Here is a 138,869-nt window from a genome sequence, read left to right on the forward strand (position 1 = left end):
GTAGTCACATGACTATTATTCAGTTTGTGATAACTGGTCTGCTGACAGGATTGTGGGCAAAATGATTTCTTTATTTACTTATGTGTTTATTTGTTAGTTTAGCAAAACAGGGTCAGAGCACTTTAATAAACCGCTCTGTATCTGTACCACAGTTTGCCCTGGTCAGCTGGTTCTTTGATGACTGTGGTCGACACTGTGTTTTGTGGGTAACAGTGGACCTAAAGGACCATTAGCAGGTCAGCAGTTGTGTTGAAGACAAAGAGTGGGCGTGTGCTTGTTGACTCCATGTTGTATCATGAGACGAGAGAGAGAGAATAAGGAAGCTCCTTTGAAATCTGTGCCCGTTTTTGAAAGAAATCCTTTGACTGTACTCGCAGTGTTGTTACGAAATAACGTCACAAAGCTCCTGCGCCTTTGGGTCGCTTTTAAAAATCCAGCTGACTTCTCTCAAAAGAAGTTTTATTTACTGTCACTTGTTTCCTTTGACTTTTGTCGCAATAGTATGACATTACACTATTTACACATCATTTACACTAGAGGCAGATGTGTAGTTCATGCTTGAGAAAACCATCCAACGATGGTAAGGACTCCAAATGGTTTCCCCTATTTCAAAGAAAATGAAAATAAAATAAAAAAATAAACTTTTTTTTATTCAAAGCTACAAGGAGCCACTGCAGTATGACATTACACATCTGCCACTAGAGGTGGGGGACTCAAGTCACGTGACTTGACTGGAGGACTCGAGACTAACGTTGGTAAAAGACTTGACACTCGTGACTTCAGACTCGACGTAGACTTGAGTGAAATGACTCGAAAGGACTTAACTTACACAATATTTACATGTTCTCAAATGTTGAGGAGCTACAGTTGTTTTTGACACACGGAAAAAAACATTGGGCGTCTGCTTTTGTGGCCTTGCGTACAAACCTGGCAACCGAGCGGCATCAACGCCACTGAAATTCCACTCGCTTTTTTGGCCTAATAGTTGAAATGCATTTCCATGGTTTAATGTAAACCTAATGTTAGTATTCTTTACATTGTAGTTTGATTTATTTTCATTTTATTGATGTTAGTTAAATACATTTTCTAATAAACAATTCATGAAGCAGCCCTTACGTTGTATGAGTGTTATACCTTGTTTCTGAGCAATTTCTTTTCTTCAAATTTGTTTCTTCAAAATGACTGTGATTTTTTTTGTCACTTGATTGATTTAAAGCCGGGACTCGACTTAACTTGCAAGGACGACTTCGGACTTTCATGAGACTTGAAGGTTAAGAATTGAGTGCTGTTTGTGACTTGCATATTTATTCCCATTAATTTATGTATCTGACCCACACTCCCTGTGGTGGAAATGTGAATCAGATTAGGATGAACCATTCCAAACCGCACCATGGTGAGCTGAACTGCACTGTACCATCGCTAACTTCAAGTTTTCTGTTCCACAGCATGATGTCGTAAATGATGGTCCCATATGAAGTCATATAAATGATAAAACATAGCCTGTATTGAAGTATAGGCACAGATAGGATCATCCAGTAGGTGGATGTTTTTCATTATTTCGTTATTGGTATTATTATTATTTCGTGAAAGTCTCCTTGGTAGTTCATCTTGTCATTTAGACATCAAACTGTCTCATTTTCCCTTGAGCAAGTCCAGCTCAAAGACAACAAAGATGTTTCCAGCAGGAATCATGGTGGAATCATGGTGGATACTGTAATACAGAAACACACATACGTCAGTGAATGACTGACAGAGATTGGATTGGTTCTATTCATGAGAGAGAGACACATGAGCAAGGGAAGCTGCATCCTTCCCTACTTGTTCTCGGTTGTTTATTGCAATTAGAGCTATAAATGAAACTGTGACGGGATTGGGGGAGGAGAGAATGCATATCAGCCCACAAAGCCAAAAATGCTTGTGTGTGTGTGTGTGTGTGTGTGACTTGGAGAGCAGCCAGAGAGGTGGGGGTGGGAGGGCAGTCAGCGTTTTTCAGACAACATGAATGAGGCCCCATCAGAGTGAGCTTCCTGTGTGAGGACTATAAAAACAAAAGTGGGTCTAAAGCCTTCAGAGTGCGCTCCCACATTCCCGAACATTCTGCCAGGTACAGGACGCACAGCACGTCCTCTGCTTGTTCCGTGCATAAATACAAAACTACAACAATTCCCACGATGATGCCTGAGTATAAACTTGTGTCTCTAAAGGTAAAGCTGTGGTAGTGACGGGTGTGGTCCGTGGAGCTCCAGTACACTGAGAAGCAATTGATTTTTGTTACTGTATGTGTTTTCATGACGTGTGGAAACAGGTTCATCCACTGAAGACCGTGAATGAACACACTATATATATTTCACTGGTGCCTTAAATGAAACTCCAGACACACACACAGTGTGTATCTGCTGCTTCTAAAGCTCAATGTCAGCGGAGATCAGGGACGATTGCTCTAAGTTTCCTCTAAAAGACGGAACAAATGGGTTGTATTTACATTTCAATACTAAACATGCACTACAACGTGACTAGAACGTGTCGCTAGTTCACGAGTTCGACAGTGAGTGGACAAATGTGGCAAAAGCGTCACTTCCACGGAAGCTCAGCTTCTCGCAGATGATGATTGGACGAAGCGTCTGAAAGGCGGAGCCAGTTTTTGATTGACAGCGTTGCAGCTGAGCCTTTTTCTGCCTCAGACCTGTGTGGATTTTGCGAGGGAACAAATAGCTGGTCGTTTTATGTAGACCTAGTCTATGAATGAATTTAAAAGTAACCCCCTTTGAAATAAATATAGCAATATTTGGGTTTTATGTAGTTCATGCTTGAGAAAACCTGTGTGGATCCAACGATGGACAGGACCCCAAATGGTTTCCCATATTTCAAAGAAAATGAAAATAAAATAAAAAAGAAACTTTTTTTATTCAAATAGGAACACATGGGCTTGAAATGAGCTTCCTCTGTTTCAAAGAGCAGCAACTGCCACTGGCTGAGATACACCCAGGCTGGATGAATGGACATTTCTTGTTATTAGAGGTTTTAGTGATTGGGTGTAGTTCTTCCATCCATCCATCTTCTACCGCTTCATCGTGGTGCCAATCCCAGCTGACATAACACAAACAAACAACTCACTCCTAGTCAATTTAGAGTGTCCAAATGACCTAATCCCCAAAAACTCACGCACACATGCGGAGAACATGCAAACTCCACTCAGAAAGGCTCTTGTTCCAACCAGGATGTGTGCTCAGAACTGCACCAACCATGTGGCCCGGTATAAAGCTCTTGTTTGCCTCAATTAGTGGAGCATGAGAACAGTGTGTTGATTGTCCAAAATGGAAAACATGTCTTTGTAGGTTGTCATTCATCCAGGCCGTAATTCTCCAGAAGTAATTGAATCAGTAGACTTTCGGTAGCTTTGTGAACACATTTCACCTCTCATCCGCCCCCTTGAATGACAGACAAACATCCGAGAAGAAATCCTTGAAGATCCTCCAAGGAGCATGAACACACACCGCCCCCTGCTAAAATATTTAACCCATACAAAATGACGTTTAGACTGATGGGGACATGGATCGTAAGAAAGGTTTAACCTTCTGAGGACTATTGCGATAAAAGCAGATTACTACTTTTATTCTTGTCTTTCTAGCAAAGTGATGACAGAAGTTTCAAGAGGTTAAAATATTTTCTTTGTTTGTATTTCAAACCATTCCCACCTACCAAAAACTGTCACGTCCTGTTTGAGAGCAACATCTAAAGGTTTTGGACGCATGAAAATGAGATTTTGACCCTTAAACACAGTTTTATAAGCAGGGTGTAGCATGTCTGAGCCTTTTCCAGTAGTAGGGCCTCTCCCCCAGGGTGGGCAGGGTGCTGCTGTTCTGAGGTCAGTGGATAATCTCATGGAAGCTGCTCACACAGCCCACACTGCTTCCTGCAACCTGAAAAAAATGGATGCAACGTCAGTGAGTGAGGGCAGAGAAAACAGAACATTCTATCTCAGTTCTGTTGCTTTACAGGAGGAAGTTTCTGATTTTTTATTTAAGAGAAATAAATGTCTCTGCCGGTTTTTGAATACAAACGAAAAAGAGCAGAAATATAGGTCAGTGGTGAGGAGTGTCACTAGAGCCAAAGCAATCTGAATTTCAGTAAGTTGCAGCACTTGTATTACCTCATGTTTCCCCTCCTTTGCTGCGGTGTGTTGCAGGTGTTGTCATTGTCTCAGACAGCATGTGAAATAGTTCCAGCATGACTTAGCCGAGATGCCACAAACATCACAGCGATGACTACACCGTCAAATCATTAGCCGTCGGCAGACACACAGTTTAAGATGAACCAAACCTGTTGCCTCTTCACACATAAACACACACAATGGGACAGTAACGGGAAGCCAGTGTTGTTGGGAGGGGGGTTTCTGGGAGAGTGAGAATCTCTTCAGCACACACAGACTATAGTCTCTGAGCTCGGTGTCCTCGGCTGCTGTGTCAGGACAGGGTCTCTCTCTCCGCTGCTTCATTCCGGGCCAGACTCAAAAGACCAGAGCGGACGCAGCTGTAACTGAAAACAGATCCCACCTCCAGCAGGAATATGCTGAGTACAAGCAAACGCCTCGCATTCCGAAAGTAGGAACTCAAGGGTGACATTTTCTGTTGCAAACTAAAAAGAGAGAGAGAGGAGCTCACTTAGTGCTGCAGAGCTGCATTTGCATGATTATCACCACAGCTGCATATATAGACCAACCACTGATCGAGAAAGAAAAAGGTCAAGAAAGAAGGGAATCCAAAATGTACAGTTTGATTATATCCTATCTTTTTTCTTCTTCTTTTTAGATTGTTTAGATGCGCTTAAAAAGAAATAGTATTTAGTATTTAAAATGAGGTAATACTCCCACCACCATCCCTGATCAGGTACAATAGTTTTGCCCCTTTTCAACAATACAACAAACAATAATATCCAAATATAACCTCAAATGTTACTGGTCTTAAAGCTAAAATAGACATACTTCTCTAAAACAGTCCTCGCTCCAGCACACCTGATTCAAATGTTCAGCTCGTCAGCAGAAGCCTGATAACGACCCGTTTATTTGAAGCAGGTGTGTTAGAGCGAGGCAACCTCTAAAACCCTGCCCTATAAGTGTTGCTGTCACTACACTATTCCTCCAGGATTTTGCAGATGTTATTGTGATTTAGGGCATTTAGGGACTGCTTTGTTCTGTATCCAGAACACTGAAGAGAAGGTTCTTCACTCGATATCTGTCGCGTTGTTCACGATAGATATCGAGTGACCAAACAGGAAATGCAAGGTACACAAAAGTTGCTTCTTCAAGATGCTATCTGTCGTCACATATAACGCAGCAGGTAAGTATCCCGTCATATCTGAAAAGCTTAATTAATTCACTTGTGATATATGTTTGCCATTGGACTTACTCAACGGTTACATTTGCTCCTTAGGCCAAGTGTGGTTCCTGAACTACTGTACACCTTCACACCCTCACCACATGAACAAGGTAAGATTAGCACAGCATCTGCATTTCATCTGCACAACAGGAAACCATAAGAACATGTACCGCTTTATCACTGTCACACCTTGACTTTAAATACAGTGGAATGTAAAAACTTACATCGAGAGTCTGGCATATTTTGTAGGTTTTTCCCACAAGGCCTTTTATAATGTTACAGTTGCAATCAGGACAAAGCAATGTCTGAAGGTCAGGGTCAAAAATTAGGAGCGAGAAGTGACTCAGGAAGTGTGATAAGTTACTTAAAAGTTACTTTTCTGCTTCCACTGTGAGCTGCACGTACACATCATCATAGATAAAGATCCAAGTAACACAGTAACTCTACTCTCAACTCTGTTTGGTAATTGTTGTTATTATGAATATTGCTAAATAGTAAACCCTTACAATGCTTGTTACTGGGTCAATTACTGAGTAACACTGATGAGGAGTGTCGGGAAGTCGTTAGTGGAGAGTCCTTATTAAGTGACAATAGGAAACTATGCACAGGTGCCATATCTTCATAGCAGGGTTGGGTGATTTGGAGGATAGTTATGTTGTTGTCTTTGACGAGCGACTCGACTGTGAGACACAGAGATTAGTTTAGTTGTTAGAGGTTTGTGTGCCTGTGTGATTCGAGTATTCAGCAAATGTGGCATCATTCGACTGAAAAAGCCTCTTCTTTCAGCTACTCTATGTTCCTCAGCAACAGCTACGAAAACAGAGGGAAAATGTAAATACATGAAAATGTAAATAGGCTGCAAGCTGAAAAGTTGCATGTCAAAGCCAACGTGTGGTTATTACGGTAATTTCACTCGCGCTGTTGCAGGAAGCCGGCGAATCAGCGTCTTTGTCACCACCAGAGAGGAAAGAGTTGAGTGTTTGGGTACAACTATAGTGTTTATTCTAAATAAAACCTCATTTTAAATTGTTTAAACACTACTTTAACATGCAGTAAATTGTAAATAACTCCAAGATATTGAAAGATATTCTGGAAAAATGGCACTTACAGGACATTTTCTGGCCCTTTTTTCATGGTTAAAATAAGCAAAAAAAAAGTCCAAAATTTTATGTAAAACAAGTGCAGTGAAAATAAGTAAAGCGGTGATAAAACAAAGGTACAGAAAGTCTCTGTGTTACATCCAGTGAATTCCAGAGAGGCAAGTGATGACAACTTGTTTTTTTAAAACATGTTTTTCTCTCGCTCAAGAGCTCAAATGCCTCAATTACAAACTGTGCCCGTGAACAAATTCTCACTCCTTTGCTTGTGTCCTTCATATTTTCATGTCTCAGTGATTGCACTTGTGTCTAGCTCTGTTATTGAGCACCGCAGACACATCTGGAGGGGTATTTCCGGCACCGCAGCCCTCACACACTTACTGTTTGTGTGTGTGTGTGTGTGTGTGTGTGTGTCTGTGTGTGTAATGTGGTCAGCTGTTGACTCTGTTGAAGTCCGTATCTGAATGGAGAATTGTTGTTTCCTGCGTGTTAGACTGTGCTGAGTTGGAGGCATCCTCTATACTGCGCTCTCCATATTTCTGCACCACATTAAGCAGTGATACACGTTTTAAAACTGGCTTTATTCCAGACTTGATGTTTGTATACCTGCATGTAGACTCTACATATGCACCAGATAACACGTCTCACTTCAACTAATTCATAAAACTATACGGTTTGGAAGAGCAGGGATGTAAAAACAGGAGCACCCATTTCTTCTGGCGTTGGCAGCACTGACATAAAGCCTGAGGGAGGAGATCGCCAAAGGGCATGTAACTGTTCTTTTTGTTTTTATTTTAAAGCACATTAAGTCGTCGTTGTCGTCGTGTATGAAATGTGCTGTGCAGAGAATGAAATACTAGAGAGTGTGGAATAGAACATTTTAAGAGAATTTGTACCCTCTCCAAGTGTAAAAGCTGCTTCATGAAATATTTCAGACGTTCTTGGCCTGATGTTTTCATCCTGCATCAGAGCTGGACATTTCTAATTAGCCGGTGAAATCCACGTGATAAAGTGGCCTAAACATTTGTGCAGTTATTTCCTGTTTCCCACATAATTGATCCTGATGACTGTGGGGTTTTCCTCCGACCTTTACTTTAGTGGATTCTTACTAACAGTAGTGTTATAGTCATTTACGTAATCTAGTTCTTTTTTCTTTTTTTTCTTGTTCATTATAGAGCCAAGGATTGTTGAGGGTGGTGGGAGGGCAGTGATGGAAGTGAAGGAGGGGAAAGTGATTGTAATTATCGCCTTTTTTCTTTGTTGTAATTGTATAAAAGCTGATAAAACTGTGCGTGGCAAATATTAAAATTGTGCCGTGTTGTTTTATGACCTGCAAAAACTAAATTTAGCACAGTCAGAAAGCCTTGTAGAGCTGCTAGCACAGCTATACTACATCGACTCTTAATGCTGGATTGGAATTAAAGAGCATCTGCTCGCCCCTCAGGAAATGATTTCATGAACTACATAAGAAGACGCTGTTGTGTATTTTAGAACAGCACTGAAACTTATCACAGTACATTTAATTAACTGGCTTGGAAATTGCCTCTGGGCCACACAGTTGGTGTGGTGGTTAGAACTCTTGTCTTTGCAGCAAGAAGAGCAGGGTGTGTTTGTGTGGGTGTGTGGGTTTTCTCCAGGTTCTCCAGGTTCCTCCCACAGTCCAAAGTGGACACTCTCCATTGATGGTTGGGATTTGTACCAGTGACCCTCATGTGGAGGTTACAGTGGTAGAAGATGAATGAATGAATGAAAATGTCCTCTGATCTTGGCAGGAGAATACATTCTGTCAACGTGTCAGTAAATATTCTGCTTTAGAGCAGTGGCATAAGAAGACGGAACCACACCAGACATCTAAATAGATCATTTAATGAGAACATATTTACATAAACATATTTACAGAGCTGCAGCTTTCTGTTATCTTGTCTTCATCATGCGTCAAGCGGGTTTTCAAAGCAGAAACTGCACTGCTCCAAAAACAACTCTTGTGCAGTTTAGTTGTCTCGGTTTTACTTGGCATTTGGTGGCAGCAAAATGAAACTCTCTGTCTCTCTCTCTCTCTCGACGGTTTGTGACCTTTTCCTGTTCACTGTGTGTTCACTGTGTGTTCGCTGGCTGTTTGCTGTCGTCTGCCCCAGCACGTTTAACAGTGGCCAGATGTCCCAGATGGCTGGCTGAGCTCTGCGCCGTCAGCAGATCTGCGAGCTGAGCATGGGCTTAGTATGAAACACCGCCACGGCACAGCAGCCCCTCCAGGGAGGCAGCCGAGTAAACCTGCACATCCACACAATTTACACTCTTTGTCTTTCTACGGTTATTAAAAGATAATTTAGAGTCTGAGGCACTTTGAAGGACTTTTAAAAGGCACATTATCCTGTCAGCACATTCAAAATGAGCATTTCCATGTGTTCATACATATTCAGTCCAATTAAGCAGAAGCTTCAAAGTATTTGAGAAAACATACAGGACCAACAGACATCTTTCTGTGAGGGAGGAATTTATTGTCGCATCTCTGCGTCTACATTAATGTCTTTACGATGCAACGAGCATCGTGAAGGGTAAAAACAGCAGTACAACTGAACTGTGCTATTAAAACAACAGCGTTAGTAAAACAGTCGAGGGAAAACCTCTACCACCTAACAGTCTGTCTCTGAACAACATCCTTAAAGGAAACCTTAAAAAAACCACAGCTCACATAACCCGCAATGTAAGTGTCCAACATACTGTGATAAAATGAGCTAGCCTGCATAAATGTGTAAGGCATGGGTTTCTATTTTCCATTTTGATCCAACAACACTCTCTTCCATAAAAGACACTGCCCTTACTCGAGGTAGAGCTATCTTTTTCTCTATCTTTAAGTAGCTGTGTAAAAACAAATATAATATATTTCAACATATACAGTATATAAAGTTGTTTTTTTAGTAACTCATAAAAAGAATATGACCAGAGAGACATATTTGAAGGCACAGCGAGACATTGGTGACAGTGGCTGCTCAGTGAGGAGACTGTAAACACACAGAGAGAAACACACAGGAAGGGCTTGAGTGTTAGCCATAAATGCTCCTCCAGAAGTGGCAGTCACTTAAGAAAACACAGTCAAGTTAAAAAGAGTGATGTCAGGCCAAAAAAACCCACTTCATCCAGGAAACAGCGGTCCTGTCTGTGACTCACTGTCAGATTTAATTTACCCACCTACTGGACCAAGAGGTGAACCATTGTGATTATTCATTCTCATTAAATTATAAGGCATAACACCTTTAGTTTGTATAAGACATTGGCCTAAAGTCATTCATTTACATGTCCTCACCCAGTCATCAAACTCTAGAGCATAATCTCGCTCGAATGGCCCGTCCTGCTGGATGAACAGCATTCAGCACTTTATGGTTCTGCTGCTGTTTGTCAAAACTCCACTGCTCGACTTAGAGACTTAGGTCTGTGGCTATCGATCACCAAGGTCCGAACCGACCAGTTGTGATGTGACGCTACGGATTCGCCTACATGTTGTCATATTTCTGCAGCGCCTCCTCTAGCTTCCCTGTGATTTTTTGAAAGAAGGAGATCTGCTGCTGAAGGAAGTGCTGCATCTGTGTCTTGAAGTCGCGCACGCGGATCCGGTGGAAGTGCTGGATCTCGGCCAGCGTCGCGCAGGAAATGATGTTGCAGCGCTCGTTGATGCCCTCTGCCTGCGCTAGGTCCATCTTGCCCTCCTCGACGTGCTTCTGGCTCTCTTTCACCTTCGTCAGGGCTCCTGTTTGGAGGTGAAACACAGGCAGGGATTTAGATCAATATGTTCTTTTAGACTTTTAATCATGTCCATCCACCTTTAAACTGCTCCATAATCAGAGGTACATTTCTTATTCTTCATATTCCTGACATTGCTCCCTCCTTTACATGCAAAATCCTATTACCTTAACTTTTGTCAAAATAAAAGTTGAATAATAATGTGAATTTTCCTCTAGTAAGAGTCAAGAGCAACACTTCACAGGAAAACTAGAACTAAAGGCAAATGACCATATAAGACTTAAAGACTTAAATAGATTGTTCCAAACTCCCTTCACATCTGAGCCACATCACAGTCTATAGTTAGAAAATGTGAGGGGGTGTGACTCTAAAATATCTATTACATTGTGTCACTTCAACCTTTTTTTAAAAAACAGCCATTTAAGGCCTTTTGCTGGCAGTCTGATCCCATCTACTACAGTTCTGAGGAAATATAATATTAAAGTTTTACAAGTCGTCACTGAGGCAGCCACAATTACCCAGTTAGTAATTGACTATTGCAGTACTAAATAACAACACTTTGCATTGTTCTCCAACTAGCTCTGCACTTAAGTATATGAAAAATGGATCAATGTGGATCATCAACAGTTATAGACCTTTCCCTGGTCGTTCAGCTTTAGCCTCAATCCTTTCGCACAATTAAGACAAGCAAATTTAATGCTATTCCAGGCATCTCTGAATTTAGACATTTCCAGCATCCTGTTTGAAAAGAAATGCAATGGCATAATGTAAATGGTAAAGCATCTCTGAAAATGCAATATAAACCATATGTTTGTATTTAAAATGTCATTAAACCTCTTACACCACTTCAATGTCTCTCTGGTCAAACACCAGCTACTTTCAAATTTTGCCATTGGCTCTTCTGGAGCATCCTCTGTCATCACTTGCACGTCTAATCAGCAAAGCTCACTGTCCCAGACTCCTCCCCCTTTTTAAATTAAACTAGGAGACCTCACCCCCACACAAGTTCCCCATGTCATAAATTAAATATTTCCTTCAACATTATTTCCTTTGCATCATGTACCTGGTTTAAAAAGAATGACCATCTTCTCTCAAGGCCTATCATCATATCATTATGACTGGAACACTTTATGTTGAAACTCATATATTTCAGTCTACAGAGTTCAGTCCGACTCTACCTCGACTAAGACGACGACAACAACAAAAAACGAAAGAAAAAAAAAGTATAGATCGCACTTATGACTAGCACTTCATAGTTTGGTTTACTTGAAGCTCTTACTTACTTCTAGCTCTTATTTGTACCCAAATGTTTAAATGCACTTATTGTAAGTCGCTTTGGATAAAAGCGTCTGCTAAACGACATGTAATGTAATGTAATCTATTTATAGTGTCAGCGTCAGTGGTGATTGCACGACGACGTGGTCAAATATGTACTGTGTTATATTTACATTTCAATACTAAACGGGATTAGAACGAGTCATTAGTTCATTCAGAAGCAGCTTGTTCTGTTTCAAAGACCAGCAACTGTTTTCCAGTTGTCTGGAATGTTGCATAACACTCCTTTCATAATACTGATACATAAGAGGAGCTTCAGTTATAACAGTCAATAGTCAAACCATTTCTAAGATATCTTCATTTCTAGCCGGCAAAGTTTCATCAGAAGCCTGCTAATATCTATTCATGTCAGAATCAGAACATTTCAACACGGCATGATTAAAATAACATTTTTATTGATGTGTTGGTATCACTTTGACGATGGCAGCTGCGTGAATATAAACCACTACTGGATCAGCTTACTCCTCCTCTACCACACATCCAACAGGAAACTATACCTCATAAAAAAAACTCCGCTAAGCATATACAGTAGCACTCATACTGAGAGTAAAATCCCAGTCACGTCTGAGTTCCCACGCTGTCAGCAAGAGGTTCTCGCTGACGACACACCAACATTTTGGGGCTCAGACAAGAAATCAGCTCACAACTTTCCACACAGATGGTTGTGTGGGAGCAGTAGGCAGGGCCACAGAGGCAGGAGCTAATGACTTCTCAAACCGCTGACATTTTCTGACCGAGCAGAGGAAGAAATGTCATGGAGAAGAAAAAGAAGAATTAAAGTGAAATGAGAGAGAGGGGCAGACAGGATAGGATCTTCTGCTTAAGCAATGTGTTTTCACACTCAAACACATTGGTTAAGGCAGTAAATGTAAATGTGATTTGTAGGAGACCATTGCAACATTTCCTTGTTACAGCTACTCAAATGTAATCTTACACATGGCTACAGAATATAAACAGACATGGACATGGAGGTGGCTGTCGCGCGTGCAATGTTTTCTGTTTATACCAGGTCTAAAACAGGGCCTTGACCAAACAGTGAACTTAAAAAAGATCATAGTTGGAGCCTTGTAGATGTTTTTGGCGAAACTTATTGTAGGTCGATATAATTGCTCCTTGCGTGCGGCAAAAACGTTGGTCAACTCATCACTGTGAAACAGGAAACCACCGCTGACACACTGTGTGTAGCTGTGACTCTTCAAATTGACAGACTCTGTGCAGCAAGACAAACGTGCAACAGTGTGGCAAAAAAACAACCGACAAATAAGGTCAAGCACCGGCTTTGAATTTGGGTGCAAAAATGTGATTCCCCCCCTAAAACGACAACAAACCTCCTGTGTTGACCTTTCATGAGAGTCTGAGCTTAGTCGCCTCTGTTCACTGAAAGTCTGATTGAAACTAGTTGTTTCCTGTGACGTGAGACCACAGAGAGACTTTACAACTCCCCTTTGCTTCACCATTGCGACACTTAACACATAGGTTATAAACTAAAACTTACAGGAGCAGGGAGAGGAGAAATGACATACTCACAGAATGACCCCAAAACGACATCTCTCCATCCTTCCTCTCAAAACTGCCCGCTTTGCCTTCCGGCTGTAGCTCCCTCAGCTACAATTTAACCCAGATCTTTGAAATTCCTCTCATGCACAATAGAGTGAACATGACAGAAAGAGAAGTGAAGACAACAGTGGAACAGGGCCGTACAAGAGAGAGCAACAGGAGCAAAAAGCAGCTGCCCATACATTTAAATGGCATTCCCAAAGGTGTTTATTGCATCTTAAAGGTCTCTGGCTTCCTCTACTTTAAAAGCCCACTAATAGACTGTTACCATGGAGACTTAATGAGAAAGAAGAGAGTTCAGTCAAAGGGGATGGTGTCTAACATACACTGCCATTTTATTTTCATTGCTACTGCAACTGAACTCCAAAATAAAAAAGGGAACCAGAAATGGGTTTGAAGTGTGTTCAGCGGGGCTGTATACATTAGTCTTTGTCTGAAGCCTGACCATATTTATTTGCCATTATAAATTACACCTTATACCTGTAGAGTAATTATTTTATAATTCCACAGTTTTTGGAGCTCAAATGTCACCTTAAACCAAACTTGTGACCAAACATCTCCTGATAAAACTTCATAAAGTAATTAAACAACTTTTGCATTTATACCAAAACATTGTAAACGTATGAACAACAAAAATGTTGATTAGTGTTTCTCAAACCTGTAAATAATGATGTTTACAAATGTCTTGTTTGGGCCACACACCAAAATGATTCAGTTTCAATGATTTCTTTGTTAAATGGAGCAAAGAAACCAGAAAATATCCACATTTAAGAAGCTGAAAAATTGTTTCAGCAGTACATGCTCGACTGTACGAGTCTTAAATGATTAAATAAAGCCATATTGCATCTTACAAACCCTTCACTCCTGACATCTTTGCTCTCATTTACTGCTACATAAGTAAGTGAAAGAATAATACAGGACTTTAATCTGAGATACATAATGAATTGTTTCGATAACAATGTATGAATATCAACATATACATAGAGCTACTAGATCTCGATGACATTTATATCATTCTGGGCTATAAATAGGGAAGAGTACTGATGATGAAGAAATCCTCCCTGGGTGTATGTAGGTGGCAGCGAGCCCTCCTGGGCTCACTGGAGGCAGACACGTTCTCGCTTACGTAATCTCTGGTTACACAACACCGAGCTCATGCGAGCCCGTGACCTGAACGGCAGCAATATCTGCTATAGTGGTACGAGCCCACGCCTAAGCAGAAAAGCCAAGTCAGCAGCAGGAAGACATCCTGACATCCTTCCGAAAAAAGTGCTTTCCCCTGACGTGTCTGCCATTGTTTTATCACTTTGTGGTGACTCACTTGTGACAGGACCTGGCAAAATACAGCATTTTGTAAAGTGCTGAATGGATGAATTTACAAGGAGAGAGAACTCATTAACAAAGTCAAAATACATTCCACCTAACTGATTGTGATTAGTAATCAGTTTTGGACTGGGTAATCCTCTCACAGTCCAAAAAACATGCAATATGGGGATTAGGCCAATTAGACACTCTATATTGACCGAAGGTGCGAGAGTGTGAGTGAATGGTTAAATGGTAATCTCGCCCTATGTCAGCTGAGATTACCACAGCATTCCCACGATCCTCCTGGATGATAAAGCAGTAAAAAAATGGATGGAATGATCATCTGTGTGCGAAATCTGTGCTTTTAGACAAATTCATTTAAAGGTCCAGTGTGTAACATTTAGAAATTCTACCAATTATTGGCAGAAATTAAACATACTATCAATGAAAATGTTCTTATCTTAAACGGCGACAGTAGCTCAGTGGTAGAGCGAGTTGTCTTTCAACTTAAAGGTTGTAGGTTCGATCAGTCTACACGCTGATAATGTCCTTGGGCAAGACACTTGACCCCATGTTGCTCCCGTCGGCTGTGCCGGCAGCATGTGAATGGGTGATGGATAGATGCGCTGAAAGTGTGAGTGAATGGGTGTGAATGGGTGAATGGCAAAAGTGTAGTGTAAAGCAGCTTTGAGTGGGCATCAAGACTAGAAAAGAGCTTTGAAATAACAAATAGTTAGAAAGAAGCCTTTTATATGTACTTGCTTTTCAGTGACACAGCCACTGTACTAAAGTGTAATTTGTGTTTAGAAGCAGAAGCTTAATAATAACCAAACTAAGAATGGCTCCACTCACATTGATAAACTAATGAAGTAAGGGGAGGAAATGGTAGAGGGAGTGCAGTGTGAAAGAGTCATTTCTGGTATACAAAAGCCACCGTAGTTCCCCTGTTACATTCTGCAGTCTCACTGCTCGGTCTTTAAATTACAGGAAATAAATGTGTGGACGTTCCTACTTGCTGATGTGTCATACTGACTGAACATAGCATGACAAAGACTTGTTTTCTGAGCTCAGAGATTGTGCGATTGTATGTACGTTATGCAAAAATACCAACACACGTCCTGGCCATTCAAATCACATTTTTGCGTATAGCTCAAACACTACATTGTTTAAGCAGAGCTATTGACAAAGGTTGTTCTGCCTGTTGCCAATGTTTTTTGTTGGACAAAGAACAGCCAACAATGGCTGACCTGGAGAGGGAATGATATAAAGTTTCACTTTCTTTCTTTCTTTCTTTCGTTCTCAAACAATAAAACCCTAAAAGATCAGATTAGGACAAAAAAAAAAGTACAAAAATAGGGGACATGAAGTTCAATAACTTTTTTAAAAGCAATGCCGCATATAATGTCACGTGTGCTGGTGTTGATTCTGCCAAGCGGCACGCTAATGGCTGATGGGGTGATTCTCTGGAGAGGTGGAGATCAATAGAGTTCAGTACTCTGCTGTGGAAAAGGCTCACATTTCCCTGGTCTCTTCCATGGGGACAAATAAAAGCCTGTCTGCACTCTGCGGCTCTAATGTGACAGATAAATGTGCTAAAAATGGAATCTGTCTGTTGATAAGACTGATAAGCAAAGCTTTGTCATGTTTCTCCTAAAGAGAGTCACAGCGGTTTGCATCAACGTGTACTTAAAAAGCTGCCAACATAACCATTTATGTCTTGATGTGAAAATCTTTATTACTGTGCCACCCTTGCACTGATATCCGATTATTTCACTCATCTGACCACCTGAATATTCTGTGCAACCCATTTTAAAATGTGGACTTTGATTTATGACGACAAAGGATGTGACTTAGCCTCACAGCAGGTATCCAATAAATAGACCTCACATCATAATAGAAGAGTAGGACGTAGCACAGTTTTGTCTTCACACATTATTTTGTTTACATGGACGACAATGTCTCCACATTTATGACAACAGGTTGAATGAGACACGTAAACAGCATTTTACCAATAATCCCATTAATATGTAGAGTAGTTAAATTGTAAGAATAATAACAGATTTCAGTGAGCATAATATTGACTATTGTCTGTAACATGTAAACAGGAATATGAATGGAATATTAATTTAGCGACTCATGTAAGCATCATTATCTTTCATGAATACATCAGTAAGTAAGGTTTAAGTTAATAGTGTTATTCTTTAAGGTGTCTTTCTCCGTCTGTACCTTGGCGTCTGGTGCCTTTTCATTGGCTAATGACATTTAATAATCCGTGCAAACATGTGGCCAGTTTGAGTAACAGGCAGCCACTCTCTTGTCATGAACAGGAGCATTTAAGATACTCAGTGTAATGCAGCCACATTAACATTGGTTCCCTAACTACCGTGCAGCGCAATAAACGTTTATAGCCTCTTATAGATCCTACATGCAGTAGATGGATGCAACAGGCCCAGCACAGTGTGAGGGAATAAACAAGAGTACTGCTTTCACATACATATAATAATGGAGGATACACTGGGGTCAGTTTGTCTTTGACTTTTCATATAAAAGAGATTAAAACAAAAAGTAAAACATTTGTTGCAAACTGGCTCAGCTGTACTTACGATATACAAAAGGAACTAAAAGGACATCCCTTCATTCAAACCAAGATGAGATCCAAATGTTGAATTCAATATGCTGCTCATGTCTCCTCCTTTATCTGCTGCATGCAGTGGCTTTCTCATCAGCTTTGTTTTCAGTCTCCCACTGTGCTGAAATCCCGTTTCACAGCGCTTTTTATCTCAGAACTGTAACAACTGCGCCTGATGCTGCAGCAAGGTCTTCCATGTGTGTGTTCACATAATCATGGTTTCTTATCCGGGTAATTAGGCCAGGCTTATCTCTCCAGACTTGTCTAAATGGCCGCGTCACCTTATTTGGGCTGTTTGCAGTCGAGGTGGCAAACTTGATTTGAGCTGAGTGGGATGTTTGTGTCCCATCGCAGCCTAAACACTGTCTGTCTGTCCTGTTTTCCCAGTGTCTCCTATTGTGGACTGAATGACTCCAGTGTTGGCGGGGGAACCAAGATGCCCATGTGCAAGGTGAGGAGTAAACACGGGTCACGGGTGAAGAACTGGACACTTAGAAAGACTCATGTTAAGAGCCATGCCATTTTGACTACCTCCACACTACGACAGTATGTGTCCAGGCAAGCATTTAAACTCTGTGTAAAGTAAGGGTTGACTGAGCTTTTTGTACTCAGCTGATAATAACCATACAGGAAGCTGGGGTAATGTGGTAATGTGTCACACACCATAGAGTTTTGACTTATTTTACTCTCAGTCACTTTTTTTGACATATGTAAGCCATACGTTGTCAATATTGATAATATAATATAAGACATTATTTAATTATCATATCAACAAGCTGTGTTAAATATCTATGTGAAATCACTGAGAAAATTGTTTATTCCAAACAGACTATTTTTTAAAGGGTTTGCTTCTGGAAAACATTTGATCTAATATGCTATAATGCTTTGGGGGAAACCCCAATTACATCACAGAAAAAAATATCGAGATATATATGTCGAGTATCGCCATTCAGCTAAAGAATATTGAGATATGACTTTTAGTCCATATCGCCCAGCCCTACCTAGTATAAAGCCACGCTTATTGGCACACAGAAAGCAGTCAGTCAGGTAAAACCTCAGGGGCGGAGCAGTTTAAAGTATTTTCTTCATCCGTGTGCCACATTCTCAAACACAGCATGGTAAACAGCAGTGAGCGCTCCTCTCAATACAGTCGTGCAACAATGTTCTTCCCCTTGCATAATAACAGCGTTGCCTCTCATGAGTGTGACATTTTGCCACACAATGACAACAATCGATGGGTAAGGTCATGTAGAAAGAGGATGGTTTGGTTTGGCTGACTTTCTGTCACACGCGGACTTGTGATTTGATCCACAAACCGCGTTGGGTGTTCCCCACCTCCTAAGCTCTGATTTGTAACCACTCACCAGCAATGGAAAATCAAACCCCATCTGCCCACTCGATTAAGCAGATGGGACAAATGGGCCACAGCAGCATGTAAACCAGTTCTCCAGTGCTGATTTGTTTAGCAAAGTGACATATAATCCTAACCTGGCTGCACCAGATCTGATGAATAGAAATGTCTGAAGCTACTTTTATGCTACCAGTTACCTGTTATGTGTAGAAATCACATTTACTTATTTACATTAAAGCCTAAAAAGTCCCTCAGTTACGCATTGAAATCTTCTGATCTAAACAAAGCTTTGTAAATTGGGAAGTGAAACTTGACAGAGTTGTGTCATTCAATTATTTTAACCATCACAATGTCTCTATGTTCCTGTTTTGGGGAACTTTTTTTAGATATAGTTTTTTAAAAAAAATATGTATTTATTGCTTTTACTGGCCCTCTGCACAGCAGCTATTTTGACATGTTTTATTCATCCATGTTGTGATGTATCTAAGCTTGAATCCAAATAGGGAAACTGCGGTGAAGGAGTTCAGTGACCAGTCAATTTCACTGAATAAACAATGTTTTCTTAATGATTTTAAATTGCCGACAACAGGGTTATGAAGGATTTCAGTAGATGAGTGTCACAGTGTCTCATACTATAGTCCTGGGATTGTATTTAAATGTGATTCTGGCAGGTTTGTGCACGCTGTTAATACTGAAACTATAACTATCTTGTCTTTAATGGTAGGGTTTTTTTAATCATCAAAGTTGAGAATAACACAACTATATAGAGTTTAGCAACAGACAAATCTGTCCCTCATGGAAAAGGATCAATAACAGAGACGATGTGTTCAGTGAATTTGACTGTGTTATGACTTTACCTTTCTGGACATGGATGATATCTGGGTAGTTTGCCAAGTGTCCTTGGTAGAGGGCAATCAAATCCATGATAGGGTCCACGTCCTTGCCAGGCTGCTCTGAGAAATACTCTCCAACGGCTTCATATGCATCTCCGGTGAAGGAGATGGCCTGGTTGAGTCCTGTAGAATACACCTGCTGGTCCATTTCAAAGGCCTGGCTGAGGACCTTGAATGAAATTCCTACTTTCTGATACTCCTTCTTAAAACCACTGATCTGCTTGCGGGCAAACTCATTAAGAGTGCCGTTGAGCTGCATGTTGCTCTCATCCATCCTCTTGGTGAAAGTCTTGAATCCATCTATTTTGCTCTCAACCTCCTGAAAGTCTAGTGGAGCTGCCGGTGTGCTGATGGTGAGAAAGAAATTTGCACCGACCATATCGTCCTTCTCTGCCTTCCTCTTCCCCTGCTTCCAGGCTTTCTCATCTGTGCAGCCGAGGAAGTGCTGGAAAACATCACACTTGGACAGGACTGGGTGGCTGGTCATGTGGTTCATCCACCAAATTAGGCCCTTTCTTCTCTTGGAGATGAAGTCCTCTTCAAAGCGACCCGTGGCCTGCTTCTCAGGGATGTGAGGAACCGAGATGACGGGAAACTTCTCCACCAGCCGCGCGTACAGCCAGTCAAAGTGCTTATACCTCCTGTTCACCTGATGTTGTGTGTGTGTTGGCGTCAGCTTGTAGGAGATGTAGCTTTTCATACCTTTGAACTTGGTCTGTTTGGTGGGGTCGTCAATGGTGCAGCTGAACGGATATGGGTTCTCCTGCCACTCTGGACCAAACTGACCCATCACCACACAGATCTTGTCCCCATCCTTCACAAATCCTGATGCCTCTCCCAGCACAAACGCCTCTCCCCCTGACTTCACAAAGGTCGAAAACCTGTTCAGGTTTCTACTGACTGTGGCTGAGCTCTTTGCCTGCTGTGCACTGCCTCTTGACATTGAGCATGTTGACACTCTGTAGGTGGACGGCCCATTGCCTTCAAAGTCACGATACCGTCCTCCAACAGTCCCTGGCTCATCTGCAACAGTGGAGTTGTCGTCCCAGTCATCATCCCAGTCATCATCGCTCGGTTGGCCGACTGACTGATAAGCATGCTGCTGTGGCTGCTGCTGCGGTGGTGGAGCTGTGAATGTGACGAAAGCAGGAGGAGACCCTGCTTTATTAAAGTTCTCAGTTGCATTCGGAGGATTGGAGGGGGCATCAAAACCTCCGGGTGGGATGTTGGAGTACCTGGAGTTCGGGTACGTGTCCACAGATGTGCTGCTGCTGCCGCTGTTGTTGTTGGTGGTGGAGGCGGCGTCGTTCTTCAGGATCTCCACGTACGACGCGGGGAACAGTCCCCGCTCTCCTTTGCTGTTCACCCCTTCAAACCAGCCCTCTATGTCCTGCTCACTGAACAAAGTTAGGACCTCACTCTCCTTGACGGACACCTCCCCGGGGTTTTCAGAGTTGAAGTCGTACAGCGCTCTGGCTCTAAGCGCCATGATTTCAGCACAGCTGGAGGACGAGCCGGACAGCGGGCTAACTTACCGCAGGCTGGCCGGGGAAGGAGGGGAGAGCAGAGGGCAGTGAGGCTGGCCCAGTCAGCTCACCCGAAACTACTCCTGAAACTCCGCGCACAAACTTATCACGGCGTGGGGAAAAAAACACAAATTGTATGTGCCTTGCTGTGTACTCCTCCCTCCTGATAAACGCAGAGGAAACTGCGGTCCAGATATGTATGTGTGCGCAAATGGATTTTTTCCGCCAGACTAACACTTCTCCCGGATCCCACAGCGGCGGCTTCTGTCTGACTCGAGCTGGACGCTTCTGCTCTCACTCGGCAACAGCAACAGCCAAGACGGGCAGACTGGCTAATCGAGGGCGGAGCTACAAGATAGTGCAACCCGCCCAGACATCACAAATCAAACGTGGGTGCATGCTGTGACCAAGCTTTAGTTAAAAAAAACAAAAACATATTGCACACCTACACCAGCACAACACTGACGTCACCAGCCTCGTCCCATTCAAGAAGAATTGTTATGAAATTATATGTGGCTCTCACAAAGGTTATCATTAATAGTTTGATCAATTAAACATCATAAAATTATTATTATTGTTATTATTATTATTATCATTATTAGAATTATTAATATTTTATTGTTATTCATAATAATAACAATAACAATGCCGATAATAATATTAATACATTTTATTTATTTATTGCAAAAATACATCTAAATGTATTGTAGTTGTGCACCATAGCACTTGCTGAAGGATTGACGTCATACACAAATTCAAAATCTAGACGAGATCAATTGTTATAACTTCAATCACTAAATGGAGAACAAATAAATACATTTTCAAAAAAGGGCACCTCAAGTTTGGCTCTGAAAGCTTGTGATTTAGTCACTGTGTCGAGCCAGTGGAAGGGTGAATTGGATGGAAGAAGAAGACCTGAGAGTGTGAGTGTGTGTTAATGTGAAGAAGGTTGATGATGTAATATTTGATAGGGAGCCAGTGAAGTTACTGCAGGACAGGTGTTATATGACTAATGGATGGGGGTTCTGGTAATGATGCGAGCAGCAGAGTTTGGGACCAGACGCAGACTCTTAACCTGGGGGGGAGGAGGGAAATAGAGGAGTTGCCAATGAGGATAGAGAAGCTGTTGATTTTTGAGTGGACTTGGTGCCAACAAGAAGAAGTTTGGTTTTGTCACTGTTAAGTTTGAGAATGCTGATATAGAGAGCCAGGATCTGATGATAAACAAAAGGGACCCAAGGACAGAACCTTGGAGAAACCAGAAGACAGGGGGGGTTGATGGGATGGGACTTTTTTTTATTGAATAAATGGTGGTAGCTGAAGATCACTCACTCCCTTGAAAGTGTTAGAGAACCTATGTAGCCTTCAGTTAGCATCAAAACTCAATAGATGTTTAGTTTGTCCACTGTGGTCTATTTTAATGTAGTGCAGTGGTCCAAAATGGCAGCATCTGTAGAGCTTACCCAGCTACAGTACGTACCTACTACCTAGGTATGAGTAAGTAAATAAAACAAAAGTAAATAAATCATTCATATGCAAGAATGGAAAATAAAGGAAATAAAGATAAATGAAAAACTTTGGGGAAACTGTGAAAAAGCACTGAGCTGTGCAAGCTACAGAGATAATTATGAGATTTGTTTTGTGCAGTGCATCCTTGCTGAGAATATAAACAGCCACCAGATCCTCTCCTCCTGTTTGTGTGTCAGTGTATAGCAGATCCTCTCAAAATGGAGCATGTCATTGAATTTATTTGTTGACCCATTGTTTTTGCAGAATAGGAGAATGAGTTTCTTTGCAGAAAGGAGATGATGGGGTCACTTGAAGTTCACAATACGTATATAGATGTTATCTCAACTTAGGTCAACTTGAGGAATTGCCAAATGTTTGTCATCTTCTGTCACCTGAAAGGAATGTCCTGTGAAAACTGACTGGCTCTTGTACTCAACATATATATTGTCTTTAGGTCAGCAATGAGTGGCAGAATCATTCACTGTATAGCTACAAATCCCCTTAGTTTAATAGGTGATTAATTAAAATCACAGCTCTAAAATACACAAAGTGAATATAAGAAGGCAGATATTCTGACATGAATGGACGAATGTGTTTGTTGTTTTGTATTATTTTAGTCAGTGTGGATCTGAAAATAAATGCATGCATATAGTCAATGATATATGGCTGCAAATAACAATTGTTTTAATTAATGATAAAGTGGCCTATTATTATTTTTTATTTCTTCCTCAATCACAAACCCCCATATGTTCAGTTTACGTTATGACAAAGAAAAGCACCAAATCCTGACACGTCAACCAACTCATTGGTGCTGTTCAAATGTGCAGCTTCAAAATACCATGATTTACAGAGTGAGGGAATATTGCTTTGTCCACAATATACTTAAAGGGAGTTAAATTAAAGTTTGAAGTGGGTTTTATGTGGTCATATACAGTATAAGATAGTATAGATGTTCATGTAAATTGACTACTTCTAACTCTATTGCTTAAACTGCAATGTAATCCAACCTTATGGGAGTGCTACTACTACTAACAATCAATTAAACGCATAGTTTCAGTGCCTCATAGTCTTTTATGGACTTCATCAAGTTAGGGTCAATCCATTGAGCAGGTACCAGTTTTTAAATATCTGAGATTTAAATATTAGAGATTGAATCCTGTCTGTCTTTCCTGTTTACGAGAAAAGAAAACAAAAAAAAAAACACGAAATTGCATCCACCTGCTGAGGAAAGCCAAGGAATGTCAGCAGACACACTTTTTAGCTCTGGTTTACTTCTCACTCATAGAATCCATTCTTACTTTCAACATGTCATCCTGGTACAGCTCCCTCTGCATCACAAACACAAAACCAAACCCTCTTGTATCGTTAATCAGGCCAGTAAAATTATTGGTTCGCCACAAACACCACTCTTCGAATGATATCAGCGCTCTGTAATCACAAAAACCACCCTGATCACAGAGAAACCATCTCCCCCTCCATCACTTCTTCCAGTTACTGCCATCATACGGACTGTTCAAACTTTAAGTTTGTAATATTAAGATTCTGCAGCACAAGAAAATCGAAATGAGATTTACGTATTTTTTCTTTTAACACAGACTAATCAAACTAAGATAACTAAGATATAAAAGTTAATTTCACACTTCGTATTTACTTTCCATTGGTGAAGACGACTTCACAATAAGATATCCTTTATGCTGGTAGATACTGCCTCCTTGTGGCTATTTTTTGGCTCTTTGCCAGAGAAGATCCATATGAATGATTTATACTGGGCATAATACTACTACTACTGCTGCTGCTACTACTACTACTAATATTTTTATATTATAATTTTGTATAATTACGAAGTGCTTTATGAGTTTGAAATTATAAATTGGATAATTAAAAGACAAACAAACAGACAAATAATACAACAAAAACAATTAAGACAAGCTGGCAGTCAGTAACTAAAATTAGAAAAAAAGAGCATATTTTCAGAGATGTCTCTAATTTAGCAAGCTTAGAGTCCTTGAATGCACAACTATAACCACCATATTACTGTACGCCACCAGAGGTCTCTGCTCTCCAGTTTGACTGCAGCTATTCAAATTAAGACAAATGTCCAAGATGAAAGTTTCACATCCTCAAAATACTGCAAAATAATATTAAATAGGAAATTAAATTCAGCTGTGTCTTTCTGAAATCCTTTTTCAGCTGTCTCTGTAGACCTGTGCGGATGATATCCAATTCAGCTGATATTTAAATGTGTTCCTGGAGGTTTTTTCTTTTATAGCACATCACATGAAATATTGAGGAGGAGTGTGGCGTCCAGGGAACAGGAGATACTTCAGTATGCAGCTTGCACTTAAGCTGTTTTACACGGTTCCTCTAATCAGGATGATAGTACATAACTACTTTGGGTTCAGTGTTTCATCTCAGCTGGATAAATCTTATAAAATGAAAGTCAGATTTGCATTGTTCTGACATATTCTATAGTTAGCAGAGCTACTGTAACTCTTTGATTTAACTTACATTTATTTTTTTCATTTTTCGTAAATTAAGGATGAAACAAGCTGTTCTAATTTAATGCATGACAGAAATGAGCACACCACAGGTTTTCGAAATGATTACAAATGCACATGCTTTTCTTCACACTCCTCCTGCAACATTTAAGATCCACCCTCATTGCTTCACAAGAAGCAATCTTGGACTTTCAACTGTGTTTGTACTAAATGTTACATCCCCTTTCATTCATTATGTATTGTGAAATGTACCGTGTCAGATGATGTCAGTTCTCTGCTGCTGCAAGCTGGATAACACTGTAACTATGTGTGAATGTAGATAAATGTAAATATTATATATGTATATATTGAATCCTCTTATTTTTCTTATTTTTGATTTAGCCATTCAATGTATGACACATAATTACTTATGTGTCATACATACAGTATAAACACAAAGCACGAAAAGTTACAGTATTTTTGTCATAAAGCTATGTATTTTTTTATTATAATTCTGATGATAGTTCAGTATAAACATCTGCCTTTTCTCTCTTGAACCTCTCTCAGCTTCAGCTGATTAATTTCTCCAGTTTTTTATCATTAAACCACATATATGTGTATATGACAAAGTCTTCTTCTCCACAAAGCATGCATAATGCACTTTTATTAGAAGGCCTACACTTACTGCATCTTTTAAGATGCTATATCACTTTTATAAGTTCTAATTTCATTGTTATTTTCTACAGTTATTTTACATTTATATGCATTTCCACATTCTACACTTCCACACTACATTTTTTAAATTCAATATTCAATTCATATAATTGTGCTTATGCTTGAAAAGTTCAACATAAAAACATTATATCATAATAATCAATATAATAAAATACAGTTTTACAGTTAGTTATGTGTTTACAGTAAAACTGGGCAACTATGATGTGAAATGTCATTACTAATAATTGCAGTGAAAACAAAATAAAATCTTAAAATGGAGATAAGTTGAATAATGAAAAAGTAGTGAGATAAAATCCAAAAATGCGAATTAAAACAAATAAATAATGTGTTCTCTGTTGAATATTTAATATAATATTTCACCTTCAAATATTTTAAATTATGAGGTTGTGTTTGATCATTTGGATTTGTGAATATGAAAATGTTCCTAATATTCCTAAATTACATGTGCTATTATTTTGAAAGACAACCCCGAGTAATTATGTTTTTTCCTTCAAAGTTTCAAAATAAAAGTGGGTCCACTCGATTACATGTGTTTGGTCACGTGACCACGCTACGTTGGAAAGTCGACGTGCGTGACGTAGCCGTGTAGGCTTAGCTAGTTTCCTCAACCAAACAGTCAAGTGATATTGTGAGAAAAAGCTGGTTTGCCGGTAGACAGAGGGGCTTTGTACCCAGGATAAGAGGCACTCAAACCGAGCCGCTCTCATTGTCGCTACCCGACTCTGTCCCCGCTGCTCTGAAACCTGTCCGACTGGAGAAGAAGAAGACGGCGACAAGTAGACTGCTCATAAACGCACCGAAGAAGGCTGGTATTTATTTTGCAGTGGCTGTCGAAAGGCGGGGAATACAAAGCGACGTGCGGTCAGAACCTGTACTTTTTGGACTTGTTCAAGCAAGAACACGGGGTCTTTTTCTGCGAAAACAGTTCGTGCTGCTGTGACTAGTCAGCGGTAGTACATGGATTATCTGGTGAGTAAAATGAGTGTGAACGCAGTGCTGCTGATTGTGTCAGTCAAACACTGGATTTGAACAGTTGGTGTGCGTTGCCAGCTGGGCTCCCCTACAGACAGCGACGTCGCTCAGGTGTACATGATTGTCACTAATGTGCTACTGTGATGCTAATGTCTCAGCTGTAGCCTGTAGCTGTAGCTTCAGAGCTAGGTCTAACCGGTTGACCCAAACCCCAATTTGTTTACATGTGATACATGAAAACTACTCCACCACCTACACCGTTTGCTCAGTGATGTGACATTTAGCTTTAGTTTTTGTTGTGGAAACACTGTTGCTGCTAGAGATAACACTGTGATGTGTGTGTGTGTGTGTTATGAGACTACTACTCTACGTGGATGTGAGACTGTCTGTAAAGTGTGAGAGATTAGTCTCTTACTTCATTGTAGGAATTGGACTATAAATGATGATGTATGATCGAACACTGCCAAAGAAAAGTATCCAAATAGATCTTTTGTGGTAAATTCTTCTTTATTGGGATCCCAACTAGTATTTTTTAAAATTGATTAATCTGTCGATCATTTTCTCAAGTACTCTATTTGTTGTTGGGTCTATAAAATGAATGAAAATATTGATCAGTGTTTAACCTGAATTTTCTTTTTAATTATTAAAGAAAAACACGAGAAAATAGTTGATGAATAATGTAGTAATCGATTTATTGGTGCAGCTTTAGTTTAGTTTAATTCAAAACTGATTAGTTACACATCATATGTGTAGGTGATATATATCGTCGTGCAATAAGATAATCAATATGCCAGGGCAAATGCTAAAGTAAACACAACAATGTAAACAATAAAACTAAAGTAAACAGGCCCTAGCAGTTTCACTCACTGGGCATTGCTACTTTGTTACCTTGCAGCTGCATTTCTTTTCTTCAGTCAGACAGATATCTTGATGTATATGATTTTTTTGTAATATAGTGGTTATCACAGAATTGTTGTATTGTGATATTGTTGGTATCGTGGACTATATGTTGCATATTATATTGTATAGTGAGGTACTAGTCGACAGTTCAAATTCATAACTTGTTCATTCAAAGTGACTGAACAGAGAAATAACAAACATGCACAATACCTTTTTGCATATCATCTTTAACAACAGAAAATGTCATATTTTGTATTGATGTGGGAGATAGGTAAGATAACATAAGATCGCTATCATAAGAACTCTATTCATCCCCCTTAATGGGAATTCAGAGATGGATGCTATTGCATGTTCAGTGCTGTTGCAGGTTCAGCCCTATGTCAGCTGAGATTGGCACAGCGCCCCTGTAACCCTTGTGTGGAGGATAAAGTGGTAGAGGAAGGACAGATCCTGATATAATAATTCTTGTTCATAGCCACACATTGGATATATATTTGATTTAGAGTCATGGTCTGAAGTGACACACATCTAAAAATGGTAACCGACAATCATATTCCTGTTTCCACACAGCGCTGAAAAAAAAGTAATCTAAACGTAGCCCAAGTTCACATAACCAGGTTGAAGTGTGAAGTGCCTTATGTCTGAAGGTGACCCAGGCTCTCCAATGTAGCCAAACAATGAAAAAGTATGTACTTAAAAAGCCTTTGTCTAAATTATCTTTAAAAGAGGCCAACATGCTTTCACCAGAAGTCTTTTTCAGGACAACGTTCAATTCACAATTTACAATCTGATTTGATTCCATTGATGTGATTTATGTCTGAAATCTAATGGTCACAGTTTATTTTCAAACTAAACTTTTTTCTTCAGTAGTCTTTGATCTGATTCATGTCCACGAGGCAGGAATGAGAATGGTCATGTTGGAATCCATGCCTTCAGCATTTTGGTAATTGATTTGCAAAGGAGCAGTAGTATGCCCAAACAACAGTGGAGTAATGTAGTGTGTCACATGATCGATGCAAGACACATTTAGTTATGAATGAGTTGAATCGAAATTAAGCAATGTGTAATGTAATCGTAGCCAAACGTGATATTGAGAGATGGCGATTTTATATCTCATAGGGGGTCATTTGTTGAGAAAAAAAATGATAGTTTTAATACCTGTGACTAAAAATTATGATAACAGCCCACACTGCTTCAGCTTTAGCCTGGGAGATTATAGGTTTTGGGCCTTTGCCCACATTGTAGGGATGGAATGGGTGCTGCTAAAACTGTGCAACAATAGAAAGGAAGCTGTAAATGAAGGCTTTCCCTGGGAGTTTATGAAGCCAGAGGAGGAAAAGAAAGTATACAGAATTGTGCTGTCCTATCATGTGTGGTTGGGTGTGGGGGTCAGAATGACTGTGTGAGATGCAGAGGAACTTGCCCACCCAGTGTTATCAGTTTGTTTATAATATTGGCCTCCCAAGACGTGAGACCTAAAAGGAACTTTGAACCTCCGCTTCACTTAAATCTTGTGTCACAATTACAAAGTCTGATTCTACAACTGGCACCAGAACGGTTGTGCTGTAGTCGACACAGACCTATGAGTGTGGCTTTGTGCCTTGGTGTGGCACATTCATAGTCTACACGAGCTATTTTGTTGTTGGAGGAAAAGCTGTCGCGACCAATGGTGAACACATGGGGTATTTTTAAAGAAAAGCAACCATGTGACATGAACTGAATGAAATCAGTTTCACTCTAAGCTCTCATCTCCTGCAAAGACAGGGCAGCCTTTATGCACACATGCATTGTATAGCATACTTTAAAGTATATTTGTTTTGCAGTTTTTCAGCAACTGGTACTCATGAGGAGCAGTACCTGACATTTAATGTGGTAGTTGGAAGTTGGAAATTTGAAGAACCTTTTCCTTGTCACATCCCCCAGCCCTACTTGCATTCATGTTACATAATGTGAGACCACTTGTTGTAATACAAGAAGTACAAGTGCAGTAAGTCACAACCTCCTAATACTTTTTTTTACTGATATTTGATATATGAACATACCTAAATTTGGGGAAAAATTTATTTTTTCATACATCATTAAAAGAAGATTTTTCCATTTCACACTGTTTTCTGTTGAAAGCACAGCTGTAACTATGTGGAGTGTTAGAGCCGAGTGCTTGGCTGTCCGTAGAGGTCAGGCACTCGATGGGCGCAGGGCCTCGTTTCCTGCTGTGCAACACTGGAAACCGGGCACAAAACCAAACCCAAAATCTATGTCTCTTACTCTTTATGAATCAATAGGAACGTGAAAAGATTTGTGCCTTAATGGCAAAGAGGAATGGAGCCACATAATTATTGTACATTGCTGGGTAATAATAACTTTGTCTTGCCAGTGTTATGACTGTAGTACACAAAAAAATCTGGGCTGTGTTGCATTCTGTTCCAACATGGAGTTAGAGCATGAAGGACTAAACTGCCTGGCCAGTGCAGTGTTTCGTAAAGACCACACAATGTGGGTTCACTGACAGAGGAATTTGGTGCTAGCTGTTGCCATGATACTGTACAGCCCTGCCAAATTACAAGTGTAAAGACTGACCAACTCTTGGATATGGGAAGAATTCTTTGCCACTAGGAACTGAAATGTAATTCTTTATATTATAAAAAAACGTCCTAGTCGCTACAAACGAGCTGATGTTAAAGGTGACATAGAATGCTTGTATCACACATATATGTTAGTTATGGAGGTCTACTTACATATATCAACTTGTTTTCATGATTAAAAACCTCCTAATCGCTGCAAACGAGCCGATCAAAATATCTCCTCACTGACGCTCTCGTCAGCTGTGCTGTTTCAGACCAAAACCACACCCCCAGAACGTGGACTGTGTTGTGATTGGCCAGCCAACGAGAGCTTTCCCACTGTCCTGTGATTGGCCAGGTACCTGGAAGTAACGTAATAGATAGGCCAGCTCTCAGATACACAGCTCCCCCTCTGGCACGGTGGATGCTCTGCATCTCAGCAGCTACAACAAGAGTAGTTCTTCTTCTTCTGCGGTTGAATGTACGCAACCGGATGTGCCCGGACTAGTGCCCGCACCAGGAGGCGCTACGGTGGTGAGAGGAGTGGTGAGGATTTTTGATGACGACATCAAATTAAGGAAGTGCCGATCCGCTTCGCAGAGCCCAGGAAAACAATACAACACTATTTTCTCAGCAGTGGCTGAACTGTTTCTTCTGAAACTTTAGGGTTTCATAAACGAGGCAATGACGCAGATACACACACAAACGCAGCGTTAATTGGAGCTTCCGGTCTATGTGGGCTTTAACGTCTCATCACTGACGTTCTCGTTGCACGCACGACAGACTGGCGTATATAACTAGGTGCATTTGTTTTGTCTCTCTGTGAGAGGGAGAGACAACGTATACTCGAGTTTCACGATATAGTCATTTTCTACATCACACAGACAACAAGCCGCGATATATCGAGTATATTCAATATATCGCCCAGCCCTAATTTGAAATATGAATTTGAACATTTGAAACATTTGAAAACATTTGAAATATAATCTATTGGTTTGAAAGTGTATTTACTTTCTCTTCTCTTCTCTCGATTCAAATTCAGTTCTTAAAATTAAATTTTTGTGTTGCACATCTGTGTCCTGACAGTAAGGCAAAACCAATTATTATAAACATATTATGGGCCACAGATATAAATAATAATGTCTAGTGGCACAGAATTCTCCCCATACTTGGAACTTGCAGACTTCACCAGACAGAACACCCTGTGTATGAACAGTGGCTGACATCAAATAGAGGAAAAATACACTGTTCTTGCATAGATACATTTTAAAAATTCATACCAGAGAATATGAGAGTGTTATTTCGACATACAACCACTGTTGTAATCCCATTGACGTAGTGGATTTTCCATATTGTTATCTGCCTTATGCTTGATTACCATGATGTCAAATACACAAACACGTTTGGGATAATTCTGCTCTTGTGAATCAATAACATTTTAACTCTAACTTTTCTGCCTGATGGCTAAACCTTTGCTATTATGTGTAACTTAACCTACATAATACCTAAACCACAACCCTCCATTGTACCATGTAAAAAACGGAATCTGTTGTTCTCAAGATTAAACCAATAATTCAACGTTTTTTTAAGTGGTTAACTCTTCCCCAAGTTTGAACCACAGGTTTACAGTCACCTGTTCTGTATATTCTGTATACCTATTGGACAGTTTTTAAAATTGAAATATATTTTTTTATTTGGCGTAGTCTAAAGGAAATTGGTAAATGGTAGGTACCCAGACAGTAATTTAAGCCTAAATGTGCAGATTGTAAAGAAGACACATCACCAAAATAAGTAGGTTAGCTAAAAATGATGATGGTTAGGAGAGCCATTGCGATCAAGCTCTTTGTTTTGGACAAACATACGTACGTATGTTAGAGTTTTGCTTGTTGGCCTACCACAGGATACAAAGCCAGTGTAACTTATTTGCTCTGTTTTGTCACCTGTCTGATTGTGTTAGACATTTCAGCCAATCTCTCTAAAAGGCAAATGACCTATCCTGAGGAGAATGGGGTTGTACCAGTTTGGCTCTCCACTAAATTTAGGATACAGTAATTACTGAACCACTACTTAAGCCTTATGAATTACTAGCTAGTTTGCAGCTAGTAGTTTACTCATTTTTGTTGCACCAGACCAACATACGCAATTCCATAGCTAATAAAATCATATCAATCTACAAGTGGTCATCAGCCGCATCAAATGAGCACAACACGCTGGCTATCTTATGCTGTCATAAAGCCACCGTCACCACACTCTGCACTGACCCCTGAGCAAAATATATCAATGAAATGCAAACTTGAAGATGGAGGAAAAGTCCTGTTCAGCTCCGAGCAGTACTCAATTAGGAAGTTTGGGATTTTGATTATTAGGCCACGTCTAAATGGTGGATTCTGTCTCTCAGGACCCCTTTGTGCCTCTTAGTGCCATCATCCTCTCTCTGTGTTTCATTCTGCTGGCAGTTAGCTAGGTTATGCTAGACTTACACCACCTGGTGTAAATTACGAATCTCTACGCAACTGCTAGTAAAAGTGATGCAACCCATTTTAATTTAGAAGTGACTAAAATCTGATTTAGTAAACACTGATTTCTAAGGCTAGTATACATTCAGTGAGAGGTCAATACGCCATCAAAATCTCACAGCATATTTTTTACAAATATGAGGCTAATCATCTACTTGTCTTACTTGAATTAGTGCTGAACTTACTAAATGGAGTGGTCAGTCAAGTTGGCCAGGTTTTTTTTTTAACCCAATCCTATTATTTGGATTGTGTAGCCTCCAGCTGTAAGGTCAAATATTTTTCTGAGCGCAGCAGCATTCTGGAATGTGTTTCCCTGATGTTTAACATGCCAGCACCACATCAGCTAGGTTTTGTGTGCACAGCATTGTTAGCTCAATGCTGTGATTCTCTTGTGTCTGTGGAGAGTTTTCATGAGTCAGAGTCATGGGCTCGTGCAACATCAGTGTTGATGTGGTAGATAAAATAATATTTATGGGGTTTTATAATGCGATGATCAAGCACAAGCACTTTGATATCCTTTTATATTGACATCCGCATTGGTTGATGGACTGTTGCTCTAAACATGCTCTCGTCAACTGTTTTTTATATATTTGTATTACAAGTCATTTCCTGTGGAGGTTTCACAGACGAGCAGCACAGTGAGATTTCAATCTCAATTGACCAACAGCAAGAGTAATATAAATAATATTGCCACATTTGAATATTGCAAGGAATAGTGTGTCGTTCAAACTTGATTTCTTTGAAAAACTACACAATACATTTGTGTGGATAATGGTTAAAGCTGCTATAGACGGGATCACTTGGAAAACTAGGTTGTTAAAAAAGGTATCTTTGGGGATTGTGGCTCTCTGTCCTGAGCTTGAAGTCTAAGTCCAAGCAGTTGGCAGAAAGCAATCCAATTGCTGTATTCACATTTTGCTGAAAGGTTATTATGGAATTATTATTATTATATATATATTTATGGAATTTACATTTTCATGATCCAACAAACCAGTGGGATTTGTCAGCTTATGACAGGTGGGCCCCATGTTTGAGTGAGCGAACCAGTGTGTGTTGTTGGTTTTGGCGATATAATCATACAAAGTATATTTCCTAAAAGGTTGTCAAGTAGTCTTATTGCATTACAGTGGGGCTCTCTGCAGTTTGTCATCAGCTTTTGGGAGTAGCTATTACAAAGTTATCTGAGCTGACCAAAACAAGTTATTTGAACATGACTCAAACTCCTTCCTGAACACAAAGACTTCTGACAAAGTGTCCCACAGCTGTTAGAAATCCTTGTGACCACTGTAAGCTCAAGTGGTGGATCCCTTCATCCTCCTACATTCATAGGAAGCATTGCTTAAATGCTTTATGAAGCTTTGTGTACTATATGGGAATAGTGTGTGGGTTGGTAATGGTGACTAATCCAATTTGCAGTCTTATGCTGTATCCTTAGTTGTCACTAAGTCTCCATCTCTGTGGTGAGGGAGATTCTCACAAACTAAGCTCTAGCTTGTATCCGTCCACTGATCCTTATGAATAGTTTTATCTTTCTTTGAATGGATTCAGGTCATAAACACAAGGAAACCCCTAGGTTTGATCAGTGACAATCTTTCACACCTCTTTATTCAGCTCAGACTTGAAGCTAAATGGCTTTTAGATGAGCTCTGTACTGACAGTTGAGACGGTGAAGTACTGGACTTGTGGTTTTGATCTGACACTGCTGTGCTCGGATACTACTGATCCTCCTCCACCCATTCACTTACTCCAGAGGCTTGGCTTGTGTGTTGCCGTTGGTTACGCTTGTTGGTGAGCACAATGTCGGAGCACATGCAGCTCTCCCTTGCTTTGTGCAGGATTGGGCTTTACACGGTAAGAACATGTAAACATGCTGCTATCTGTTTGTTGGAGACTGCAGGGTTGTGGTGTGCTGTGTATGTGAGCTTGCTGGATTTCATTTTCTTATTTTCACCATGGTTTGATCTTTTATTTTTATGTTTTGAAACAGATACTGACCAAGCAACAGTGGCTGCTGCTTCCCTGTTGCTTAGTCACTGAATAGAGTGCGCTTTGCTTGATTCTAGTGGGTGTCAACACAATATTAAGGTAGAGCAGGTGGTCATTGTCACTGTGATGTAAATGAAATCTACAGAGAACAAGGGTTTGAGTAAATGCTGGTACTCTTAAAATAGAAACAAAGATGGATAATGGCGCCTTATTCCTTAGCTCCATGCAAGTGGCCTGGTAAGTGGTTTCGTTTCACGCAGTCCTAAACACAGAGCAAGTTGTGTTTGTCTCGTTGTCACCTAAACATTAATGTTAATTTTCCCTGTGAAATGTACGTAGGGAAATGCAATTCAGACAAATTGTTCATATTGAGATTTTATTAATAATTTCATGTGGGGTTGTGTGGCAAGTAAATCTGCAGTTTTTGTAGGGAATAATATATATAGCCATGAAATCCCCCATCTCAAGCTGTTGTATTTTAACCAAGGCTGATGACTCATGTTGCATATTGTCAGGTTTGACATTATTTCCTGACTAGCTGGTTAAATTTTCTTCAATGAATCAACAGAGTGGGTTGTTTTTACGAATGAGCACTCAAATAAGATTAAGCTTATGCTTGACATCCATGGTATATATTTAGTATTTATACTGTATCTCTTCCGTGGTTCATCTTTTCAGCCACATATTCAAATATAGGAAATACAGCAGAAGGCTATGAATTCTATTGGAACAGTATAGGTGTCAGAAACCAGTAATCATTTTGTGGATCATGGTGGCAGGTGTAGTTGACACTTTCCATGAGTGTAAAAAGCTACAACACATGGTGAGCACAGCCCAGAGCAGTACTGGTCACAAGCTGCATACTAGTGTCTCACACAAAATTCAAGCAATACTATCCCCTGTGTTTGGCCGTATCACAATGTGCAGGTCGGGTTCATCAGTCAGAAGGTTGGGCAATATTAAAACTGAATGCAGTTTTGTTGCCAGAACTATTGTGGCATGAATCATTTTAAAATTTGAGTTATATTGTATTATGAATAAACCAGTTGGACACAGCATGCCATGTCATGTACGATAGATGCTTCCATGAAATGACAGCAGTTAGAGCTGCAAGAGGCAGGGTTGCTTGGAGGATTGTTGAGTTTCAGGTTATTTACAAACTCATGTTTTTGGATTACACCTCTTTGTCATAAGATCCTCCTATCATATGAGCCCGGACAGAGACACTCATTTTATATGTTAAAGATGACCTGAGGAAATCTGCTAATGACTCTCTGTTAGGCTTTGCAGCATAGAAACTTTATGACCGTGCTGCAGCATCAGAAAAGATGCTTATTCAGTGTAAGTGTGTAGTGAAACAGATGAACAGGAGAACCCTGTCTCACTCTAAGGTTGCATTCACACCAGCCCTTTTTAATCTAACCCTAGTTTGTTTGCTCGGAAAGTCTGGTTCCTTCGATAAATGTAGGTCTCGGTTCGCTTCAAGTGAACCAAATGCAGGAAGCGGACTACAACGCAGGGCATTGTAGGTAAACCAAAACATACGCCGGTGTAGAACAATAGCCAGGAGAAATAGCTGAGCCCATTGTTGCAGTGTGATGTATGTTAGCATAAAACAAAATAAAAATACCCAAGACAGATGGGATTTGATGCAGCTCCAAGTTTTGCTCTTATGTGGTGGAAACAGAAGTTGTCCTGCATTAACCGACAGATCAGCGAGTTTTCTTGTTCATTGTTTGTCTTGTCTTCTTCAGTAATTACTGATGCAGCACCCCCTCAGGTGAGGAGGGGGAAGTTATTCTAAAGGTTTAGTTTGTTTCACTGAAGTGCAGTGTGAAAGCAAACTCTGACCGGCTGAATGTTGTAACCCCCAACTGAGTCCTCAATCGTACCAAGTCTTGCGGACTATTATGAATAATTTGCCCTCTGATTGTTTAAAGCCCTTCATCATGCCACATTTTTATTTGTGATGCTGTTTACAGGGACTAGAGGAGGTGCAGCAATGTAATGCTCTTTCTGATTTACATGTTTTTTTTAATGAAATATTTGATCAGTAATGCCGAAAATGTTTTTTGCCTACTGTACCTTAACATAAGATCAGAGCCAAATTATCATCTGTAAACACATTCAAAAACTTAAAAAACTAACTACATAAACTAAACTAACTATATATGACAAAAAGGTGAATTTGTTGTCAATTCATGCCCATACAATGAATAATGTATGTAATACAAATGTTTAACCATATAAAAATATGAAAAAGAAAAAAAAAAAACATGAACACAAGCATTACAATTAATTTACTCCATCATTTTATACCAGATTTATATCTTTGCTTTGTTGTTTCATCTTATCTTTATCCCTACGCTCCATCAAAAACTCCCACTTGGATTGACACTTTGGATTCTCCCATGTTCCTGTTGATTGTTCTTTGTGAAGTCAGTCACTGTGTACACCAAAAATAACAGAAGAGCCAGCTTGTATTATGCTCTCTATCAATCTGTATAGTTGTAGTCTTAGTGCTGTCTATATAACAGTTGCAGAGAAAGCCTAGGAGTTAGTTTAAATCAATGTTTCTTTCAAACATAAATTGAGGTTTGCCCACTCTCTTTTATCTTCTGGTTCAATCGCCTAATGGAGCCACATTCCATCTTTATAATCTCAGAAGCAGAGGTTAGGCAAATTTAAAGCCAATTAGCCTGTTTTTATATTCTTGCTATGCCAGTAAGTATACTGGCTTAATCTGCATGCTGCCTTCATAATGATGACTATTTCTTTTAGAATACTACATTAACCACAGTGATAATGAGATGAGAGGTACACACATTCAGCAGGTGATTGATCGATTGATTGATTGATCACACACTGGCTTCACAGTAGTTGCTTGGAGAGCTAGTGTTGGCTACTTCAAGTTTCTGTTAGCAATTGTTGAGAATAACTAGAAAACTTCCAGCTAACCACAAACCACACCAACCATCACAAAGAATAAAACAAAGGCAAATCCAGATACCGTGAGTAATCTAATATGTTGTGGTCAGTGTTCAACAAACCAGTAGTGGTCATAAGGTTATCATTGTGGAAAATATGACAATAAACTATAAATGCAAACCCAAGCCTATGAAGTAAACAGTCTCACAAGAATATTCAGAAGAATAGTATAAGCATGTCAGAGTTTTTGCTGACTTTATGTACATTTTTATTCATAACACAAGGTTATAATTTTAATTCAAACGTTGACCTCGATTTTGTTTAAGTTTCTGGGAGCAGCAGGTGCCACGGGACATTAGTATAATGGACCTTGTGCCATGGGCATTGGGCTCCATAGCTACTGCTCTTAAGACCATGTCTTTGCATGTTGCCTTAACCTTTAAGGGTCTAAGTGGTCGTATTAAGCACTTTGTGGTCACCTGATTATGTTATTAATGGGGTGGAAAATGGCTGCTGCATTGGTTTGCTTGCTGTATGCCCCAGGCCCAGGCCACAGCGTTTAGAACAAGAGTGTCAAGGCTGTTTAATGCCTAATCTGGAAAGAAACCCAACAGAGTGTGTCTGGTGAGAATGGCCACATTGTAGTTAAAATGCACACTGGACTGAACCCACACTGATGCTGCTACAGTACCTCCATGGAGCACTTAAAAATAAAATCATTGGATTTCAGAGCTGAAATATGAGATTAGGTTGATCAAAGTTTTGAAGTTGTTTTCTATAATTTTATTTAAATACGTACTTTTACATTTTGGAAATGAAAACGGTGTCCTCTAATAGGTCCCACAAGCATTAAAGTTCAGGTTTTGAGTAGTTTCAACTATGACCTTCCTGGAGGCTGCAGATTGTGGTGTATTGTGCTGTATATTTTGTCCATTCACATAAATAATGAATGGCTCAATATAAATACTTCATTATTGCAATAATTACAAAAATATGTAGCTTTTACAGATATAAGTAGTAGTAGTGATTGTAGATGTATGTGTCTTACAGCTGCCACCACAGTGGTAACACCTGTATCCTGTTTACTTCAGGAAAATGAAATGAATGAGCATTATACCAAATATGTAAATGTCTCTGGTCTAATGACAACATATCATTTACCTTCAATCAAGTAACAGAAGCCAAAAATTATTTTGAATCAAAACATCGTTGTTACAAAAATACAGTAATTGCTGTGCTGTGTTATTCACATGTAATGTTTATGTGGAGTCCAAAATAGAACTGCAGCCTTTTCTTTTTTCTTCAACATGATTGCCTCTGTATCATTTGACATGGGCTATATTTGACACCTGATTGATGTGATTTTGTTTTTTGTCTTCTGGATATCCATGCTCTGTCACTCCAGAGCTTTCTCTTCTTGTTACCACTGGTAGCATGTTTGTCTTCACTTATCAGCTGTGAGTAACTGCCTTCTCCTGTTACCCTTTCACACACATGCACACATACGCTAATGTGCTGTGTTTAATTAATAAAAATTATCCCAAGTGACTAATTTAACTAACTAGGGAAAATCCATACCCAAGGGTTTTTGTCATACACGTTAGAATGTGTAATAAAATAACACTTAGAAATTATCTTTAGAGACCATCTTTTTGGAATTTTGTTTCTCCTTAAACTGTAGAAGTAGGAATATGCCACTTGTAATGTTTGGTGTTGGTCTGAATAAGAAATTCTATCAGCACTTTCCAGGGGAAATCCCAACAACTACCTCTGAAATGTTTGTTGGCAGAGAAAAAAGGGCAGCCCATTTTCAGGAAGAGGTATTTTTAGCTTTCTCAACAAGTATCTCAACTTGAGATACTTAAGGCTTTGTGTGTAGTCTACTCCTCTTTTTAAAACCTTATCTCTAACATGAACTAGAAATGTAGAAATGCTCCATCTGTTGTTTCTGGAACAACTACATTTGTTATTCATTAAGTAAAGTGTACAGCACAACAATTCTGCATGTGTTTTTTTTTATATATTTCAAATGGTCTCCTAAAGCTTTTTTGAGCTAAGGTGGAATTAAGTACAATAATGTGTTTAATGTATTTTTTAAACCCTTAAGGCACATTAACCTGAAAAGTGTGTTTGTGTAATGTAAAATGAGTCACTGACAGGTTTTTGCAGCTTTGCAAATACATCCCTTTTCTCACACTGTGTAAACAACGTACATTTGTAATATGCTTCCGTTTTTTTGAAAAGCAGGATGGGAGCAGCCTTTGCCCCATCCTGGGCCACAAATATCCCACACTTCCAAATAACCACACGGCCTGTTGGGATGATGCTTGGGCATAGAGCCCATCCTCAGTGGTTTGTTTTGTTGTGTCAAGGACATTTTAGGAAGGAATTTGTGAACAACAAAGAATAGCTTCCTGCTGGAGATGTATTGGCTGATAAAGCAGGGGTGACACCACCTCTGGGGTTTGTGTGCCACGTATACCAGGAACCAGGACAAGACTTCTTTTAGCACCACATCCTTTCCAATTGCATTTATTAGTAGTCACACCAATTAAGTTAAAGAACATTTTGTGAATTTCTATATGCAGTTGTTTATGATCTCTTCCATGCCTTCCTTGAAGGTAAGATGCTACACTCACTAGAAGACTCTGGTTTATAAGGCTCTTCTTGGCTTGGTTCCTGGTTATGGCACTTTTCTTCAGAGAACAAAAAGCCATTTTGCCTTATGTTCCAATTGCATTTTGTACCTGCTTGCTCCCTGTGTTCGGACCGAAATGGATAAAAAAGCTTTATTTGTCTATTTACTTGCACCTTGCAATGTTTTTTTCGTATCTGGTATCACCCTGTTTTTATTAACTATGACATGTGCTGCTGCTTTCCTTGGCCAGGTCACCCTTGTAAAAGAGATCTTGATCTCAATGGGTCTTTTTTCTGGTTAAATAAAGGTTAAATTAAAAAGAAAAAACAATCAGTACAACTGAAGCCACATCTTGGTTGTATATTTGTTGGATTGATGCATGATGAACAATTTTGACGGATGGATAGTTGCATAGATTGGCGTCTTTTATTTATCCCAAAACTGGGACATTTTCGTACTAGCTGTCAATCACAGTATCCCAGTACATGTCATGATTTATGGTCTATTTGACTATAAATGGGACCATAATTTACAAAATGGACGTTTAACCAGCAGACCTAAATTTAAAAGCCGTATAGTGTTTCACTTGTCTGTTGTGAGTGAATACCTAATATAATCCAACACATGACATGACGCACAAAATTTGGCCGTAGGATGTGGTTTATTGTGTAAGGGTGCCAAAGTTGAGGCAAAGATCAGATTTAAAATTAGATTTTTTTTTCAGGCACCCAGACTCAATGGCAGCAAACCACTTATCTGAAAAGTCGGACCAATAAGTCCAGTTCCCTTTTGATGAGTTTTTATACCTTCTATATCTTGTCCTAACTCGGTCTAAAAACTGCCACATTGATTGCTTTGAAATACTGAAGCGTCAATGACTTGTCAAAATACTATATATTGAATATCTTGATATAATGGATTATTCCATGCCTGTTCCATGCCAGACAGACTGAAAAGAAAAAAAATATCATCTCTTTATCTCTGCATCACTGCTTGAGGGAAGCAAATTAGATGGAGCCCTCAGACATTTTATGACCTTTTAAATGCTCTGCTTTGAAAAAAATGTTTGGCAAATTGGATCTCTCTACTATTAAATAAATTGACTTGGGGTTTTAAGAGGTTTTAAAAAATACATCTGCCCATCTTTGATGTTGAGATACATTTTCAGATGTTTAATTGCTGGACATTAAGCCTCTCCTTCTCAAAGTACTTGTGATGTCATCATGCACACACATGTCTCAGATGGTGGGTGATAAAAAAAAAAACAGCCTTCAAGTGTCTCTGCTTTGTGAAGGACAATCATCTATAAACTCAATAATATATATATATATATATATATATTGTGTGTATATATATTATATATAATCATAACAGACCCAACAACACTGTTTACATTAGTCACTCTGGTGAATTCAGATTTTTCTAAATAGACTCCATCTACACAAGAAACTGTTCTTCTTTTAGACTCTTCATAATCATTCTGCTATTCAACTGCTTGAAACAGTGAAATGTTGAATTTGTTTGGTAATGTATAGAGAAGGCTGTTATTGACAGCTTCAACCATCGCAGTTATTACACACAGTTATACATTCTCTTTCCCCCTTTGCTTTTCTTTGCAAAAATATCGTATGTTCCACAACATGTCAGATTTGTATCCCTCTAAAGACACTTATGACCTGCCACTGTAAATAATTATATTGAAAATACTTTCACTCTTGGTAACTGCTGGCATCTTATCAGACGCTCCTTCACTTTTGTTGTTCAAATTCTCTCCATGACACAAGAAGGAAATTGAGTAATAAGGAAATTCAAATTATAGTAATGTTAAATGACACTGGTTTGTGAAAGTGTCAACTGTCGGTCGGTTGGTCGTCCTTTCAAAATAAAATAGAATTTGATAGGTAAATGGAACATGATAAAATCCTGTTCATGCATTTTAACATTATAAAGGATTAACACTTTATGAAAACTAAATGCTTTTTCCCACTTGAGTTAAGTCACAGATCAATGTGTGTGTGTTTCTGAGGTAAATCAGCTCTTGCTGGATGGCTGCAAAGTATTTTAGGTTATTTAGGTATCTCACAACACAGGAACAGAAACTTGTCATTCTATGTTGGTTTGGTTAAAAAAAACACAAAACAAAAAAAAACATTCAGATGGAGACTTAGGGCAAACATTGCACTCTACCTTATGTGTTACCACTGCCTATTCACAGCACAGAGACTCACAATCTCCCAGGGATTTCTAATAATTACGAGGAGCTGATGCAAATCATGCTCCAGTTACCATTTCTGACAGCTCTATTTTGCAGCAGCATAAAATAAGTGTCCCTCTTCTTTCAACACACAGTTAGACAAGTCACTGCTGTGCCCAAATCAGGTCACGGGGAACTTTTGAAATGATGGTTAACGTGTTAAAAGTCCATTAGATGAAAACACGATACAGTGCTGTGTGTACCCACTGTGTGCTTATTTGCCTGCAGATTAAATCCTCTTTGACAACAGGGGATCAGACACAGACCCAATCACTCAAAGGGGTTTCCTCTTTCACTTTTATTCAGTGAGTGCAGATATTTTTATGTTTTTATCCACATGTGGAGGAAGTGTGACGAAAAGTGACATGGGGCGGCCACACTGTAGATGTGTGCAGTCATTTGAAAATTAAACAAAATCTGTGACTGTTTAATTATGATTTAAATTAAAATAAACACTGCATTTATGTCAAGATATTTTTACTCCTGTCCTGTAAACTCAATCATATGTTTTTTTGTCTGGGTCTGCAAGGACGATGCCAAAGTGTCTTTAGCACTGAGCTGTGAAATAAGTAGTTATATAATATCAAATTAAGTTTGTAGTTAGTTTAAAATAGGCACAAGATTGTCATTCTCTTTTAATTTATCAAGGAAAAGTTAGTATACATCAAGCATCAGCACATCAGCACTTGAATACAAAATTAACAACCAAGATAGTCAACAGTCAAAAAATAACTACAAATTCCCTGTGTTCCCATATGTGTAGGTTAGAATTGCTAGCATTTTTTTTAAACTGTGCTTCTTCACCCACTGTAATTTTATTTTATTATATCTTCTTAAAGACATCTGTTTTGTTCATATTCCTATAGTTTGTTAGTTTTAACATAAACAGTACAAGATCCATATACCTTCATATTACTGTGTTACATGTGAGTTGGGTGGGGGTGTTTGGGTGTGAGTCCTAGAGTTCTAGAGATCTAACCACTGATCTCAAGTTGCCACAATTTTGTCATCCACTGACCAAAATCTAAGAGGTATTTAGATGTTCCAAGTGCAAGTGATTCTTTCTTTCTCTGCCTTTGCTACCTCATGGTTGTTGTTTCAGCCTGACCTACATTTCATTTATTTTTTTGTCAAAAAAAAGCACAACATGGTGTTTCCTGTCTGGCCCAGTTAGGCCAAATGGATATTATTATGCTGCTTTTTTTTTTTTTTTTAATTTATGCTTTTAGTATAATATTTTTCACAAATACATGTCATGTAAATAGGGATTATTGTTCAACAAAAGAAAAAAAAAAGAGAACATGATGTGTTAATGAATTGTCCTTATACTCTTAATTCCCATTTTTGTCTTGTGGAAACATTAGAGTGTCTCTGGGAGTCGAGTAGCACAGTGGTTGGTCCTCAACTCCTGCGGAAGCACTTCCCCCGAATGACTTGTGAAGCCATATAAGCACATCACAAGGGATCATCTCTGTTTGCATTGTGTCTTGTGCCTATAAGGTGACAAAGCATCGCTGCTTTACAAATGGGTGGCCGCCTGATTTAAAGAAAGTGTGATGGCGCCCTCTGTTGTCATTTAACAGACACTGAGAGAACTGAAAAAAGAACTGTTGAAGTTAAATTGTTTTCATATCTCACTTCAGATGGCCCTGGACAAAGGGCATTGCATACGACAAGATAATTATCAGAATAAACGTCAGATGATTTAAGATGGATGCTTTTTATTGAAACTTAAATAAACCTGTAAATTGTGGTTTTAGCCTTTTTTTCATAAGCAGAAATCTACACATAATTTTTAAAAACAGAAATATTTCCTCACATGAAGTGTGTTTGTGCAGTGTATTAGCATTATGGTGATTATATACTGAACCTGCTAGATTATGATTGAAGAAACTGATATTGTTGCTCGACCTTTACTGAATGACGTAACCTTTGTTGTAAACTAGTCCCACAGTTACAAAGCATTAACACTGACAAGTCTTAATTGTCTTAATACTTTAGAGCATTGTTTGTGAATTGTTCTTTAATGTTGTCACTTTTACAAGTTAGAGTCATCAAGTCGGGCGACCACAAGGTATTTAAGATTTAAAGGAAGACAAAGTTTTTTTAGTTGAAAGAAGTCATTAAAAGTGTATCTTGGACCAGTATAAAAGGGGTGCCTGTTGTAAGAATTCTAGTAATCTGTTTGTGATCTGTTCCTCATCTCACTGGTATTTGTTTTAAATCAAAGTTGAAAAAAGACACAAATGAAAGCAGCAGGATGAGACTATAAAAATGCTTTGGCTCATTATGAAACTTAAGTCGAGAAACTAGATTGTGACAGGCTGTGACAGTTAAAGTAATTATTGTCATAGACTGCATCTGTTGAAATAAGACTTCCAGGTTTTCAGAGCGTTTACCTCACCTGTATGCAAGTGGAGAAATTCCCGAGTTGTTTTAACACTGTGTTAACTAATATTCTAACTCTGACTAATGAATTAATTATTTACTTTTGAATTTAATTGAAATTCATTGTCTGTCTTTTGGTCTGTTGTTTTACAGATGTTTTAAAGGGAAAAACAAGCGGTTGCTTCAGGTTGCTGAGAAAAACGGGAATTGTTCACATTTGAGAAGTTATATTAAACATTTATTATGAAATCATTTCAATCGGAACCCACAGCTAGTGTGAAACTTAAGCGGCGCCATTCAGGTTCATATAATTTTCAAGACAAACTGATGCAAATGGAATCAAAAGGTGCTTCTCTGTGGCAACATGTCAAGTCTACAACATTCTCATCTGTGTCCTCTAGGGGGAGCCATAGAGTTACAGATCAGCTCATCAGCTCAGCAGCTAATTTCTTACAGAAGGTTGTGGTAAAGCTGTTCCCTGAAACATATTTCTGTGAGAGATGCGTCACGCATGACATTTATCTAACAATACACATGGCCATGAATTAAACTTGCTAAGAATGTAGGTTTTGGATGTATTTGTGGTATTAGATGAAGATCAAATGTTAAATGAGTACAAGGCTTACTATGCACATAATATCCTATTGTATTCAGAGGTTAAATTGTGTTCACGCGGCCCAGTAAAGGATATACCTTTTTAATGTTTTGAAAAATATATTCCGTCCTTAAATGATTGTTGTTTTGATTAACAGTCATGATCCTAATGATCCACTTTTTAGTTATGGGCAAATCACAAGTGTTGTTTTTTTTTTATGGTTAAGGCAGAATGTAATTGCCATGTCAAAGTATTCAGTTTGAAAGAGTTTTATCTGATGAGACTACGCTGTTCTCTGCTCTCGTGTTGGTGTCATTTGCAATCACTTTCACTCTTTTAAAATTAAAGTGAAAGAAGCCAAGAACATGGCTTGTAGGTATTTTGCTCTCTCCTTTTGTGTTTTGATTCCCCCCGCAAAATGACTTTAAATGGGGATTTCACAAAGCAGAAGTGTTTTATGCGGACAATATTGTCGAGGCTGAATTGGAGTTAAAGATAATTTATCCTCTGCAATATAAAATCAACACTTTTCAGAACAAAAAAAAGAAAAAAAAGACCCACTCAGTTGAACTTCAGGTTTTTCTTTCAAGTTCATGTCTGTGGTACTTTCTCACATGCAAATAATAACAGGTAGGGTAGATGCTCCCTGTGGGTCAGCAGGCCTCAGGAAGGGCTTAGGCTACCTCTGAATCAGGTTGTGCTGTACAGTGTCATAGGTAGGCCTGTGATGGATCATGGCACAGTTGGCCTTTGCCTGTCCTTTCCTGTCCTCCACTAAGTAAACGTTTCCCTCTGCGTGCAGTCATTTATGAAAGCAACTTTGCGCAATACTGGCATACACACAACATCTGTCCATCAGCCTTGGCTTTTACTTTGTGTGTGTGCGCGCATGTTCTCTTATTTGTCTGGTGTCCATCTCTTCGTCTGGCAAGAGTAACATGAGGTCTCGTTTCAGAACTTAAGGGATCACTGCAGAGTATCATATTGCACTCACTGTTTGTCTTTATGTAATTATTTATTTTGTCATTTACAAGGGGTAGTTGCACAATAATTGTTTGCATAATTATGTCATAATGGGCAACATTCACAGTCATCAACTATGTCAGCACTTGCATATTGTTTATTTACCACACTGTCTACTTTAGGCCTGTGTGGTCCGCAGCTCAGCAAAATATCTGTGGTTGACACTTGGCAATGTTGTTTCACCGTACTGCGAAGTATTCAAGTTTAAGAGACTTTTTTTAAGATGGTTTCGTCACCCAGAAGGTGTCAGGATAATACAGAGAAAACGGAAAAGTTAACATGAATATCATAGTCTGAATGGCTTCTGATACTTACATTTTACTCCTTATTGTCTTTTTGTTATTGTAGAAATTAGATTATTAGCTGTCGTGATGTCGTCAATGACATTTCTAAGTTGTATTTGTATACTTATTTTGAGTTCTAAGATTGTCCCTGTAAAGACGGATGATGTTTTTTTCAATGTGATATGATTTTGTCCCCTTTTGAAGTTGGAAAAAACATGTGGAGTCCATTGGCTTTAGTCAAAACTCCCTGTGTGGGATTTAGTTTGTGCAGTTTGTATTGTGGTAGCCTACACACTCATTTTCCTGATTCAGTCCATAGCCTTTTCTATCTTCACCATCTTTCGCACACATGTTGAGTGCAGTCAGAAAGTATTAGGACAGTCAGTGGCACATGTTTTGTGGTGCTGGCTTTGTACATAAGCACATTGGATTTGAAATGAAACAGACTTTATGGTTAAAGTGCTGACTTTCAGCAACAATTGAAATGGTTTTTACTGGTAACTTAGTGAATGAATCATAGCCCTGTTCATACATACCCCAAATTCTAAAACTGATAAAAAAAAATATTTGAGTTAACAGAAAATAAAATCATCAGGTTCAACATTTTGGTAATGGATCATGCGTTTTCCTCCCTGGTGATGATCTTCAGAGCCTGTTTTGCAGCCGTCTTCACTTGGGAGTTTTTATAAGAGCTTTTTACCATATGATCACTTTTTTGTTTTTTTTTCATGTCAGCAAGGACTTAAGGACAAGCAAAGACTTGGCCAATCATGTGTGTTCCACTTTGTCTGCAAACAAATTAATACTCACTCTGTGGACGCCTTATTTGATCTTTGATTATCACTGTCCGTAAAATATGGACTGTGTATAAACATCTGTACACCATTCACATCATAAACTAATAGTTGCTGTTTTATTTGTAAACCAATGTGCTGGATTCCTCAGCCAAAAAAAATGATGAGCAACCTTTTTTTTGTCCTAATACTTTACGACTGCTCTGCATACACACATTACAGGTCAGTTAGGAGCAGATGAACCGCACTGACCCTTGCTGTCTCCTGACCAAAGCACAGTCCTCGGCGCATGCCTGTATCATGTAAATATGCCATATATATCACCTGGATATTAGACCAAGCACATATTTTGCATTTATTTGATTTGGCTGTGTAAGCATGTCACTGGATAGTCCCAGTGAAAATGCAGGCATCATCTTCACTAATTTTGATATTAGAGCTTAACTGAGGTAGGCTTGGACTCATGAAGATCACAATCTGGTTCTAATTTACTATTACATAAGCACTTTGAAAGAGTTGTTTTTGAGCAGCTTGTTGCAGGAAAAATACCTAAGAAAAAGACTAACAAGGAAGCAGTTCAAAAGCTAAAGCGATGTGTAAACAGTATTCAGGGTGTTGTTTGATTAGTTTTCACTGTGTCCGCCATTCCACCAACGCTCCAACAACTCTGCCTCTCCGTAGTTAGTGGGAGGTGAACAAGTTTAGGAGGGTTGAGTGGGCACAGCTGAAAGTGAAGGATAAGGCATGTACCTGATGTAAACATCGCATGACAACAAAGGCATTTACGAGGGAGCAGTATGAAAAGTAGTGGGTGAGAAAGGGTAGGTGAAAGTGTATTTGGGGTTCCGAGGCTGGCCCTACAAAGAATCCGCCAGTCACAACGAAGGGGCCCAAAGCGTGTGATTATTAATTACCGATGGCTTTGCAGCCTTTGGAAATCAGGGGGCCGCACACATCAAATGTGTGGAATAGGCAGAGCAGCGAAAAGCCTGTCATTATCATCACAGAAACAATGCTTGAATTTGGCTGTCATGCATTTTTGCCTAATTGACTGTTTTGATGCAGAGTTTTTTTTTTTTCTTTCTCCATTTTGTTTTTGAGGGGGCACCGATGCCTCCCACTCTCTGGTCTTGATGAGGAGAACTTGGTGGGCTTTCAACTCCACGCAGCAAGAACCTTCCGGAGGTTCTTTGATGGCAAGAAAAAGCCCCTGGAGATCTCAGGGGCCTCATTGGCCTCCATTTATGTTTTGGCACTGTAACACTCCATTTTTGATTCCTGACAAGAAATGAGTGAGGAGGATAAGTTATGTTTGTAAGGCGTAGCATCTGTCCATGTGAATGTATGTGCTATATAGTGTGTGTGTGTGTGTGTGTGAGCTGTGGAGTGGTACTTTATGTGTATGGGATATTGCGATAAAAGCGGGAGGCCAAGGACCCACAAAACACACGAGGGGTCTTCTAATTTACATAATTAACTGTTGACACTAACTGTGCTTAATGAAGGCCTATTGAAGTCATTGACCCTTTTACACAGCCAGCCCCTGGGAATGAGACAGAAGCTCCTCCAGCAAAGGTTAAAACAATGTGTCTGGTTAACTTCCGACAAACGCGCCGAAACGCTCCCAAAGTTTCAAAGATTCATGCTCATTGGAAGAGGTTATGGCACAGAACGACCTATGATTTCCCAGAGCTGAAATGCTACCAGATATTTGGCTTTGGTGTCTAATCCCTCATTATTAGCTTTTGTTCTACAGAATTTGCCCGGTCACTTGGTCTTCTCTGTGGTACACTACTTTGATGAGCTGAGTTGTATTGGCTTGAATTACACATTTATTTATTACAGTATTTAAGTTATTTAAGTAATGTGTACCAACAATACCAATATTGTTATCAATATTTGTCAAAAGAACATTCATAATATATGGACCCTGCACCATGTTTTAAATGTAGGCCTATAGCATTTAATTGTACTCCTGACTTACATGCTATAGATTGTGTTGTCTGTGGGGAACAGATTATATTTGGCTTGCCTGTCTAAATCTATTAATAGAGGATGGTGGCACCAACCCCGCATTAAATACAAGGAATTAAGCAAAGGCTAACAGTGCTTCTGACCACTTAGCATATGGCTGTGATCCCCTTATACGTCCTTGTAAATAAATGCATGTGCTGTTGAAAAACTACTCAACTACTACTCTATCTACTTTTAAATGAAGGCAGTCTGCTCTGATGCTTTTTAGAGGCATTTTGGTGCCAGGCATGAAATGGAATCTGGCTCAACATGGACACCGTTAATCTGGATGCAGGACATTAAGGTCTTCCTGACCTGGAGGGGAAACGCTAGCTGTTGCACACATGTAACGTTTCATCTAAATGTAATTGTATGTCATCCAAATTAGCAGTAAAATATTATGGAAAATAATATAGAAAAAAAGAGTAGCCAATATGTCATTTCCAGTATGTTTAGTCACTAGAGGACTTTGGATTGCAATGAGAAGACAAACACCATCTGTTGTACAAAGCTGTCAAACATCACAACATTTTGTTTTTGTGATTTCTCCAGAAGCCAGACGTCTTTAACCTGTTATGACTAATTGCTTATTATGCTTCGGAGACCACTTGGTGCTCCCTTAATGTCTATCAATACTCAAAAGTCACGACACTTCCCTTTGTGAAAATGCCACTGTTCTCCTTTTGGCGTCACTGATAATCATTGACTGCTAATGGCTTTTCCATTTTGTCGAGCTTAAAAGCCTCCAGAGTCATATCTACCAGTGTAAAGTTGAGGGATTCACTCTCTCCATATAGTTTGCCACAGACAGCCAAAAGAAGCTTTTTTCCCCCCTTCCTTATATTCCACACACTTTACCGTGTTCAACGAGGTCATTGGGGATGTTATGAATGATCATTGTGAATCTGTTTGCATTGAAAAGGCCTTTCCAATCTTCCCACCCCCTACCCACACTCATCAACCTAATTCTCGGCTACTGCTCAATGTATAAAAAAACAGATTTATTGTTCAGTTGGTCCCCATCAGGTTTTTTTTTTGTCTCAAAGGGGCCTAGCGATAGTTGATGGGAATGGGTCTTTCATATTTAAGGACAATGTCCTAAAGCTTGAAACTTTCCCACACTTGTTTAAGGAAGAATGGGGGCCCAAAGACTCTTTTTAATCAAAAATGGAGTTTGTCATCGATAGAATGATGCTGTATGATTATATACTATAACTGATGTAAGTGGGGCAAGTACCCTCCCTATCCACCCACCCTTTTTATGTCTATGAGATGGGGCGCCCCCCACCCCCCTTGGTTCTTGCACACTGGTTTGAGGGCCTTCAAAAGGGGGCCCCTCAAGCTTTGATCCTCTATATGGGTGCGGAAAAACATCTTTTTGCCCTACACTTTGCCCAGGAAACCAAAGTTTTCGCCGCCACAGTATGCTAATGCGGCCAAGCTAATCACCCTTCCCAATTACAAGATTTATATACCGTAATGGCACCCAGTGGTACCCCTTTACCCCTCAATTGCATGGCCCCTTATCTACCCTCCGGATATCCCATGGAGCAAAGGTGTCTTCTGTCTATGAATGCAGCTGCCTTGCCACCACCTCAGCCTCTTGCTTTCTTTGACAAAAGGGGGTAACATGAAAACAGTTCTGTGGGTGGGCCACTTAATGCTGTCCCCCTCTTTCTCTACCTAATGTACTTTTCCAGTAAATGTCGTGAAACACACAGTAGCTCCAAGGTATACTCCAGACAGATAAATGGGTGCGAACTTGGGGGACTGTGGCCCCTCGGCCTCCTCAGCATGTCGGGAGTACCCACTGTTTGGATTATATTTCTTCTATCAATATCAAACCCAACAAACCTACTTCATCCCTTGCCCATGATATAAGCGAGCACTCTTAGTATTTCTTTTCTGTCTTTTGCTTCCTTTTCTGCTTCTTAGGTCATTTAAAATACGGAATGTTTTTAGGGGGGCGTAGTGTAGAGGTCACAAAGAATATGAACTGATGTACATTTCTTAGAAATATACTTGACAAAATGTAGGGAAACATTGTTAAACCCCAGACTTAACTACAGCACATTTGAAGGTCCCTTTGAATGGGACAAACATGGAGCCTGTGAAGTGCTGGCTGAACCCACCAGAGCTCTTGGATCTGTCCCAGGTTCTCCTCAGGTGAACTTTTGTCCTGCTTGTTGAGAGCGGGAACATGTTCTTTCCCCCTCAAAAGAAGGATACTAACTCAAAAGATAATCTGTGTGTTTTCAAACTTCAATTAAAGACAGTGTGAAAGATTAAGGGGAACACTCTCTTAGGAATCGGATTAAATAAAGCACTGCATACTAAAATCGGGGAAATGTTGGATTTGAGCAATCATAATTCCTAATAATTAAAGCCTCAGAGGGAGAAGGTTGTGGACAATTCAAAACCTTCCAAAGAATGTCCAGATAATGCCCTTTTACTTAAAGGTGTGTGAAGGTTGGCCTACATCAGTGAGTCTTAGTGATAATCAGTACACGGCCTCTAGATGGAATTGTTTTTCAAAATTAATTACACTGAATTGGGCAATTAAAATTTTCTTTTTAATAAATTGTGCCCATGAAAGTTTTCATCCATATGTTGCCACAACATTTTTGTATTTGTGTGGCTATAAACTGTTGGGATTTGATATTAGTATAGTATGCATTGGTGGCTTAACATGGTGCCAGTTACAGAAAAAAGAAGATACAATTGGATATAATGCTCGTTTATGCTCACATTAGGACTAAGTAACAAAAAAGAGGTCATGTTTGGCAGCGATACTTTTGGCCACTGTATATTGTATTTCATTATCACTTGACATTTAATGAAAGTTTTTTACTGTACAGGAATTTTTGACGAGGATTCACCTTGACTGATAAAGTACTGTACTGTCATTTCATTAAAACTAGATACATTGTATTGTTTAGGCAATATAAATTCAAGAGCCTTTTGCAAGTGGTTAAGGAACGTGCACTTTTTGTTATGCCCACACACACACGCCTTTTGTATGTGTGTCTGAGTGTGTATGTGAACCATATCAGCGGGCACTTACTGCCACTTCCAGATGGTGCTGAAAACAAACAGGGCTACACTGTAGGACCCCTCAATAGGACCGTCTAGACTGGTCCCTGACCAGACAGATACAGCCTCCCATCAAATTAGCGTTTGTCAGCTTTATGGTAATGGTCTGCAACAGTCTTCCTGTCAGTGACATCAAGATTTACAGCACTGACACCCACCCACATCCCCCTGCTTCACACTACACATATATTCCATCCTGACTACTCCCTTTATCCTACAAATGCACTCACCCCAGCCTCAGTCGCTTTCTCTCAACTTACTTCTTTTCTTAGTCGCTGCTTATTGCTGCTGAACAACTCTTGCCTGCCACCCCGGCCTTATCTATGCAAATGGGAGGAGTAGTTGTGGAAATGGTTGTTTGTCAGGGAGGTTTGTACAAATGCTGAGACCATCAAACTCCTCCTGTCTTCCTTTCTGAAAGTATCACAACTGCAGCAGCAAAACCACCCAAGCCCCCTCTGCCTCCGTAACAATAGGTTGTGTCAGAGTTTCCTATTAATCCCCAGTGATGAGGTTGAAGTGTTTTTGGGGCGAAGGGTTGGGACTGGGGAGGTGGTAGGAGGCTAAGGTGGTGGTGCATTGAAGTTTTGGGGGTGATGTAGAGATATTGAGTGCTTGAGACTTTAGAGGGTGAGGAGTGAGGGGATGAGGGATACATTATTTGGAATGGTGGTGGAGTGTGAGTAGAGGACAGACAGAGAGCCCCATGTATGCGGATTAGCGTCACCCCCCTCTTTCATGTCGACGTTTTTTTGGGAGGTAACCCGATCCGTGGGCCCTAGCACTAGTGAACCCAGTGGGAAAGGCTCCCTGACAGATATCCCGTCCATTCTCAGCCCAAATGTTTTTCCAAGGCTACACAACTGCCTTTGATGTGGCCTCCTCCAAAACCAAGTAGGGTCACAAGCTACCATGTCAGGCAAGCGCTGGATTTGCTTAATGACGAGGGACATAGAATGAAAAGGGAGAAAGTAGAGGGGGTTACTTTTCATTCAGAAATCTTGCCCCATAGTATCTGTCTTGGTTATCTTTCAAACTGGACTTTTCATTCAGTTGGTCACGTCCCCTCATTCAGTCAGACGAAACCCCACCTCAAACCTCTGCTCCTAAATAGGACGTTTCTCTCCTTCATCATGATTCTTGTGGACATTTTTGGTATTCAGATTAGACGTCCTTCTAAGTGAAAGCGTGTTATTTAATTGGAACTGTGTGTCTCACATTATTTTGATTTCTCTTTATTTGTGATTAGAAGATGACAATTCATTTACAGTATCCAGTTATAATAATGCACTGATTCTCCCTCTGCAGTGCAATATATGCAGTTTGCTCCAGCAGAAAGCTGGGGGGCGCTCTAACTTCACTCTATAGATTTCTCTGTGTGTGCGTGTGTGTGTTCCAGCTTGTCTCCTTGTCCAGACACCTTAGCATCAGGGCAATAGTGTTGTTCAAGCTCTGAAACGAGGGCCAGACAGGCAGAAGTGGGATGAATGAATTGGGTAAGGGGGTGATAGGAGAGAGAGACGGAGAGGGAGAGAGAGAGAGGCGAGTAAGAGGATGTTGCTTCAGAATAAGGGGATAATATGCCTGCAAAACAGTGACAAGCAAATCAGCTTTAAAAACAGGGCCTCCCCTACACTCGCAGACACGCAGCCATAATGGGTTATGGGTTGTTTTGTCAACTTAAGTAAGACACGGTCTACTTCACTAGATGGGATATTGAGCTGGTGCAGACAGGGTCATCTTATTATTGCTGTATGTCTGTCATTTTAGTAGGTCTCTGTGATGTTGCGTTAAAGGTGTTGAAGTCAACAGTAAGCATATTCATCATTCACTGCGTCAAAAAAAATTCCACATTCGATAGGCATTGTCAGACATGGAATGGAAGCGATGCATATCCCTCAAATTTTTCAGTGTACCCTTTTGTGTGTGTTTGTACAGGGATCTATTTCGGATGCGGGAGTAATGAATGGCACCTGTTTAGTATCCTTAGTTGGCTATTATTTTTGAAGTGCAGTAAATCTTGCATTTCATCACCTGTGGCTACAGCTGAAAGCACATCACAGTGCTCGCTGCCAAATTCACATTTCATGTGTTATATCTTGCAATTAAAGTTTTAAGAAACCAGTCAGTCACGCATGTAGCGGCAAGTTTCATGCCTCCAGGATAATCTTGCTTGCATCCTCTGGGAAGAAAATGTGCTGTCATGAGACGAAAGGCAAGTGGTGACAGTGGTGGTCATCACCGGGTTGGCAGAAAAGGTTTCCTTAACACATAAGGAGGATATAAGTAACCAGATGTCCTGGTCTGAATAAAACATGCGTTATGATGTGAAACTAAAGAAGGTGCGGTGGTGCGTGGTTTGTACCGAGGGACCTACAGTAGATGCTGTATGTGGTTGGCGCACTAACAGCGAAGCATGGGAAGGGTCCTGTGTGCAGCCTTGTGTGTCTAGCATATCTCGCTTGGCCCTTAACCAGAATGGCATGCAGTGCGCCCCCACACCCCCTTCCCCTCACTGTACTAAACCACACTGTGTCCCACAGTGCACCCCCATCCTGCTTCAAAGCGGCAAATAACAACAACAACTGAAGGGGAGAAGATGAATGAGGATGAATGAATGTGCCCCCTCCACCACCCCCTTGTGCGCACACCCCCTCCACCGCCCTTTTCCCCTCTATCCTTCCTTCTGTCCCGGACGAACTGCCTTCCTGCATGCCCCCCTCTGCTCCCGCCCTCTGCTTACCCCTGATTTTGCAAGCCTGTGTTATGACTGTGACCGGTGTGTATTACACACATATCTGTTAGCACCACTCCTCCGTAGGGACGCCCATATAAAGGACTGTCATTTCCAAAGGTCAGGCGTGAGCCCTGCACACAAGTGTTGTCCCGACACTTGGTCTGGAAAAATAAAAACGGCTTGCTTGACCATCCGTGTCCTGTGTCTGTCTACGGCGGCTATGACTCTCAGACACCAGTGTCTCCGATGTCCTTTCCCTTTTTTTTTTTCCCCTCCCTCCTCCCACCTCCTCTTTTCTTTGCAAGCCTTTTACTGTTGGTGGAAAATCATGATACCCAGCTTGTGTAATTTGGCAGCCAAAGAGGAAGTCATTTATACCTATCTCTTGGAAACTGTACTTAAATGTGATACTGCAGTTTTTACGAGGCATTATTAAACTCATTAGCACCATCACTGGACCCAGTGCAAACTGTTTCAGCACATCACTTGATCTGTAAACTACCTTTTGAGAGGAAGTGTGGTACGCCACCGGTGTATTGATCGAGGATGTGACCACATGAGGGGGTTAATTCTTAACACATAATTTGTGTGCCTGAGGCTGATACAAAACATGTAGTAATGACTTGGTTTGAGAGTGACACATCTGCATCCCAGCTATAGGATGGTCATAGTTTCCAGATTACACACACACACACACGATGTTAGCCCAGTTCAGGTGACTCAGTCATCAGGCACTTACCCTCTTATAAACAAACTGAAGATCCAGTGCACCCACTGAACACTCCAACATCAAACCTGTTGAAGTTTTCCCATTGGAAATAATGAACCAGATGAAAGGTAAATCATAAATTATTGCTGAAAAACCATGTTCTCACTCTGTGTGTGTTTAGTCTGTGTAAAAAAAAAAAAAAAGAAGAAGCAAAAATCCACATTATGGAATAACAATAAATGACACGGAAGAGAGGCTTTATTATTTGCAATGCAATATCCGTTATGCAACTATTTAATAAGACCAGACCTCATTGGCAGAAGTTTACTCTCACATTTTCTAATAATTGACAAAAATGTACATGCCATACTTGTGAAGTATGTATGGCATCGACACCTGATTCATAGTAGTTTGCAACTAAACATATCTTGTCTATACCCAAATTAAAATAGTTATCATTGCCCTTAACTGCCTTGTCAATCTCTGTGGATAAAAGAAGGATAAAAGTTGAACATCTTAGGCTTCAGACATCTTTTACATGTCGGCTCTGTCGTGTCCATGGGTTTGTCCAGACTGTTGGATTTGTAATGGAAATAGGAAAGTACTTTGTGGACAGGCAGTCAGAAAGAGCACACCTGTGCTCTTTTCACCGTGGAAGCTAAAAACAATTGCCCCACCGAATTTGTCTGTAGAAACAGGAAGCCCATTATTGCATATTGATACCACCCATAGAACATACAGTATAAATACTAATTATATCACTAATTCTTAAGTATATAGACTGATTGAATATGTTCTTTTATTATTATACAGCAGATTATGCTGTACATTTCTGGTATACTTCATTATATGAAATATTAAACATTTAAGCAATTCCCCCTAGGAATTAATAAAGTATTTCTCATTCTAATTATGTTCTATATGGCTGCACCAATGGTTCAAATGGAAAATAAATGAGTACACCATTGTTTATAACTCATTTACTAAAATGTCCATGGTGTTAAATGTTGCCTGTGTGTTCCTAAGCAGAAAATCCAAATGCACCGTGCATATTATTCTTGAAGATTTGGCAGAGAATGTCACCCAGCAGGAGCATGTGTGGGCCATGCACTACTTTTAATCATTTGACAACCCCAGTGTTTAGTCCTTGATATACAACCGAAAACCAGTCCAAAGAAACGGGAAGCTTGTTGGGGTGCCTCAATTTGGATCCTGCTGTCATGCCACTGCCCGTTTTCCTGCCCTGTGGTCTTCATGACGGCATCCATAGAGTACGAGTGTGAAATATGAACTAGTCTGCTGCAGTGAAAGCGGCCGCCTCCAACTCACATTTATTACCTCTAAAAATACAAAGTGGTTTTCTAAAACAAGCCTGGCTCCTGTTCTGTCCAACTACATCAGGTGAACTTGCAACACCGTGGCTTGTGACTCACTGACAAAACAGATTTATTTGAATGGTTCAACATGCCTTTTATTGTGGCTGAACACGATGTCTTGATCTCTTTTCCATGCACACTATCCAAATATGAATAGATCGGTGAACATAATGCACATCAACTGAGGGTCATGTAAGGTCAAACGTCTACATGCTGGTGCTGGTTCAGGTACATAGATCGGTTTCTGAGGGCCTTTGCATTTTTACTACTTAAATATTAAGTAAGTAAGTGAACTATAAAATTAGTGATTGCCTGGTGGTTTGGCTCAGTCTTTGTCATTTTTCCTTTTTTTATGGCAGTGTAAATGGGTTGTCAGTCTTCACATAAGGGTTGGCAGAGGCTAATGTGAAGAGAAAAAAGGGATAACTTGGCTGTGTCAATCTGTTGTCTCAATAATCAGTTACTGCTGATCATGCATATCAAATTTTTAGTTGACTGTCTCCATATGTCAAAGTCAAAATGTAGCTTTGGGCAGCTGGACTTGTTTTAGTTTAATTTAAAAAGTCTCAAATTACAAACATTAGTACGTAATTGTACTAGATTAAATTCTCAAAGATATTTGCTAAACCTGAAACTGCCTTATCTTATCTTACAAGTGCAACAAAGAAATTAAAGCAGTCACTTTTTCAGATTCTGGAAGTGTCGGAGGGGGAAAACTGCAAGGAAATCATGAGAACATTTTATTCATTTATGTCATAACATCGTCATAGAACTTAGCCTAGGAACTTGTCACAGCAACACAAGTGATGGGCTACAAAAGACTTGTCTGTAAAAGTAATTGAAAAATATTTAATTTTAGTAAAATTTAAAACAAACGGATAAATAGGCACAGAACAAACTGAAACACTTTAATGAAATGTGTATGAGATGAAAAGCTTTGTATGGGAATAGATTACAGGCGTTGAAGAAACACTTGTCGCAAGGCAGTGAGGCATTTCTGTCGCCCGATCAGCTGACTATTATGGGTCTAGCTCCACCCGTACCATACCTCTGCTACTCCAAGGGACGGGTACTGTAAAATGGAACTTTGGCATCGAAACAGCAACACATCTTTCAGTATTAGGTGACACAGAGGAAGTTTGATCTATACCCCAGATTTAATGAAGTTTAAAACCAACCCTATCAAAGGGTTAAGGTTAGATTAACAATGAAGTGCTGATAATGGATGGATGGATGGATGGTATTTACTGTGTTTTGCAAATTGTATTTGTCAAGTTGTCCATTTCTCTTGGGGAAAAACGGAGGTGTTGCCAAACTTTTGATTTGACTTGAAATTCTTCTTAATGATGATCTGACTTGCCTGGACACTCCCTCAGCTTGTATGCGTGGAACTTGTCCAAAAGACATGAGAAGAATTAGCCACTGACAGCAGTGGAGATGAGAGAACTAGAGAAACAGTTTAGAGAGCAGGAATGCCAGTCAAAACCTTGACTAAGTTGGGTTTTGCTGATGCAGAATGTAAGAAATTATGCATTCCAGGTTCGTCACATACTTTTAAACCAAAGACAGTTGCAGTATGAGCTTTAATGAAAGTGCATCATTGTGAATCTGTGACCTGGAGAAAAAAAGGTACTGCTGCGAAATATTAATTTAGTAACTTTGAGTGTTGCAGTTTCTGTTCTTGTCTACTTGAGCTTGTGTCTGTTGCCAGGAAGACCAGTTATGTCACCCATTAAATGTCTTGACATATTTTTCAAATTGGAACGTTTGTGTGTGTGTGTGTTGTAACTTCTATCTGTCATGCATCTTTTGAGCAGACATTTAATTTAGAAAAATACTGCCTGGCTATGTCCTCAGTGATATTTATAGTCGGCAGTCTTTCCCATTTACATAAAGCCTAGCTAATCAGCTTTCGCAACAACAGTGAGGTAATGTCTTGGCCGGTCTGTCTGTGAAGCACAATTAAAACATGTCCAATCCTATAAGAAGCACCCGATCGATTGAGTCTAGGAATTGCAGACCTTTTATGGAGAGTGGAGTGGCAAGTTGTTGTTTTCTTTTCCAATATTGCTGTTTTTAATGCACAGGTGGCCTCGTAGTAGAAGTTATAGTGTAGCCTTAATATAAGAGGAAGCAAAGCTGATAAGCCTCCATAAGCACAGGTCTTTATGGCCCCCGATCATACCCGGTATTAACGTCCATCCTAAGTGATCTGATCACAGGTTCACAGCTCTAAATAGAGATACCAGTGCATACAAATGCATCCTAAATGCTTTTTCAGATCTGATCACTCAGACCACCTTCGGACATGGCCTAGATACGTGTGGCCACATGAATTTACATGTGTGAACACAAATACATCCTCAGGATTCTTTTCAGAGCTTCTACTCAGCTGCTGCCGTTTCTAAATGAATCAAAAGTATTTTTACACTTTCTTTATATTATTACTGATGCTGAGTACCACATCATTTCTTAATTCATGGTAGCACTCATTGTTGTGAAGGAGGACATGAGGACAGTTGGTCTAACAGAAGAGGACATAAGGTACAGGGCAGAAGAAGATGGTAGCACATGTTATAGTGCATCGGTACAGTCAGCAGCTTAACTCTCTCTTTTTCTCTACCTGTCACTCATGCATACCCAAGCATATTGACAACACATATGTACATATTGATGTATTTGACGGAGAAGGGGCACACCTAGAGGTAAGCAAAGGCCTTTGGACATATTTATTTTGTCCTCTGCCTTTTGACCATACTCTCCTCGTCAATCTTGTGCTGTCAAAGAAGGATTCTACACATCTTTCTTTCTCACAGGGTTCACTGTGTACATAGAGACCACAGGGTCAGGACCTGGACGCTCCTTTGGAAGTGTTGTGAAAACTGAAATAGCTGGTGGGAGCAACAGCAAACAACCTGCTTTACTATTTTAACCTGAAGAATAATAAGTGGCTACATAAATAAGTCCCAAATTGACAGCAGCGTCATTGTTACTTCAGTTGTTCTTCTCTCCCCACCATCAGCCTGTGCGCCCTGACTGACAGCAGATTTCACCTTCTACAGGAATCTGAACATGTAGCTTCAGGGAAGGTAGACCTGGGGGTAGAGGCAGCAAAGGGAGCAAGACAGAATGACCTCATCAAACCAAGTTTTTACATGTGTTCCCCCATCTGACACAAATGTGTTTCAGATCTTTCCGTTTTTCTGGAGAGGGGAATGTTTCCTGTTTGAGTAGACTGCTGGGTTCACCAAGGAGTCGGGGGGGTCAGGTTGCTCAGCCGACGTCTGGTTCTATTGAAGAAGATTCCCCACATTTCCATCAAACAGCAGCTCTGTTTTGGCACGGCTCTGAAAACTGACCCTGGTGGTCACTTGTGTCTGGGGGTCTATGGAAGAATTGAGGCCTACTCACTCTTTGCTGCTCTCGTCATGCTCTAATTTGAAGAAATGATGGTTGCATGTCGTCGCTATTGTGAGGAAAGTGCTTGTTTTTGTTTGCTTAAGCCATCTCAAGATAAGATTTGAGCTAAGTCATGGACATTGGCCAAACACATTCTTGAATTATAACAAGGAACCCAGGTTTATTTTCTCATTTGTTTGTCTGTTTCTTCCCAGTCTCCCTCCCTGCTACTTTTTGATGCACGCCCAAGCACACCTGGAGTACGTGCGCACAGATGTGCAGCAGTTCGTGTACACATGTCGCTGTGTTTTCTTTCCTGTCAGACTCCTTGATTGAATAGAGTAGCAGTGCACTGCACAGGTTTGTCCGCTGACATGAGCAGTAAGCAATCTTATGTTGGTGTTCTTCCAGCTGAAATGTGATAGCGTATAAGAATGTGTCAGACTACGTGTGTGGATGTGTGCCTGCGAACACCCATGCATGTGTTTGTGTGTGTGTGTGTGTGTGCGCCTCTGCTCCACCTTGTCCAGACTGGTTCCTGTCTTCCTAATAAAAAGAGATTTCTCTTTAGTTTTGGATGCTGATCTCTCCACACTAGTTTAAAGATCTCATTCACGGTTCACACTGCATTTGCCCCTTAATGTCTCACAGCAGGCCCTCAGTCCCAGGCTGTGATTCATGGAGTGACAGGTCTGCCTTTGACTGCCCTAAGGGCCCAATCAGACAGGGTCCACCCAAACACACATGCAGACGAAAACATGTTACACCAGTGCTTACATGCATGCATTTAACACTCATATTTCCCTCTACAGCTTTCCACGTGTAGACTTTTACTCTGTATGACATAATTACATTAAAGCATACAAGTCAAATATCTTGCTATTTCAATCTTTGTCAAACTCATTGCTTTTTTTTTTTAATTTTTACTTTCTGGTGGAGCACGGTTAATCATTTTGTTCCTCTTGCATCAGCTGACTGTTTCAGAGTCGGTAACTGTTTTTGACGTGTAATGGGATTTACCGCTCGTCACATTAAGACAGACAGCTATAATGCCGATTCCTGCAGAGTTGGAGAGACATGAGAGTAAATACTTTTAGGGTTACACAACTTGTTGTGATTCCATATGCACAATCTAAATCTATACCACATCTTCTCCAGGGGTATTTTATTCGCTTGCAAATGCAGTCATTGTTTGTTTTGTTTTAGTGTTTCCGGGCACTGTGCTGTAAAGGACCCCCGCCACCGAGACCCGAGTATGATGTGGTATGCGTTGGCCTGACAGGTGCTGGAAAGACCAGCCTGCTCTCACACCTCTGTAGTGAGGGCAGTGACCACATTGTTCCTACAACAGGTAGGTGCACATTTGAAAAAATGATGTCCTTAAAGAGGATCCTCCACCAACATGAACATCTCTCACTGATATACTTTCATATTTGAAGGAGTTGTTGTCCCCTGGATTAGAACATATGGATCATTTTATCCAGGTATTACTGCTCACCAACAGGGGGAAGCAAGTCTTTAGTAAGTCTTTCAAAATCTAAGTGCACATGCCAAAAAAAAAAATGTATGTCTCTAGCCAAAACACATCTTCTTTCTTCTAGTCAAGTGGGAGGCTGGTGTTAAGTATGTCCAGAAGAGGAGGCTTTAGGGTTAGTACATCATCCTCCTGGTAGTCAACGCTATGCTTTCGACATACAATGCAATTCCTCAAGGACACTGACATTCCTCCTTCCTCCCCTGGCTTTGTCAGCAGTCAGCTTTGAGCTGTTGCAGAAATCCCGTTTTAGCTTTAGTCATTGTGCACATTCACCAGTACAAAATAATTCCCAAAGGTGCTGCCTGTGACTATTAGTGTGTCTGTGGCAGGCAGCGGTTTAAGGGAGTGAACACCTGTCGCCGCCTGCCAATAAGTAGACCTTAATTGATAAAACATGTCGATTATGTGCGGAGAATTATTTCAGTGAACTTCTCTAAAATGTGATTTAGTTGTCAGCCCAGTCTGCATCTGCCAACATCAACAGAGGGAAGATCATGTAGAACAATGAGGGGGAAGTCTCCTGTGGCTCCACCCACTTCTTACTTCATGATTTATCACTGTTGTAATGTGCACAAACCCCACATTTAACAGTTAATTCAGATGTTAAAAAGATCATAATCACACGTGTTCCTCTTCCCTCCTAGTTTTTGAATGTTACTGGGAAAAGATTTCCCATCAAGTCAATTTTCCATAATTTGACCAACTTTAAATTTTTCACTTATTTTTTTTGTTACTATTTTCCGTTGTATACAACCACATAAACAAAACCACATAATACATGGTAGCACTTTAGACATCAGTTCCATCCTACCTCCAACGTAGAACAAAATGCTTTTCTTTTTAGCTCTTTTTGTTTTTCTGTTTCGCTTACCCAGACCTCACAAAGTGTCATATTCTTTTGATTTTACAAGACAAATATGTTGACTGTCCTCTTTATGATCCCCAGCTGCTAGTTTAAAAAAGGTATATCCTCTCCTACAGAGTCTAAATGATAAAGTGTTTTTTATTTATTTATTATTACAAAGCACTTCAGCCAGCATTCTTAAAAGCTGACTCTCTTTCTAATATCTCTCTCTCTTTCTTTCTTTCTTTATCATGGACTTTTATTTTTTTTTCTCCTATCAGGTTTCAGCATCAAAGCAGTGCCATTTCCAAATGCCATCTTGAATGTAAAAGAACTGGGAGGTAAGAAACTCATTCTTTGCCACATGAAATTCACAGTGTGAATGTGTTTACATCAGATAAAGTCCCACCAGATGTCAACAGGTTAATTTGCCCCACAACAACTTAAAGGTTTAGTGTTTAACCTCTGCAGCGCCACATGAGGAACTTTTAGTAATCATCAAAACATTGCCAATGCCTCTCTGACATTCCCTTAGGTGATCTAGCTCCACCCCCAACCCTCTGCTACCCATTTGCAAGTATTACCCCCATCAAACTGCTGAACGTCAAGGGATTTATTAGCCGTAGAATCCACTTCTTTTTGTAGGCGATTCTTGCCATGTTCTGACACACTCCAATCTGCTGCAGCTGTCATGCTTTGGTATACTTCCTCGCATGTATACTCGCATATATCAGGGTCGTATACTATCTCGTATCACTAGCTCGTATACTATCCTCATCATTGAGTGGGCGGTACAAGTCTGGATCCCGGGAATAGGACGCGTTCCTACGAAAGCAGAAGAGAACAATGCTACAGCTCCCTCGGACACGTCTGGTTCGAGCGGCTCATCAGCTGAAAGGTCCGTCGGGCAGGGGAGTCGGGGTGTCAGCCGGTTCGAGGGTTGCCAGGTCGAGGCTCGGATGACAATCCTTGGCGACCACTTCATCTGTTGTCGAAAAATCTTTTCGCCTTGGTGAGCGGAGCTTAATACTCCACCTACTGGTGCAGTAGAAATTCAGTTTGTGCACACTCTGTCCACACGCACCCAATGCGGTCTTTGCTCACGGTTCCAAAATCTGGGCTGATGACGCAAATCACGTCATGTGTGCGATGCACATTGGATATACCCGGGCCTTCAGTCTTGATTGTTCCTGCGCTGGAATGACGCAGATTCATAACATTCCTATACTGAGAATAGTGGAGATTTGTGTTACGGACTGCAGCTTTAAGTATGCATTGGAATGTGCTTTTGTGGTGCAAAACTGCATTAAACAGAGAGAGAGAGACAAAAATGTTTTTGCAATCGGGTAATAATGATTTGCTATTTTTTTTTAGCAGCTAAACATACTAGTACACTCATTTATAAAAACAAAAAAAAGTATTGTTAATTATTTTTTATGCAACACAATTTGTCAATAAGTTACCACAGAATCTTCACAATTTATTTCACCAAAAATTGTGGTTTGATCTTCTCATAAGAAGCTAAATTCCATTTTGAGGCTTTTTTGTGATGATACAACTCCCCACTGAATATACACATAATTGTGTATGCTATGCAACGAATGTGTTTGTTTTTTACAGCCGGTAGCATCACACCTTTCGTTCACGCAGGCATTTGTGTACAGACGTCAGAACTGTTAGCGTATTTTGAAGTAGTTCTACAATCTGCCCACTGGTATTCCTGGAAATGTCCAGCACTCGAGGAAGCTGTTTAATAAGCACAGATGAGGGATCTTGAGGTGGAGATACGTAAACAGAGCACATGTCCTGGGAGGCCTCCGCTTCTCAGAGGGGAGCCATGAGAGTGAGATCAGTGCTGTCTCTTCTACAAGCAGCTTAGTGACACTGTGATAATTTATTGTTTTGAGGAGACTGAAAATAATTTATGTCGTTTTCTGTGCACTTTTGGCACATGACAGGTGCAGAGTGTATTTTCGAGGCTCACCCAACCTAGCCTCCTAAAAACATGACGCTTGCTCACACACACACACACACACACACAAAAGAGGCACCAGGGGACCACCAACGAGGGTGCTACCAAATTTGGACAGAGTGCATAAGTGGGTTTTCAAAAGAGGTTTTCTGGATTGGGTCAAAGCCAGTCTGATGGGACATTATTGTGGTTGGAAAAACACTGGTCCCATGGATGACACGTTTGATTTAGGGAAGTTAGTATTGGCTGCCACCACAGGATGATGAAATCTGTTCTCTTTTGCTCCCCCCCCTCCCTGGACCCTCACTACACTGCTCCTTTTCTTGTAAATGCACAGAGCACAAGAATTTGAGTAATTTATGGTGCCATCCGTTATGGATGAGTTGGAGAGAGCGAAAACAAGCACGTGATGTTTTGACGCCTTTAGTGACTACTTTTTATGTGGAGCACAGTATTGAATGTAGGTTCCTGTCTGAGGTGATTTGTTGACATGCAGCCCCTTTGCTTGGCTGAGTGAAGGCATACACATATTGTTCCAAAGGTTAATTACACAAACATGGAGTCAGGACAGTTGGTGCACTTTTTAGTACCGTTTTAGTAGAGTTTTGATATATAAGTCTTTTCTTACTGCACTTTTTGTACCATAATCAAGACTTCCCTTTCTGACCCTGTTCCATTTTCTTACTCTGTCCTTGTGGCCTTAAAGTAAACAAAACATGCTTGGTTTAGTGTTATTTTGCACAGCATCAGTGATGCAGCAAAGTGATACAAGATGTGATGCACACACAGTGGTATTCATGACCCCCAAAACTTTACAATACCTCTGTGGCTTTAGTAAGCCTGGACTAAGGCGGACAAAGTAGCATGTTGAGGAGCATGACAACGTGATGCACTTCACATGTATATCCTCCCTCTCCCACCGAATGTCAATTTGGAATCCTGTCTTTATATTATATATTATTAAATGGAAAGCAAGTGTACATGTGACCCTAAGTGCTGGAGCTTTGGCAGTAAGTTCAAGCCACTAACACCAATAAAGGTCCCATGTGTAAGATTAAGTGACATTTTATGGTGAGACTGCAGATAACAAATGTTGGACAAGGACACTTCTGCTAAGCCCTCCCTTTTCACAAGAGTGTTGGAGACACTCTTCATTTGCATATTAAGACACTGCTTCAAAACACAACACAAACATAGAGACACAAAATGGTAGCCTCCGTAAAGCAAGGTCCCTAAGAAGGCTTATTCTAAGGCTATAAACAAACAATTTTATGTTGGCGATTATGCAGTTACAAACTAACTTGTTGATAGTGTATTTAATATTTAACAATAAACGCTTCTAAACGTTACACACTGGACCTGCGACTCTCTGCTGCTTCTGACAAAGTGAGAGAGTTCAAGTGAAAATCATTCTTCATGCTGTAAAGTACGTGTAAAGCAAAAGCAGAGCATCTGAGAAACATGTGAAAACAATTACAAGTGAGGAGGAAATAAAGACCGAACAGTTTCTCTCCAGTGTTCTGTTGAGGTTTTTTTGGGTGTGTCTAAAAATATGGTTTGAAGACGCCCCCAGATCCATAGTTGGCATAACTCCTCCTTAAAAGCTGTAAGTGTATAAAAACCCTTGGCACGCTTTATCAGTGGTTTGCCGCTCACTCGTGAGTCACCTCACGTGCACCTGCTCCTACATTACACTGCTGCCTTTGACCAGAAGAACAGAAAGGTTGTTTGTGTATAACATTTAATTCATCTATAAAATAGAGCCCTTTTATTTAAAAAAAAAAAAAGAATAAATTTTTCCATTTTAGCTTTGCTCAATTGATTTAATTGAGCTCAATTCCGTGATTTGTCCAAATTTTTTGCGTCACAGATCCGACCGCAGCAGTAAAAATGTTATTTTTCTACATGTTTGTTCAACAAGTGGTTTAACACTACTGGAGTGCTTGGGTTTAAATTCTGTACAAACACTGATGTACAGTGACGTTCACCTGCTTTAGTCCCCACTATGTCCCACACACATACACACTTAAATATTTGTAAACACGCTGCTGCTCGTCATGCACCTGTTAACAGCTGTGCTGTAGCAGAGGATGCAGCTCTGAAACACTGCTCTTGTATGGATACCATGATGTGTTTTAATGTAAACATCACTTTGATATATATATTTATAATGTATTATATTTTTCCATGTAGTCAGGTTCAGCCTATACAAAATTGCTGTGAGAGGTGTCAGTTTTAGATAATAATGCTGGTAGAATGTCACTGTCATTATCAACAGAGGTTTTCTATTTCTATTATAGGGAACACTGCCCTGCATGTTTTAGATGTTGCCCTGCTCCAACACACTGGATTCAGATGAACAGCTTGTTACCGGGCTTCTGCAGAGCTTGTTGACGAGCTGACCATCTGAATCAGGTGTGTTGGAGCGGGGCAGTGTTCCCTGAGGACCAGGGTTGGGAAACACTGCACTAGGTCACACAAACAGCACAGTGACACAGTAAAAGTAGTCGCACGGCCATCTGATCCACACATTCTGTACGCCTCAGCTGCCGCTGGCTTTATCTTTTCCCACTTTCTCTTGTGCGGAAAAGTGCACTTTACTGTACATGTTGACTGTTAATGTTACAGAGAACTTCAATAAAAAGTTGCTTATTGTTGTGGAGCTGTGTTCCTCCACTGTGCGATGACGTAATCCTTGTCCAGGAAGAGAGGAAATTGTCCTGGACTGTGTCATTTTCAGTGTCGCACCTTGTATTAAATGTTCATTCATTTGAAAACTGTAACCATGTATTAAGCAAATACCCAGAGATAATTATGAATGTTCATTTAAAGTTTGTACATTTACTGTGGTAAATGTACAGCATTGCAAAACGAAATGTGCAGATTCAAATAAAGTGTTGGAAACGATTTTAATTTAATTCATGAAATTGAGAATTTGAGTGGGAAGGGCACCTCTGGATGCAGGGAGCGTGCATGAGTGTATGAATGTGTGCATATGTCTGAACAGTGACATGACGTCGAGTCTAGACAGACCATTTCACAGTGTGCATTCATGCCACGCAATGACAGCTGATGAAGAAGTGGCCCTAATAAGCACTACACGCTGCTGTGGTTATTTAGTGTTGGGGCTTTTGATTTGAAGTAGACTGGTTGATACGTGCTGGTGCAGTGTTCTTGCTTAAACAGTATTTGCCACCAGACAACACTTTTCTATATATAGTACATGTGTGCTGCATGGTGGATATTATACAATACTTGGTAAAAGATGTTTGTTTCAGTTCAGAGGAATTCAAATGAACATATGGACGTACTGTACATGTGGTACATCAACTAAAAACGTGACAGGTTTTGAGTAAATTTAATCATGAGACTTTAGATCTGTAGAGTTCACCTTATCATACGTTAAACACTGATTGGACAACACATTCATGCTGGTTTCCGTTTTTAATTTTATTGCTGGTCCACCAAGCCACAAGGCCATGAAGCTGAAACAACAATATAAAGCCTCCTCTCCACTGGTCCCACTAACACCCTCTAACATCTGGCCTTTGTCTGTGGTGGGAATGGATACCATTGGCATCCACTCATGGGTGAAATGACTCCGCAGTGGACATGGCTTTTTACCGGCTTCATCTTTGAGCAGAAGTAATGTCAATGTGACACCTGGGTGAACATAATAATTTCATCCTCTACTACTTAATTCTTTCACTGTCTATACTTTTTCCATCCCTACATGATCATGTGCACTGTGCAGGTTGTGATCTAAAGTTGTTTAGTTGCTGCTCAGTTTCAAAGAGGTCCTGCGGCAAAAGACACACACACACACACACACACACACACACACATCCCCCAAATTTGGTGCAAAAGGGATACTCAGTCTTCCACAACATTATAAAATACATCGCTACTTCTTATGTTCCTGATCAGTCCACAGATGACTCATAAAGAGAACACAAGGGAAGACGACCAAGAAGCAGGAACATCACAGAGCATTTACCAATTGTCAGTGGCCACCAACAGGCAAAGTATGCATGTGAGCACATCTCGGAACAAAACCACTACATTTTAGTCATTACAGACCCAATGTGGTTCTTATTTGTATCAAACAGGACCACAGTGTGTGCTACTTTGCCCATCAGGGAAGCTTTTCTTTTGCACAGGAAGAGACCTGACGAAAAAAGTGAATTTGTAAATCGTCACTGGGGTTAAAAAGCATATGGTTGCACTAACAGACTGGTTTGATTTTTTGACTTTAGAGGATGGCAGTGTAACTGCTCTTCCTATTTTAGGCCTCATTCCAGAAATATTACCCCCCACTTGATGTTGGGTGTTTTTGTGTCATTATAAGACGGTGTTTTTCCAACGTTTTATATGGGAACCCCGCTTTTTAAAAGTGATACATTTTCCCCCCAATTTACAATATGAATTATAACAAGAGCACACATTTCTTATTAATAACACCTATTATTATGAATTGGTAAATATGCCATGTGTATTTAATAAAACATAACCAACTGGCTGGAAAAAAGTAGGCTATATATATTTTTGCCTGTATATAAAAAAAGGGAATGACTAATTTAATGGACAGTCTATTGATATCTCGAAAGTATCAAATCAACTCCAGTCAACATTCTGCTTTTAAAGGTTTGGTTTAGTAAGTGCAAGAACAAGCATATTACCTTGTTCATATAGATCCTTACAGTGGATTGAAGGCTTGGTTAAAGTATATTATAGGTAGTGAGTGTGTGGTGGTTATTAATTATTATACTTTCCCCCAGAGACACTACTTGTTCATAACCATAAGTGGCTGTGCTGGTGGTACATGATGAGAATGTTTCTCCCAATTTGTTGGCAAGGCACAAATGCAGTACACAGCTATGCCATTTCCTAGAATAATGCAACCTATATGTCAAGACATTGAGAGGGGGTGACTTTTCTGTGAACTAGCTCTGTCAGCTGCATAAATGAGGGTCTGATGTGTGTTTTGTGCCAGGCCTCACGCAGGAATTGTTTGCTCAAAAACAGACACTGCTGAGACTACAAGTTGATGGGTGTATCAACAGCTGAAGTGTTTTTCACCTCACTGCAGCTTCAGCCCCAGCTCATTCCTCAATGAAGTAAGCAAAGTTTATTACTAGAGGCCTCCCTCACTAGCACCAGCAGTCCCTCCCATCACTGTATTATAGCTGTGTTGTTCAGGTAGAAAGAGAACAAAAAGAAGAAAAGCTGTCTGCTTTTTGTTAGAAAGACTTTAAAGAGTTTTTGCACTCAAGAGTGAAAAAAGACACCAACATGGAGTAACATGTTTGTAATTTGTTCTAGGTAAGAGCTGGCAAACGCGTTAACAGCAGTAGACAAAAAAGTGTTGTGTTCAAAAGATCTGTGAATATGAATAGTTGCTTTAATGTAACTAAACCGAGTGGAAATACCGGGTAATATACTGTGATTTAACTCCAGATGTAGATTAAATGTAGATCACACGCTGTCTGTTGCAGATTAATTCAGAAAAACATCTGAAAGTCAATTTTGAAGCCTAGCACCAGACAAAAAAATAAAACTTTTATTTTTTTGCTGTCTAATTGGTTGCTCATGTTTTACTGAAAAAAGGTTTAGTTCATTAACTAATCGTCACACTTTGTAAAAAAACACGTAACTCGAACCTTGTTGGCCTCGGTTGGATTCATACACAAAGGCGTGTCCGTGTTCCACTTTCATTTCAGTGACAGCTATTTCTCTCCAGGTGTTTCCTTCATGTGTATGTCCCTGTATTCTTTGGGCCCTGGGTTTTATATTTGTGGATACTGGCTGACCTCTTGGCACAATCTTTACGTTGTCACATACACAACATGAAGACAGTGACGTTTGCTTCTAGATTCTAGTACTTCATCATTTTAATACAGATATAAAATAAATGAAATTAGTCCTTTATCAGTCCCGCAGGGGAAATTCCTTCTCTGCATTTAACCCGTCCTCTGCTAGAAACCTTCCGAGAATTACACTGAGCAGCACCTATGAAGCAATGGGGGTTGTTTTTTTTAACCTAGTGGGGACTCGAACCGTTAACCGGAAACACAGCCAATCATTTCTTATCACCTCACCGACTGGGCTGTGCAATGGACTGGCAACCTGTTCAGGGTTTTCACTGCCTTTTATCTTGTGTCAGCTGGGATTGGCTCCAGCTCCTCGTGACCCTCATGTGGAAAATAAAGCGGTAGATGATGAATGGATGAGCTAGGCAATCGATTGGTTTTATGTTTTCTTAACCATTTGTTCCAAAATTAACAAAATAATAAATACATTTCACTTCAACCATGAATCCAGTATTTGTGCATCTCTAAACCTACAGATTTTAGCTTAGTTAACAACAAAAGCACATTTGAAATGAATTTGCCATGTTAACACATCAGAAAAAAGACTTGGCTGCAGCAGTAATGTGTTATAGGGCTGCAACTAACGATTATTTACGAGATCTATTGATCCCTCGATGATTTTCTTCATGAATTGATCAGTTGTTTGGTCCATTAAGTCTCAGAAAATGTTGAAAAATAATACTTGGTCTTTCCTGAACCTTGAAATGATGATTATTTTAAATGACTTGTTTTGATTTCAAACCAAAATGATTCATTATTTTGAAGATTTCTTTGTTATATAGAGCAAAGGCACCAGGAAATGTTGACATTTTGCACACTGTAAAACCAGGGATGTGGTTTTAATTATAAACAAACATCCCAAACCATGCATCGTTGCAGCCCTTGAGAGTTATACATTCGCTAAGTTACATAACTTACAGTACATTCTTCATGAGTCATGTCTTTCAAATCTCAAACCATGCATAAATGTTGCATATTCATGTAATGCATGCAGCACATGGACGATGCTGTCACGCACCTTGTTCAGTGTCACCAGGAGGCTGAAGAAGTCTTGCTTTGCAAAGATGGTAGGGCAGTGTTTTTCCACTTATCAGATTCCTATCATTCTCATCCCAGAGAAGGTTATTTGCCATCACACACATATTATTGTAATGTAGTAATGTTGTCAGGAATTTATGAATGGCACAAAAAATAGTCATAATGATTTTAATGGGTTTTTTTTTTCCCTGTATTTACAAGTCACACAAAGAGGGTTCATCCCACAACAAGGTATCAAAAGGAGTAGCAAAGTAAAAAGAGAGTATAACAACGAGTCTTACTCATCGTTCATGTATTGGATTAATAATGTGTTGAAGGGCTGCCAGCAACGCCCCACCCCACTTCAAGAATCATGACGTCATGTTTGAAAGGCCTCCTGTGAGACCCATAGATGGCAGAAGTTGCCAGCGAGATCCAATGAGAGCGGACGGACATTCCTCCCATTCCCTAAAGAGAAACTTCCGAGTCAATCTCTCTTGTGTCACTTTGTCTGATAGCTTTCTACTCCAGTGAGAGGTGTGAGCAGAAAGAGTGGGGGAGGAAACGAGAAGGGGAGGGGCGAGCACGAGGTAAATGTCACTGAAAGCACGTCGTGATGTTTTAAACATTTGCCAGCCTCACAGTTTGTCACTTCCTGGCAATTAGTTTGCCATGAGCCACAACAACAAAACAACAGCAGTAAGATTGTCAAAGGAGGTAACCTTATGAGACAGAGGAATGATCATCCTTTAAAAGCAAATTCATGCATTTTGGTATGTTGTACATATGTAAGACGGTGGAAAACGCAAAAAGAAACCCGTACCACACGACTCAGTCTGTGAAACCTAAAGTGTAATTGTTCAGTGTTGTTATTTCGTTTTTTTTATCATAAAACTTCTTAGTTCCAATAAAGTGATTGGGTAATATTCATACTGAATAGGCATTTTGGCATTGCTAATACAGCTCTAATAGACTTTTACACAATACTGTATATTTTTATGTATTATTAAATGTTAATTAGAAATAGCAAATGACTTCACTGTATGACAGGTATAATCACCTCAATCAATTCAATTTGTGCTGTATTGTGACCTCCTGAAAATTGATTTTTCTTCTTCATTTTCTTAGTCTTTTCCCAGTTACAATGGATGGTGTTCAATAGTCATGAGATGTCCCAGTGCCAAAGGAGCATGTTAGGTTTGTGGTTTTAAAAGAGTCTGTCAACATTGTTGTATAGAAAGTTTTCCATAGATGTTTCCTGCTGTAGATGAAGAAGAAGAAATCACGTTATTGCTAATTATTCAGAGGTCAATTTTGATGCAACCATCACTTATTATATTAAGCACAATGAAATTAAGAGAATAAATAAAAACACTGAGCTGAGCCCATTTTACTGGTTCTGGGTGAACTCCCTGTTGCAAAACCTCAATGTGGACGCTGGATAAATGCCAAATTGCAAGGCTTGAAACCTCTTTTGACCATCATGATATTCAGGCCGCCTGGATTTATTTTTATTTTATGTCAAAAAATGTTCAATGAGTGAGTGCTTCTGCCCCTTTTTCAAAGATAACTTTCAATATCTGGCAGTTATTCAACCGTTTAGGAATTACGGTACGGAGAAGCTGAAGGCACAAATGTGTGACGCGCTGGTGAATCTTGTCTGTGATTGGACGGTTGTTCTGCAGAAGTCCTGAGGGCTACCGCGATGACAAGTATACAGGCGCAAAGCTCTATTACTCTGCTTTCCGGAATCCATCCATCCATCCATCCATCTTCTACCACTTTATCCTCCACATGAGGTTCGCAGGGGATGCTGTGCCCAGCTCAGCTGACATAGGTTGAAAAGCGTTGCCACATCCTGTACAGATCGCCAGTCCATAGTGTTTTGAATTGTTTAGATATCACAAACGTATGCCAAATCCTGTTTGTGATGACAGGATTGTTAACAGAAGGTGTCACAGCAATTTCAGACTTAAATTTGAATGTCTCATTGTCAACAAAGCGCATTCTGATTGGCTGATTTAAAAGCTTACATTGTCTTGATTGCACGGATGCTTTCTTCATTAGGTGAGCATTTGTCACTCCTGAGTATTATTGGTGTGCAACCTGCAGGCAGGAAATTAAGTCTGAGTTTGTTTATGCAGCTACAAAACAAATCAAATTGGGAAATTGTGTTCAATTTGGATGGCTTGTGATTTGAGAGTGGGAGTTTATTGCCCTAAATGTACCTATCAAGGTCTGTTGTAGTAAGCACATGATAGTGTTTTGCTTCAATTGAGAATGACTTAAGTCTGTGGCTTTTTAAACATTGTGGAAAATTGTCTCTTGTTCCTCAAAAGTATCGCTTACACGGCCATAAAGTGAGAGGATTTGAAGGAGGTGGTGGTAAAAACAACACATCTGACTCATTTTGTGAGTAAGTAGGTCTCTTCTTTTGATTTGCTTACATAACAAATTAAGTTGAGCTAAACCATCGTCAGTGGACGTTATTGATCCAAATTCTCACATAGAAAAGGAAACATGTGTTGTTCCCAGTGAACCCATAGTCAGGGTAGCCTTGAAGTAAGCCCAGACTCCGAGTGAGGAATCCAGGCCGTGAGTGTGTGTTTTTACTTAAGACTCTGGGGATCACTCCTGTGTTTTAACAATGACTTGGGGAGCTGCTGCGAAATTTGGCATGGGAAGAGTATAAACTTCATACAAGAAAAATGTGTTGTTTTGGTTTTACACAAAGTGATACTATAGACATCGAACTAAACTCTACATGCATGTAACAAGACTATTGTTTTCTATTTGTTTTTTAAGGTCACAAAGGAAGGGAAGAAATCTGTTGGAAAAATCTAAATGAAGTTATATTGGTGATAATCATGCCCTTTTTCTTTTTTAAAGTTCCAGTGCAGAACTGGAGCGCTCTACTACCAATTACTCCAACCCCTCCACTTCCCGGTTGCAATAAGCATACTGATGATCAGAATTATATTTCTTAAATCCTCATATTTGCCATTTTTCTCTCCCCGCACTCATATTCTCCCTTTTTATATATATATGTGTATATAGAGAGAGAGAGAGAGCACTCCGCCTTCTGCTATGCAAGAGATTTTTATTTTAACAGTCTGTGTTGTGTCTGTCTTTTATTGTAATTTTCCAAATAATGTTTAATCAATCAATAATGCTGTCCAAACTGCGTCTAGGAAACTTCGAGCTGCGTGGAAGTCGAACAGCAGCAGCTGTGATTGGCACGCACAGGCACATAGTCACACAGTTTGAGTTCCTATGCGTTCTACTGGTAGAGAATGGTAGAGAATATCGCCGGCGACACAAACCACCACTGCTATACTGAGGAATGCAGAGAGAGTCGTGTAGTAATCTACGTTGTGTGAACTCATTCGGCCGCGGTTTGACTGCAGCGGACATTTGTTTGTGTTTAAAAGTTATGCACTACAGCTTTAATGTGACTTGATGTGCTTTACTTATAATGGTCCAAAATGACATTTAATCTCTGCAGATTCAATTACATTCTCAAGTAGTTATGTAAGAGCATTGCTTCATTTGTGGGCAAATCTGTTTCTGTGTAAATTATTATTAATTGTTGATTCTGCACAGGATTCTTCTACTGCAGCACTTGGTGTTCTTGTTGTTAGGTCTTCACAGTAACATCACTTATGCCAGTGACATCTCCTAGAGGCTGACTGGCACCTTTAATGGTCTAACATCTGTCCACAGGAGCTGACAACATCAAGAAATATTGGAGTCGTTACTACCAGGGGTCACAAGGTGTAGTCTTTGTATTGGACAGTGCGTCATCAGATGAAGACCTTGAAGCGGCACGAAACGAGCTCCACTCAGCTCTACAGCACCCACAGCTCTGTACACTGCCTTTCCTCATCCTTGCCAACCACCAGGACAAGCCTGCCGCAAGGACGCCAAACCAGGTAACCTAACCTTGTTGTAGGGCTGTTTGTTTATGCCATCCCATGCATCGCCAACTCAAATGAACATTTTCCTCACAAAGTCATCTCAGACAGAAACAAGAAACAAAGTCCATTTTGCATTTATTAAAAATGCTGGTGCAGAAAGGTTATTCTAGAACCAAAATGAAATCCAAGATACCACACAGCTCAGGAATGTAGTTTGGCGTGGGCCCAACAGATGAGAGGTTATCGTTAAAAGGTACAGATTTAGATGCACACACACACTTTTGCTACAATGTCCCTCATGGGGAGGCTTATGCAGTATGACAGTGGGATGTTATTACTATCAGTTGCTGTAGAATACTCAGTCGTGTTCCAGATGCACATGAAAACACAGGCGCACTTGTGTGCATCATCTGCCTGGAGATGGGACTGTTTGCGGTTGCTTGTCTAGACCACCACGCTTCAGTCAAGTGAATTCTGCTGTAGGACGTGATAGAGACATGTTCTACTGGATTCTATTGTGAGCCAAACTGAATATAAACGAGGGGGAACCTGTGAACCAACCTGAATGAATTGGTTTTACTTGGGCAGCCTACTAATCTTACTCATATTTGAATTGGCAACAGTTTGTTTTAAACCTGACAACAATGGCCTCTTAATGGGCTTCTTCAGTTCACATTGACTAACATAAAGTAAGCTGATCTGGTAAAGCTAATTCCCGTATTGATGCAGTTGTGTTCATACTATGTCCTCCTATTTTTAAGGTGGACTCTGTTATTGTTGTTTATTGTAGCAGACCTCAACATCAATTTCACTCTATCAATAGATTATTTATGACTGGTGATTTCTTTTGAAATCGGCTGTTGGGGGCAGGAAACAGTTAAATGTAAGTAATGAACTAGATTACACTGACAATTACTCACTTGTTGAGTCTCAAAGCACGGAACTCGGTCGCGAGTACAAAAGTGATGTTTTTGCGCGCACATTCATTATTTGCAATCCCTCTGTGTATTTGAAATGACACGGTCCTTTTAAGTGTTACATGCTCATGTGTGCATATAATCATCTGAGTCACGGCTGTGTCACTGAAGAAGCTTAGTGTTCAGTGAGTCATCAGTAATCTTTGCTAAGATGGAACAAAATTTATGATGAAAGATCTGATCCAACTCCTCTTGGTCTTCTGTCTTTATATCCAACTCATGAACGGACTCATGTGTGTTTTCATTAGTGGCAGCTTAGCTCCACTTCCTGTCATAAGTCACGCTGTTATAATGAAATAGAAAAAGAGGTGTAAATACTAAGTGCGAGAGGTCAAAGCTTCTGTATGTTAACCAAACATTGGCAACACTCCTGTGTTTGTTTTCACTCTGCATGTTTCAAAGATACTGCATTTTACTTTGTTTTAGGGCACTTTTCACCTCAGGTAAGGGAATAGAATCGTTACATAAATTGTAAATTGTTACATGCCCCGTGATTACCCAGAATTTATACAGCACACTAATGAAAACATTAAATAGATATAGATCCACACCTCAAGTCTCAGACGGCTTAGTAAATCTAATTAAAGCTTATTTAAAGATAATTATTCATTCAAAGCGGCGTAATGTGTTATTTAAATTTCTGTGGCATTGCTTTCACTCTTCTCCAAAATAGGGTTGAAAATAAACATTTTTTTGAGCTTTTTGTTACTCTGCTACACATGAGGCCCATAGCTTCAGTATAGTTTGTCTCCAGGAAGTTTGGGAATATTTATGTCTCCATATGACTTATTAATAAAGGCTGTCAAAATGCTTTACTGTAGAGCTGAGTTGCTTAATATTAAATGAAAGGTACATGAAAAGTAGCAAGGTACATGTAAGAGACAGGTGGTAAACCACTCTTAGCACTGGCCTGGCTCCTCCAGTATAAGTGCGCTGTGTCTCCTCAGCTCAGGATAAAAGCCGAATTGAAGAAATACTACTTTGCATTTGTAAAACCGTATCATTCTGAGACACAGGGTTGTCGGAAGCTTACACTGCTCGGCCTTGGAGTGAACTCTAGACGCAGTATAGGATGCAGTATCTCCCACGGCACGACGACAATTTATAGCTCATCACTTATTTATTTAGGTTATGTGAGCTCGCACTGCGAAACACCAAATGAATTAGTTGAATGGCTGCGTTAATTGACACGCAGTGAATCATTTTTTCAATGCAAGGTATTATGTTGTGTTTAAACTCAAGGAAATCATTTCAACTGTTGCACAAAATGTTCACATTTCCGTCAAAAGCAAATGTTCTCAAATGAGTCTTCCGTACCTCGCACACTGATACGGTAGAAGTGGCTACATCAGACGTACAACCTCGTCTTTTTACACAAGACCCAAATAGTCTTACATGTGCACGCATCCTCTAAAGGTCTCATATAACACACCGTATATAACCGCTATGCTATGTGTGTTTTCATTATTGATGAGAATTTCCATTAGCTTTTTCTTGAGTAAACGAGTCGCGCTTAAGGTCAATGCACATTGCGTTGAGATGTCTTGGGGCAGTGGAGCTACTTCACTGAAACTTTTGCTTTATAGAAGCTTTGCATAGTTCACTAGGTCATCACTGGGTTACGAGGGTAACAGTATACAAACTTTTTAGAGGAGGTGAATCATTTTCTTAAGATATTTCTATTTTAATATTACAGTGTGAATAGAATGCAACCCTCTGCTAATATTCCGGCATCGATATCGCGTAGAATTTTCTTTAAGTAAATAGTTTATCTTTATGAGTAAAGGTTGTAATAATGCTCAGGATTACAGTAATTCGTAACACTTAAAAAAGATCCTTTGAAAAAAAAAAAGTGTCATAACCTTGGATCTACCATAACAATTTGCTTTTGGAGGACTCGGTGTGGTTTCATCCTTTGTGATCCCTTTGAAATGTTAAAATGATTTAAGCTCGTCTAAATGTTTATTCCACGGATCATTCTAGCTTAAAACAAGAAGTCATACATAAGGCTTTGTATATACCATAAGTGATGCATGGACTTAAAGCCACGGGGCTCGACACAGTGATATAAATGGATTTCTAAGGAACTCTTGTACAATGGAAACTGGTCTGCACTTTCTGCTCTCGCAGAATATTAAGGCATAACTGCATTCATCAACTTCTACTGGAATTACATTTTCACACTGTCACAATTTCAATGCCTAAAATTAAACATATATTATGTTTAAAATGTTTTTTAGCTCCTATACTCTAACCATCGCATGACACAAACAGAATTTGATTTTTCATTTAATGACTTTTAGCAGCTTTTTAACAAAATAAAACACAATGGTATATTTGAAACTGGTTAAAATTAAAATATAAAGTTATATGTATGAGGACTCCTCCTCTCACTCCTCCGGTTCCCATGCATGTCACGGAGCTGTGTTGGTTTTTTTCACATACAAGAAAGGATGTCGTCGGTCTTTGTTTGCATAGTAAGAGTCCACTTTAAAATGAAAAATTCTGACTCCAGACGGTTTCTCTGTTCGGGCTACTCTAGGCCTCCTTAAAGCAGGGCTCTTCTCAAAACTATACATAAAGACTTATTTTGAGGCAAAAAAAACTAAAACAATTTTAATTTTTAGGCAATTATACCGTTATATAAATATACTTATGGGTAGTGTATTCAATTTCTTTCAGTAAGCCCTGCTAAATGCTGCACACTTGACCTTTGGCAGATCTGTAATGTTAAAATTCTCCCAAGTGGTTATTATGGCTAGAAATGCACTATACACATTTAATACAGACCATTTTTCCATTAAAGCAGAAATATCCTGGGGCATTTTCCTCCTTTTAAATTTTGGTAATTTGTTTTGATAATTTTGTCATCACAATCTCAGTCAAGAGTTACTGTTGACATACTTTGACATTATTTGAAGAAGAGAACATCAAAATATAAAGGTTTTAAATGATCCCATGTGTAAATATGAAAGAGCACATTCCCTCGGTCACTTTTTATATGGTGTATAATGTTACAGCCTTGGCTGGAAAGGAAGCGTGTAGAGGAAACCATGCAGTGTCGGTCTCTGTAGGTCTGCATGTGAACGAGATTGCAAAATTGGATAACACCCACGGACGAATGAAATTATGTATTCATGCAGAGTTTTATTGGAACACATTGAGGTTTTGCAAGCGTCCCGCTCCAGATCCCGGACTTTGCCTTTTAAACTCTGCAATCCTCCGAAGGCAGCAGCTGCAGCGCAGGTTGTTTCCTCGTGAGTGTTTGACAAGCACCACCCATGAAACAAGCCCAAATTTAGTTGGTCTGAATTCTACTGGCAGCTCCTCTGGCGATGACACTATACACAAATGACGTCTCCATGTTGGCTTTCTTCTCACAGCAACCGCTCTGTTGATAGAACAAGGTGGCTCATTTCCTTAACACACACACGCTTGCAGTTGCTAGTGCTGTTTTCTGGGGCAGTCCTTGTTTACGGTGTCATATTAGTGACTTAAGGTGTTCCTTGCACTGCCAGAGTGAAGGGTCAGAGAGTGTGCCGGTGGGTCAATACAGCGTAGCCGGCGTAGGCCTCACTGGGGCCCTCTGTGCTGGTGCAAGTGTTTTTTAGGATCAGGGTAGGTCTGGTGGAGGTAGAAGGAAACGTGGGACAAAATTCCTTGTTGACATCAATCTCCTGCCATTGGGGGGCCCAAGGAAGCTGGGGAGGAGTGGAGGGGAGGTCACCCTGTTGATATAACACCTCAACAAAGCAGGTCTGTTTGGATGGCTGGGCCTAATGGACTGCGTCCATGAAGAGCTCTTGTTTTTAAAAGTTCTGTTTGCGTAGTTAACAGAGGTAGTGGTCCTTTTGCTTCTATTGAAGCCCGTGTTATCAGAGGAAGAGACAGCAGACGGGAAAGATACTGATGATAGGAGCCCATGACAGTCACACAGAGAGAGAGAGAGAGTGAAAGAAAGGTGGGTAGAGCTGCCATACAGAATACAGTAAAGAAGAAGATACGGGGAGGGGGAATTCAGGAAAAAAGGGGGAGGCTGTAATATCTAACCTTGAACCATGATGTGGTTCCCCTCCAAAATTGAACACAGAAGCACTAAAACAGTGTGGTCAAGTCCCCAGAGGAGTCACACCCTCATACTCTCTGTCCCTTTTCTCTTGTCGTTGACAGGCTGTCCCTCACTCATTGGAACAAACACTCCAACTCTAATTAATCCAACAGTCCCCCCATTATTCAGTCCACTCTGAGGAAATTTAACAATTCCTGGTATGAACTGGAACACATCTGTTTTCAGTGTACCAAGACTAAATCTAATGTGGCTTATGCTTTTTGACTGAGCTGCACCACACAGGCAAGCATCCACTCAAATGCGTCATTCGCTCGTGTCACATCAGCAAAAACAATCAATTGAATTACACATGGTGTTGATGTTTAAATAGTTTTTGAACTTTCTTTCTTTCTTTTTTTTGCCTTGATTTCAGGAAAATCGGGGCAACTGTAGCAAGAAATACGCTGGAGGCAGTGACACATTTTCACCTCCTCCCCACCGCCATGCAAACAATCATAAATCATCAATTTGCCGTGTTTTGACAGAAGCAGACACACACTAATACTCGGACACATGTGGCACATTGATGCAGACATTGTTTTGTTTTTTTCATATAAGCCTCATTTTTTTTGCTCTCAGCTGATCCTAGCCGGTATAATAATATTTTCTCTTGGCTGCTGTTGACCACTGTTGACACAATCATAAGCTAAGCAGAGAACATCTCCTTATATGCTGTCATGGCACACATAAACAAACCCCATTTCAAAAGGAAAAGCCTCTCAGAGGTTGAGCCCTACTGTAAACCATGAATGACTTTTTAGCCATTTAAAAGTTGATATCATCATACTGCTCTGTGCAGTTGGTGAATGAATGGAATTTGGAATTTTGACAATATGTTTTGGTTTAATTGGCTGCGCTGTGAAAATCTCTCTTTGAGTACGGCTGCCATCAGATGTGTTCAGTTAAACATGTCTGCGTCTGTATTGTGCATTGTAACACTTGTATACTGGGTATGTATGAATGTGTCAGAGACACACAGAAACACACGGACGGGGGTGATCCTGTAATGCCATCTGATGAGTGGTGAAGTGCGACTTTGCATCTGCACTGCATAGATTAAGTCACAGTTGGCCAGTCACCTTGAAACGAACCCTTCATTTTTATTGAATAGAGTTTCAGAATTTATACTCGTCTGACACCGCGTTATGCATTATGTATCGTATTTGATTTAGGGCTGAACAATTAATCAAAGGTTTATCGAAATCGCAATACAGCCAAAATGTGTCAAAATAAAATTTTAGATTCATTATTGTCTTGATCTCACAGTAATTATTGTAAATGTTTTTTGAATGAAACTGAGAATAATGATTAATATACCCTTTGATATCGCAAATCATATCGCAATCACACTTCCTGTCAAAATCATCGCAATTAGATATTTATTCAAAATCGTTCAGCCCTAATTTGATTGTGCCTTTGCTTGGCTCTTAGTTTCTTAATATTTAGTCACATTGGTATTTAATTAAAAGCCTCGAGAGCTTTAGGCTTATGTTTTTAAGCCCTGTTTTATGAGCTTTTTTTTTTTTTAAAGGTCACAGTACAAAGTTGTGTCATGAGTTTGTGTGTTTTTAGCTTCTTAACAAGGTAGTTGTGGTAAGAGGGTGTGCCAATTTCCTCATCCACGTTTCTCCCTGTTTTCCCACAACTGCAGTGTTAGAATACTATCAGTTCCATTGATAAAACACTTGTCGGGAAGTGTCAAATCCCAGGCCTCTCTCACTTTCACCACTCCCCTCTCTTGCTCTCTTTTAGCACTCATTCATCTGCATTCATTCATCTGCCTGGCTGTGATTACTGTTTCCTTTCAGAACATTGTGGTAAAAATACTGGTTGTTAACTATAATAGTTGCTTGAATCAGGGAAATTTCTGCCAGCAGTGTCGAGTCCAAGTGACAAATTGTTCAACTCTTGACTCTTGGTAGATCGCTGTGACTGTAATACATGCACCCACTGGGTTATTCCTTTATGGTCTGGCAAAGTTCATGTCACTTATTCTTTCATCTCCTTCCATGTCCTCCATTCTCTTACCTCATTTTAAAACTCCCAATTTACCTTTAAAAATGTTGAGCCCACTCCAGCATATAAAAATCTGTAACTCACTGGAAGGCTTGTTTGCTGGAGGGAAAAAACCTCATCAGCCACACACCTCAGCGGCCAGTTTCAGTTCTCCTGTTGTTCCACAGGAATGTGGCTCAGGCACTGATAGAAAACCCACAACCAGCAAGCGGTTCTTCCCATGTCAGACATCTCATTTGTTTCCCCAACCCCAGCCCTCCTGAATCCACACAATAGCAACAGGTGTGAATGCAAGTACAACCATACTACTACATTTTCAATGAAAACAAAAGTGTGATTAGCTCCGTTTCAAAAGTCATTTGCGTCAATACTAAAATGTCAAAAACATCCCTCGTGTGACCATACAGGTACACCGGGCATGTGTAAACAGGGAGTTGATTGTCTCCTCTGTGGTTGTTTGTTTGAGAGAGTATTCAATGAAAAACAACCAACTGAAACTAAAAGACCTCGCCCTTCAAATTTGCACTGATGTTATGACTGTGTGCAAGAACAGAAGTTTTTTGAGTGAATCACCGTCCTTCTTGTGTGTCTTCTTGTCTGAAAACAGTTAAACCATTAGAAAAAGGAAATTATATGGACCATAGGTCTGAACGAGGGTCAAAGTCTTAAGTGAGCTTTTTGATCTTTTTGCTCTGCGTCATCTTTTCCAAAGGTCTCAGTTTTCAAATGAAAATGGAGGCAGTTTCTTTCTTTTTTTACTTCTTCATTTTTGGATTACTAAAATGCCGGGGTAGTGTGGATAACAGGCGTAAACAAAAACAGATTTATATGGACTTAACCTACGAAAATGCATGTTCAGTTTGTAAAGTCTTTTTTTTTCCCTACTTGCTACACCTGTCTTATACAAAATATTTTGACTAGAGTACTGCATTTCATGCCATTGGCTTTGATAACTAGTATAAACTTTCATTTATGCTGTAATTTCTGAGAGTCTTTCACCCAATTAAAGTGACACAATGTAGGATTTCATCAGGCATACTTAATGGCATACGCTACAGCATTTTGTTTTGTTTCTAATATATGTAAAAATAAGAAACTGTATAATAACATATTTGTATAAAATGCTGTAGGCTATTATACCTGGTCTGAGGTCTGAAGACCTGCTTCATCGTTCACCGGTATTGTTGACTTGTCAACACTTGCACATTACCTCAACACATATTTAGTGACAACTGTAACAAACAATACCGTTTACCAACTGTAGGGGGACCCCGAGAGCAAATCCTTCATCTTTAATGGAGATGTTCTGATCACCGATTGGTGGAGCTGTCAGTGACAGCTATAGGTGAGGCCACCAGCTGAGATTAAGAGGCCAGTTGGGTCATGGCGTCGGGAAGTAATTGTTAGCCTGTCTTTGTCTCTATTATGGAGCTTCCTAAAATAAAGTGGGTGGAGTAAGGGTGTGGGGGCTGGGCCTGGTGCTCTGTTTGATCATTGAGCTCCATGACCCCATTTGAAGGGTCTTAATCTCTCAGTTGACCTCCTCAAGGATTTTTTTTGGGGATTGGCTAGGTTGACAGGCGTGGATGTTGACTGGGAACTATCAGAGTGAAGATGCAGTGTGGAAAGTGATGGGTGTGTATTTCCTCTTGATTGGATATAATGTGGTGCAATGAACCTAGACCGTGTGTGTTTGGGTACATATGTGTATGCAAATCTAAAAGAAACCCCGAACAAGCTTCTTTATTCCTTCTAAACCACAAATATTCACATGCCAGTAAATCACGACTTTACACAGGGATAGTTCACTCATCCTCAAAGATTGAGCTTTTTTTTCCCAAGCACAAACCTGCCAGTTCTGTACTTTTCTGTTTTGAGTTTTTGTTTCGCAATTCCTTATGTTGTCTGGACTGCATCAGGTTGTTTATGAAAAATAGGTCTCCCCTATTACTTCTCCCTTTTCTTCATTTAAAAGCACATTGAGCTGTAAAATTATTTTTATTACCAGTAGTAGGTTTAGTAGTAATTGTTGTTATCGCAATCCTGACGGCATGAAGGTGATTTTATAGCCTACGTCACTGGATAAACATGACACCTTCCTCTGAGGATTTTCCTCCGTCACACAAATGTCTCTAACTCTATCTCCAAAGAAGATTGTAGCCTTTTTGTCTCTAGTCTCCAGGCACTACTGTCCATGACAAGAAGAGGATAACGCTGTCTGTGTCTTCAGGGCTCAAACAGAGTGTTGTGACAAGACAACCAGACTGCACCCTTTCCGCACAATAAACCTTAAGTATATCCTCATGATGGTGCCAAATGACGGTGGACTGTGTGGACCTATTGCTCTTATCTTTTTTTGTTTTTGTCCGTAAGAGTTGTGTGTTTACTTGTCCATGAAATTGTTTCCTTTATAAAGGTTAACAATAATGTTACGTTTATCTATTCTTGTCGGCAAGAAGGCTTCTCACTTTGACTGTTGGATTCATGTGGATTAATACTCATATGTATACAGATGTTGTTCCTGGAAAATGTTGGTGTCACTCTCCGAAAGAAATATTGCAAACATCTAAACACTAATGATACAGATCATTTTACAAAGCAAACACCTTGTTAGCTTATAAACCATGAAAGGCTCACTAATTAGTTTATCATGTGTCTAAAACTGTGTGGCCAAATCCAAATTGTTTTCCAGAACCTGTAGAAAATAAATGGAGGACTTATGTTAGCTTTCAGGAAGAAAGAAACTGTAGATACTACACACCCTGTTTCCATTTATCAATTCATAAATGTGATTATCTTTTTACCCCAGGATTAAATCCCTAAATCAGAAATCAAGTAAGAGCAAGTAGCAGAGTGTAGTGGGAACACACTTATTTCAGACATTTAATTAAGTCACTGTGACGTCATTTTGCTTCATTTGCGTAAAATCAACAGTAAACCGTGCAGCCGACTCATTCAGCTCCTTTAATTGCTGTGACGCAGTTAACTAATGACAAGGTGTTGTGTGCACTTTGTGGATTTCATGTGAATTGCAAACGTTGACCTGTTTTGCGAGGGAGAAACCCAGTGACAGGAAGAGCAAAGAAAAGAAGAGATGGGAATGTTTTTATTTCAGTGTCTGTGGTATTCAGGCCAGAAAATTAAGCTGCTCATTTGACTTGTCTTTTGTTCAAACGTCCAAATGCACCTGAGTGGTGTCAGACAAGGTGTGCCGCTCCAACACGCCCATCGACAAGCAGCTGTACAGATGTGCTCATTTTTTTGCATGCATGCCCGTGAAAATCAAAACAGTTGTGTTTTACATTAACAAACCGTTTCACCATAATCTCCCGTCTTTGTTGTGTCACACTCCCCCACACACCATGGTGTTATGTGGTCACATACCCTCAAGAATGCAGCTGCAGTACGACTACACACATACACAGTTGCTGTAGTCTCCCTCTCTTTCACTGTCCTCAGCTGGAAAGGTTTAAAAAACAAACTTGCCTGAAATCTCTGGGAAGAAACCATAAAGAATTGATTTGATGTAAGCAAGAAAACCACAGTGCTGGCTGAATTGTGATAATGACAGACGGAACATTTCCTGGCTTCTTGTTTTGAGGGAAGATACTGATCTCAAGTAGTGTTACCTAAGACTCAGTGCGCCCAGGCACAGAGATTACACCACTGAGGCTAAGGAAAAGCGAGAGGGCCAAGGAAACACAAAGCTGCAAGTGAGAACAGTATTGTGGCACAATGTCCGTGCCCCAGACCTCCCCTTCAGCTTATCTCCCTGCCCATCGTCTGGGTCTCTTTTATCAGCACCGCAATTGTATCCAGGCCACGGGCATTAGCTATGTTTTTAAATGTAGCTCAGCTTTGTAGTTGGAACACAGTCCCACCAAGCCGTTGCATCAGTGATGAACTGATGGCCAACAACTCCCTCTTTTCATTATTTTCTGTGTATTATCTTATCTTAAGATAAAAATGTGCATTTACTGCTTTGCTTTTGGACAATGGATGCATTCATCTTCAAATATATCTGGTAATAACCTGATTATCTGTCTATGTGAACATTTTTGTACCAAAAACTGCTGTTGGAACACCTTTTATTTCCTGTGCTTCATCACTGTCTAGTTGTCTTGCTCTTATTTTGCATCTCCACGGTTGTCAAAGCTTTTGTTGGCCCTAATTATGACTCAAATGGTGAGTTTCCGCTGCATATTACCGCCTCGCCTTGCCTTGACACGGCTCGACTTTACGCAGTTTGGTTGGTTTTCCGTTACTATAGTACGTCCTCATCACTGCACGGCTGCATGAAACTGCCATGACTTCTTTTTACACACATGTGACACACACAAACTAGTGACTAGTGACTTGTAAAGCAGCTGTTTTCAGTGTACTGAATCATTAGAGTCAGTTAAATAGAAAGATTTGTCCAGTACTTCCGGAGCGCAAACTGAAATACAGCGGCTCGCTGCTTGCGATCGCCGGCTTTTTGCTAAATACTAAAGAAATTTTAGACATTTCCATGCAAAATGTTGGCGATTAACCCACGTTTTCAGGATTTTTAAGTCTTTTTAATTGATCTACAGTTCAGCATTGTTCACCTTGATTCTTGTGTCGGACGTCACGCTCATGCCTCTTCCTGTGACGGCGCTCTGACCAATCAGTGGCCGGCAGCCTGACGACATCACGCATAGTATCGGCTCAGCTCGCTTGGAACCTCGTCAGAGCAGGTACTTAAAAAAAGTACCAGTACCAGGCAAAATAACTGTGCCATGCTGAGGCGAGGCAAGTCGTGCCGGGACCATGTCGTACTGTTTTGTGTGCATTTTGGCACACACATATATAGTAAACTCACTTGCATGGATATAATGATGCTCTGTACAAAGTCTCAGTGTTTTAGCATCTGTATTCCTCTGTGACATAACCACCTCCAGATGTCCTCTACCTAAACTACCCGTGTATATTTTTCTCCTGAAAAGATAGGAAACCCCTGCCTGGGTTGGATTCCCCCAATAAAGCCGCTTTATTTGAATTTTTTTTAATCTGTGAGGCCCTCAATAGAGCATTCTTGATAAAAAAAAAAAAAGAAGAATTATTTCCTCACAAAACATAATTTTATAGAAACCAAGAGAAAAAAAAACCCTTAAAGTTCCAGTAAGTAAAATTTACTGGACAAACTAAACATCTCTTGATCTTTGATGCTAACTGAAGGCGACATAGGTTCTCCAGCACACTTGGATGGGAAGGGTGAGGTGAGGGATGTTCAGCTGCAACTTCATTCCATTAAATGTTTTTAAATCTTACACATGGCTCCTTTAACAGATCCATAAGACTTTCTTTTTCTTGTTCCTATGTCTTTTTTTGAGCTTATTTGACCACCTTTGTGCTTCAGTTGTGAGCTCTGTGTGAGTAAGGTTTTTGCCCTTCATAAAATTCATTTTAGGAATACCACCTCAGTGTAGCTTTAGAACCCTAAAATAACATACAGTTTTTTTTGTGTGCATTCTACATCAGTCTACATGGATATCTGTTTTATGCTACATATTTCTTTTCCCGTTCATCTTGCAGCCAACCCCCTGTGATGGCAGACATGACATATCTGTGAGCTTGTCAGGTACCATCAGTGCAAAGCTGGTGCCATGTGACACCACCGGCAGCTTGCCAAAAGCTAATTGTGCTAATTGGTGAGCGCCAATCCTGTAACAAGGCTTTGAGGGGGCGACCCACCGACACAGATGAAAGCGCTCAGATTTGTCTTGTGTCAAGGACTTGCGGGTTATTGGCGCGTCTGCTGACCTGCAGGCCAGTAGGGCACAACTACAGCGCCAGTTTGTGTGTTGGGAGAGAGGAGAAAGGGGGGACAGAACATGAAACAACCTGAATTTTCTTGGGATTTCTGTACATACAACATAATGCATAAAACACAGACATATTTTAATGTGTTAATTACCCTTTTTCCGTTCACCCATTCACACCTATTCACTCACGCATTCATGCAGCTTATTGTTCTATCACACATCTTTCTTACCCATTCACACGCTGCCGACGCAGCCGTCAGGAGCAACATGGGGTTATGTGTCTTGCCCAAGGACAAATTGACATGGAGACTAGCACAGAGCCTTAGAACACCACATCTGTGCATCTATGATCTGTCCAACTGTCTTCAGCCTGTGGAAAAACAATCAGGTATATATCATCAATTCTCGGGATTGATAGATGAGACCAGAAACCAGACAGAAACTCTCTCAAGGGCTTTAACAGTCAACAGGTCATTTTACTTTTGCAGCTTTAGTTGTCTGATAGTCTTAGCGTGGCTTTAAGAGTGGGGGGTGTTTGGTGTTGGCTGTCTGTCTTTGGTGGTGGAGAATCGGTTTAAAAACAAAGATGAACATATGCTTCTGTTTGTTCCTTCAGCTGTTGGTTAGTTGTATCCAGCTCACTCTGGTGAGCTGTAACACCCTTTTCTTTGTCAAAAAATAAAAATCCTGAATTCATTTTTCATACTGTCTGGGAACTTACTCAGCTACATACGGACAGACACACTGCCAAAGACAGGCAAGGTCTAAAAGCATTTGACAGCCAGGTAGATTTCTTTAACGAGAAGACTGCAATTTTATATTTATATCCTTCATATGAATCAGAGCTTTGATGAACATTAGATGTGGGATTAAAATTGTGTTGCTGAAGGTTGAAGAATTTGAAGATTTTGTGCTGGTGCAACGAAATGAAAAAGGCGCCCCAGTGCAACCAATGCTAAGTTAGTCTGGACTGTAGCTCTGGTGTATAATGTTTTTACTGCCCATATGTGTCACCTTGTTGTCTCTATTCATGTGATAAGTCTCTGCTGAGTCTCACATAGAGACACTTTCACTTTTAATCTATGCCTTTACATGTGCAAACATGAACCGAATAGGCTGAGTGTTCATAAAAATAAAACGGTCAGTAATGCAGTTCTGTTTGTGTGGACATAGTGTAATACCAGGTATTACTGCTGCTCCATGTTTCCGTGTTCTGCAAAGTTTTGCAGTCATGCTCTCCAATGTTTGGAATTGGAGGTTTTATTGAAAACATTTGATACTCAAATGTACAAAACTGTCATGTGATCCATGAGGTCTGTGTGCATCAACACCGGTCGACATCCAGTCACCCTTAGGGCAGCCGTCATTAGTGAGTAGCTCAACTTCCAACGAAAAGCACCGTGATTCCCTGGTCCTCTACTCTTTCTCCTGGCAGCTATTCTGGCAACGTGCGCTAAATTGGTGCTACATATAGATGCACTGTGTGAATGTTTGTGTGAATAGGTGTGAATGGCCAAACTATATAGTGAGACACTCTGAATGTGTCAAGACTAGAAAATGAGCTCCCAGCTCACACAAATGACACAACCACACCAATAAACGGCATTCTCAGATTACATTTAGTAAGGAATGTTGTTTTTGACATTGCTATAGTGATGTAGTTCACAACTATTTGAGGTGAAATTCGAACCCTGGAGGTGGAGGGGTGGGAGGTGACGTGTGACAAGGTGAGTGACAGTGAGAAGTCTGCCAAGCAGCAGACTTACAGTTCAAGACCAAACAGTGTTGTGTGTTTTTACGCCAATATGTGGACATCCAGTGTGTTGTTGTACTTAACACCATGACATTTAAAGTGGTGTGTGTTTTTGTTTTTTTTAATGGAAAGGATGTTGACGGTATGAGGTGAAAAACATCCTAATTTCTTAACTCTAACCAGGTGCTTTGTTTGCTCATACCTTACCACAGTTTACTCACTATGCCTACACATAACCACATTCATAAGTAGGGAATGGTTGTGGCAGAATTAAGGGTCCCTTGCTTTTAGTTGGGTGGGAATGTAATCCTTAGAAGACTGAGTTGAGAAAATTCTTATAGTCTCAATGAGAAATGAGCCTCAACCCTTCCCAGAACCCAATTATAAGCTACTTTATTAATAACGGTTTAATTAATGAACTTTACAATAAACTGCACCCAAGGCAATGCAAGTGAAGCAATCTGCTCTCAACTGTGTTTTTATCTTGTCTCTTGTTTTTTTTGTTTTTTTTCAACATAGGTGGTATGATACTCTGTTACTGTAATATACTGGCACTTGGCCAGAGGCTTTTGAAGTCTTAAGTAATCATAATGATGTGGCTTTCTGGCATTCACTGTATTTCACTGAAAACATGTTACATTTCATCACAGATTTAAAAAAAAAACCCTCAACTGTCACAGATCTGAACGTCCTGACTTATATTTTGGAAGATTTAATTAAATGTTGAGTGATTGAAATGTATTTTTCTACATTAGTACTGTAATCACATGTGAAATACAATATAACCTTATTATGAACGTTTTGTTTTTTTAGGTAGAATAGTGTCTGGAACATGATACATTGTTGTACTGTCACTGCTATAGCCAGATTCTGTAATTTGGCTCAATTTAAATAGCAGTAAATACATATTAAAATGTAACAAAGCATACGACTCAACAGTCACTGAAGCTTGTTTGCTTTTGGTTGCCATACAGTGAGCTGGAAAAAGATCAAACACCCTTTGACTTGACAGTAGATGTGAGAGGGGTTAAACTGTGTGCGCGCCAGAAATTAAATGAATGCACTGAATACTTGGCAAGTCTCTCTTCCCCAGTGCAATGTAGCTACATGAACATGTAAACTGTCTGAGTTTTGCAGACATTGCTGCAGGGCAGAGGGAATTACACTGTCACACAGAGGATATGGAGCTGTCGTGATATCCTCTTGGCACATAGTTGAAGACCATCCAGGTGGAAATTGGTATGCTCTGCCAAGAGGGAGGTTGTGAGGGTGGTAGTTGCGTGGGAGGTGTTCATCTGCATCAGAAAGCATTGTCTTTCATGTAAACAGTATATGGCTTCATCTGCCGTGGCTGTCAAAGACACAAGAAGTGGTTCGTGTGTGTTTGCAGGTGTGTAAGGTTTTGCACATCTGTACATTTTTGGGATTCATTAAAGTCAGTGCACGTCTGTCAGTGCTGTAATGTTAATATAGACCTTATTTTTGGAAGTGCCACACTGTTTGTGTGTGGCACTTCCAGTATCTCTGAAGGGAGCGAGTGTGCTTTGTTGGCGATGAACTGAGTGGGAGGATGACGTAAAAGTATTTAAATCATTTTGTGTGGACAGTCGAATAAATGAATGAAATTTAATAATGAATTAATGACAGTCGGCTGTATAACCCAGTTTTAATTGTACAACTATACCAAGTGTTACTTGGGACACCAACTTGGAGCACTTCATCATCATCATCATCATTAGCTGTGGTTTTACCTGCGGCTGCTGGTGTTACCTTGGAAGATTTACTGGCATTTCATAGTGTAGCCACTTCTCTGGTACTCTATGGTCATCTGAAGGTTTATTTTCAGTGAAAAGAACAGACATATGGATGATTCAATGCATATTTAAGCGCATTTCCTTATTCAAAGGAGGAGTGAAAAAAAGTTTGCATCCACATTCCCGCCTTGTTAATGGAGAGTTTTTACAAAAGCAGCTAATTTTATGTGTCACAGTTGTTGTTTTTTTACATACCAGCTCTGGTATTCTGCTTAGTGAAGTTCAAGGGACTCGTATATGCTGCATATTCCTTTTCATGAAACGTTTCTGCTTTTCAACCTGCCAAAGGGGAACAGCTTAGTCGAGGGGCTATAAATAATATTTAGTATCCAAGGATTATGCGAGTCGAGTATTACTAACACCTCCTAAAACAGCTGTTAATTTAACTCTCATGAATGTTGACAGACAGAAAGACAACCATAAAAAGAAGATGCAGCAATTCAATAGTAAATCATCGCCTGAATTAGACTGTTGAACGTTTCTTTGTTCATAGACGGTCATCATTTATCCAGCGTAACATTGATCTGCCAGAATACTGTGATTTTAATACATTTGCAAATACTGCATAAAATGAATTTGGTGCAGAGGAGTCGGTTTGTTTTTGACTTCAGTCTTTTGCTCGAGCCAGACCTGGTAAATGGCCATGACCACCCTGTCTGCAGACGCACAGCAAGGCACATTTAATGGCTCTAAAAAATGTCTACCAGAAATGGAGATGTGACCGACGGGATTTGCAAACCAGGTGTCTTGAACAGCACAGGCCTGCCTGGGTGTGATTATACTCACGGCATTATCTCAAACATTCTTTAAGGGAGATAACATCAGACTAATGGAGTTATTAAACCGTACGGGCTACTGCTTTCTTCTCATCGAGTGTGCATGCCATTAGCCCCTACTCATCATCTCCAGTTGGTGGATATGTTGGATATCCTTGCATAATGTAGGTTTTGCTTACAAATAGAAACAGTCCTATATTTAGAGAGGACTTCGGTGTGGTCTACTTACATGTGTTTTTTGTTTCCATCTAAACAGTACACTTGGAACCCACACACCCATGGGACGAGAATGTGATCTTTGTCTCGAGATGCTGTTTGTTTTATCATTAATCCGACCACACCATATGTGTTTACACATGCTAATTGGGTTGTTGTCTGCATTCTGTCCACATTGTGATCGTGTGTCAGGTTTTTCACGCAGACCACTGAAAGAAAATGTGATCCAACCCTCATATAAGGAGGCTCATAACAATGGTTACACTTGTTGTGGGAGAACCTTTCAAAAGTAGGGAAACAGTATAATGATGACTGGTGACAGAGTATGTGAGCATAGAGTGTATGTATGATAAATGTTTCAAAATCATAAAGACCACAGCTTAAAGAGACAGAGAAACTGTTAGCTCTGGCGAAGCTAACAGTTAACTAACAGCAGATTTGTTTCATTTATGTACGTGGTATGTAATACCTGTCCACTCAGGAGGACACTTTTGTTTGTTTGTGTCCTCAGTTGTCACCTCAAACCAACATAACATCACGTCACAGTTGTCTTCTTCTGATGAGCAGAGAGGGCATGGAAACAGGCCAAGCTGCACTCACAGCGCCCTCTGCTGGACAACTTGTCACTTTTAAATGTCTGTAGGAGATATATTATGTTATGTTATAGTTTGAATTACCATCTACAACTACCACATGAAGGTCACGGGAGAAGCTGGTGCCAATCCCAGCTGACAGGGCGAAAAATAAAAAGTGCATTCATGTAAATACTTGATGCACCAGGTTAGAGACATTGAAATCTTTGTAAAATGTGCAGTGTATCATATCTCCCATCAAAATTGGTATGGGAATCGAATCAGATTCAGGAAATTAGCAGTGATTCCCTGCCCTACTCACCATGCTTGTAGTTCATTGGAACCACCATTTCTTGGGTTTTTAATCTGTGATAGACCATCACATAAACGTAATTCAGCTTTACTGCAATCTAAATTGTGAAAAACAACACAATGGACAAAGGTAATGTATTTTGAATTCCTGCTAACTAAAATTGCGTCATTTGTTAATGGTCAGTCATCAGGTGGGCCTTTTGTTATGTGGCTAAAATGAGTTTTTTCCTCTTGTCCCCATATTTTATTGAGCTCCTGTGTGCCTGCCCGCTGCTGCATCCCGGCACAGGCAGTGCTCAGAGCATTGTCACTTGTGTAAAATACAATGACCATGCCCAAGTATATATTATATTCATGTAATTACATTTCAAAAATCCTTTTAAGTTGACTGCTCAGAAACTTGGAACTCCTGACGAATAACAGGTCCCTGGAACTCTCATGACCTGTTCCAACATAATAGAGTAAAAGCTGCTGACAAGAGAAGGTGATTTTCATCTTCTGTGGTCATCTTTTTCGTCCTAAACCTTTTTCTAAACTCAGCTTGCATCAGTGTGTGCACCAAACTCACTCCCACACACATCCTAAGACCTAACCGTCCCTGTGTGTAGTTCACTGGGCAGTTTTTCGCTCTTCCTGTGTGATTTGTGTCTTAATCGTGCCAGATGAAAGATGAGTCCCCTGGGCTGTCTGGGCCATGAGACACTCTTCCTCAGCTCTTGTGATCTGGATTACCCCTTAAAAAAGTGCCTAAGAAAAGGGTTTAAAGAAGACAGAAAAAGAATGTGGTAGTACGACCTGATTTACCCGATTACAGATCATTTAAGAATAAATAATGTCCCGACTTCACCACAACTTAAAACTCAGTTATTTCACTAAATACAGGTTAACTTTAAATTAGGAAAATATCAACCAAAATCATTCAATTTTACAGCATTTAAAAGCAAGAGAAAGAAACATCTCATGACATTCTTTGATAAACGTGGTCAAATTATTAGCCTTATAGCCATTCTTTTGCTTTGCCGCTTTTCCTGCACAAACGTTCCCCTCTGGGAACAGTTAGATGCCGTTTGTTGGAGCTGATGTGGGTGGTGTGAGCCATGCAACCCTGCTCCAGTGTCCTCGTCTGTCCCTGTCTGGTCTGCCCACCCCTCCACCTCCCTCCTGCTGTGTCCTTTTTGAGGACCAGCTCCTCTGAACCCAAACAACAGTTCCATTTGTCCTGCCAGCGCTGTGAATGCACTCAGCCATCTTTAGCTGTGTTTCTGCCAGCCCTACAAGATGCCAAACCTGAGGACCTTACTCATATGCCAGCTCTTGTTTTTTTTTTTGTTTTTTTTTTGCTTTCTTTCACTCTGTCTGTCTGGGTTTGTGACTGTGCCAGTGTCTAAGTCGGCGGTGAAGAGGCACTATTTGTGTGGCTTTGTGAACGTGTATGCCACAATCAGCTGATTGTGATGTACATATAGTGTATATATATATATATGTGTACGTATATAGATTGCATACAGATTAATACCACTGTCGTGAATGAATTACTATAGAATCTCCTGCTGTCTGGATGCAAGTTTCTCAGGCTAATGAATTGCTTCGAACAATTTCCTGCCGAGACAGACTTTCTTTTTGGCTCTTGTTGCTTCAAGTTTCATCAGTGCAATTTTTTATGCTTCACGTTTGTGTTATCGTGTGTTAAGCTTCCAAAAGGTGTATTGTATGTTATTACATTTTTTTTTTTAACTTGTAAATACCCTTAATGTGTCATTGCCAAACCAATCCATGTTTGTGAATGGGTCTGAACCCTCTTGTTTGACTGCCGTCTAAACACGTAGATTTTTTTTACTATTTTGAGTTTTCACACCAGTGTTATGTCTTACTCAAGTGAGTGAAGAAGCATGTAATCAACGTTTTTAAGCCATTTACATTTGTGCAGCCACTGCTCATTGGAGACAAATAGGCCATGGACTAGACTAGAACGCCTCATTGCTCAACACTTCTCCATCACCATTGTGAGCAAGATGGATGAGTGAATATATGTAAACATTGCATTGGCTCCCAGCACTGACCTTAGAGCATGAGGTTGCTTTTTAAGCACTTTATTTTTTCTCTGTGATTTAAAGGAACTACTGTATTTATTTTGTAATTATTTGGACCATATTTGACTGAAATACCTCAGTATTTATATTCTATTCATATTCTGACAGATTTTACATTTCCAGATTCAGGCAATTTAGCAGCATCTCTGTCAACTTGACAAACAGGACAACAGAGAAAGTGGGTGAAAAAAAGGCATTGGTAGGGAGGGCCTCCTCGGCTGAGCGGAGAGGATGAAAAAGGGGGATTAATCTGGTCTGTCTGGTACATTACCCATGAATGAGGCCTGAGCATGTCAGGGGACTCATAGAGGATGCACTCTGGCCTTAGAACACAAAGAGAGGGCATGGCCAGTCACTTTGTAGCACTTAAATCCACCACTCCTGCTTCCACACATCATTCACTTCACTCATTTCTGTGCTTTTTTTTTTTTTTTCCATGGATGAGGTGGGGGGTGGGAGGGGAACAGTTTATTTAACGTGGCATTTAAGGCATCTTGGGAACCCCAACAAACTGATGAACAGCTCTCTATATAATCACATAACAAACCAACATATAATGTGTTCTCCTCTCACTGTGTCATCTTTCCCAGAATAAAATCAACTGCCTGCTTTCCTGTCTGTGAGGTTCTTGTCTATGTTAGTGGCCAAACACATTGTAAACAACTGGCCATTTGATCCCCGTGCCCCACCTCTTTTCTACTTTTAGAACCAAGTGGCCCCTTAATGAGGATGCCCTGGCTGGCATGAATGTGTCCAGACTTGTCACACGGCCCCCCCACCCCCAAAACAACAGGAGCCATCGCCGTGAATCATAGAGATGTCTTAGAAGGAATATGCTCATCACCAAGTAGATTGTGCAGTGTTATTTTCTTGGTCGTATTCTTGACAACTGTTGCCATGTAGAAGATCTGATTATAGCCCCACGCTAGGTGTTCATGACTGCCTCCTCTGTGGTTATGATGTCACTGGCATCGTGTGTTCATGATTCAGTGCAACATGTTTATGGGCCAGGCTTAATCCAGCACACCAGTCGGGGGGTGGGCAGTGTCTGCATTCCTTTGTACAGTGTGCGCGTTATGATCTCATCACATGTATGGCTACTGTATTCTGACATTGATCCAGGTTTCTTTGGTATGGCTTTAACATATACTATTATATGTGATTAAAAATATAGTAGTGGTGAAAAAATGAGCTGTAATGACACAAACATGTACATTACAATTCTAATAATTCACTGAATGTTGCAAATTAGGTGGTGCATTTATGAGATATACAGGTATTCAGTTTTGGACAGTTTCAGAAGATTTCCTCTGCCCTTAAGTAGATGCAGCCAGACATTTAAAGGTGTTTTGTTCTGCAGTGCAGTGCAACTGCAACAGAGACATTCACTGCAGACAGCATTGTGTGGGACTTGGCAGACACCCCCTGAAGCATCTTTTGAAAGAGGTTACCTTGTTTGCCCCTTGAGCTATTTTCACTCAACTTCTCTGTCTGAACTCGCCAGTCTGTGAAAATACTCTTCACTAACCTTACCTCCTCCTCTCTCCCTCCCACCTCTTGCCTGTTGTGACATCACCAACTCCAGGTATCCACAGCAGACAGCAGTAAAGGCACGTTTGTTTAATAAGCATTATTAACACACCTGTTTGCAGCACATTCCTGATTACTTGGTCTAATGGACACACACTTTAGGTAGGATTAGTCGAGCCTGGGGGCCTACACCAGAACCCTCCCAACTCAACGTTGCGGAAATGTCTATTGCAACAAGGTTTGACGGTGTGTTTGATTCCCATACACACCAAACACTGATCCATCCTGTTCATCTGGAAGTTGTTTTTAAAGTAAAGGAAAGGAAAAAAAATGTGACTTACAAAAATAATTGCACCCTAAACCAAAGTGGTGTCTTTAACAAACAAATCCCACAAAGACTGAGATGTTCAAAACTTGTTTTATATTTGCAGCATTTTGGGAAAAAAAGGGGAAAATAAATGATCTTATGTTAAACTATTGCAAGTTCACTTTAGTCCAAGTGATCTGAAGCTGCAGTGCATTTTCCCGAAGATGTATAAAAACAAATTTTAATATTAAAAAAGTGTGTTTTTAAACACTCTCCAGTTTTCCCTCTGCATGGGTATTTTTCATATTCAGTGTCCCTTTTTTTAAAAGAAAAACAAACAAACTTGTTTTTAACCCCAAATATGATCATGGTGTTGCAGTCAAAAATAGAGGCAGATGTAGTTTTGCTTTCTGAGGACGTAGATGCAGCGTATTCTTGCTTGTATTCTGGAGAAAAGGCCAGACATCTTTAATTTTCTATCATGCAGTAAGTGAGATATAGAAATACTGCACACCACAGAATGGGCTCTCCATAATACACACAATATTGTTTCCTCTTTTCTTTGGTAATCCTAGCCTGTGGAAATTTGGAATCCTTGTTCACCTCACCTGTGGGAGTGAACTGGAGAGAGAATAGTGTCCACATTTACACAGTTACTGCTTAAGAATGTATACATCTGGGCAATATGGCACGTACAATGGCAACATTCACGCGCAGTAATCTCCTGTAATGGAGGCCTTTTGAAGTAAAGCATGGGTGCTGAGGGCATGCATTGTTTACTTGACATATACTCACTCCTCCAGTGGAGTCACTTCACCACAAAGCGTCTTGCTGAGCCATATATATTTTCAGCAGTGTTTATACCTGTTAGAGAAATGCAGGTGATACCCCTGTAGTTCCTCTGCGCAGTCCGACTGGTCTGAACAGACAGACCCAAAGGGTGTAAATATAGATGGATGAAAGCAGTGCAGCGACAGCCAAACAAATCAACGAGAGGTTTTGGAAATGGTCCAACTCCCGTAATGCTCGCTCAGCAAACTATGCTTTATCTACTTTGATTTGACTTTGAGTTGGCAATTCATGTTGATTTGACTCGCGTCCAAAATGTACTCATTTACTCCCCATGGCAAAGGTTTCACTCAATTGCTTGAATTTGTTGATGGCACTTGAGAAGCACCTTTGTTTACTAAATGTTACACAATGATATATACACCCTTGCCTTGGAATGATAACCTCTGCTCCCATGGGCATTTCATTACCTCTTCAAATACCTTCTCAGTCATTTGATAAAGGTGTTGCACTTTCACTTAATTGACCGTGGGTGCTGACATTCAAATATACATTTCACAGAAATTGTACCAATGTTTCATTTGTAAACTGGACAAGTGTGTGTGTGTGTGTCGGGGACAAAAAAAAAAGTGCAGACATATTTTCACAAGTCATCCCCGTTTTCTTTTGTTTAATACTCATCCAAGGCGTTTTGTTTAAACAGGATTCCAAGATTCTGTTGATAATGACTTTGAGCTCTGCAGACTGCAGACTGCACAGTCGTAAATTTCAATTTGAGCATAATGATCTCTTAAAATTTAGACATTTATTTGACTCCCATTCATCAAAAGAAAAGAACACAACAATGGAGACATTTTGTCTCTGCCATGTGCTCCCTCTGTTTGCATTGTCATGAAACAAAACTGTTATAAATATCACAGTAAACTTTAGTACAGGAAACCTCAGGGACTCTGCAGCGTTTTGTATCTAGTCCAGGTTTGGTCTTGCTATGTGAAGGCTCGTGCAAATCATCTATTACAGTGTTCATAAAACATTACGACAGTGTATGATATCAGTCTGAAGTTGCATATTGTTCAATGATATGTATCAGTAGCAATGTTACAATGACCATACTGTCTAATTCTCACTCCCTTTATGGGAAAACATCCAAAATAAATATGGGAAACATGTTTCAAAATCAAAAAAAAAATTCAGAAAAAGACCCAGCTTCTACAATAGCACGACCCTGGCTTTCTTGAAACTGGAGTGGAACCCCAATTCATTTTATTGGTAAAACCTGTGTAACTCAGGGGTCATGGGACTCCAGGGGCCTCATTTATAAAACTGTGAAAAGCTGGCTTACATCCGAAACACGCATAAAAGAGGAAAAAGGGTGAGTAGCCCTCGCTCTATTCTCTGTCACCTGCAAGGTTAGTGCATTGGTTAGACATTGTGAGGGTTGATTTGTAAAAACAGTTACCATTATACCTAGAAGTCTAATTTCTCTCCAACAGGACAGCGCTTGGGATGGAAATCAGAACCAGCTCACAAACCATTTGTCATCACTGGCCACCAGATCTGAAAATCTCTGAAATGTCTCTCCCCCTGAAGCCTTCCGTTTGTCACGTCCTCTAGCAGTGCCAAATACGCCATTTTGCGTCATTGCACATCGTGATTACACTCCTTTTCATACACTCCCCATTTTGACTGAGTCTGAACAGCTTTAGGTGTGGCGATTGAGCTGATCATAAACGACAAGACAATACTTATGCATTTAATGTGTGCCGCGCGTGATCTGAACATTGTCTGTACAGTGACAAAAAGAAATAACGCAGGGCTGAAATGAAACACAAAACTTGAAAACATGATTCAAAGCACAGTGATCATGTGATCATCTCGCATGGAAAATGCACTTTGATCTTCTCCGCTGAAGCGCGCAAGAATATGAGTCTGTTCATACTTAAGAGAATGATTTTATACTACAAAAGTATTACATTTAATAATTATAGCATTAATAATATTTATGTTATTGTTTTTTGGGTGTGTATGTACATGTGTGTGAAAAAATCACATGATTGTATATGTTTTACACTGCGGTATCATTTTAAACAGTTTCTAGTCATTCATCCTTCTGTCATCAGAGTTGCCGTTTCTCCTCTCTCTTGTTTATGTGCATGTATCTTTGAGGACTGCACATTTCCTGTCAAGTTTGTGCATATGAAGCTTTTTAAATGAGGCCCCAGGTCACAAAGGATACTGTCAGCTACATATTTTACAGCCCAGAAGTTAAAATAAAAGGTTAAAAATAATAGTCAAGCAATGTCTTTTTTTTTTTTTAGGGAAGTGAGGTATCGTGATGGTTCGCAGTGCTATTAACAGAAATCACAACGACTAATAATAATGAATATTTTGTCCCGCTTTCGTTATGATTCACTGATTCATAATTCAGAATTATTTCCCCGGAGCAGACGCTGTTTGTCTCTCTCTCTCTGCCACTCTCTACGAGTGTGACAGCTCACGCACGTCTTTGCCCTCGCTCAAAGAAAACACAGACTTGGCTCTGCGTGCGCTTCACTGCTTGTGTGCCAGTTAAAAGAGTTTGAACGTTGTCAGAGGTATTCTGAACACACTGTACCGGGCTCAAGTCAACACATACTGCCCTTCTGTCATTTTAGTTACAAGGTACATATTGCAGAACAGGAAATACGTTTAGTTATAATCCAAAAAGTGATGTTAAATCAGTCCTCAAAATATATATCCGTTCACACATTCCATACATGGCTTTGTTTTTGGTTGTTGTTGGTTGTGCCATCCTCTCCGTTTAGCTTGACAGGGGAAGTGATGGTGGTTGATTGGTCAGAAATGCTCTTTAACTATTGTGGTAATGGACATAGTTGGTAGAAGGAGGCATGACTTTTGTTTGAAATATGACGCATTTCTTTCCCGGAGCAACAGTGTTCTTACTCACCCATGGCGGGTGGTAGACATCCAGATGGCTATTTGAATGTTACATCCGATAGACGACTTGCTCTTAGCCACCAAACAGTTCAGAAGTTGTCAGCGTGTATTATGTAGGTAGTTCCGCTGCCAACTGAGTGAGGCGCTGCAGCGTGTGCTACCATGCACGATTTATGTAACGCAGCACAGGCTGAATCTTGCCTGCACTATTTCTTCTACACAGACAGTGTTTGTCTATTGATCTAAATGCTGAGTATGTTCCAAATGTTTGCACATGACCTCACAGTTATGAATCAAACAGGTAATTTGTTAGAGTTGGTGCTTTCTAGGTGATTCATCGACGAGTCTATGACAGACGGCATAATATATTGTACCATTTTAAATACTCTGCATTATCTGCCAAGGGCTTTTGGTCATTAGCCACATAATATAATTGTAGCATTTCTGACATTTTCAGAAAGTATGGTTAATAACAGATACAAATCATCAGCGCCATGGAGCCCAGCGATTTGATTCATGTGCTCACAATAGCAGTGTGTTGGTGTTGCCGTGTTACACCGGCACAGAAGCTGTAGGTTTTGGACACCTCATGTATCCGGAGCTCTGTTTTCAGGCGCCATTTCAGTCATTTTCATACAGAAAGTGCGTCGATAACTTTTCACCAGTCTGGGTTGGGAATAGTCTGAGACGGAAGTAGCTAGTCAACCACTGTCCTCTGTCACATTTTGCACATGGTGAACTTTAAGGTCTTGGCACACATTGGGTGGTGGCTGTGCTCAATGACTCATGTGGTGCCCAGTGAAACTTTCGTCAAACGTCTGGCACATGGTGTGTGTGTCACCGTGGCCTGTGACGCTGGTGGCTCTAAATTCCCCAGTGGCATCTGATTGGTTGTTGTAGGCGATGAGGCCCAGGTAAGGGCCAATCATTGAACCTGGAGAAGGGAAACAACAGTGTGAGCCACTCTGTTACCAAATGGTTTTCAACGAACGTGCAAAGATCACCCTTACAATACCTTGCATTTGCGTCAATACTGAGTGGAAATGTTTTAATATTGCCAGCTCATTTTTGAATAAAATCAACACGACGAAAGTTTTACATTAGTCATCAAATGAGAATGTTAAATCGTATTTAGTTATTTTAACTTTCAAGTATGTGTTGTGTGCCTTCTGTTCATGTTTAACAGGGCTTACGGACTCCTGCTATCAGCAGCTTCCAATGATACATTTATGTAGTCAGAAAAATAGTGTGTCATTTGCTTAATCAAAACGAGGAACATTTTTATTAATTAAATTAGATAAATTAACACCATAATCCTTTTTGAGACTGCTGTGGAATAAATAAGAACTAAGATTAGACAGTCAACAGTTATGTGTGACTGCATGTGTTTTATCTAAAAATAACATCAAAACAGCTAAAATGTCCAGTGAAGGATTTTGAAAGACAGTAATGTCACAAACACAAAAAGATAATTAAACACAATGTTAAAAGACCCCATTAAAATCATTGTCACTTTTTGACTACAATTGTTTTTAACAACTTATTATATGACACCAAATTAAAATGTTCATATGGGTATTTTCTTTGGTCTCACCATAAAATGTACACAACTGCATGGTTCAGAGCAATTAATATCAAATTAAATAATGCAGTGTGACACGTCTGTTTGGTAGTGAAGTCACGGGCACCGTCTGTCTCCCCTCAGCTTGTTTTAATCGTTGCAAGTAGATTTCCTTGATTTCAGAAAAGAGCTGGTGATATTAGGACGCTGCTCCATAAGCACTACATAAGCATAAGCACCTTTTCTTTTTCACGTACCTCATCACTGGAATAAGCTCTGGTCGGAGATTAATCATCATGGCCGGGGTCTGTGAGCTTCAACCTCTCTTAGTCTTTTCTTCTAGATTGAATCATCAGTAGTAAGCATTCAGACACACCAGACAATCAATAACAAATTGCTGCAGCCCTGTCAAATGATTCAGCAGATGTCTGTATCCTTTAGGGGTGGCTTTTGACTTAAGAGAGTTAAGTAATTTTGCAAAATTAGAAGTGAGCCAATTTCATCTTTCTCGTTCTCTCTGCAGAATAATCATTAAGAGAACTTCCAAAAGGGCTCATAGCCAGTCTTGTAAAGATGAGATCATGCTGCAATGTCAAATCATTTTAAAATTGGGACTAATGAAAACTGCAAATCGAGTGCAGTCAGCATTTTAAACAGACGTGTCTTTTGCTAATTTCCCATTAAAGCATTTCCTCAAGATGCCAAATGAAAGTGAATGTGCTCTAAAACTGAATGGTTCAGCTTCTGCCTCGGAGTTTAAAAACGGGATGCACACAGAGACTCGTATCTTTGTTTTTCTTCATAGATTCACAATGTTCTGGTCCTTTTAATGGTCATTACTTATGCTGTAATATACAGATTACCTGGGGAAAGAATAGAAGGATAGCTTCTGGTGTGATTTATATGACAATATTTGTGCGGTGACTGAATCCGATTCTCTCCCCGTGTATGCTGAGTGAGCAGACGAGACTGGTGGAGGTACTGAGGGGGAGGGCGGGGATGAGCAGCAGGAAAGCAGACAGGCGGAGTGGATGGGGGGGGTCAGGTGGCGTGACTTCTTATTCCGCTGCTCGCTGACCTTGACAGTGGAGCCCCGGCAGTGACTGGAATGGCTCTGCCATCTCTCTTCCTCACTGTCTGTTTCTCTTTCGCACCGGCTCCCTTTTCTCTCTTCCGCTCTGTCCCTTTCTCTCTCGCGCTTGTTGCTTGTTCGCGGCAAGTGTAGTCTGCTGGCTGTGGCAGCCAAAATGCACCACCAGCTCTCTGCTGCAGTTCACCCCCCTCTTACCGCACGTCTGCTCTTTTTCCAGACAAGCGGGTTTAAAAAGTCAACTGCGTATTGAGCCGTCTAGACTGAAGCCGGTCAGCGAGCAGCCCTCCCCAACCCCACCTCCCCCTCCCCAACCCCCTCAACTCGTAAGTTGCTGGCTGCAGTGGAAAAATGGATGAGGAGCAGGTGACCTTGCTGAGCTCTGTCCCCTCGTTTTTAGCCAAGAGGCAAATTACTCTATGGCCATAATATTTAAACATACTGACCGAAATGTAATACTGTACTGAAAGCCAAGCTGGAGGAAGTTGGCCTTGGACATGTCGACAGGATAAGTGACGTGATGATTTGTCAAATATTCAGTGAGTCTTAATTTGTTCACAATACCTGATGCATAAAATCACTTATTTTTCTGTTTAACCTGTAAAATACATGAACAATACTAGTCGTATACACGATGTATGTATATTTAGGATAGCTCTGTTCCTTTTCTTTATTAAGCGTTGACCTATTCAATGCCAGAGCGAGCTTCTCACTCAGCTGCCTGTATTTCTTTTGATGTTCAGTTTTACAAGAAATATCTACCTCCCTGTTTTGGATGCCAGTAGCGACTTGGTGATTAACTTTACTGCTTGTCATAATTCATGCCACTTTGCATTGCACAAACAAATAATTTGGTGAGGAGACTCGCAGTAGGATCAGCAGACAGAAACCTGAAAAAATATGTTTTGTGACGCCGTGCGAGCTCTCAGGTTTTATTAGCCCTGAGGAAGAACGCCAGACTGTTCCTGCTGGTGTACAGCAGGTTGCTGAGCTGTTAATAGTGAAAATGAAATTGTATATCTTCTCCACGGCACTCCGAGGTTTTATTTTACACAGATGTTTGCAAACAATTTGTACAAACTGCAGAAGATCCAGTAGTTTGTGATAGTGTTTTCTGTCCCCTGCTGTCGGTTGATGAGGTGTGTGGCACCCCGAAGTGTGACATTCCATGTTAAACAGCACGTGACAGTTTTTTTAAGAGGTGTCTCCAGCCAGCCAGTGGCCATGGCATATGTTCTTAGATGATAAAATGGGAAAGTAGCGTTGACAGCTTTATCTCTCGACTGTAACTGTTACAATCAATATATTTTTGAATGCATGGGTCTGCCTTTCAATCTTGTGTTTAACATCACCTGTCTCTGCTTTTCATTTTGTGGAAACAAAAGTTTCGCTTGCGTGTATAATGTAAATGGGTTTTGGAAAGCTCACGTAATCATATGTGACCTCTGTGGAACGCCGTGTTCCTCAACAAGCACGACGGAAAATTGCCAGGGTGGCTAGTGAGCAATAGCATAATGGAACATAATGCACAACTCCTGTCTCATTGTTTCATCCTCTTATACTGTACTGTGTACTTGTATGGACGGGTAAAGGAGACATACATTGTTAAGCGCTTTAAGTTGCATGGACTAGAAAAGCACTATAAATGTAGTCCATATAATTATATTTCCATGAACTTTTTTTATGTGGCCCTGATGTCAAACTCCACTCCTCAGGATGTTGTTGTTGAGTCCAGATGTTTTCGCCAGTAAGTAGTAAGTTTTTTCATAAATTAACCACTTTTGCTTGTTCTGAAGCAAACACGTCAAAGCACCTATTAACCCCTGAATGTATAGCGGGTGTCGGTGATCAGACAAAAAAAGACTGCAGACCATCGCTGCCAGGAGAAATCTCACAGACTTGTACCTAGTGTTTTAGCCCCTCCCACTTTGGGAGATGAGGGTTAAACCAGGAAAGCTGCACGTAGTACCCTCTGGAGAATGTGTGCTAGACCTTCGGCACGCAATATGTGAAGCTACTTAGAATCGTCTTGTTTCTTTGATGGTTCGTCTCTCACATCTTTCCCACCCACCTTCGTATCTGCCGTCCTTTCTTTTCCCACCCATACAGCCTTTCTCGTCCTGTCATCCCTGGGCTGGTGGTCTCTGTCCCTTTGGGAGGTTAAGGGGCACCGTGGGTGAGAGGGCAGTCGGCAGGTTGTGTGGGCACCGCACTCGCCTTTTCCCACAGCCTGCATCAAATAATGCTGAACCCTGACCTCGGTGGGTCCTCACTCTCAAAATCGGAGTGGAACTCAATTCACAGAGGCAGACCCTATTCAGGACTGGACTTTCCATTGGAGGAGAAAGGAATCCCCCATTTCAATTGTCGTCACTGCCCTCCCTTTGTCCGCTGGTCAAGCAGGGTCGGGCGACCGGCCACTCTGGCCAGGACAAGACTTCCGAAAAGCCTATTCAGCGTGTGAGTTGACCCCCAGGTTCCATTGCTGACTCATAGGGATCAAACGCTGGGAATCTCCAGGGGCTCTATTCCATAGAGATTTTCTTCCATTGAAACTTACCCCCTTTGACAAAACACAAACTGACTGTTTTTTTTGTTTTGTTTTTTTTTATCAAAAAGTTTCCTTGATGGCATGGCAGTGTTTAAAAAAACTGTCTCTATGGAAGTGATTAGGGAAGACTTGAGTTGCAGTCTGCTTTCTTCTCTCTGTCTTGCATACCGTGTTGCTCATTATTAAGTTTATGCAATTAGATGAAACAGAGCGCACATGGGGCAGCTTTCATTCTTGACAGTTGTGGGATGAAAATGTTTGTCAGTGTTGTGGCTGGGGCAGCTGTTGCTCAGGCTGGGCCATAGTATTGGCTGTGCACCGTTGATATCCTGGTAGTGATTAAAACCAGTCAGGAGCAGCAGCAAAAAATAGGGCATAACAATATTTCCTGAAGTACATTGAATGTCATTTTCAATGCTGAGGGCATTGAGCGCTGCAACTATACATATAGTGAAAAGGGGATGGCTTATGTTTGGATTCAATAACGTTCACTTTCATAGAGTGATTTAATATGAATTAAAGATGGACTGGAAACAGCTGGAGAAGGTGCATCTAAAGTGTGTTTTATATTCTGTCCAAACAAGCTGTAATTTCATTATTTCCTTTGTTCTCTCATTAGTTTCTGTTTTCTCATTAGTCTTTTGTTTCGTTGCTTTGCTCTCTGTGCTGTAGGAAACCTACAGTGTGTGATTCATTTACAGGATGCACACAAATATGTATACTTGCACAGACACATGAAGAAACCATGTGACGATGTGGTCATGATTACGATTAGGAGAAGGTATGCAAGTCAGTAAAAGTCAATAAAACCCAGGAACCTTGAATTTCAAATATGATGGTCCCATGGTGTGTTTGTGTGTGTGTGTGTGTGTGTGTGTGTGTGCGTGCGTGCGCACAGACTCCAACGCAACTTGACGCATGGTTTAAATCTTCTGCAGAGGGGGGAGCACTTTGATTGTAATGCCGCGTGCTGTGTGCTGAAGTAGGGGCCTGCTGCAGCTTTCAAGCTGGTCAACTGTCAGGACTGGAGCGTGAAAGGGGGCCTCAGAGTGAAAGGAGTGGAGGGTCCCACTAGGGGGGTCTTGGAGGAGGAGGGGTGGCTTGTGACAGACCTCCTGGGCTTTGAGGGCCCTCTGTGTGGGCCGCTTCAGCGAGGCGGCCCTCTTCATAAGAAGATGACCGAAAGGGCGGGGTTCAGGGGAAGGTGCTGGCATATTGGCCCCTGCAGCAGTTAGTACGGGCAGGACGCCAGCTCACCCGTACGAGTTCCACAGACCAGATGTTACTTGTCAGGGAGCTCTTGGCCTTTAATAAATTGAGTTACTGTAAATCTGTTATACGGCAAGGCAAACACGAATCCAACCCCCCCCCCACACACACACACACTACTCTCACATCCCAGATATTCTGACCTCGCAGACTATTCTTAGTGTGCCACAGGTCAACCCCTGGGGAAGGGGCCATGTCCCAGCTACTGAACCTGCCAGTCATTTCCAAACTACATACGACGACGGATGTTTTCCTTCGCCTTTGCCCCCCAACCTACACTCTAACTATAGAAAATATCATTCATGCTTCTTAGACTGTAACTTCGCCAGGTTCCTGACCTTCAGTCCTTGCATCTCGTTTAGGAACCTGACCTGAAGTTAAATGTATTTTGAGATGTTTTGGTATAATCTTTGGCCAATTACTTGCTGCATGCGCCTGATTTTCTCCGTGCAGCTACTCATCTGTTCTCAGACCGTCCTGAGAACTGGGCCAGACTCAGTTAAAACATTTTATCATTGAACCAACTGCATACTGGCTTCAACTTTGCGTTAACGCTACATGTGTAGAATGTTGTAAGTGTTGTTTTTTTGAATTTGATGCACTTACTACATTGTCTGTTGAAAAAAAAGGGTTTAATTGATAATAATACAGTGTCATTCCATCAATTATTCTTCATTGTTTAATTAGTAATATTTGACTTTGATTTGCAGACAGACCACATCTGCTGTCGTCAAGTAAAATACAAATGTCTTTGATTTAAAACAAAAAAATAAATAAATAACGAAACATAAAACTGTTCCTGTTCATTGTCCAAGATCTGCTCATTCTCTGAATGTTGTCAGGCACATCTTTTAGATATATTTTCAGAATCGTTGCCTATATGGAAAGGACATTATCACTGTGTAGGCTCTTAAGTGCAATAGCATTGTTCCAAAGAGCACATTGAAAGGGCCTGGCAAGAATGTCCCCAGTGCAGTCTTGCTTAGATTTACAGTGCCTCTGAGGATGGCTCTGATCTGGCAGTGGTCAGTTGGCTTTGAAGTGAACTGTTCCGCAAGTGAATCACTTTGAACCAGCACTGAGCTGAGCCTTGGGGAGACCCAGGGTCCCATGAGTGGAACATGACAGTAAATCTAGTAGCAACTAACTTTTAGCACTGTGACATGGGGACTCAAGTCTTAATTTTCTGCCTGCTGAATCCTTTGGCCCAACTGTTTTGCAGTTACAGCTTAGTTTCAGGGTGGCCTCAATGCTTTATGTGCCTAATAGGCCCGGGGTGACCATGTCCAAAGTTCATATCTTTCTGTCTTTCTCGTGCTCCCTCTGTGCTCTGGCTTCAGATTTTTTAGAACTGTTACCACCATTTGTTTTTTTTAATCCCTGTTGCATAGTTCTGCATGGGTCTTTTCACTCATGTGCATCCACACTCCAACACAAGCACTTAATTGTAGCTAGTGTGAAGAAAATTTTAAAGATTGAGGTCTTCAACTACCAACTGTAAACCAACAGACGTTTCCTCAAAAAATGCACTGATCAAAAGGTAACCAACACTCACATTAAGAAAGAGTAGCATAGAGAGCTAGTACATTATGTGAATTGTGACCAACATGAGCTGCAGCAGCTTTTATACTCCCCCTGTACGCGAGACATTCCTACAACATTTTAAGGTTGGGTCTGATGTTTGGAAACATAGGTAGTAGCGTACTGTGTCTCTACGTTTTTAACACAAGTTTGTTTACTTCTGGTGTTCGCTGACCTCTGACATGAAAGCCAGAAACGATGCGTGCGAAACAGTCGCTTGCCTGCAGTCAGTCAGATACTGTAGGAGAGACTGAGATAGTAGCTCAAGATGGAGTGAGGGGAGGGATTTTTGGGCGGAGGGTTTTATTTTAAGAGACGGAACCATCAATAAAACCAAAGTTACCTAGGTGTCACGGAACTATTTTTTGACAATGACTGGAAGTTGCACAATGTGCGACTAATTGCTGAGACCTGCACAGAAGAATTCCTCCACATCGCCAACGAGTGGAAAGTAAGTGGCAAACTAACCACTCTAGGCAACTTCTATTTGAACACCTACCCTACGTGGCTGACTGTGCTTTCATGCTCTCTCTCTTTCTCTCCGGATATTCTCAGGTGGATTTTGTTGTTGCGTTGTTAACACATGTTCTTGTTGCAGTCATCCATGTTGCACCTTTATTTTAAGATGACCTGGTTGGCACTTGATAGGCCTGAGTCTCTTTGAAATCACATAGTTCTGTGTTTAAGGAGAAAGAAACAATTAAACAATGTCTGATTTCTCATTAATTTAATCATTAGAAGAAAAGCAAACTTTTAATTGGGATTAATCTAGATTAAATCAATTCAAAATGTGAGATTAATTATTTTATTTTTTATTTATTTTTTAATCTATTGACAGTCTTTTTTAGCAATTACTTGATATTTAGCAATGAAGTGGCAGACAGACAACAAGAAGAGAAAAAAAGACGGGGTATGACATGATGTAACACAGCTGGAATCCAGCCATGGTTATTGGAGGATGTTTTGCGCACCATAACCAGTCAAACCATTTCATTCAAGCCAAACCACTGAGCCACAGGGTTGCTCCCTACAGCTAATGCTTTCACTTTCAACAGTGATCAGTTATCAACCTTTGTTTACGGCTCGGGGATTGTAATCCCCACAGATGCATGACTGTGTGTCCATTGCTCAAGGTGTTATAGATGTTTTTAAATAGGATTGAGGTTTTACTTACTGGCCAGTGGGTTGTTTCATTTGACACCTCCCACTGTTTGTGGTGCAATGTTTGTTTTTTTCACAGGATTTCCAAGTGTTCCCCTCTTGGGGACCTTTGTGCTTTCTTGTGTCTTTAAGGCTTTTTAGCTAAGCCGGAAAAGCAAACAGAGCCATATCTATTATATGGTAAGTGGATCTCACATTACCCTCCCATTTCAATGCAGTCGCCAGTGTGGGCCACTTTTCAAGTGACTGATATCTTCACAGGGGCCAACATGTCAAGAAATGGTGTAATTGATTGTCTTGGATATTTGAGTATGCCCACTTTCTCTTGTTCAGAGATCCCCTAATTCTTCCTTCTCCGGTTGTATAGCAATGGAGAGATTTTGACACATGACAACCATGTGATAGACTTTTGGTCACATTGGTTTTTGGACTTTGGTACAAGAGGCCATTATAATGGCGCAGGGAATTCAAAGTAAAATATCTGAGGGCAAAAGATGTGTTTGTCCACTTCCCCTGCCGTTACCACAGGTCACTTAAGGCACATGTGCTTGTCATTAAAGAGAAATCTGTAAGGTTGAAATCATTAGTTCTTCAATGAGTTTGTTATTTACCCTTGGCCCACAGAGAAGTTAAGATAGTCGCCTGCAGACACAAAGTGTTTGAAGGGCAATTTATCTGTTCAAACAATTATTTTTTATCAGTGTCTGTTTATGTTTTGGCTTTTCGAATATGGCTGAAAGGCAAAATCTTCTCAAGTGAATATTTCCTGCTCCTCTCTTTATGATCTTATTACTTAAACAGGAAGAAATTATTATTATTATTTGATATCATTAAATTTACATTTGATATTTTTCTCAGACGTTTGGAACCCGCAGCGACTGCAAGAGCCAAACTTGACAAAAAAGCTTGCCCTAGATGAGAAATTGAGAGTTGACAGCACAGGTCATTGAAATTTCTTTGACGATACAGATCTGCCGGAGGAGTGTATCCAGCAAACCTACGTCTGGCTTTGCTCTTAACCTCTGCAAGAATGCTAAAACTAACTTCAGATTTCCAAAATACGTGTGCATAGCACAAGTTTCTTGAACCACGGCAAGTCTTTTTATCTGAACGATCCTGTACATGGCCTGTTAACTGAGCGTACTCTGTTGCCTTGGACCTCTGCCTTTAGAACAAGAACCTGAGTAACTTGGCACAAAAAAAAGAATGCCTTAACACACAGTAATGATAAAGTTATGATAATGGCCCATTAAAATAACACTTGTATTTGAAAATAATAAATCACCATTCAAACAGTGTAGCAGATGTGGGTTGCATGAGGCTGCATGCTGGTTTATTTATCTTTCAGCCTTTGTTTTTGCAGGGACAGGCTGGTTGAGTATGCATGCTCACCTGTGCCAACCAAACAAGGCTGGACAGATGCATTAAAAACACAATGTGCAGACTCCATAATGGAACATATCTACCTACTTGACCTTAATTCAGATCTTGAGAATGAGGTTTCAAATTAACTTCTTTTTTTTTTGTTTATATGGTTGTATCTTGTTTTGGACTGACAGCAGTAATGATGGTGCAATCTGTTTTTTGCATCAGCTATGCCAGTAGTAACTTCACTGAAAACACAAGGGGTAGGGGTCTGTGCTGTCTTTTTCCACTTTAGATAAATGTTGACGAGATGGTTTTACAGTTAACCTGTAAATCTAATGGTTGAATCTAAATGAATCCAAACACTACAGTAGGTATGTAATATCTAACAACTGGACTGCTCTATGCCTCAACAGACAAGTCATTTATTTGGATTGATGGGATGCAGGTCAAACTATGAACCCCTTTTTTTTCCCTTAAAAAATAGGTCTAAATTCTGCTCAGGACACACCTGTCATCCAAACTATTCCAGTGTTATAGAGCCCAAAAACGGAGACGTTCAAAAGCCCCGCGGCCTCTGTTTTAGTTTAAAAACCTTGGGGCTACATTTCATTATATACAGGGAAAAAACAGTGAACTTTCGAAACAGTGGTGCACTAACCCACATTCACGTCCTGACTGGTTTTTATCAGCGACAACTTGACTATAAGCCATGAATGAAAGGTTCTGCTTAAACACTTTCACATTCACCTCGTCTGTCTAAATAAAAAAAATGCTTGTTCTACTTTTCATCATTATTGATGCTCCCTGAATGTAGGCAAATAACTGCAGAGGAGAGAATCAACTTCCTGCACATGCCCAGTCTATCTGAATGGTCATGTGATATACGCATATATGTACTTTTTAGGTGTGTTAGTATTGAAGCAGATTATTTTTAAAAACGTAGTGAAAATGCTGGACCCTTCTTATCTGAAAATGCCATTTTTAAATGATAATGTTTTAATATGGCTGGAGCCTAAATAGCAGCTTATCATTTTAAGAAGCTGGGCTTTGGATCTTTGACTGTCACATGCTACCTAGTTTGGTTTGAAACGAAAATGTTAAGTTGGACTCCACTGCAGAACAAGGAATCTTAAAATATATATATATATATATTTGTTTTTAAGGAAATGATTTTGACATGCCAGCAGTGACCACTGCATTTTGTAACCTGGCGTATGAGAGCCGCCAGGTGCACCTGAGGGTGGTGCCAGGTTTGCAGTTTAAGCTTCGCTGATGAGCTCTGCAGATACTGAGTCACAGATGATCAAAACTCAATTGTACATCTTTAATAGAAAGACTTTTTCCACACGCACAAGTTTGGTTTCCGTTCCTGTGCAACAAATAGTGCTTAGACAAATGTATCTCGGAATTCCTTTTAACACTTTGACAATGACCTCATCCTCTAACCATTTAACCATGTAATCATTTGCACACTTCAACGCTAATCTTCTTATTTCTGTGAGTAATTGTTTGAAACATCTGTCAGCTTTTTACATAGAACATGTGAAGTGTTTTTATATATGTATGTTTTTGTTTTAATATAATTTATTGTAATTTGTCACACATCGACCTCAATATTGCTTTCATGCGAGTTTGAAGTACTTACAAGTAAATACAAGTGATAATGTGTGACTATAGAATTGTTCACTCAATAAAACTACAAGAGCAACACTCTGTAGCACTTATACTTACACAACATATTTAACATTACTGTAAGAGTTGATCTCTCTTTTAATATTTAGGAGGTAGAAATTCATCATTGAGTACCTGACACGATTACTTTCATAATCGATTAATCAAGTAATCGTTTGGTCCATGAAATGTCATAAGATGTGTAAAAAGATTGATCAGTGTTTGTCAAACCTGGAAATGATGAGCAAAGAAACCAGGCAATATTCACATTTAAGAAACTGAACAATCAAAGAAACTGGTTTTAATTCTTTAGAAAACACTCAAACCAAATAATCGATTATCAAAATAGTTGACGATTAATTTAGTAATTGATTAATAATCGATTAATCGAGTAATCGTTTCAGCCCTACTTTAAACATAATGATATGCTGCGTTGGAGACACTGATCACGCCTCCAACTTTGGAAAATAGGTCACAAATGTTCTGCGTGTCATTTATACTTAAGAGTGATGACTATAGTAATACATAACAAATATATAAAGGTAATCGTTGCACGGTTCACTCTGCACAACTAGTTAGACTCAGAAGTCAGTGTAACTATTCAGGTCTGTTGAGTTTTATGGTTTTCCCCCACAGCAGTTTACCTCGGTGGTTAGCATGGCTGAATTCCAGCAGTGTGAGATAGAGTTGACACAGACACAGGTGATTAAAGTTTTTTTTTTTTTTTTTGTGTCACCCTTATGCATGTATAAGCCGCTTTCTCCCATGTACACGGCCAGGCCCCTGGTCTGTATGACCTAGAAGAAGCTAGACTGGATGACCCAGTGGTCATCCCAGGAGCCATCTGGCAACTCATGTCTGGTGTGGCTTACCCTTCGCACCGCCTCACGCAATTCCTTAAGCAAGCATAAGTGTGCTTAGGGAGACTTTATCTCTGAGAAACTGGTTTGGGCCGTACTGTTGACTGACAGTGTGGATGCACCCGACTGTGAGGTCATGGGGTTCCTTCAGTCGTGTAGCACTGCCCCAGTGTTTTTTGGCAGCGTATCCCTGCAGCCTGTTCTCTGAATTAGATGTGCACCGTCAGTGAAATGTCACCTGTACAGAGACGTTCGTGCCATCCAAGGCATTAAGTCGTGTTTATGGCAAATTGCTTGGTATGTCAGACGCCTCGTGTTATCATGACTGCACGACTGTGAGGACGCACTGAAAGCTTAATAAGTCACTGGTGAGATCAGTTGTCTGTTGCACAGGACTACAGGAGGTGTTGGCCGCACACAGAGAGGCCCCCGGGTGTTTTCCATTGGCCTGTGATGCAAAGGGGATGGAAGAGAAGCTTGAGCCTGTCTGCACATGCACAGAGGTCACTGCTGGCCTTTTGATTGCCTGCCAGTGCAGGGGCCACAGTCTTCCAGAAGAGGGCCTTGGCTACAGGCAGACAAGTGAGCCAGCCAGACAGGCAGCCAGCCGCATCGTCTGCACTCTAGGTCTGGGGCTAGAGCCTGGGCTAGGGCAGGTCAAGTTACCCAGACAGATTTGTTAACACTGTTTGGGTCCGCTCGGCTTTCTACCCTGGCCTCTGAGCCAAACGCGGCTGAGGTGACTTAATCTGTCATTAAACTCACATTACACCCGGACAGAGACTCGGCTCAGGGGGGCAGAGACAGCACTCACTCTCCCACTCGCTGGCATGGCTGGCTGGATGTGAGCAGACACAAAGAATACCTCCTCCCTCCTCTCCCCTTCCTCATCATGCCACACACCATGGCACAGCGAGACAGCCCAGCACGGTCTAGACAAAAGCAATTTCACTTGAAGTTGAAAAGTCATTTGACTGTGTGACGGGCACCCGTGTGGATTTGGTGGTGTTTACAGCGAGCACAAATCTATTTGTCTTTCTTGTGTCTGCTTGTATCGCTGTGGAGAAGAGTGAGGTTCGATTGGAAGAATTCATTCAATCAGTCTGTCTTTGTTTTTTTTTTCTGTGCAGAAATATGGAGACACATTTACAGAATAACAGATGAGGATTGAACTCGTGTTTTCGAAGGGCATGTGTTTCAAATGCTTGTCCTCGCCTGTGTTCTTTAACAAATGTGGAAACCATGTTAAAGTCATTTGTGAAAAACAGAGAGAATGGGAGTCCGTTGTCAAGACGGCCTAAAATGAAGTGATTATTAATGATTTCTTATTCTTAATAATACTTTTACTATGTTCTGATCATTTGTAGATGTTGATCATTTTTGTTTTATTGCATGTCAATGACATGCCATCACTATACACGTGTCTTTAAAATTGTCATTTCCCTGTCAGACGAACGTGAACTTTGTTCACTTCGGGCAAATTAAATTCAACTACTTCCATTATTCTGTGTGCGAAAATGTCAGGGACCCAAACAACCTGCAGGACCTTCAGAGGAGGTCTAATTTTTTGAGGTTTGTTTTTACATAACAGCTGGTTCTGGTTCTCCCCCCAGCGTCACCACCTCCCACTGACACAAGCTGCCAGAAGCGTACGAGCGTAAGAACTTTATCGTCAACTGTTGCAGAGAGCGCTGCCAAACCAGCAAGCCACATATTTCTTAGATTTAAGGACTGTTTCACTTAATGATTATTATTCAGCTTTTTTATTCTGCTTGTCATCTGTGTGTTTGGTTGCACCCTGGTTGCAAATCTGTGTTTGAATAGCTTCATGGCTTTGTGAAGAAAACACATTGTGCATGGAAAACTTGAAGAGTGGACAGGGATGATACCCAAGAATCTTCCCCTTTTCCCCCCTTTGAGTGTTCCTATCCTCAGAAGATGAAGAGTGTGGGATGATTGCGAGATACTAACGAAGCGCCGGCAACAAGAGAAACTTGAAACCCGAAAACACAGAGCAAGCCTTGAAGCGAGTCCTACATTAAAAGCAATAAAACATGTGTCAATGTGCGCAGAGCTTTAGAAATGTAGAGATCTGACGCATGTCTGTTCATCTGAGGAGAGGAGCTCCTCAGTCTCTAAACGATAGTGTTTCCTTAACCTGTGAATTAAATGGATGACTAAACGTGATCATTTCTGGATTAGTGACACTGAATGTTTTACCTAACCACAGTCTTTTGTTTTTGTCGACAGATCAAAAAGTACTTTGAACTGGAGCCACTCGCCCGGGGGAAGCGCTGGATCTTGGAGGGCAGCTCCACCGATAACATGGAGGCAGTGAAGGAGAGCTTCGGTCAGTTCATTAGTCTGCTGGAGGACAAAGACACAGAGCCTGCGAGGATATGATGATGATGATGATGCTGCTTCTGCTGCTAATGTAGAGACATTAGTGGCCCGATGACAAAGAAATGCCACATTGTGCTGGTGCCCATCGTCACACTCACAAACACATGGAAATACTGCAGATGTCAGCCCCCTCTCCGTCTGAAATGTGTATTGTATGTTATGCTACTTTCACTGTGGTCTCGTTTTTTCTTTTGTTTTGTTTTTTCAAATCGCAAGACGGAGCAAGTCAACAGTTCAGCCACTGCACAACCCAACAGAGGAGAGGCCCCAGCGAAGCTGCCCAGTGTGAAACAGTTTGTCAAGAAAAATCATCGAACTCTTCACAGATTTGGAAATGTTGTTCAGCACTGTTTGTGGCATTGTAATTAAGTGGCGTATGGAATTCCTCATCAGTGGACATTCCTAATCTCACACACACACACACACACACACAGACATATTGGCTGTAGATATGTTTAAGGTCTCCACTAATTACATTTCAGGATGTTTGGGTAGGCACAGTCGATATTCTTCCCACTGAGAAGAACTAAATGTGTGCTTTGTTCCTTTCTGGCCTGGTAATAACCAATGTTGCCGTTCGATTGGAGTGCATCATCCGAAGCCTTGTGTTATGTACGGTGGTTACATATTGATGTGTCACACTATATCTGAGTATCTAATCTGAATAGTGTAGTACTACGACTTACCATGTGACTAAGTGCTACAGTAGGTGACTTAATGGCAGAGTCAGTCCATGTGAGAAAAAGTCTTGAATTTTTTTTTTTATATATAAAAATGTACTTGGGTATATTTTATAGCTCTGTGTGCTAGCAACATAGAGCTCGATTTTTTTTATCTATATATCATCATACCACTCATTCAAAATAAAAGACCAAATGAAAAGAACGACGACACATGATCGAGTGGATGGGGCCACGAGGTAGAGAAGACGTACTGAATTTAGATTCATTTCAATGTTTATTTTGTTCTTCTACATTTTGCTTTCTCTCTCTCTCTCTTTCTCTCCCTCTCTTTTGAATTTGACACAATCCCTCGCAGCACTGGCCCGCGACTCCAGCCTCCCGTCAGGGTGGAATACAATCTCTATCAATCAGCCACAGCAACAGCTGCATCTGACAAGTCCCTGTCCAACACCCTAATGCCTTCCAACTGTCTGTCTGTGTGTGTGTGTGTGTGTGTGTGTGTGTGTGTGTGTGTGTGTGTGTGTGTGTGTGTGTGTGTGTGTGTGTGTCTTGTGTGTGTGTGTGTGTGTGTGTGTGTGTGTGTGTGTGTGTGTGTGTGTGTGTGTGTGTGTGTGTGTGTGTGTGTGTGTGTGTGTGTGTGTGTGTGTGTGTGGCGTGGCGTGTGTGTGTGTGACCCCTCCCTGTGTGTTGTTTATCATGGACTCCTGCCCCACCTCATCCCAAACTACACTGTCCCTCCGCTCGCCGGGGTTCGTATCCCACGTGTAAACTCCAAAATGAGTCTTCTCATATTGAGTGTGTGTTATTTGTGCCACAGGTGTGTGTGTGTGTGTGTGTTTTGTTCCCAGGATGTGCTTCACACACCACACCTTCTCCCTTCTTTTTTTCTGTCGTGTCCAGTATGTTGTATGGTTTTTAGGGATTAAATCACTTTTTGTACCTTACCTGAGAATCTACCAGGTAGTTTTTGTATAGTCTGAAAGGAATCAATGCATTCCATTGATTGAATGCAAAATAAAAAAAAAATAAAACAATCTGTTGACAAGGAGGCATCATATCATCCACAGACACACAGGTTTTAAAACATTTAAAACAGTCTCTTTGCTTTTGTTTTATTTGTCTCAGTTTTTTGGGAGGTTGTAATATTATTCTTTTTTTTTTTTCAATCATGCGTTTGTTTAAAATAGGAATTGAAATTTGAAACAATTAAACTTAAGCAAATTCAAATATGTTGCAGTTTTTACTTACATTTTGGGGGATTCCCCTTTATAAATGCAGTAAAATGTTTTATATATACTGTATATCTACATATATTATGATTATGTCACTGAGTGATATTATACTGTTTATCTTGGTTCAGCAAAACCTGTTATTGTTGAAATTCAAACGTTTGATAATGTAATCTTCACACACTCTGTGATCAGTGCCATCGTCGCCTTCTTTTCTGGAAGCACTTTTGTCACGCTGTCTCTGATTTGTGATTTAATTTGACCCGATGAAATCTGAAAGATAATTGAGGGGAAAGTCAGATTAGACTTTCCCCTCAGATTTAAGTGCTCAAAGTCAAAGTGAAGCAGCAGAAGAAAGTTAACTGTGTGAGACAGGAGTTCCTGATGAATATACTCTACTCTGTGCTACCTCTCCCTCCCCTTTTCTTCTCCTTTCGCCCTTCTTCCCTCTCTTTCAAATTAACCGTGTGGCTTTAATACAATGTGTGTCATGCAGGTTGCCCAGGCGACTCTTTGATCCTGTTTTCCAGTCTCTGCCTCTGGGGCAGACGTGCTTCTCTTCAGTCTGCTGCACACCAGCTCTGGAAGCTGCTGCAGCCCTGAGACAAACCATGGACTGCTGCGCTTGTCTCACTCCTTTTTTCTTTTTTTCTTCCTGTCGCTCTCACTTTCTTTCTGTTTTCTATCTCTCTCCCTTTCTCAGGTTCTCTCCATTTCTGTCTTTCTCCTGCTCGCTCTGCTTCCCTTTGGTCACGCCAAAGCCGCCCTCCCTCAGCATGGGCATCCAGGATGCCCAGGGGAAGGGAAGAGGCCAGGACCTCAGCGAAGCAGCCCTCCTGGGAGGAAAGAGGGAGAGACGAGGGGACCTCGCTCTCTTCCCTCATCTTTGTGTCTTTCTGTCTGAACTGTTGATTTTATTTCCCTGAAAAAGATGCAGACAGTCCTCTCCTCCCACCACTCTTACCCTTTACCTGCGTTACCTGTGTAATTGCCGGCGTCTGGCTGCAGTTTTCAGGATTTTTTTTCTTTTTTTCGGCATGTGGCTTTCAGTCAAGAAGCTGCAAAGTTCTATTATTTATGTTGTGTGGTAAAAAAAAACAGTCCAGACTTTTCTAATCAGTCTGTGCTCACAGATGCAACGCTGAGCAACAGCCGATGTTTACTGTGATGGATACAGTATCTTAAGAAACCGTCAAGTCTGAGCGAGTTGATTTTATTTCTTTTTAATTCACTAGAATGAATGATAATTAATTGCTGCCTGGAAGGGGGGGAAACAAAAAAAAATCTCACCTCAAATCTAAAAACAACTGACAAGTCTAATTGTTGGCAGTAATATAAAGTGAAAATGAACAGAATGGCACGCCACTGCACCTCACCCTCCCTCTCCCACATGTCGGGGAACTACGGTGGCCCTCGCAGACTAGAGAGGAGGTCATTTCCCGTCATTGGAACAGTGAGCTTCTGCTTCAAAACACAAAACACACTCTCTGGCTGATTTGTCCCTTGCTGCTGCAGAAACATGACGGCACAAGATGGTGGGGCCTGGCTGTTGCCCAAAGTAAAAGGCTAAAAAAACGTCACAGGTTTTCATTCTCAACAGAGATTGTACACACAGTGATGGGGAGTGTATTCAGTCTCTCGACACACTGGACCTTTAGCTAAATAAAGTCTTACAGTGACAGACGTTGCACGTGTTTTATCAGCCGCATCGATGTCAGACAGTCGGCAAAATAGACAACCAACACCAATACAGACGCTGATAATTTTTATTTTATTAAATTAGATAAAAGAATAGAGAACCTGGCTGAACAGAGGCAATTTTAAAATATGTGTGGTTGTTTTAAGGTATTGTGATAGCAACTATTTTTTATATATATCAGCATATAAAGAACATGATATACAGTTACTGGCCATATAGTAAATTGGAACTTGTGAAGTAGCTTAGTTACAGTTTAGATACAGACAGTGCAATAAATGCTATACATCTGCTAAAAACATTAGCTGCAGTAGTGGAAGTTTTCAGGATCTGCTTGTAAAGTAAACATCCAACCGTCTGCAGTCAAATGAGCAAAATCATTATGTCATAGTGTCATACCTTTTTTTTATAGACAAAGCTGAATATTTTAAGCTTTGGCAATAATTGTTGTTTTTTTTCATACGTTGTTCCCTTAATAACAACTTTCAGCAAAAGTCCCAACAAACGACATCACCCGCAACAAAACGACCCCGATGAGCTTTGTGAAATGCAAATGTGCGACCCGACAGGGAACCTGACTTTTGTTTACAGGACAAACAAAAGAAGGCATGTTTTCTTAAACTCTGCAAAGAATGCCCATTTCTCTCTGTCTTCTCCCTTCACCCATCCAGTGTGTGTGGCAACATTTTCAGCTGATAAGATCCTGCTAGGAGGCGGAACAGATGTTGCCCTGATATCCATCTGGGCCTCGTACCCCTGCTTTGCCTCCCACAGCCGGTGCTCCACACAGGACGGGGACGCCCCACATTCCCGGCCCCTCACAGCGAGGGGCTGCTCCCACCAGAGGAAGCGCTCCTCTCCTCTCCTCTCCTCTCCTCTGCTGTCCGGGATCCTCGGACAGTGACGCAGCACAGAACTCAGCCTTGATGCTGCTTTCACTCAACTTGTGTGTGAGAGTGTGACACAGAGACAGATACCAGTCAGGTATAGTAGACCAGATCTCAGGGTTCATCTGAGGCCTTTCCTCCCCCTCATGCCTCTCACACACACACCTCGCACTGAAGGGAACAACAAATGTCGGAAATACATCAATGTGATGCGAGTTAGGGAGGAAATCTTCCCCGGACCCAACAATCAGATCCATGTGTGAGTCACAGATAATGTACAGCTCTTCTGGGCTGTAACACTTAAACCAGGTTGTGTTGATGGGTGTACAGTATATGTTGCTGACATCATTTTTTTGTGTCGGCCTCTGTATCGTGTGCTCCTCTCTCACTAAACCATTGTGTGTTGTTAATAGCTCGAGTGATGGATGTGTTTGCTTGTAATGTGGTTGTATGAAATTCTGACCTCACCGTGCACAACCCCCTGCTGCTTTATCTCACTCTTTTCCAGCTGGAAAACTGAAGTTTGTTAACCGCTCACTCTCACACCAAAGTCCGTGAAGAAAATGTGCATCTGCAGCCTGCGGGGACACGAGAGCTGCCGGGTCTGCTGCTGCTGACACGTTCGGTTAAGTTTGAGGTAAATCTGAACAGGGATCTTCAAACAGAGAAGTCCCAGAGTCACACATTTGAACTCAATGACAGACGCAGCGGTGCATCAGCCAATCTGTAGGTTTTTTGGTGTTGGGAGGAACCAGATTATAAAGTGATACAAAGTTAAGTTAGAAATTCAAGAAACAGTGATTATGTTCTTAAGGTGTTGTGCAATTAAATACAATGAAGATTGTATTTAGTCTGCCCCACACTAGAGGATAATTGGCCAGATTTTGATCCCGATCTGGATTTTCTGACAATCCGATTTTAGGCTGATTTGAACAGATTATCTGGCCAAATTATCCGTGATTTTAACATCATCGAGTCGTCCCTATTTCGAATCGTAAGTATGTAACGTGTTTGATATTTACGACAGAACCCCCGCAGGAACCAATGAGAGCGAGTTGACCGGGAAACGATTGTTTCAGAACCGTGAACTTGTACGAACCAAGTTGATTCCGTCTTCTCAGCCATGACTTCATCCACAGTTGCGTTTTCTCGGCACAATACATCGCGCGCACACAACAGCTATTAACTGACGACGACAACAGTCTGCCAACATGTCTGTTTATATTCTGAAGTCACGTTAAATCATGCCAGTTTCTGTCAAATCCCAAAAGTGGTTTGAACGCCAAGTATGTGGTCCTTGACTGCATCGTCTCGTCTGTGCTTTCTCAGGATTAAAACATTGAAATTACAAAGTTTGTTGTGTCTGTGGTCTCCCACGTTTTTAAAATCAAGTCAGGTTTGAAAATCCTGCAGCAGTAGCGCGGTCACGGCTAATGATGTCCTCTTTCACATTGAAAATGAGCGGGAATACCTGCTAAGAAAAAAATGCAATCACCACATTCCCATTACCAGCGGTTGTTCTGTTTTTTATCACCCGTGCGTGATTGTGACATCAGCGCCGTGCCAGAAACAAAACAAGTTCATATTTTGCATCTTTTCCTCTCGGTCTCTCTTTAAAGGGAGTGTGTTGAGATAACATCAGTGTTAGTGAGCGCTGTCCCGAGGTTTAAAAGCAAGGACGGCTATAAATGTCAACATCAGTGCTAGCAGCTATGCTAATGGCTGTGCGCATTGCAGACTCACCTGATTAAACAGATTTAAAAAACATGTGGTCAGGGCCACGCCACCCTGAACTATCCCTTTAATTACAATACTAGGAATGCACATTTGATTTAATTCTTCGTTGCTACTGATCTGATCTGATCTGATCTGCCTGTGAATGAAGATGGCAAAGAAAGAAATCTGGCAAAAAGTTAGTGCAACGTGGTCGGATGAGGGCAGACTAATAAAATTGTTTGTGCAGCAGCAGATTCCTCAGCGCTGACGTCTTTCCCGCTGAATGTAAAGGCGGAGGAATCCCTCCTGTCATGCATGTGATCATGCAGGTCTGTGGTTGAGCTGTAAAACTAATGAGTGGCTCAAACCTGACAGAATCTTCGAGAGTTGCTCCCCTGCCAAGTGGATTAGTGAGCGCGGGCACTTTGCAGCAACATGCCACAGTCATTATTGCCTCCATTGAATGCTGAGGTTTGTTGTTGTTTTGGTTTCTTCCTGTTGAACTTGTTTTAACCCTTTATTGAGTTTAGGGAATTTTTTTTATCTCATGCCGACTTCATCCGGACTTCTTTTAAGCTTTATTATGTCTGATACGAACGTGAAGATACCCATTTAACTCTTTATTGAGTTAGCCTGGATAAGTTAATCAGCAGATCAGCTGTCATTTCTTTCCAATCAGTAGTTTTTTCAGACAAGGACCGTCTTCTTCACTCCAGACTTTTACATTAGTTGTAGTTTTTCGTGCCGAAACACTCACTAATGTACAAATTTGACCTGCTCAAACTTGTAAGAGCTGTCTTTGTAAACTTCCTTTATTGACTCATGTTTGAGATCATCTGAAAAACCCCTGCAAAGTGATCCACAGCAGGATGAGGTTAGGCTGGGAACTTTGTAGACCTGTCTTTTCTTCTGTTGACCTTTTGGATCATTATTTTGAGGAAATGAAAACATGAAAATGAAAGATGTCAAGTTAACTTGAAAAACTAAAAATACCTCAAATAAAATCGCTGAAATCACTGAAATCAAATTTGGTAGCAAATATACTCACAGTATCAAGTAAAAGCAGGCTTTTATGTAAGTACCTTAAAGGGATACTTGAGTAAAAGTACAAGTATCTTACCAGAAAATGACTTTGGTAGAAGTTGAAGTCATTTTTTATAATATTACTTAAGTCTTAAAATGTATGACATTTACTATACTGTAAAAGTGATTTTCTCTAAAATGTACTTAAGTTTTAGAAGTAAAAGTATTTAAAAAGTCAGGCGTTAGCATTGAGCCATGGTGGTTCAGTGGTAGGGCAAGTTGTCTTTCAACTGGAAGGTTGTGAGTTAATTCCCTGGCCCTGCTAGTCTATATGTGTCCTTGAGCAAAATCCCATGTTGAAGCGTGTGAATGGCAAAACTGTGTAAAGCAGCTCAAAACTAGAAAAGCTCTATATAATTACACACCATTAGCAACTCTTCTTCGTCTGATTTGTTTTTTGTAGTAACGAGTAACAACGACAGAGGAAGTTTAGTGGAATAAAAGTTGCTAGAGATATAAATAACAAACTAAAGTACATTTTTAAGTACAGTATTAAAGTATTTGTACTTTGTTACATTACATCAGTGAGTAAAAGTACTAATAAAGCACCAGAATGACCCTTGTTGTGTGATGATATATTATCCGATATACGCTGTGTATGCCTATCTGATGTTGTAGCTGCTAATTTATTGTACTGTTCTGTCTGTGGCATTTAATCACATTTTATGAGGTAAAAAAATGACAGTATAATTATAAACAATAATCATTTATGCACGCTTTTATGTAATGCCTTGATTTTTTAATTAACCAATAACTGTAGCACTCAAATAAATATTATATTGATAGTATTTCTCTCTCAAATGCACTATTGTAAATGCATTTTAAAAAGTTGTACCACCAAAAAATACCACCCGTAATTTTCACATTATCCTTGTCGGGATTCCTCGCATCTTCAGACAAACGTTTGAGGAAACCGTGACGTGCAATTCCACTCTGGTCCTTTGTGGTCACCGAAACGCCGTGTGTTTGAATGCCGCGTCCTGTTGGCTGACTTGTGTGGGATTCCTGCAGGCTTGTCACTCACATTGTTTGTCCTGGGGACAAGATCTGTGTGAGTCCTGTTTCTCTTCCTCTTCCCTCGGTCCGAGTGCTGATGGAGACCCACATCCCAGGTGGCCCACACATCAAAACAAGAGGGATCGCAGCTCTTGGTTTTCAGACAAACATCACTCACTTTCTTTGTTGTCTGAGGGACAGGGGGCATGGTGGTTTATCTCCAGCGGATCTCCCCCACTATCGCCTTCCACCGACCCACTGCTGCATCCCACAGGAGCTGCTAAAAGCAAATGTCAGTCAAAGAGAACGCGTTGCATTCCTGCAAAAGGTCAATTAGTGGTGGCCACTGAAGGATCTGTTGCATGTTTGAGTCAAAATATGGAGACTATTTAAAAATACTTTTTTCAAGATCATCAAATCCAGTGACTAATCCTTGTCTAATTCAAGTCAAGTCTTCTGAGTGAATTCCTTGTGTATGATTGTTCCTCTGTCACATGTTTTGAAGATGACTGGCCTTTTACACCGTCCTACCACACACAGCCCAGTTTAGTCTACCGTGAGTTGTTTGACCCTGAGCCTGATTCACGATGTACCACATATGAAACCTATTGCCCTCTCAGGCCGACTAATGGGGCCCAGTAGCTGCTCGCGCTGCAACAACTCCTGACCCATCTGTGCAGGTGATTCCCGGCCCTCGCTCTTCCCCTCCAGGCCAATAAGCAGCACCATTTCTGTGGGACTTTTATGAGTGTGACCTTAACATGCCTGTCTCGAGAGGTCTAGACTCAGCGCTCCGTTTACTAGAGTCCCCGTCCCACTGATAGCAATCAGATTTTCACTTTTTACTAGGGACTCTCTCTTGTCATAAGTCTTTGAAGACACACAGGCACGACTCTTTAACCGTCCTTTTTTTGTGGACTTTGTAGAATTTACTGTCACGACGCTCAAAAACAGGTACTGACTCTGCAGCAGCAGCAGCAGCAGCAGCAGCAGCAGCAGAGTCACATGAACGTGTGCAGCAGCCGAGGCACAGCTGTGCTGTGGCTGCTCTCTGACAAGGTGGTCAAAGCTTTCATGGAGCGCAGATGCCGGCTGATGAAGTACAAGCTTCCAGAAGGACGAGTCTGGGTGAAAAAGATGTTAATGGGGAGATTTTCCCCAGACAAAACCTCAGAACTAAATGATCTGTAGCACATTTCTTGCCGTCTGTGATTAAGGTTTCTTGGCCTCTGATAACACCTACTGTATAATGAGCCTGAGGTGATTAATCAGTTACAAATAAATATTTAATTGTTGCCCACAAATTCACCTTCTTTATATATGTATATACATTATGGTTTGTTTGGTGTGCTGTGTGTGGCACTGGGCCAAACACTGTAGGTGGATTAGCTCATTAAATCCAAACAGTTTACGGGGAGAGCGGCTCCAATGACGACACTATGTGGGCAGCTTGCAGCTCTCAAAATACAAACGTTCCGTGTGAAAGCGAAAGAGGAGGAAAAGTCCGTCTTTCACAGCGACAATCTAGTAAACACGGTCGCTGCACAGAGAGGGAACACCTGTGTTTCGCCAGAGGTTTGGCACAGAGCGGCTTAATCAGTACCAGAGCCATATTTGGTCGAGTGCAAATCCAGGGTTCCAAACGCGGCCTGACTCACACAGGAAACTGCAAAGTCACAATTCACAAATAAGATCTGAGAGAACAATCACAAAGCGAAGACGGTGGACAGTGTGTCACTGAGATGATTCAGCCAACACGGGCCTGAAAGCAGGAATAAGCTGCAGCCAGAAATAGTCTTTAAGGTGTTGAGGATTAGGGTTAAATGTCACAAAGGTCAAGTAAGAGACTAGTTTAGATTGACTTAGAGAGGTTAGCTCGCGTCGTGCGCTTTTAACAATATATAATATGTGTGTTTTTATCAACTGTGTAGGTTGTTGTGTTGTAAAGAGTTGTTTTTGTAGAATAGGTTAAAAGACACGTTTGGGGGCTTAATTTAAAGGGGTTCATTAAACACACATTGATGATGTTTAAATAAACCCTGGTTTCTTTGAAACTGTCTCCACATGGAGTCAAGCCTTTATTGTTTTCTGAGAATCTGTGTGTGTGTGTGTGTGTGTGTGTGTGTGTGTCCACCCACATGGCAGCACCTCCTCGTCTGTTTACTGTCCTTCTGAGGACTGAGCCTAAACATCCTCTAACAAGATTAAGCAACAGGAGAAAATGTGTCCACTCACCTCACCTGACCAAGGATGACTCACTGCCCAGCAACTACTGTGTGACGTCCCAACAACAACAACAACAACATACAAACCATGAAAATATTTTCACAATTTACAAATCCTGAATAATCATCAGTGTCCCATTTGTCATCAGAATTTGATTTGAATAGTAAAATATTTTTGTTGGTGCACTGACATTTTGTGATGTCACTGTTTTTATCTGAGCTACTTGGACCAAAAAAAACAGTATTGATGAACTCAAACAATATTGCTCAGACGTTTGAGTTCATGTTTGTGTGATTTCTTCTGAATGTATTTTAAGGTTTACTACTTTTTTTTTTTTTAACTTCCGTACATCACTTAGTAAGAAGCAGTGCCATCATTTAAAATATTGGTCAGCAATTCGTGGGCCAAAACTGGCAGATAATCTAACAAATCTGATCTTAAATTATTTTATATCGTCAAAAAGAAAAAACAGAGCTTTTATTCTGAAAAAACATGAACTCATTCAAATAAATTCTGTTTAGAATTGACAGTTAACTTAAACTAAATGTTTGGTTTGGAAAAAAAAAGCACTGCTGTTGTCATGGACAGCCAGGGTTTGGTTAGTAAATGAAATAATAAAATAACTATTTGCACATGTTAGGCACAAAGAAGAAGCAGTTATTCTTAAAATTTAAATTTGAAAAAAATTAAAACTAACAGTACGAGTACATATCTCACACGCTTTTGTCTTCGTAAAAAGCTGGAGATTCAACACAATATCCACATTATTGTAGTAGTTTTAAGGCACAATTGCTTACAAAGACCACATGTGACCACATTTACTTGCTGATCCCTGATTTAAAGGTTTGGAAAAGCGTCTTTTTCCGCTCTGTCTGTCTGTCTGTCTGTCTGTCTCAACCAACATTGCTGTACATTGTGTATTCAGTCCCTTCTTTAAGCGACTTGAGCCTACATAGCGTTTGCACTGATTTAACAGCTTTTCATGTGTCATATGATCATAATCATAGCAGATTATACACTTTATTTCTACAGAATTGAGCCTAGAATGGTGGGACTGAAGAGATAAAAGGATAAGAGCTTATAAATGTATGGATTTGTACTCAATTTCACGTCATTCTTGAGTATATTTTCCACAATTCCCCATAGGAAGCTGGAGAAGCTGCATCTTTGTCGCCAGAGAGGAGAGAGTTGGAAAAACACCTGTACATAGTTTCCCATTTTTGACAAAGACTCCAAAAATGTTATCGTAAATATGTTTCATACTGTTCAAATGTGAAATTGAACACGCAAACGTTTTTTTCTAAATACATGTTTTTGTTTTTCTCCACTTTACATCGTTAATACAGTCTTTTAACATGCAACATTGTAAAGAAAAGCTTCTGTTGTTGTTGTTATTGTTGTTGTTGTTTTACCTGGACAAAGTGAAGCTGCTGAAAGTTGAAGGCGTGACATTCTTGCCTCTCCTCAGTGTGCCTCCCCTGTTGCTGCCCAACGATGGCCCCTCCCAGCTCCTCTGAATCTGCCTGGTTCACATACACAAGATTAAGTAGCAAAAGTGACATCCAAGACCAATTGGGCCACCCAAGAGAACCACAACCAGCGGAAAGGCTGTCAGAGCATTAATCTTCAAGCCTCTCCTGCACTGCCAACTTACATCTCCTTCAAACAGGACAGGGAGGTTAAAAAAAAGAACTTTCCTCCCTGAAGGATTCTCCTCTCCATCAATTAACTCTTTGGGGGACAATTAATCGTCACCCGCCATGTGTCAGACAACTTCAAACACTGGCAAGAATGAATTACTTTTCCAGACATTTTCTGAAAAAACTCGCCTTTAATTAGGCAACACGGAGATTAGTGTGGACATTTGTTGAGTTTGTGATTGACCTAAATGCCGTTCCAAAGACGTGTGAGGCAGACATTGCGCTAAAAACTGTGCTTGAGAGTGATTTATGTTTGACAAAACTACATTTAACTTGTCTGTCAAAGGTCTGCCGAGACATTTCTATGGCCTGTTCCTCCCATTAATGAGACGTTAACATTCAGCGGTGGAATTTGTCTTAAATGTCAGAGGGCTGTTAAAATAGACGTTGAGGGATATGGACGCTAACTGGGCTGCTAACCACGGCGGCTAACCCTTTTGTCTTATTTGCCAATCTTTGATGTCTTTCAGGAGGATAACTGTGTGTGTGTGTGTGTGTGTGTGTGTGTGTGGTGGGGGGTTCTCCTGACCTTCTGAGGCTTTGGTGTCACATCCAACCTGATAGTGGCGTCAAAGGGAAAAGTAGAAAAGATGAATACAGCAGCTGATAAATAGCGGAACATGAATGCGTTGTGCTGTGGATGCCTTCAGTCCCAGGAGAGGGCCTTCCTAACCCTGGGCTTTCTTCTGCCTGAGACCTGAGAAGCGTGGGGGGGGGGGACGTCGCGCCGTCTAACTGTGCTCCTTTGAAGAGAGCAACGTTGAACTCGAGCGACATGCCTCGAATACTTTCCGCCAGTTTCTAGCGAGATTCTTTGCACACGCTTGAAAACCAATGGTTTCCTGATGGAGCGTTAATAGAACGCCGTTGTCACACTTCAGTGCCGCACTGACATGTTCCTCCATCACGATAAACACGGCCACTGCAACTAATGCACTGTTTAGTCATGTTTGAGGACAAATGAATTATTATTATTACTTTTTTTTTTAAATCAGTGACCTCTGTTTAAAGATATTTGACTTCACTTGTGTCCTCAGGTCTGTGTGTAATGTTTAAAAAAATCTTTTCTTTTAATCACAAAATTGGCTTCTCACGATTTTGAATGATTTTGCAAGCCAAATTAAGTGAAACCGACTGCCTTACGACATGCCCTTATGTGCCGCTCACAGCTGCTGCTGTTCCTGCTCCATGCAGCTCCAACTGATATGTATGCACTCGTATTTGTGACTTTGTGGAACCAAAAAAATCGCATAAATCATAGGGAATGAGGGCAGTCCAAAATTCACATACCTGTACTTTACTTTGTTATTTGTATTTCAAGCAACTTTTACTTTTACTCTACTACATTTCCTAAATAAACTGTGTACTTTTTTTTTTACATTTCCTATGTCTTTGTTACTCATTACTACTAAATAAAATCAGAAGAAGAAGAAGATTTGGTCTGTATTTATATAGAGCTTTTCTAATCATGATGATCTTTCATACCCATTCACACGCTGCAACATGGGGTTAAGTGTCTTGCTCAAGGGCACAGATGGACTAGCAGAGCCAGGAATTTAACCCACAACCGTCCAGTTGAAAGACAATTCACCCTACCACTTAGACACCATTGCTCAATCCTCCTCCTCAACTCTTATTTTAAATTTGACCTTAAATTAAAAATCACCTTTGATACTTTAAGATTTAAAATATATATAGACAGTACATAGACTTTTACTTAAGTAATATTATAAAAGTGACCAGTCATTTTCTGCATAGATACTTGTACTTTTACTCAAGTATCCTTTTTAGGTACTTTATACAAGACTGGTTTTAAGTTAGGGTTACAGTTGGGTTTAAGTTGGGGTAAGGGTAAAGGTTAGGGTTAGGCATTTAGTAGTGATGGTTAAAGTTAAGGTAATGGGGGGTTAACATTACTAGTCTCATTATTATTATGACCACTTTAACACATCCTTATGTTAAACCCTGAGCTCTCTGTTTTCTCTTAATCCAGCTGTTGTAGGCTGAGCCAGATTCTGCTCACACTGTTTTTGTGTGGGTTTCTCTCTCTCTCTCTCTCTCTCTCTCTCTCTCTCCTCTGTCACTAAGCACTTCCTCACTTTCAGGACATGTACGTAGAAGCAGACAGCTGGTCTTGATTGAGCTTCTTGCAGATTTTATCATCTGGATGATGGAAAACCTTCACAGACGTGCTGGTTCACTGTGGGAACTGTTAGATTTCTCTTTATAATGCTGTGGTCTTGACCTTCCTCTGTCAAATACAGTTGATATGATGTCATTCTGTGCCACAAAAACACTGATACATGAATTTAAATGGACTTGTTTCACCTGAAACCAGGTTTTATACAGTGTAAGTTGCTCTATTGCTGAGTCGCCATTTACAAAAACAACCAGGGATATTGTTATTAATATTATTCATTTACTTTGAGATGGTCAGTATGAATAAAAGCCACTTTATTGGGTAATTGTGTCGTTTTCCCTCAGAGAAGTTAGACTTGACTTGAAGTCCGACCAGACTGAGGAAGCATTTGTGTGAACACACCCACGTCACAGGGACGGGTGGGGACAAGAAGTGTTTATCCCGTCAAAACTGCTGAACAACCACTTTTTTGGAGCAGTAGAATTCACTTCTCTTCGTGGTTCCATCTTGCTTTACTCGCTCAATGTTGCCATTGCTTCCATCTGTAGGGACATAACACAAATCACTTCCTGCGTGGTACATGGGAATGTTACCCGGCAACATGAGACCTAAACACCCTGTTGTGACTATAAAGCCTAATGAAACACGCGGCCATGAGTTCCTGAACTAAATAAATCCAAAAGTCATCTTGAAGTATATACATAAAAAAACAGTAGTAGAGATAAATCAGTCACCAAATAGATTTATTTTTGTTCATAAAAGTGAGTCAAGCGACCTCTGGACTGTGACTATGATGTAATTCCAAATTTCACAAATTCAATCCAATTTTAAAAGACCACACTGCCCTTTGCAACCCTAGTTGTGACTACTTTTTATAGAGAAAGGAACAAAACTCATAAATGTAAGGAGATAATATGGTGGAGCTGTTTTTGTTGTTTCTCTGTATGAAAGATAATAAATGATGCCAGAGTAATAAACAGGACACTTTAGGTAAACAGGTTGTTTGCAGTGTTGCTGTGAGCTTTTGTTTGGATAAGCCGACGTCATCATCAATCTGTGATCTGTGCCCATCAAAACAAGCTGCACACACACACACACAGTCTGACACACATTCTCAGTCACCCACACACACACACACACACACACACTGTCACAGGGAAACAGGTCTTTGGCTGCGTACGATGCTTGCGTGCCTCGTGGCCTGGGTTGGGGAGTTCAGAGCAGCGAGCGACCACAGACAGCAGTGATCATTAGATCATCGTGGGCCAGAAAAGCTGTTTGCGTGAGTGAAGGTGTTTGTGTTATTTAGAGAAGCTCCATTTACAAATAAGGTCCTGGCACGGGTTCAAACTAAAACTTTCACATCAGATTTCTGTTGGCTGAATCAAAGCAGGATGAAAGACTCAATAATGACCTGTATGTGTTCCAACTGAAAGTTTTCTCCCTCTCTCTTTTAACAACAGAAAGCTGAGCTCTCTCTACAGCAGGAAATCAAAACAATCCGTGATGGGTTAAGAGTTCTTCACCACTTGTAGACACAGGACTCCTAAAGGACTTCTTTCACTTATGTTGTATTATGTTCTTGCAACAACACTGTGTGCGTCTGGGAGCCACATTTCTCTTTCAACACTGTAAATCTGAATGGCTGATTGAACGGAGTGTAACACAAACTCTGTGGAGCTTTTCTTTTATTGTCTCTTCCAGCTGGAGAGTCCAATTATTGCTTAACCCATGAAATAATAAAACCTTATGACATTATTAGAGACTGAAAACACTATAAAACACTGGAATAATGAGCAGGTGCTACACTGTATGCATGTATGCTGCTCAGCTCTGTTGCCAGGATCTTATGCACTTATGTTTACATTTGTGCAAACCACAGATACGTGAACCTGAAATAACCTTAACTTATGCACATGCATATCAACGTGATAGTGATTTAAGGGAAATGAAGGTGACACTAACCATTTCTTGGCTGAGACACAACATAAATTCTGCATTTTGCACCATGCGTTTTTAAATGCAAATTCTGCAAAACAAAAGAATACGAAAAAAATAATATTTTCTGACATGACAGCGTAGTAAACGTACAATAAGCACCTGGTATCTGATACAAAAAAAACCTCCAAAACAATTTCTCTCCATAAAACAGATCCGGATTTCTTATTAACTCAACGAGTCTTCAGTCATTTGGTCTCATGTGGTCTGTTGCCTCAGAGACGTCCTGCTGTTCTGTTCTTTTAGTCGTGTTGAGAAATGAAGGGACTTTTACAACATTTCATACAGTTTCCAGAGAAGTCAAATCGCAGCATTTCTTTCTGGGAGACATGACCGATCCTCCACCTGCTCGCATGAACACATGAATCTAGTGTGTGTGTGAGTGTGTGTGTATGTAAACAGTACAAGGTTATAATTGGGATTTTTCATTCGTTTTATTTGTTTTTATTTTGTTTTGACTTTGTGTTTTTAAAATGTATGAAATTCATTTACAGAGATGAAAACGAAGCACATTTTCGCTCCAATTTTAGTTAGTTTTATAAACTATTCAGTTTCACTTAGTTATCGTTTTTTTAACTCTAGTTTTTATTTTTATTTCAGTTCACAAAATAATTGTTTTTCTATTTTAGTTTTCGTTGTTACTATATAATTATAATAACCTCGATACAGTAGTGATTAGTGACTATAGTAATATCAGTTTTCTGCATGTGATGGTCGCTCAGTGGCAGAGCAAGTTGACTTATAACTAGGCTGTGGGTTCGATTCCCAACTCCGCTAGTCAACACTGAACCCACGTTATGAAAGATGTGTGATAGAAAAACATGCTGCACATAGACATGAGTGTAAATAATAAAACATTTGTAGTGTAAAGCAGCATTGAGTGGTCATCAAAACTAGAAGAATTCTATATAAAACAAAAACTTCACCTCAGGAGAGTGGAGGTAAAAGAACAATTATGTTGGAAATGTAAAAAAGTGTGTAGCATATAAAAGTATATCATTTTTAAAATCACTGCCATGGTTTTTACACAGACACTTTAACATTTACATGAAAAGGAGCCGCTGTGTGAGCCATAATGGAAAGAACTCGGCTGATTTCCCACTTTGTGTGTGATAAAAATTCAACTGAAGTGACCTCCACACCTCCAGTGTGAATCTGGCTCCAACATTAAAAGGTGACAAAAAAAAACTGTTCGACTCTTTCTTTGTAACGGCTGTTTTTTGTATTAGCTCTTTGTTCATGATTCATTCATTCATTACAAATAGCTTCGACAATGTCTATTGTTGACGTTGATTTTCTGTCTAAATACGTGCAGATGTGTGTCTGCAGTTTCTCGTGTTTACATCTCAACAACTAAATGTGACATGTGGCTTTAAGACAACGCCAGAGCCACAAAATAACACATTTTATCTTAACCAGTGGAGACACTAACAGCCGGGCAACGCTCGTGTCCCTCTGAGATAAAGTCACTGATTTTCTTCATGGTGTTTTTCATGAGCAGTTTTTAAAGTGACACACATTTTAGTTACCTGTTGGTAAAGGTTGTTCAACAGCAAGATAAAGATAAAGTGGCCGACATGTTCATAAAATATAGTTTAAAGGAACATTTAGCTTTGAATAAAATAGGGGTAGTATAATTGTGCTTCCTTCCCTCAGTTTCCCATGAGTGGAGAAATATCTTCCTTGTTTGTTTTGTGAAATGCCCTCTGATGGCGCAAAATGACGCAATCACCAGGGCTCAGCAAGTAAATGTGGTCGAGGGCCAATTTTTTATTTGGACCAAAACATCGCATCGTCAGCAGGCCAAAAGTGCCTTAAAACTAAAATACTTTCCCTACCAACCAAGGAGGCAGTGTTTGTTTAGTGTTTGAAACCTGCTTCACTTCCACGCCTCTTCCTCGTCAGACAATCACGATGAAGGACACAGACGATGGTTGACCATTAGAGGAGTGTTATGACTGTAGTCAGGGCACACAACTGCTGTGTTTTAATTTCTTCAATCTCCGAGGCAAATAGGTGTGTGCCATAGCCGTGCCAGGATTGGAGGAGTGGTTCTGGGCCCTGGCTCTCGATTGGCTGTACTCCATCACCACCTGATACATAACGAGCCAATATGGTGGACGTCAGATGGCAGGATGGCAGCATGGCACTTTTCCTCCTCATCATCCTCCTCCTCCTCCTCTCCCAACCGGCCACACTTCAGCTTTGTAGACCTTTTGTGTAGTTTAATTCTTGTTCGAGTAGTAGGAACAAGTGTTATTTCCTGTTTCTTTAGTTAGGGAGGTAAGTTTCCTGTCATTTAGTTTCCTTAAAGTTGATTAGGTAAGGTTATGTCATTTTCTAGACAGGGACCTTTTTGTTTGTTATTTTGGCCTTAGTCCACCCTGAAGCCTATACCTCAGTTCAGTTATATTGTCATCTAATTTTGTCATTTTGTAAATCAATTATTATTTTTCTCAATATACAACTAAAAATCGTTTGTGGTCACTTGGTACTTGGGGAAGATGAGGCCTTTTCTTGTTATGTCCTAGGCCCCCTAGACTGGGGCATAACAGGAGTATTAACTTTCTCCTACAAACATTCTTTTGTGTACTACTTGTTCTGGTGTATGGATGCTGGTATACCAATTTCACCTGGATTCTATCTCGACATGCTATTTATCTTGTTTTTGTCAACATGAACTGATAAGAAATAAATTAGTGATGTATAAGTGTGAATTGTACGACGGGGTATTAGGGCCAAATTGAAGAGAAAAAAAACATTTAATAATAAATAAAATAAGTCCTAATTTTGTCAGAATAAAGTCGCCCTAATCAAAATGTAACTTCACAAAATGCTCCGCCTTTCATCTTGACGATGCATCTGATCATCTGAGATTTTGCTTGAATAATAATTACAACTTTATTCTCTAAAGATTACGACTTTATTCTCCAAAGATTGCGATTTTATTCTTGAAAGATCATGATTTAATTGTCAAAAGATTACAACTTTATTCTCATGTTACGACTTTATTCTTGAAAGATTACGGCTTTATTCTCGAAATATTATGACTCTATTCTCAAAATATTACGCCTTTATTCTCAAAAGATTACGACTTTATTGTCAAAAGATTACAATGTTATTCTCATGTTACAACTTTATTCTCGAAAGATTACTTTATTCTTAAAAGATTACGACTTTATTCTCATAATGTTACAACTTTATTCTCATAATGTTACAACTTTATTCTAATGACTTTATTCTCGACTTTTCTTGAAAGATTACGACTTTATTCTCATAATATTATGACTTCATTCTTGAAAGATTACGACTTTATTCTCATAATGTTACAACTTTATTCTCATAATATTATGACTTTATTCTCGAAAGATTGCGACTTTATTCTTGAAATATTAGGGCTTTATTCTTGAAATATTATGACTTTATTCTTAAATTATTACGCCTTTATTCTCAAAAGATTAGGACTTTATTCTCAAAAGATTACAACGTTATTCTCATGTTACAACTTTATTCTTGAAAGATTACAACTTCCTTCTCTTAATATTGAGCCTTTGTTCTCTTAATGTTATGACTTTATTCTCGAAAGATTACGACTTTATTCTCTTAATGTTATGACTTTATTCTCGAAAGATTACGACTTTATTCTCATAATGAGCTTTATTCTCATAATATTATGACTTTATTCTATTTAATTTTATTCTCATAATGTTACAACTTTATTAATAATATTATGACTTTATTCTCGAAAGATTACGACTTTATTCTCATAATGTTACAACTTTATTCTAATAATATTATGACTTTATTCTCGAAAGATTACGACTTTATTCTCATAATGTTACAACTTTATTCTCATAATGTTACAACTTTATTCTAATAATATTATGACTTTATTCTCGAAAGATTACGACTTTATTCTCATAATATTATGCTTCAGTTTGGCCCTAACACTTGGTGGTAGAATTGTAACCTTGCTGACACGATGTAACAGCAGATAAGTGAACGTAGGCCTGTGTATATCATGTCATGACTGATCAGAGCTGGTGTATCCCTGATGTTTGCCTTGTAATGATGATTCTGAACAATGGCTCCGCTCAGCCTTTCTTCTTTCACATACATTATTGTGCTTATGGGCCAAGACGGCCGGAATGCTTTCAACTTTTATGGTACAACGTTGTGCCAAGTGCATTTTCCCCGCTGCTTCTCTGCGAGGGGATTTCAAAGGGGGAAAAGCAACACATGCTGTCATTCATGTCCCTCCATTCAGATGGACCATTACGCGCATATCAGATTGGTGCGTTTGATGTGTCGAGTGACAGAACAGGATAAATAGCGAGCACAAAGCTGTGAAAGATTTCAAATGCAGTGCATTCATTAACGAAGGGCTATACCAATTAGTCGCTCATGATTGGTGTGTGAATATCAGTGCAGTCACGCAGTGTACGCAGAGCAACACCACTGTTTACTGAACACAAAGACCATAAACAAGTTCACTGCCAAGTGTGAATAGCTGGGCATTTAAAAGAATTTACAGCTTTTCTAAAGAACTCAACTTTATCTCAATGGGGAGTTGAACAGATTTACATACTTTACTATTTTATGGTACAATAAACCATGTATTTTATCTGCTGTACTTAATAAGTAAATGGGCCCTTTTTTCCAAAACCAAGAATTAAGATAAGTTCTTGACTGAAACTCTCCCAGATTAAAGACAGACAGTTCTCCTGTGTGTGTGACGAGTCTGACTTTTATCCTCTGGTTCGTGAGAACAAAATGTTGTTGATATGGAAAAGGTCACGAGAATTACAAACCTGACTCAACTAATGGTGTTTATTTATGAAATAGTTTGTAGAGTTCCAGAAAAGAAGGAAGTCATTGTTTGGGAGGATAATAATTACCTATTTTTATTAAATTTTTTTCAACTTTCATGACACATTTAAAGTTATTTCACTCACAACTTGAGCCTGCGTAAGGCCGGAACACATGTGGTCAATGTGCAACGCAAATATTTGTGACATCATGACTTTTTTTTTGTCATATTTTGGACGACATACTAAACTATGACTTTTTTGTCTAATTTTGGACGACATACTAACCTATGACTTTTTGTCTCATTCTGGACGACATACTAACTTTTTGTCAAATGTTGGAGGACATACTAACCTAT

General features: G+C 40.3%; 2 protein-coding genes across 3 annotated transcripts; one reads left to right on the forward strand and one right to left on the reverse strand.

Annotated features, from left to right (window-relative positions):
- Positions 1-8,949: 8,949 nt before the first annotated feature.
- On the reverse strand, positions 8,950-21,116 carry snx18a (sorting nexin 18a). The gene is made up of 2 exons (XM_044026235.1): positions 19,245-21,116; positions 8,950-10,217 (listed from the first exon to the last, which is right to left on the reverse strand). Exons 1-2 carry the CDS (start codon positions 20,767-20,769, stop codon positions 9,964-9,966), a joined length of 1,779 nt encoding a protein of 592 aa, XP_043882170.1. The 5' UTR covers positions 20,770-21,116; the 3' UTR covers positions 8,950-9,963.
- Positions 21,117-26,100: 4,984 nt separating this feature from the next.
- On the forward strand, positions 26,101-118,546 carry LOC122769593 (ADP-ribosylation factor-like protein 15). Of its 2 annotated transcripts, none has more exons than XM_044026237.1 (5): positions 26,101-26,496; positions 61,900-62,044; positions 63,356-63,415; positions 75,657-75,865; positions 117,196-118,546. In XM_044026237.1, exons 1-5 carry the CDS (start codon positions 26,485-26,487, stop codon positions 117,346-117,348), a joined length of 579 nt encoding a protein of 192 aa, XP_043882172.1. In that variant the 5' UTR covers positions 26,101-26,484; the 3' UTR covers positions 117,349-118,546. The 2 variants fall into 2 exon arrangements, with proteins under 2 accessions (XP_043882172.1, XP_043882171.1); XM_044026236.1 differs by lacking the exon at positions 26,101-26,496 and adding an exon at positions 34,158-34,327.
- Positions 118,547-138,869: the final 20,323 nt, after the last annotated feature.

The sequence above is a fragment of the Solea senegalensis genome, linkage group LG5 (genome assembly GCF_019176455.1).
Source record: "Solea senegalensis isolate Sse05_10M linkage group LG5, IFAPA_SoseM_1, whole genome shotgun sequence".
NCBI classification, from domain to species: domain Eukaryota; kingdom Metazoa; phylum Chordata; class Actinopteri; order Pleuronectiformes; family Soleidae; genus Solea; species Solea senegalensis.

Bases quoted from the DNA above. Each gene is read 5' to 3' on its own strand.
- snx18a (XM_044026235.1), bottom strand. From the start codon at position 20,769: ATGGCGCTTAGAGCCAGAGCGCTGTACGACTTCAACTCTGAAAACCCC. The intron at 10,218-19,244 runs GTAAAGTCATAA...ACCTCCAAACAG, and splicing joins TATCATCCATGTCCAGAAAG to GAGCCCTGACGAAGGTGAAA.
- LOC122769593 (XM_044026236.1), top strand. From the start codon at position 34,274: ATGTCGGAGCACATGCAGCTCTCCCTTGCTTTGTGCAGGATTGGGCTT. The intron at 62,045-63,355 runs GTAGGTGCACAT...TTCTCCTATCAG, and splicing joins CCACATTGTTCCTACAACAG to GTTTCAGCATCAAAGCAGTG. The intron at 75,866-117,195 runs GTAACCTAACCT...TTTTGTCGACAG, and splicing joins CCGCAAGGACGCCAAACCAG to ATCAAAAAGTACTTTGAACT.